Source organism: Mya arenaria, chromosome 12 (assembly GCF_026914265.1).
Source record: "Mya arenaria isolate MELC-2E11 chromosome 12, ASM2691426v1".
Taxonomy (NCBI): domain Eukaryota; kingdom Metazoa; phylum Mollusca; class Bivalvia; order Myida; family Myidae; genus Mya; species Mya arenaria.
In genome coordinates, this window is record NC_069133.1 from 2,455,361 (window position 1) to 2,599,539 (window position 144,179).

General features: G+C 35.9%; 4 protein-coding genes across 5 annotated transcripts; 3 read left to right on the plus strand and 1 right to left on the minus strand.

Annotated features, from left to right (window-relative positions):
• Positions 1–9,130: 9,130 nt before the first annotated feature.
• LOC128212026 (probable myosin light chain kinase DDB_G0275057) lies at positions 9,131–12,516 on the plus strand. Its single transcript, XM_052917243.1, has 2 exons — positions 9,131–9,771; positions 10,235–12,516. Exons 1-2 carry the CDS (start codon positions 9,196–9,198, stop codon positions 10,736–10,738), a joined length of 1,080 nt encoding a protein of 359 aa, XP_052773203.1. The 5' UTR covers positions 9,131–9,195; the 3' UTR covers positions 10,739–12,516.
• Positions 12,517–17,392: 4,876 nt separating this feature from the next.
• Positions 17,393–19,215, plus strand: LOC128211646 (serine/threonine-protein kinase pakC-like). The gene is made up of 3 exons (XM_052916643.1): positions 17,393–17,521; positions 18,185–18,302; positions 18,740–19,215. Exons 1-3 carry the CDS (start codon positions 17,393–17,395, stop codon positions 19,213–19,215), a joined length of 723 nt encoding a protein of 240 aa, XP_052772603.1.
• A 9,390-nt stretch (positions 19,216–28,605) lies between these two features.
• On the minus strand, positions 28,606–76,264 carry LOC128210224 (nucleolar protein 14-like). Of its 2 annotated transcripts, XM_052914432.1 has the most exons (21): positions 76,233–76,264; positions 73,921–74,112; positions 73,006–73,140; positions 72,316–72,460; positions 71,656–71,774; positions 71,074–71,172; positions 69,431–69,517; positions 68,843–68,911; positions 67,253–67,715; positions 66,465–66,641; positions 65,702–65,832; positions 64,921–65,145; positions 63,406–63,570; positions 62,251–62,341; positions 61,664–61,739; positions 60,196–60,276; positions 59,581–59,671; positions 52,401–52,454; positions 34,043–34,164; positions 33,383–33,471; positions 28,606–30,081 (listed from the first exon to the last, which is right to left on the minus strand). In XM_052914432.1, exons 2-21 carry the CDS (start codon positions 74,101–74,103, stop codon positions 29,897–29,899), a joined length of 2,787 nt encoding a protein of 928 aa, XP_052770392.1. In that variant the 5' UTR covers positions 74,104–74,112; positions 76,233–76,264; the 3' UTR covers positions 28,606–29,896. The 2 variants fall into 2 exon arrangements, with proteins under 2 accessions (XP_052770392.1, XP_052770390.1); XM_052914430.1 differs by lacking the exon at positions 52,401–52,454 and having other exon boundaries at positions 59,527–59,671.
• A 2,313-nt stretch (positions 76,265–78,577) lies between these two features.
• Positions 78,578–95,870, plus strand: LOC128211647 (heat shock 70 kDa protein 12A-like). The gene is made up of 10 exons (XM_052916644.1): positions 78,578–78,677; positions 80,789–81,844; positions 82,159–82,364; positions 82,963–83,184; positions 85,027–85,237; positions 85,780–85,902; positions 86,217–86,419; positions 94,168–94,336; positions 94,981–95,109; positions 95,334–95,870. The coding sequence occupies exons 1-10, from the start codon at positions 78,578–78,580 to the stop codon at positions 95,804–95,806; spliced, it is 2,892 nt and encodes a 963-aa protein (XP_052772604.1). The 3' UTR covers positions 95,807–95,870.
• The last annotated feature ends 48,309 nt before the right edge of the window (positions 95,871–144,179 follow it).

Sequence of the window (144,179 nt, forward strand, 5' to 3'; positions counted from 1 at the left end):
TAATTAATATGAATAGGGTGTAGTGTATTTATGGGCATAAAAGAGCAACAAGAACAAGTTTCGTGTATCCACGAGAGTATATTGGACTCTGATTGCTGTACTGGAAGAACAAACGAGAGTTATACATGGGAATGGATTAAAGAAAAAGATAACGATTCGTTGACTTGTATAATACCTTTTATGTATTTAATAATAAATAGCTTCTGATTTATGCTTGTGAACGGCATAAGTTTTCCTAAAACTCATTTATGCGTTCTATCGAATATTATATCGTCGCTGCTTCGCACATGTGTCCATCCACCTATTCGTGTCCGGGTTTCTCCCAGCAACTTCCGACTTGTTTGCAATGAAACTGTATGGGAAGCTCAACCAACAAAAGTTAGTGGTCAAAATGTTCGTGTGTCCAATGAGAAGGCAGTATTTCCCATATTTCCCAATACCTTTGTTTCAGTGAGTCAGCAGTTGTTCATTTAAATCATGCACAGCGATTTATATAATAATGATAGAATGCAGACCACTAGAGGTGTTAAAGGTTGCTTGTATATCCTTATACAAAATAAATGGCTATGCGACAGCTTCGCATCGAATCATTCATTTTTCTAACAACCTTTAACCATTACGAGATGCGTATCCTATCAGCACATTTCGGCTCGGTGATTTTTTACAGAATGATGGCCGTTGATTTCTATATAGTATAATAAAGGAATAGTCCGTCCCACTATTCCGGGCTATTTCTCAGCAACTATCTGCTTGATAAAATGAAACATTATGAGAAACCTTACTGACAAGAGGAATGCCTTTATTATGAGCACGCTCCGGTTGTATGAGGTATGGCCCTAATAATTTCTATATAGTGTGACATTGGTCCATTTGTGACCAGGCTTATTCTCAGGGACTACAGGAACTTTATGTGAGCTTTACTAACAAGAAGTGATGCGCAAATAATCATTTCCTTCCGGTTTGATGATTTGAATTTGATCCCCGATGAGATAGCATAGGGTCGCCGCTTTGTCAGTCCGTCCATCACGACGTCTATTCTTCTTTCTGGCGAAAAACTTAAAACAGCTGAGACAAAGGCAAAGGACACACATTCAGTGCAAAATGACAATAATCATATCTTCAGTCATTGCTGAATTATCTCCCCTTTCACTTTCTCAGTATGCACTAATAATCTTCTTGTCCAGACTGTTGAGTATTGCATGGAGTTATATAAAGCATTACACTAGATAGAAATGAACGAGAGGAAGTGCAGTGCACAATAACATTAATTCAGCCTTCATTGTTTACTAAATTATCTCCCTTTACCTTAGTTTTATGCTTATTTTTTGTCCGTAACATAACTCCAAAAATAGTTGAGATTTTCACCTTTAAATTCATGTACAGCTATGGGGAGTAATGCAGTGTTCACATAATCAGTACTCAATCTTTGGTATTTTTAGAGTTATTGTCCTTTGATAATTTAAATAACAATTATTTGTCCGGATCATAACACCAAAAGTCTTTGAGATAAGCAGTGCTCAGGAACTCTGTCTTTGGGAGTATTACAGGTATTGTCATGTGTTCATTTTATACTTATCTTTTGTCCGGATCTTACACTGCTTTAGTATCAAACTCTTCAAACTTTTTTTGTTCTTATTTCGGCTGGGAATATGGCAGTCTGTGAATACTTCATATCCACTTTGTACTTCCCTTCCATCGACTGTCTTCTTCCGCTTAAAATGAATGATTAGAACCACTTTGTATATGTTAGAGCTCATTTTGGCGATCTACAGAAAATGGAGCGAGCGCAGCATTGATTGTCGGGCAATGGTGAATTATCGCGACTTTGTGAATATGTTATAAATGCAAATAAGATTGATTGATATTTGTACAAAAATGGAAAAGCACCAACACATAATACTTTTCGTTTAAAAACATAATCAAATTGTTGATTTAGAGTATAAGAATTACCTAGGTATGTTTGCATGGTACAGATATTTACTGGGATTACCTCGTTAAGGAAGCTTATTAGTGCTATCAATTGTGATTGGGTTGTTTTTCATTATCTGTATATTTCTGAATTTCTGATTTATGTATATTATGATAAGCTGTATATGCTTTAATCAAAACAAAATTAATGCTATGTTATATTATGTTCAGTTCCTTATTCATAATGATCAATACAAGCACATTTTGGTACTGGATTTGTTTAATTTGTTGTATATTATAAAGAGCATTTTAAAGGAAGAAACGTCATTACATGAGATTTTATCGCAATATTCCATTTATTACATATCTGTCTTTCTGATTATTCCTTTTAATTTTTCGGTTTTAATTGGATTTAATTTTACCGCCATCTGTCAAATGTAAAAATGTGGAATGGATTGCGCGTATGAATGTGTTACGTATTTTTGTGTATTGAAGTCAAGGGAGGCCACTACAGCGAAACAAAGTCAGAAGTTACAGAATTCACTTTATTGAGCAAAATAAGAAGAAAATAGTTCATATATCTTAGCAAATATAACAAATTGCTAATACGAAAACAATTACTATAAAATGTCACAGCATAAAATAACAACAGAAAAAACGGTACTTATTTTACGAGTATATGCTAATCGTCATTTCATGTAGACGTTAAACACGGCCATTTTTAACGAATTGAGTATTCGTGGGATTTTTTGACGATCATATAATGCGAAATTGAGGGAAGTTCATGAGTCAATTGCTATTTCTATCGATGACGCGAATTCGTCTTCTTCTTTGTATTGGCCAGCTGCTCATTTTTATGATAATTCTAATTTATGAACTTCGAAATTGCAAACATCTAGTTGTCTAGATAGTTTGGAAGTGTTCTCTGGTTCGTGCTTATCGTCATGTTTCTTTGGGTGAGTAAAGTTAGATAATTTTATGTCTAATGTATTTTGTATAGAAGTTGACAGGTTTTACCAGTTTTTTTGTCACGCTATTTTTAGCAACGCGAAAGTAGTTCCGAGACTACACAGTGTACTCGCATGATACGGAATCAGAAAACGACAGAATGATGATACGGATTTTTCAATACGGCGTGCTGTATTTTCACTGTTGGATTTGGAAAAGGAAATTGATAGGCATATAATAAACTTCCGGATAAGTAAACCGTCGGTGAGCATACATCGTTCGAATGATAGCTTTTTTGCTAATGACGTCACAATAGTATACATTTGATTAACATACAGTCGAACCCCGTTGGCTCGAACTCCCAGGGACCGGCGAAAATACTTCGAGCGTCGGAAAATTCGAGCCAAGCGGGATTGTTTACCTTCAGTATAAAGGAATCGGTCCTCTAAATCAAGTTCGAGCCAACGAGAATTCGAGCCAAGCGAGTTCGAGCCAACGGGTTTCGACTGTAGTTAGTTGTGCCTGGGAAACTGAAACCTTGGTCTTGTGCAATGGAAATATAAGTTGAGCGGTGTAAATCTCCTAGCTTATATATATGTAACCAGGTCTGACCCCCTGGATAAAGATCATGAAGAGATCAATCATGGGTGCCATATACACATTTACATACGGCCCACATTTGCAAGAGACAAACGTTCTTTTTGGGTTAATACAGCTATTAAACAGTACATACACTGGGTGTATTAGCTCCTCGGAGCTGTCATGGGAGCTGGAAACCGTTTAGCTGGAGCACAATGGTATTAAAGTTGGGTTGGTCAATACGTCTTCGCATCGAACGCTTATACAGATCACTTTTGCTCCTATAATTATTTCATCTGTTATAAAATTGCATTTTAGAATACAACCTACACGTTCAGCCAATGAAATTACAGATAGGCAATCGTTAAGTATTAGGCTTATTTATTAAGAATGGCAACATTCGCGGGTGTTTAAAGGTCCGCCTTCTGTCACTCATCCGAAACACTCTCCCTGTGTCAGGTTTTGCGTTGACAACGTGTCAGCCAATAGGGTTGAATTCTTTATCAGCTGGATGACCTGAAGTAAAATATTTATTATGAAGAAGGGCTCGTTCGTTCACTCTATCTATCTTAATCAGTAAGATTTTGCTTCATGCTATCGGACCATTACTTCCACGACCACCAGTTACAATAATTTATTGTGCTAATCGCGTTAAATAGGCCATTCTTAACGCCAAAATATAAGAAGACTAACACTCGTCAAGTGTGTAAATGCGTATAAAATACAGTACATAGATTTAGCAACAAAGAACCTGGAATGATCATAAAAGTGCACCATGAATGTATAAAAAATAAAAATCGGTCATTTTAGAATTCAGAGAACGAGGATATCAACCGTCGTGTCCAATGGTTCTGTCATAATTCGATTAAATTGTCTGTAACGGTATTATGTTAAGCTTGTCCGCATATGATAAGGCTTCAAGGTTTATTTGAACAGATGCTGTCAAACTCCATTGCTCATTTGTCTAATCTGATTCAAGCACGCACACTAAACAACCTCTGAACAAATGTTCTTTGGCGACGATGGGCTTTGATAGTAATACAGAAATAAAATCAAATAAATTGACAGAAGAGCTTAGATGCACACACAGGTATGTGGTCAATGACTTTATTTTATTACGTGAACATTTCAGTATAAAGTCTATATAGTGAGATAACTGATTTTTCTTCATATGTCGAAATATTCTGCCATCAGCATCACCATTTGCCATCTTCTCTTAACAACAAAATATCCGGACTAAATATAATGGTATTTTATAGCAATGTCACTAAAACACCAACCACCAGAACAATGCTACATATCTATATCCATAAATTACCTCGTCAGTTCGCATATTTCACATGGTAAATTTCTAGTTGCAATATTGGAAATATAACTAACTTTTCTGCAGATTAAAGAAACCACAAGGCATAGATCACACCATTTATGACATCAGCACAACGACTTTGCAAGATTATTGAATTAGAGAAATAGAGATCGTTTTATGTTAAGTGGCCAGGTGATTAATCATTAAGAGTCAAAGGACCACAAAGGATGCCAGTTTAAAAGTTTCTGTGAAAAATTGTTGTTGAAAAATATATGATGGAGTAAATAGGGCCGCAGAACTGACGGGAAAAATCAACATAGTAATTAACTTTCGTTGGTTATCAATACGTAATCAAGTTTTTTGTCAACCGATTGGTAAGATTAACCGGTGTTAATTCTGCAGAAGCATAGGTGGCAGTCAGGGGTGATACGGAGCTCCAAAACTGTTGACCACTTGCCCAATAAACCTAAATGTTTAAGTAATAAAACCGTAAATGGGCATGTTTGTGCATCCAAGCTCTCGAAGGCAAATGTATGCACCGATTGATTTTGTTTTAATTCCTAGAAACAATCAGGCCTCATTGTCACGAAAGTACTTAAGTCAATTTTCAACTCAGTTCACCACATAAAAGCATTGTATGATTCAAAATATTTGTATATATAGATACATAGAATGTGGGGATAAAGACCAGTTGTCAAAAACTTTAAAGACAAAATAGCAAAAATACACTTTTACTTATATGAACTGAACTCAAATGTACTCAATTATCTTTTTGAAACAAACAATATATACGGGCAATAGTAACTTGAAATAAGTAGGAAATATAAAGAAGTTCAAATTTCTTTTACTCATATAAATCAAATAACTTTCACATAAGTATTTCCATATTATTTAAATAATTTACATTTGATTCTCCTGATGTAGTTCGTAATTTAGAATTTTGCTTTCGCTTCTAGGTTCCAAAACCCTGCAATTATAAACAAAAAAAACACCATGAGCAATTATTCATTTATATCTAAGTTTTAATAATTGAGTAGTTATCTTCACTTTGCGAGTATAGATGTATTTATCTTTCGAACTTAAACCACCAGTTCATTAGCTTTGTCCTTCATATTATTCCATTGTTGTGTATATAGAAACATGCATTATTTGACATTTATATTGTACCTTGGTACCAATTAAACCTGCTGTACATATATGTTATGCTCTCCATATATGGAGAAAACAAAAGATCTATCTGTATTAGAATCTTGACTAAAATTGTTTTATTAACACATTTTATGTGAGAATGTGCTTTGAAGAAGAGTAGAAGAGAGAAAAAAACATATGCAATTTTGAATAAGTTTGATGTCAATAACAAGTGGTAAAATGCGTTGTGATTGAGAAAATAATGTATTGGACAATGGGTAAAAAAGACCTTGGATACCTTCGTATTATCTGTATTATAAACAATGGTTCTCACCATTTGACTGATATAACCACCTATGACGTGAAGCACGCCCACGGTCTCTTGCATGAGAATGGCTCTGGGGCTAACTTAATTCGTGATTCAAGCAAATTAATACCTTGTCATGTGCACAAGATGTCTGAAGAGGGAACGGATGGCAGTGGATCCCGGACATTGTTGTGGTTAATTTCCTGTTCTTGAGAACATCGTTTACAAAACTAGGTCAAACCCATAAATTAAGCTCGCATTTATAAGAAAAAGCCGTTGTGAGCATTACACTTCAAGGACGGTAAAATATCAATGTAACCTAATTGGGATAAAAAACAACAAAGCAGCATCAGGAAATTGTTGCACAGTCTTCAAAGGTATTGAAGCAAAAACTACATCTTACATTATACATTTTGCTTTCTAACATTTACATCTTGCTTTCTGACAATTATGTATCGACTTATTACAAGTTATGTTGGTCACCTTCCTTCATGCTATATTCCATATATATTATTTTAAGTTAATACCGGATTGTGATAATTTGCTACAAATCATTAAGAAACTTAATATTCTAATAACCGAAGCGCACATGTAATTATTAAAGCAAGCACTTACATAGTCGAATGTAAAACAGCTCCGTTTTGTATTAAAAACGTTTGTTTGAAACTTCGGAAACTCCCGCCATTATATCGCAGAGCCACATGGTATAATGATATACAACACAAGAATAATGACGTATTGCATCATGCTTGCTAAATTTGGCTATGCAGTATTCGTCTTATTGCTTGCTGACATTTGTCATTCATGTTAAACATTGAACAAATAAGGCCAGGAAAGAAGGTTAATCAGGAAGTAAGCTATAAAGCTAGGTAGAGTAAAACGATAGCTAAAATAGGAATATTTATCACGAGTATATCTGAGATTATTGAATAAATTGGAAATTAACCGCCAAGTAATTCTTAGAACATACGATAGAACACGTTTAAGCGAACGTTGAATGCTACTTTGGCTCAGCCAATATACACGCAAGAAACAATACATGTGCTCCAGGGAGAATGCAAGATGCACTCAGAAAGCAGGATATACGGCAAGATTTAATTTTTTTGCTTCAATACCTACCTTTCCATAACTTATACTGGTATCTGCATATGTCTGCTTTATGTAGCATTTTTTGTTGTTTTTGGTTTATTTGATACTATTTGTAGTAGTTGTTTTAATTTCATTTTTTTATATTAGAGGAACAAGGTCCAGATAGATTCATAAAAAAGGAATGTGTTCATTAAATGCATTATTATCTTTAACTCATTCGACTTTAATGATAAAACCCCCTATGATTTATGTAAAAATAAAAAAAATAACCTTTATAACTATGGTAGTGGATATCAGCCAGTTAAGCCATGCTGCTGTATGACAATTCTCAACTTTGTTTGCAAGTGCATTCGTCCAAATGGTAAGTGCCTCCATGCAAACGCATGTGTTTATGTGTACAACCCTGTAGTTGCATTTAATTTATTGCATAGTGCCTTCGTCTAAATGATAAGTGTCAAATGTCAAGTTTTCACTTTTAATTAACTTCTGTGTTTAAAGAATACACAACTACAACTACTTCAAGATGTCAGGAAGCAAGAAGTAAATGTCAGAGGCAAAATGTACAAGTTTCGTTCTCGGTGATTTAATGCACTACTTCTGGTTGGTGTACATTGGCTGAACGTCTGTTTGCACATTGTCCTACAAACCATCAACACTTCACTCGCCGAGTTGCTACGAGCGGACGGTCCATGCTATGTACCCTGCTCAGTTACCTTCTTCAGCAAGCACTATTGCTTCACCCGTATACACTCATCTTTGATCCTACTCAACACCCCCCACCCACCCCCCACACACACACCTCCAAATATTGCACAAACGGACAAATTAAGCCGGACCTTTTTCAACTTTGTTTGTGAATAGAAATGATTTAAAATGAAAAGTTTATTGTAAATAAACTTCGAAAATGGCAAGAATAATTGAATACCATACGGGTTGAGGGGGTCCCGCCCATGCAAAAATTGATTGAGGGTTTTTTGTTAACAGCCTACATTTTTTACATTTCATTACGGAAAACATAACTAAGCTTCTTTAAAAGGGACTAACTTTTCGATCTAAATTTCAACATAACTTAAGAAGAAATACCGCAAAGTTTTATAATTATTGCGAGGTTTTCGATCATCTGACCTTGTGACATCATTTTGGCACGATCAGGCCCAGAATGCAATCGCATGATAGGAATAGAAACTATTAGTGCGCGTGCACGAAACAATCAACAAAGTTCTAAATAGACCTAACACGAAGGCGTATTATTTTCGAAAAGCTTCACATGAAATACAGAAATTATAAAAAGAAATTATACACGACTCAACAGCAAAGATTTTGAACAAAATTATGATGTAAAGAGAAAATAAATCACCAAAGGCAATCAGCAATTCAAATTATATTCTAAAAATAATTATTAACATCTTCACAAAAAAAACATGTTCGGCTATCCAGTTACGACATCACGCGCAGAACCTAATATTTTGCTGTAATGATTCATGTATATTAGTCGTGTCGACCTCGTGCAGACTTCAGTATAAGGCTATCACTTAAAAACCGTAAGATTTTGAAACTTAATGGGGATGCTACCATAACAAGTAAACACGCATAGTATGTGTAACTTAAAACCTTTGCTTACATCATGTTAACGACCACCGACACCGGACGAAAATTGTGTGAGTCTTTTTTTGAAAACGCTAGTACGTATATCCCTTTCATAGAATTCTATTTTTGGTTCCAATGTAAGTATCTAGCTATTACCCCGCATGAGGGGAATATCAACAAATAAATGACTCACCAATATTTCTGAAAAATACGGAAATAATCTCAAGTATAAAACACACGGAAAATATTATGAGAGAGGATAACTACTGCATGAATTATTTATATTTTTTACGAAAATGTCTGATAAAGAAACAAAAATCGACAAGGAAACCTCTCAATAAACATGTGGATCAGAAGTCAATTAGTGATCGAGATGTTAACTTGCGCAAACAGGCGAACGTGCATACGGACGGCCGGAAAGATTGCCGGACTCCTGAAACGCTTGCCGGCGTCACTGTATGAAAGCAGAGCGACGGCACCGCGTCCGCCGGTCGAGTTGAATGCCCCCGCACAGGTGACAGGGCAGCGAAGTGCATCAACAAAAATAAGCATTGATGTAAATATGACAGACATGCAGGGAGCGCAGATCAAAAGAGAAAGGGATGCGCGAGATGCGGGTCGGTCTATCGCGCGAGATAAAGACAAGGGACTAGAGGACGCGAAGCTCCACGTGCCGCCTTATAATGTTTACAAAGATAATTGGCTAAACCGAAAGCTCAACAGAGTGGGACTTCCGCTGCGTACCGCCCGTTACAATTCCGACATCGGAAGAACCACCGTCGTCATGTATACGGACAGCCCTATCAACCGGAATCTTAACCGCGTCGGGATACCGGGGATAATTTTCCCAGTTACCAACAAGAGCACTGTGACTGTGGCCATACCTATAACGATGGATAAGATATTCAACAGTGATCAGGTTTGTAGTCTTTATTTGTAATTTAAAAAGATACGTAAACGTTTTGCGTCTGTAATGTTCACTAGCGGTTCAAGGGGGGGCATATCAGGCGCCCCTACCCCCCTTAAATCGTCGAAGTTTACTATTTATTTCAATAAACGATAAAAAAAAATGCCCAGAATGCACCATTTCGGACTAGAAATTGCATTGGGGGAAGTACCCCTAACCCCATATGTTAACACTTTCAACAAAATAAATTTCGGTTCTGAGGGAAGGGCGTAAGTCAAAAGACTACGCACCTAAGTTACTCCTTATCATACGTTCAATCCTGGATCAGCCGCTGATGTTTAACACGCTTTTTGATTCCAGTTTTGAAATAGCAGCAATGTGCTTAAATATAAATGAGGAGTGCAGCCAAATACATGTATTAATTTATTCCTTTAATAAGTTAACATTTTTAATTCTTTATTATTTCGTCTTCCAGATGGAGTCATTCAGCAGCAACCGAGATATCCGTCAGCCCATTTGTTGTAAAAAACATCCAAATAATGTCCGGTACAACGGGTTCTGTGACGGGAGCCCAAATATTTGTATAGCCATGGAGTATATGTCGATGACGTATGACGCTTTACATTTAAGGCACGATATTGACTTCACAGAAAGCGAACGTTTGCAAATAATTCGCCAGATGTGTGAAGGTATGAAATATCTGCATTCACGAGATATGCCCCATGCAGACCTGAAATCTGAAAGCGTGCTACTGATTTACATGAAAGGCAAAGAACGCGTGGCTAAACTGTCCGACTTCGGACTATATAACGTTCATATGACGTCATCAGTAGCTGTCGCGAAAATAACTCAAAAGTCTATGATTTCGAGATACTCCGCACCGGGAGTCCTTTGTGGGGAAATCCTGAAGATACCGGATATGATGGAAGCGGATATCTGGTCGCTCGCGCTCCTACTCCATGAGGTGTTTTTCGACTAGGAGCCTTACTTCGACACGTCGTATTAAACCTTGCTTCAAGAAGTTGGGACCAAGGGCGTCACACCCAAGGGGCCTTCTGATGATAACCATACCGTTAGTGTTACGCAGAAAAAGGCACTAAGCTTCAATCCGGCAAAGAGGCCTGACATTATTACCTACATGTGTCTAATATTGAAAGAAATTGACAGCATTTACAAGGACTATGCGTTGGGTATCTGAGAGGCTGCGAAAGTTTACTTGTTTTTTGTTTTTTTGTTTACCAATCATACATTTTCTTGTTTGGTATTCGTCAGCTAGAATTGCTTTGATGTCTTTGGTGAGTTAGCTTAGAGTATTTGAGGCCTAACATTGCCTCGACTATGTTTTAGTTGATTTTATGTGCATTTTATGAATTCATATATATCATGTAATCTCGTGTTTGTCAAAAAGCAGCTAGAAATGAGGTTAATTTCTGAAAAATAGTACCGTTTTTATTTTTTTATATTTTGTTGTCTTTTTCCATGAAGATCTAGGCATTTTGAACAAAAATTTAAACAAATATTTAATAACATTTTACCAATATGTACTGTACATAGAAACAGATAAGGTGCGTATTTGCGTAAATACGCTTTTAAAATGAGAGAAAACGAAATTGCTATAAAAATCGATGAGTAACAAAACGCATTAGAAAAGGCAGAATATGCAAAGAATTAAAAAGGGATGCGTAATGAATTAATTTTAGAATTGGAAACTCAATTCGTCTAATTCGGCGACCTCGAACTTTTAAAACTCAGTTGAAAATAGATAATAGTTTCCGTAATTTGCCGATCATAATCGAAGGCCTCGGGGTTTGAATAAAGACGCTTTCGTTGATTAACGAGTAAATAAGATGTTAGCCGAATGCAGGCGGGAACTCACGTGTTTATGTGCAAGCTTTTCCACGAACATGTCATCTAAAATGTGTTTGTTTTAAAAATCTAGTTTATTTTATAATGTCAACTATACGCTGTACAACAACTTTAAACACTCAGTTTCACTCATTTTTAATAATCAAGTTGTTACCAGTTAGTGTTTCCAAACACCCTAATAAAAGACAATTGACACCACGCCGATAGCGATAATGCTATGCCTCACGTGACCTCTTATTAAGGGCCCTCCGACAAGTACGCAGAATCAGACGATAAAAAATACAAATTTATACTTGACAATCAGATAAAAATGCATAGAACATTGTAAAACATAGCAATAAAAGCAAGTATAACATTTGATAAGTTCATTATTATCAATTATATGCAATGAATGATTCAAGTAGAAATAAAGCATGAACTTTAAAATAATTCATTCCAAATAACATCGGAATTTTGTTACAGTAGAATAACAGTCTGTTTTTTAAAACTCTAATTTAGGGAAACAAAACATGTATTAATTTCCTTTCCGATTGTCAACAAAAAACGACGTTTGTATTGATCCATTGTCAAAACTCAATAGATTTCGCTGTTTTTCTTCCTTTATCCATTAAGAATCACCTGTTTAACACAAGTGTAATGAATTATTATTATTGATTTAACTACCTTAATGTTTCTTTCAATGAATAAATATCCATATTAAATGAAATGCAAAACTGTTTTAACAAGCAACATAGAAGTAAGAAATGACAATAGTCATTATAAATGCACAGATTTTTACTTTTATTTGCGTCATTTACAAAGATGATTTTGTTATATCTATGCGTATACACTTTTTGTTCCCATTAGTTACATATCAGATATTTTATTAAATTTAATAAAAAATGTAACTCAAATCAACAAGTCGTCTTTTTCACTACCATGTCCAAACAAACATAACTACAAATGTATGTGCTTCGGATTTAAAACATTACGCACAAGAAGGAGACAAATTTCAAAATTCAAATTAACCGCACGATATCGTCAATATTATACACTAATACTCATAATAATATTTCTTGTTTTAAGACTGACGGTAAATATACGAATATTATATACGGTTACAATTAGACATTTCGAGGGTTAAAATAGTCTTCTAAAAAGTCCCTGATTATCAAACAAATGCAAATAAAATGCATAATTTGAGCAGCATTACGGGAAAATGACGGTATTTCGGATTTTGTTTACTGTTTTTACTATCTCTCAGTTATGAGAACCATTTGTTTTGTTCAATATATAGTCAACAGCGTTACCATTTGTTTTGTTCAATATATAGTCAACAGCGTTACTACTGTTAATATTGTTTTTTTTTTGTTTATTTGAGTTTATCAAGGTCTGTCCGCGCCCATTGGCTGCATTATTGCTTGACCCCGCCGTGACGCCATCACGACTTAAATTGTGTTTAAAAGCCATAAGTGCGAGAGATAGAAGTGACAGCAATTCGTAGTCAAATCCAGACATTGGAAGACTTGAAGAAACAGAGTGAGATACAAGAGATCCGGGTGCAATACCCTAGCTCTTTGCGAAGAGACCTCTTGGTTCTTTAACGTGCTCGGTGTAAAGCACCGATATACAGGATACAACTTTTCTGGGTTGAACCAGTACTGAGTACACCATTTTTCCAAGCACTACACTTTAAATGCCGAGCGCGCCAGGCAAGGGAGCTACTTGTACCAGCTTTTAACGTCTTTCGGTATGACGCGGCCCGGGATCGAACCCACGACCTCCCGCTCCGTAGGCGGACGCCTTAACCACAAGGCCACTTAGACGGTTACTGTTAATATGTGCAGATTTTCGGAGGTCATGGCGAATAGCAACGGCAACTGATAAGCCCCGCCTTATATGGACACTGATTGGTCAGTCGGGTATCGACCAGCTAGTTTGACTGACAGGTCGCGTCATCTTAATTGTTCACTGTTGTTACTCAATTTAAATCAAAACGATGGGGTAATAAAAACTTGAAATACTCATTTATAATGACTCATTTGACCTACCTGATCAAAACAAAAAACCCAAATGATTTGTGTACAAAACTAGTTTCATCTATCAAGTGTATCATGTACTGTCCCCTTTAAGAGGCGTAACCGTGAATATGGGGTAAACTGCTTTCTATTAAAATATCGTGTGAACTTTTATTGAATGGATTATGCTCGTAGTTTGACGGGTGTCTCCGGATTCTGCTCTTAGTTTTACTGGTGGCTCTGGATTCTGCTCTAAGTTTTACTGGTGTCTCCGGATTCTGCTCTTAGTTTTATGGGTGTCTCTGGATTCTGCTCTTAGTTTTATGGGTGTCTCTGGATTCTGCTCGTTGTTTAACAGGTGTCTCCGGATTCTGCTCTTAGTTTTATGGGTGTCTCTGTATTCTGCTCGTTGTTTAACGGGTGTCTCCGGATTCTGCTCTTAGTTTTATGGGTGTCTCTGGATTCTGCTCGTTGTTTGACGGGTGTCTCTGGATTCTGCTCATTGTTTGACGGGTGTCTCTGGATTCTGCTCGTAGTTTTATGGGTGTCTCTGGATTCTGCTCGTTGTTTGACGGGTGTCTCTGGATTCTGCTCGTTGTTTAACGGGTTTCAACGGATTCTACTCGTAGTTTAAATGGTGTCTCCGGACTCTGCTCGTAGTTAAACGGGTGTCTCCGGATTCTGTCCGTTGTTTTATGGTTATCTCCGGATTCTACTCTTAGTTTTACGGGTGTCTCCGGATTCGGCTTGATGTTTAACGGGTTTCAACGGATTCTGCTCGTAGTTTTACAGGTATCCCCGGATTCTACTTGTTGTTTTACGGGTGTCTCCGGATTCTGCTCGTAGTTTAACGGGTTTCTCCAGATTCTACTCGTAGTTTTACGGTTGGCTCCGGATTCTGCTCGTAGTTAAACGGGTGTCTCCGGATTCTGTCCGTTGTTTTATGGTTATCTCCGGATTCTACTCTTAGTTTTACGGGTGTCTCCGGATTCGGCTTGTTGTTTAACGGGTTTCAACGGATTCTGCTTGTAGTTTTACGGATATCCCCGGATTCTACTTGTTGTTTTACGGGTGTCTCCGGATTCTGCTCGTAGTTTAACGGGTTTCTCCAGATTCTACTCTTAGTTTTATGGGTGTCTCCGGATTCGGCTTGATGTTTAACAGGTTTCAACGGATTCTGCTCGTAGTTTTACAGGTATCCCCGGATTCTACTTGTTGTTTTACGGGTGTCTCGTGATTCTGCTCGTAGTTTAACGGGTTTCTCCAGATTCTACTCGTAGTTTTACGGTTGGCTCCGGATTCTGCTCGTAGTTAAACGGGTGTCTCCGGATTCTGTCCGTTGTTTTATGGTTATCTCCGGATTCTACTCTTAGTTTTACGGGTGTCTCCGGATTCGGCTTGTTGTTTAACGGGTTTCAACGGATTCTGCTTGTAGTTTTACGGATATCCCCGGATTCTACTTGTTGTTTTACGGGTGTCTCCGGATTCTGCTCGTAGTTTAACGGGTTTCTCCAGATTCTACTCGTAGTTTTACGGTTTGCTCCGGATTTTGCTCGTAGTTTACCCAGTTTCAACGGATTCTGCTCGTAGTTTTACACTTATCTCCGGATTCTACTTGTTGTTTTACGGGTGTCTCCGAATTCTGCTTGTAGTTTAAGGGTTTCTCCAGATTCTACTCGTAGTTTTACGGGTGGTCCCGGATTCTGCTCGTAGTTAAACGGGTGTCTCCGGATTCGGCTTGTTGTTTAACGGGTTTCAACGGATTTTGCTCGTAGTTTTACGGGTATCCCCGGATTCTACTTGTTGTTTTACGGGTGTCTCCGGATTCTGCTCGTAGTTTTACGGTTGGCTCCAGTTTCTGCTCGTAGTTTACCCAATTTCAACGGATTCTGCTCGTAGTTTTACACTTATCTCCGGATTCTACTTGTTGTTTTACGCGTGTCACCGAATTCTGCTTGTAGTTTAACGGGTTTCTCCAGATTCTACTCGTAGTTTTATGGATGGTCCCGGATTCTGCTCGTAGTTTAACTGATTTCTTCGGATTTTGCCCGTTGTAAGATGGGTGTCTTTGGAATCTGCTCGTCGTTTCATGGGTGTCTCCGTATATTGCTCGTAGTTTTACGGGCTTCTCCAAATTCTGCTCGTAGTTATATCGGTGGCTCCGGATTTTGCTCGTAGTTAAATGGGTTTGTCCAGATTCTACTCGGTTTTCTACGGGTGGCTCCGGATTCTGCTCGTAGTTTAACCGGTTTCAAAGGATTCTGCTTGTAGATTTACGCTTATCTCCGGATTCTACTTGTTGTTTTACGGGTGTCTCCAAATTCTGCTCGTAGTTTAACGGGTTTCTCCAGATTCTACTCGTAGTTTTATGGATGGCTCCGGATTCTGCTAGTAGTTTAACTGGTTTCTTCGGATTTTGCCCGTTGTTAGATGGGTGTCTTCGGAATCTTCTTGTCGTTTCATGGATGTCTCCGGATTCTGCTCGTATTTTAACGGGCTTCTCCGAATTCTGCTCATAGTTATATGGGTGGCTCCGGAGTTTTACGGGTTTCTCAGGCTTCTGCTCGTAGTTTTATGGGTGGCTCCGAATTACGCTCGTACTTTTACGGATGTCTCCGGATTCTGTTCGTAGTTTCATTGGTGTCTCCGGATTCTGCTCGAGGTTAATGGGTGGCTCCGAAACCTGCCCGTAGTTTTACGGGTGTCTCCGGGCACTTTTAAGCAGCGTAAAGTATTCAACTAAGATAACTCTTTAAACGGGCCCCGATGCCGGGTCCAGGATTTGACATTAGAGTGTGCATACTTCAGGGCGATCAGCGCACTATATGGGCATGCACCCCCTTCCCAAGGAATCCCCCCACCCCCAACAAAAGACTTTACTCAAGGCAAGGAATGTTTGGGTGCCTTTTCGACGAACCTTTTGGCTGATTGTAGTCTAAACTTGTGTATTTTGGTGCAGTTCTTGCATAATTTCTCTGTCGTATTGACATGAAATGCTCCCTTGGACAAAACCTACGAGTGTTAATTTTCCATTGGGGTATTTCTGTCAGAAGCGTTTATAAGGCAATTAGGAAAAATGAATATATTTTTCATTATTGATGAAGATAATATTTTTACTAACACATGATATACATTTCTGCGTTTTATCCTGATTAACGATATTATGTTGCAGTAATTTCGGGAACCCCCCCCCCCCCCCCCCCACACACACACCCCAAAGTAATCTGAGCGTCTATAAAAAAAGCTTATTGTTATACTGTCAGAAGATAGGTAAACTTACCTTCTAAAAACAAATTATGAACCAACAAGTTGTTTACAGTTGAAATCCTGAAATATGAGTGGGATGGATTTCAATTTAATGTATTCAAATATTTAGCACCCCATTTAGATAGCATATCTATGCGTCTAAAGGGAAACAAACCACATAGCTTAACTTGAAAAAAGGTTAGTTTTAATATACACGGAGAATATAAAGAGAGATGGTATGTACTTCATGGACTATTTATAATTCTTACGAAAATGTCTAATAAAGAAAAACATTCTTCAAGGAAACCCTTCAATAAACACGTGGATCAGAAGTCACGTAGTGTTCGAATGTTAACTGCGGCAAACAAGTAACGGGCACACGGACGGTCGGAAAGATGGCCGGACTCCTGAAAACCTTACCGGTAAACGCATGATGTCACTCTATGCAAGCAGATCGAGGAGAATGCCCCCGCACACGTGCACGGCAACGAAGTGGACCTGCTAAAACACGCACCGATATAAATATGATATTCAAGCAGGGAGAGCATATCAAAAGTGAACCGGATGCGCAGGTTGTGGGCCGGTCTATCGCGCGAGATAAAGACAAGGGACAAAAGGACGCACAGCTCCACGTGCCGCCAACGCAGCCTAAGGTATACAAAGACAATTGGCAAGCCAAAAGCTCAACAAAGTTGGAGTGCCGCTGGGATGCGCCTGTTACAATTCCGGGACCGGGAGTTGCACCGTCGTCACGTATGTGGACAGCCCCAACAACCGGAATCTTAACCGCGTCCGGCTACCACGGGGAAGTGTCCCAGTTACTTACAAGAGCACTGAGACTGTGGCCATACCTATAATAATGGATAATACATTCAACAGTGGTCAGGTTAATAGTCTTTATTTGTAATTTGGAAAGATACGTATACGTTTTGCGTCTGTAATGTTCACTAGCGGATTAAGGGGGGCATACCCGGCGCCCCCCCCCCCCCCCTAAATCGTAGAAGTTTACTAAGTTCAATAAACGAGAAAAAAAGTAATAAATAATGCCAAAAATGCACCATTTAGGACTAGAAATTGAACAAAATAAATTTAGGTTCTGAGGGAAGGGCGCAAGTCAAAAGGCTACGCCCCTAAGTTACTCCCCCTCTAACGTCAAATCCTGGATCAGTCCCTGATGTTATACACGCTTTTTGATTCCAGTTTTGAAATAACAGCTGTGTGCTGAAATACAAATGAGGAGTGCAGCCAAATACATGCATTAAATGTATTCCTTTAATAAGTTTACGTTTTTAATTCTTTATTGTTTCGTCTTCCAGAGGGAGTCATTCAGCAGCAACCGAGATATCCGTACGGATCTTCCTGTGATTTCTGGGGATACATTCAAGGTCGCGTTTGAACAGGCTCTGTACAGAATCAACCGGAGGAGCGTGATTGGTTAGCTAGCAAGAAATCATTCGACCAGAACCTTAAAGGATTGGCCCACTTTTCGGGGGCACTTCCATATAAGGAGATAAAATTGCGAAGTCAAATCGTTGAGGGCAACTCTGGTGATGTTTTTTTTTTTTGGAGTATGGATGGACAATGTACTGGCAATAAAAGAACTTCGTGGTGTGAAAATGGACCAAAAACGAGTGAGAGCTTTCAGTGCAGAAATGGAGCTCATTTGTGGTATAGCACACCCAAATATTGTCCGGTACATTGGATTTTGTGACGAGAGCCCGAACATTTCCATAATCATGGAGTATATGTCGATGACGTTGTATGACGCTTTACATTTGAGACACGATATTGACTTCACAGATAACGAACGTTTGCAAATAATTCGTCAGATGTGTGAAGGTATGAAATGTCTGCATTCACAAAATATGCAGACATGACACCTAAACAAGTGTTACTGAATTACCAGAATGGCAAAGATTGCGTGGCAAAACTGTCCGCCTTCGGACTCAGCAAAATTAAAAATAACGTTGATATGACGTCATCAGTGGCTGGCGCGAAAACAAATCAAAAGTCTGCGATTCCGAGATACTCCGCACCGGAAGTCCTTTCTGGGGAAATCCTAAAGATACCGGATATAATGAAAGCGGATATCTGGTCGCTAGCTCTTCTACTCCATGAGGTGATTTTTGAGGAGGAGCCTTACTTCGACATGTCGTACAAAACCTTGCTTAAAGAAGTTGGGACCAAGGGCGTCACACCCAAGGGGCTCTCTGATGTCCATACTGACGATACCGTTAGTGTTGCGCAGAAAAGGGCACTAAGCTTCAATCCGGCAAAGAGACCTGACATAACCTACATATGTCAAATATTGAAAGACATTGATAACATTTATAAGGACTGTGCATAGGGTATCTGAGAGGCTGCCAAAGTTTACTTGTTATTGTTTGTTTGTTTTCTAATCATACATTTTCTGGCTTTGGTATTCGTCAAAAAGAAGCTAGAATTGTTTTCATGTCTTTGATGAGTTCGCTTGGAGTATTTGTGGCAAAATATTGCCTCGACTATGATTTAGTTGATTTTATTTGCATTTTTATGTATTCACATATTTCATGTTATCTCATGTTTGTCGTTGAAGTTCATTTCTGAAAAATAGTATCGTTTTAAAATATGTATTTTATATTTTGTTGTATCGTCCTTTTCATGAAGATCTAGGCATTTCGAAAAAATAATTAAACACATATAACATAACATATTAATTATATGTACATTTATAGATGTCAAATTAGTTTTGTATTTTGTACTCAAAACAGCTGTATTTTTTTCCGAGCAAAATCCATTTCCTCTCGGGCTATGGCAGTGTCCACAAAGAATTTCAGGAACCTAAACTTCGAAATCATATACCTCAAATTCTTAACATACTTTCAAACATAAAGTTATACTTGGGAATGACAGTATAACAATAGTGCAACGCATCAAACTTAGTGCTCTCGTCTGTATTTTTGTTCGGTTGATTTAAGGGCATAACTCAATACTTTTATAGCAAGAGTTATGGGCCCTGTTTCTCTTTTTCACGGTCTGCCGACTAAATTGTTTCGAGGGCAAAAAATAAACACTAAATTTTACCTATATATTTCACTTTCAGAGTATGAGCATGAGTCTTGTTTACGAGTCAGGGGCCATGATTACGAACAGTCTTAAATGTGAGTTCAGACTCAAGTAGAATTGTAGTAGGCTTTGTTCTACATTCGTTTATTACAATTATTAAAACTATCTCAAGAAAATAACACTGTACAGGTTACCCAAGTTTTAGGATTTTTTTTTAAATATGGGTATATTTTTTGGTATATTTGTTCGATAACAGTTTATTTTGTGACAGTGTATAGATATTATATTAAACTGCTCTAACCCAATATGTATTCATTCTCATTCGTCATGATAAATTTGTTGTACGCGTCAGCAAATTAGATTATATTAAGATGTGTAAACATGCTCAACGCCAGATAAACGGGAAAGCAGTGGACCGTTTCAATAAATATCGAAAGGCTTAAAGGTACTCGCTCGTGTTTTTGTAAAATGCACTTTTTAGTATGACGTTATAAAGTGTGGCAAATCGTTATGAGTGTAAACATCTAGGATACCAAAAGCTTGACTCCTACAGCCAATGTTGATATTACACCTACCACACCGACAGTCTGTCAGCGCTTTTAGCGCTTTGATTCAATATATGCTTACGGTAGCTGGGTGAATATTTGATCACGTTCTCCTCCGTGTCCGGGCCATCAAAACATTATTCATTTTATTTGTTTTTGTTTTTTTTCCATATTCAGGTCAACTTACATTCATAAACAAACACTGAGAAATATTCTTTGGGTGTTAACTAAACACCTTCGTGAATTTATCAAAGTATGAAGTGTGTACCTCCCTCCAATTTGCGTAACGGTGCTATGTCCTGAACAGCGATGTAGATCCTACCATTCCTTATGTGACACTTATAACTACCTTAAATTGTAAAGTCAATGTAAAAAACAAACAATGCTTATATTTATTTTGTTATACAACATTGTAGCTCTTTAAATTATCTATAATAAATATTTATATTTATTTTAAAAAGTGTCATTACTTTTATTTGTCAACATCGTTACGGCATCTAGCCGTTGTATCGGTACTCATAAGATCCCGGTGAATTTGAATTTTGCCGCGCAATAAACTTCCTTTTAGTAATTAACTCATCAGAGCCCGGTGAATTTGAATTTTGCCGCGCAATAAACTTCCTTTTAGTAATTAACTCATCAGAGCCCGGTGAATTTGAATTTTGCCGCGCAATAAACTTCCTTTTAGTAATTAACTCATCAGAGCCCGGTGAATTTGAATTTTGCCGCGCAATAAACTTCCTTTTAGTAAGTAAAATATTAAAGTTATCTTTATTATATGTCTACACGGTTCATATGTTTTCAATGTACATTGGTAAGATATTCATATTTTATAATCAAATACATTTAAAGACATGATTATAATTCCATTTCGATTAAGTCATATGATTTCGCGTCAATTACATGCCGTCTCTTCATGGTGCAATGCATCATTGTCGGCACTGTTACGTTCGACACCGTTACGATAATTTTGTAACAGTGTTGCCTGTTTCGTAACGGCGTTGACAATTCAATACTATTACTTCTTAAACCATTTAAATGTGTATGCACACTTTTATTCGAAAGTTCAGTCTGAGTGATACTGTTCCTCTCAATGTGGTTTGTTTTATCTTATTTCAGATATATTCAGCATGAGTCATTCTGGTGACAGCGATACTGAGAGCACTTATGAGACAAACATCCAAAGTTATAAATGCCACATATGTGATCTTAAGCCTAACCTTATCACTCTTATTCACATTCTTCAGCAAATAATAAATGCCGGACCATATCTTTTAACATTACCCAATGGTGAGATGTATGTTCGGTGCAAGTTTCAGGATTGTGAGCGATATTTCCATTTGCTTTGTATCCATCCAACTTTTCCGGACGAGGCTTTAAATGATACACACCTAGCTGACCTACAAGAAAATGGTATCCACTGTCCAAAATGTGAACCTGGAGTGCATTTGAACAAACTTATATGATCAATTTGTTATTTCAACACATACACAAAAAATGGCATTAACAGCGAAAGAACGAATGCGACGGTATAAAAATAAAATCAAACAAGACCAAGAAAGACATGCTGAATACCTACAAAAGGAGAAACTACGATGGAAGAAGAGAAGGGAGGAGAACAAACTGCCGCCATTAAAATGAGACATGAATGAACGAGCCCAAAGAGTAAAACGAAAGCAAAGGAGAAAGGAAATCAAAGAAAGGAGAGAAAACAAACGCCATAGAGACGAACTTATTAGAAATGCGTCAGTGATCATTTCTCCACCTACTAGTCCTACTCATTCAGTAGAAGAAGTGAAAACACACCGGAGGCAAAACGTGGACGAAAGAAAGTTAAACGAGATCGGGCAAACGCTTATAAAAAGATAAAGAAGCTAGAAGAAGAGTTAATGAAGAAAACAAGAGAAGCAGACAAATACCGAAAACGATATGAAAGACTCAATAAGAAGAATGAAAAGATAACTGAGCAAAATAAACAATACAATATTATTGGTATCTTTAAAGAGAGCAAATTACGTGGAAAGCTGAAAAAACAGTTGCTATTGCATTGTGTTGTTGCAGAACAAATTAGAAGGAAGATGAAGAACAAGAAAATACTAAATGCAGAGGAAAAGAGAGTGCTTTCAAGTGTTGTAAGCTAAAAAGTACTAAAAACGTATAACCTCATGGGTACCGCAAATGAACTGTTAGGTATAACACAAAAACGAACACAATATCATAGTATGAAACAAAATGAAAATCGCTTTCGTCGGCGAAAATATAGAAATTCAGTAAGTGATAAAGTAAAAGAAAGGGTTAGAATGTTTCTAGAAGAAGATATTAACAGCAGAATGATTCCAGGAAAGAAGGATACGAAAAAAAAATAAAAAATAAAGAAACAAAAGAGAGTTCTCACAAACAGCATGAAATCGTTGCACAAACAGTTTTTGTCACAAAATGACGAAATGAAAGTCTCTTATGCAATGTTTTGCAAATTGAGCCCGTTTTGGGTTGTCGACCCTACATGTGAAAAACGAGATACATGTACTTGCAAAATACATGCAAATGTTGAGTTTAAATTTTCCCGATTGAAACAGCATGGCGTTTTGAAATGTAAGACTCTAAAAGATGCGTGCAAAGTCTCTGTTGCAGCGAAATGAAAAAGGAATGTATGTACAGGGAATGTTGCCACTGTAAAAATAAAAGGCTAGAAACTAATGAAGATGAAGATAGAAAACAAGTGTGGGTGTATTTTTGGCAGAATCGACACGAACAGAGAATAATTAAAGATAAAACTCAAAATGTTCAAGTTACAGTTAAAGAAAAGGTCCACTGTACCTTATCAGTTCTAGTTGACGAAATGAATGAAGTTCTTAAAAGCAAGTACTGTCGACATGTGTACAATATAACACATCAGCATAAACAGCTTAACAATTTAAAAGACACTTTAACTGACACAGAATGTATTGTTCATATCGACTTTAGCGAAAATTATGCTTGTAAAATGAGTATCGAAGTCCAGGGAATGCATTTTGGGGCTTCGCGTAACCAAGCATCATTACACACAGGTGTACTATATTTGAAGGGTAGACAACCGACATCATTTTGCAGCATTTTCAATAACACCAGACATGATCCAGCCAGTATAGGGGCACATTTACATCCAATATTACAAGAAATAAAAGTTGATTATCCAGATATTGACACAGTTAAATGAGTCCGCTATTGCTGTAAAACTCTTTTATATCACAAGTGATGTGATTACAAAGATTGACGAAGAACTTTCAAACGTTGCAACAATTCCTGTCAAAGGCACAATGCTTATTCATCAGGTCATCTGTAGTAGCAAAAGTGAATGCATATATGTAAGAGACCTTTCATGTTTTTGTAATGCATCGAAATTATGCAAATGTGTGATCTTTAGGAAGGTAGTTTTGGTCAAATCTAATAGCAACGGACAAGGTGTCATTTTAGGATCAGCTATTTCTTCGAATAGCGCTATTGGCGGATCAAGCACATCATGTATTAGGACAGAATCAGCTGATCATACATCAACAAATGACGTATGAGACACTTTGGGGACTTCGGCTGAGTATGAATTCTCTGTCGAGGCTGTTAAAAAATGGGTGGTTGGTGAATATGACGGCTTGCCATACCCGGGGATTGTTCAAAATGTAGACCATGAGTCGGTGGAGGTAAAAGTCATGCATAGCATTGGCAAAAATCGGTATTGTTGGCCTGCAAGGGATGACATATTTAAGTATGACTTTCATGATGTTGTGACAGAGTTTGAAGGAATGGAGAGTGTTACTGGTCGTCACATGCAGCTCCCTTTTAATGTCTGGGACAAGGTTTGCAAGAAATTGGATTTGTAAACGGCAAAGTACAATATTACAAATCTACAAGATATTTAGATTTTATTCAGTAGTTTTATGATGTGTTTGCTTGTTGTTCAAAAGCTTTAAGACATTCTTACAAGTTTTGTTTAAATTTAAATGTTCTAACACAAGTAACATGCGCATAATATATGTACTCTAGAAAACATGTATGTATTGCAATTTTGTAAGCCTTAAACTGTTATAAACATGTAAACAAGTTTTTATTGTTCTGTAGTTTTCGTTTGAGTGTGTGTGTTAATAAAGTTAATAACTATGTTTATTAAAAACAAAGTAAAAAGTGTCACTTTGTTATGCCAAAGATATCCATGTACAATTTTCGCCAAAAAGCTGTTTAAAATATATTGGCGAAGGCATTTGGAGTCGGTCGTGCAAAACTTTACGATGAATACAGGTAGCATTAACGATACAACTATAAGAATGACGACGACCAGGTCTTATCTTGGTAGAAAGGTGATGAAAACACCGTTACGCTCACATCAACACCGTTACATCTCATGTCATTGAATTTATTTATTAACAAAGAGACAAAAACGAAAAAACTTAAGCCTATTGAGTTTCATTGTATGCAAACAAACATTTCTGCAAGTAATAAATTTTCTCATCAGTCATATAAGTTCTCAAGAGAATGTGCAACTGTATTATTTTTTCCGAAAAACAAAAGTTAACACCGTAACGTTAAACTCTTAAAAGATCTCAGCTGCAATTAGTTGTTGTCCTTAAATACTGTCATGATACTTATGATATTTATAGGTTTGTTGAAGAGTAATTTTGATTCATTTGAAAATTATGACTTATTGGAACGTTTTATGTGCTATTGTCTGTATCGGTGTTAATATCTAAAATTTTGGGGGCATCGACAACTGTGTATACCACATGAGTACCTTTCATTCCACGTTGTGCCTAACGAATGAGAATAACCTTATTGTATGTACTTTCAATAATAACTAACAAAATTATAGATTATTTAATGTTTATTTGAGGTGTGTTCCTAAACACGGAAAGGAACATAATCAAATATTCCCCCAGCTATAGCACGGACCTATAAACCATTTATAGTTGGTTTATAGTTCCGTGGCTATAGGAATAAGTCCCTCGCTATGTGATCCTTAATCTTTCATAGCGTGCTGTTTTGGCACCGTTCTTCAATGCGTTTTGTAGTCCGCATCCCATATTAAGAGATGACTACATGTAATAAATGAGTGGAAGATTCGACATAATCAATCACTTGACCGGCAAATGTTACTAATAATGGTACTGTCAAACATTTTGTGGAGAACGACAAGCAACAAGACTGGTGATGACCAGAGGGTGTCACAGCAACGAGTGCAATGTCGCCTGCGAGGGTAGGATTCTCTGCAGCATCTGTACCAACTTTGCGCCATAACCAGGTTTTTTCTAATCGATTAATTAAGCAGGATATTATTTGGACTAAATAATTAAGACCTGATAATACCCCCTTGGCAAACAGATCTACGAATATCTACGTACTATATTGACCTTAAGGGTCATAACAACTGGTTTCCCACCGTATAAAATGTGTTCATTTAACACCGAGTCTGGACGGAGCACTTTTCTACGTTTTAATCTTTTAATTGCAACCCTTATTTCATGCTCTGAAATTTCTTTATTAAATGGAGTATCATCTGATACCGATTCTCGAATGTTTTCATAAATTCTGTCATTTACTTAAAGTTCAAACTTATAGTGCGATTCATTATAGCAAACATCAATTACAGATTGGTATCAAATCCATCCTTTATCGCCTCACCCTCGTAATTTACATCATCAACCTCGAGTTTTTGAACACCGTTAGAGCTTTTAATTTTTAACTTAGTAAGAAATTTTAGGGACTTTCTCAAAGATTTAAGGACTCACTTTACATATTTCATGTTGGCAACTATTTCTTTTTTTCTTTGTGTGTGTGTGTGTGTGTGGGTGTGTGTGTTCTTTCCGAAGGCTACATATTAAATAAGACGTGTGCTACGTTTTGTTTTATAATATGATGAATATGTCTTAATGTGCTACCTTCTTTAAATATTATTTATTATTATTATTATTATTATTATTATTATTATTATTATTATTGTTGTTGTTGTTGCAACTCAGTTATTTTACTCACTTTTCTGAACACACACCAAACAGCATGTCACCAGCTCCTGTCGCATTATCGGTTTTATAAAAAAACAAACATACGTTTCGGAGAGTCTCCGCTGAGTTGCTGGGATTTTGCTCGTTTCAATCTTTAAAAAGAATCGTCGTTTGGGTTGAGCGGACGCCCATTTCTCATCCATTGTAATCGTTTGTGTTTAGAAGTTAAATACAATTGTTTTGTGAATGGTAAATGTAAATATTGAAGTTTTAAGAACTATAAAAAGAACATAAACACAGAAAATGCACCTTTACAACAGAACATTCAAATACAATAGCTGTGGGCGGACTCTTACAAATGATTACAATACATTAATGTATTAATGGCATATACACAAACAATGTTTGTCCATGCCATTTTTTCATTGATTGGTAGGGCCTAAAAAGATAGATTTGGAGTCCGTTATAAAAAAAAGAAAAAATATAAGTGTGTGTTTTGATATGTTGTTTAAAACGTTTAAAGCTTTATACATAAGGTTACTCTTAACACCAATATCCAATGATGACAATGACATTCTTATATAAAGCCTACCTACCCTACCTGTTTTTGAAAAGGATGTAACCCTAATCAAACCATTGTTTTTGCCTAGGGTGAATTTTCTTGTGGACTTACAGTATGTACATGTGCTTTTTGTGAAAAGGAAATACTCGGATAATGTGCTTTAAAGGTATGTAACCATTATACCCTTACAACAAGAGGCCCAAAAGGGCCTATGCTCTACTGGCATGGCTCTTGTGGTCATTTTCAATCCAGAGCATGTACGTTTGAGTTATAGGCAACAAATATATAGTTCACTTTTAGCGTTTGGGTTAGCTGAAAACGCTGCACGTTCAACATCTGAGGACAGGAAGTGTTGTACGCAGATTAGTTGCATGAACTATTTTAATATGTGCCAAGTAAAGGTTATCTGAGGGTAAAAAATATTTGCTTTCAACACTGTACTCATCGTCAAAATTTCATTTCTGTAGCTTTAAAAATAAAAAGTCAAGGAAATCCTTGGACAACATTATTGCTTGTTTGCGAAACTGTTCACATGGTCAAAATTTCATTACTGTAGCTTTAAACATTAATAAGTAAGTCAAAAGGGGTGGGGCCAGCTTTTGCCCAAGGGGCATTATTTCAAATGTTTTCAATTGCATCATATGATGCTCCACAACAAATATCAAAGGTATGAGCCTTGTGGTTTGAAACAAGAAGATTTTGAAAATATTTCTTAAATAAGTCTCTAGGAAAATAGTGACACCCAGGGCAGTGCCAGTTTTGACCCAAGGGGCATAATTTAAAATAGCAAGGATTTGCATAGTGGTTTCAGACAAAAAGGTTTTTAACATTTCCCAATTTAAGGGGGGGGGGGGAGGAGTCCGTCCCTTTAAAAGAAAAGAGTACTCTTCCCTGGGCCTCCGCCAACATCGCCGAGGTCGTTTGCATTTCCGCACTGGTCCCTTGCGGGACAATCTCCGTGGGGGGGGGGGGGCAGTAATGACCCCAGGAGCATAATTTTAACAAACCTTCACAAGCAATTGTGACTTTACATGTAAACTTGGCTAAAAATAGACTTCGCTCATGTAGACTTGGCTAAAAATAGACATGAGCTTAAAATAGCATTTTTTATACTTTCAAGACCCATAATCCAGGCATGCATGGGCAGATCTGGCTGGTTTTGAAAAGGAACCGAGTTCTAATGGATATCTAAATACTGTACAAGTTTCATCGGGAAACAATCAAAACTGAAGACTGTATCATGTTCACAAGCAATTGTTTACAGACAAACTAATTTTTTAATACTTTCAAGGCCCATAATCTAGGCATGCATGGTCGGATCTGGCTGGTTTTCGAAAGGAACCCAGCTATAATGGATATCTAAATGCTGTACAAGTTTCATCGAGATACAATCAAAACTGAAGACTGTATCTGTTCACAACCAATTGTTTACACAATAGCATTTTTTTATACTATCAAGGGCCATAATCTAGGCATGCATGGGCGGATCTGAATCGTGTTCACCAGCAATTGTTTACAGACGCACGAACGCACTGATGCACATACTACGTACACATTACCATCGCATAAGCTCTTCTGGCCTTTGGCCAGTAGAGCTAAAAACAACATACTGTTTAACAGAACTTTTAGTGCTTTATTTGACTTATTACATTTTATAATACAATGTAGACTCTTCTAAAGATCTTAATCAATTATAACAGACAAACATGTATGTTGTACTCGACGAACTCTTAATAAAAAACATATGCATAACAGCAACATCAGAACTAAACAATCCCCATTTCTTCTGTAAACTATGAATACAATTAAAGGGACTCACAGTTTTAAGGACTCTCTCGCAGATTTAGGGACTTACTCAACATTTTTTATGTTGGCAACTATTCTTTCTTCGTTGAAATTCAGTCTTTTTACAACAGCAACTGATAGATGCTCATTAGAACATAATTTTGTAAATCTAAGCCTAAAGTCATTGGATTTTTCGATAGCATTACTATTGTTTAATTGTCAGCTAAATAGAGCGATTTCTGTCACATTTCCAAATTTTCAATAACAATAGAGCTCAAATTTTGACTTTGAGTTTGATGATGTATTAAATTATTATCATTCAAAAAATCCTTTTGTTCATGTTTTAAACAAAATTAATAATTTCAATGTCTGACTCGATGAAACCTGATGACACATTAAAAAAATCAAAAAAAAATCATACAAGTATAATTCCAGATGTAAATGTACATGAACAGAAAATTTTATCAATCATTGCAAATGTATATCATGTAAAATTTCTCAATTACCCAAATGACTTGTAACACAAAAGCTACATTTTCAGCCTAATAAAGTTGAATATTGGCCTTTTAAAAACTACTACCTTTTATTGTTTACAATTGCATTTAAACAATTTAATGGAACTGACATAATAAATTTACCAGTTTATCCTATATTGTAAAATGTTAAAGGCTACGAAGCGCACGCTCCATCATTCTTATTTGTTAAGATCATGCATGTTCAAACTATAACTTATGACTTAGAAACATAATTTCTCAATGTTGACTAAAATAATGTTTAAAAATCATTTACAGTAGTGTCAGCAAGCTGGGACCCAAACTATGATTTCATGTCAAAATGAAGTAATTGTTAATTATAATTCTTAACAGTTAAGGATGATAATTATTCTAGATTGATAGTCAATTTCCATGGCTGGAAAAGTAGGCAATTTTCTAATCTAGATTTCGGGAATCATTAATAATTATTTCAGAAAGCTATTGTTACACTTTATTCATAAATGTCATTTTCAATAATGTGACTGTTGCAGCTTGAACATATAAACCAGGCATTTGTATGAACATGCACTTTGGCAGTTCATGTATCACACTAGTCGCCATGAGGAGTTAACAAATTAAATCCACCCTCCCGTCAAGTCTTGTCATCAGTTTTCTCCTTGATGCCAAGTTTCATTCTCTTATATTCGCCCTCCTGGTGGGCTAGCCCACCCATGATTTCCCGCACCCTACGTTTTCGCGCCTCATCCTTGGACATCTGGTCCCGCAGTTTTTCACGTGCCAGGAAGCGTGTGTCTTTCTTCAGCTCCCTCGCAGCACCTTTGGAAGAAAAATGAACATTTAGGCAAAGGCATTATATTTTGTATGCAAAAACAAAGAAAAAGCAAAACCTATTGATGTACATAATGCACCATATCAATGTACATAATGCACCATGTTAATTCACATAATGCACGATGTCAATGTACATAATGCACCATATCGTTTTACATAATGCACCATGTTAATTCACATAATGCACCATGTCAATGTACATAATGCACCATATCGTTTTACATAATGCACCACGTTAATTCACATAATGCACCATATCAATGTACATAATGCACCATATCGTTTTACATAATGCACCATATCAATGTACATAATGCACCATATCAATGTACATAATGCACCATATCAATGTACATAATGCACCATATTAATGTACATAATGCACCATATTGATGTACATAATGCACCTTATCAATGTACATAATGCACCATATCAATGTACATAATGCACCATATCAATGTACATAATGCGCCATGTTAATTCACATAATGCATCATATCAATGTACATAATGCACCATATTGATGTGCATAATGTGCCATGTTAATTCACATAATGCATCATATCAATGTACATAATGCACCATATTGATGTGCATAATGCACCATGTTAATTCACATAATGCACCATGTCAATGTACATAATGCACCATATCGATGTACATAATGCACCATATTGAATTACATAATGCACCATGTTAATTCACATAATGCACAATATCGATACACCATATTTATGTACATAATGCACCATATCAATGTACATAATGCACCATTTTGATGTACATAATGCACCATCTTCATTCACGTAATGCACCATATTTATGTACATAATGCACCATATTTATGTACATAATGCACCATATTTATGTACATAATGCACCATATTTATGTACGTAATGCACCATATCAATGTACATAATGCACCATTTTGATGTACATAATGCACCATCTTCATTCACGTAATGCACCATATTTATGTACATAACGCACCATATCGATGTACATTATGCACCATGTTAATTCACATAATGCACCATATCGATGCACATAATGCACCATATTTATTCACATAACGCACCATATCGATGTACATTATGCACCATGTTGATTCACATAATGCACCATATCGATGCACATAATGCACCATATTTATGTACATAATGCACCATATCAATGTACATAATGCACCATTTTGATGTACATAATGCACCATCTTCATTCACGTAATGCACCATATTTATGTACATAATGCACCATATCAATGTACATAATGCACCATTTTGATGTACATAATGCACCATCTTCATTCACGTAATGCACCATATCAATGTACATAATGCACCATATTAATGTACATAATGCACCATATTGATGTACATAATGCACCTTATCAATGTACATAATGCACCATATCAATGTACATAATGCACCATATTAATGTACATAATGCGCCATGTTAATTCACATAATGCATCATATCAATGTACATAATGCACCATATTGATGTGCATAATGTGCCATGTTAATTCACATAATGCATCATATCAATGTACATAATGCACCATATTGATGTGCATAATGCACCATGTTAATTCACATAATGCACCATGTCAATGTACATAATGCACCATATCGATGTACATAATGCACCATATTGAATTACATAATGCACCATGTTAATTCACATAATGCACAATATCGATGCACCATATTTATGTACATAATGCACCATATCAATGTACATAATGCACCATTTTGATGTACATAATGCACCATCTTCATTCACGTAATGCACCATATTTATGTACATAATGCACCATATTTATGTACATAATGCACCATATTTATGTACATAATGCACCATATTTATGTACGTAATGCACCATATCAATGTACATAATGCACCATTTTGATGTACATAATGCACCATCTTCATTCACGTAATGCACCATATTTATGTACATAACGCACCATATCGATGTACATTATGCACCATGTTAATTCACATAATGCACCATATCGATGCACATAATGCACCATATTTATTCACATAACGCACCATATCGATGTACATTATGCACCATGCTGATTCACATAATGCACCATATAGATGCACATAATGCACCATATTTATGTACATAATGCACCATATCAATGTACATAATGCACCATTTTGATGTACATAATGCACCATCTTCATTCACGTAATGCACCATATTTATGTACATAACGCACCATATCGATGTACATAATGCACCATTTTGATGTACATAATGCACCATCTTCATTCACGTAATGCACCATATCAATGTACATAATGCACCATATTAATGTACATAATGCACCATATTGATGTACATAATGCACCTTATCAATGTACATAATGCACCATATCAATGTACATAATGCACCATATCAATGTACATAATGCGCCATGTTAATTCACATAATGCATCATATCAATGTACATAATGCACCATATTGATGTGCATAATGTGCCATGTTAATTCACATAATGCATCATATCAATGTACATAATGCACCATATTGATGTGCATAATGCACCATGTTAATTCACATAATGCACCATGTCAATGTACATAATGCACCATATCGATGTACATAATGCACCATATTGAATTACATAATGCACCATGTTAATTCACATAATGCACAATATCGATGCACCATATTTATGTACATAATGCACCATATCAATGTACATAATGCACCATTTTGATGTACATAATGCACCATCTTCATTCACGTAATGCACCATATTTATGTACATAATGCACCATATTTATGTACATAATGCACCATATTTATGTACATAATGCACCATATTTATGTACGTAATGCACCATATCAATGTACATAATCCACCATTTTGATGTACATAATGCACCATCTTCATTCACGTAATGCACCATATTTATGTACATAACGCACCATATCGATGTACATTATGCACCATGTTAATTCACATAATGCACCATATCGATGCACATAATGCACCATATTTATTCACATAACGCACCATATCGATGTACATTATGCACCATGTTGATTCACATAATGCACCATATCGATGCACATAATGCACCATATTTATGTACATAATGCACCATATCAATGTACATAATGCAACATTTTGATGTACATAATGCACCATCTTCATTCACGTAATGCACCATATTTATGTACATAACGCACCATATCGATGTACATTATGCACCATGTTAATTCACATAATGCTTTCTATAAACCATGTTTCACTCTACCTTTCATCTCCTTCTTGTACTTGTGCAGCAGTTTCTGTTTCTCATTGAAGTCCTTTGTACCTCGACGACCTTTCTTCCGCCCATCAAACCTGAAAGATTCGATGATTAAATGTTCAACAAGGCAATTAGAATACCAAGTTTGGTGATAACTGGTTGTATGCCAGCCAAATTTGGAGAGTGGACACTGTTAATACAGTTTTTGCCAAATCAAGGGTCATAACTCTATAGAGTTACTGAGGTCACATGGCTGGTTATCAATCCTCTCAAAGGTATTATGCCCATACACATTTTGACAAAATTTTGTGATGACTGGATAAAGGCTTCTAAAGTTATTGATCGGACAATACAAACATTAGGTAATTTCTATAAATAAAGGGCTATAACTCTCTTGTATGGCTGGTTATCAAACCGGTCCGAGATATTAAGCCCATCAAACATACTGGACTATTATTACATCAATAAGGACAGTACTATTTGTTTAATTATTGGCAATTCAAAGCCATAACTCTTGTTTCTATTACATCTCTGACTAAGTTTAGCAACAATCATGAATACATTTAGCACCTTGCACTCAAAGAAAGGGACAGTGATTTTTTATATAGATAGTTTATATGTTTATTTTATACATGTAGTTAATTGTGTTAAGTGCAAACAGCTTACTTCTCCTCCACCTTAGGTTCAAACATTTTCAGTGGTTTGGGTTTCTTCTTCTGCATGGCAAGGGGTTGTCTGCTCTTGCTAGAATACTCTTCACACTGGGAGACAAGTAACTCTATTCTGGTCTGCAAAGATAGGAAAACACATTGTCAAAACTGGGAAAATATTTTCTTGATCTAACTTCATAACAACACAATTTGTTGTCTTGGGCCAGTGGTCTATATATATATATAACCTATTTAGTTAAAACAAAATTGCACATTAGTCTGATACAGTAAAATAAGCAATTTCTTTTCCTTTTTTCAACAAGAGTGCCAACTATCACAAAATACATCCACCTTAATTTTAGGACACTAAGTTGGTTGATAAGTGATTGTACATTGAGCCAAATTTAGAGAGTGGACACTGTAAATGCAGTTTTTGCCAACTCAAGGGTCACAACTCTAGAGAGATTGAGGCAACATAGCTGGTTATTGAACCTGAACAAATTCTGACCCCATTTTGTGATGAGTGGACAAAGGCTAAATGTCTTTATCAGACGAGAACAATTTCAGGTTATTTATATAACTAAAGGGTGATAACTTTTGAGTGACTAGGGTGATATAGCTGGTTATCGACCTTGTTTGTGATATTATGCCCATACACATCCAAATTTGGTGATGACTGGACAAGGGCTCCTAAAGTTATTGATCGTACAAGAGCAATTGTGAGGTAATTGAAATAAAACCTTTGCAGTTAAGTATACTCATCCAAATTACTTTTCATATAGTGTTGTAATACAAAACATTTCAATAAAATGTGTACAGATGAATTTTATGCCTGCATTAAGAAAGGTTATGAATATAGGAAAAGTAATATGCAAAGCACACTGGAACAAAACGTTCAGTTACCCATCAAAATGGAATAATTGATACTATGGGCAAGACACAAGTCATTTGAAAATACCCTGTAAAACTACAGATCTTCACAATGGATTGATTTGGCATGATATCTTTATAAGTTGTAAGGAATAAATATCATCCCATAGTTTTAATGGTGTATGACAAGGGGGTTAATAGTTGGCATGCATTTTTCTGGTAGACACAGAATGAGCCATTCCATTCATTACATATTGACGCCTGACTTATTTAAGATATGAGATAAGTTCAAAGAATGCCTAAGAATTGAATTTGAATGAGAATAATTGCAAAAGGTGGATATTTTATGCAGGTGTTGCCAAGCAACGGGGGTCAAAGTTTGAAAGCTGTATATATGGATAGTTTTATATGGTATTCTTTCGTGATTTAACTGGTCTGAGTTACTGAAATAATGTCCAGAAATGCCTTCTACGTTAAATTTTCAAGTGACACTGGCTTTGTTAAGCCTTAAAGTTTTAAGTTGTTATCATAGTTTATTGATTATTTCGCATTTCAAATGACCATAAAATCAATTAATCTGACATGACAACAGATTGTAAATTATATGTATTGCTAGATATTCATAATACAAGGTAGGTACATATTGAACTCAAAGAAATGTACACAATGGACATTCAGGTTGAAAGAGAATTTCACCCTCTACAATACATTTCCAATATATGACAACAAAATTTTGTATTGATATAAAGATGAAAATAAATATCTTAAGATCTTTAGCATTGAAGTTAGTGCATCACAAGGAAAAACAAGAGGGCCATGATGGCCCTGTATCGCTCACCTGTAGCTTTGCTAAATAAAGTGAACATTCTGACCTATTATCATAAAGATCCAATGAAAAGTATGGCCCCTAGAGGCCACTCTTTTATTTGTCCCACTGACCTAGTTTTTTACCCCACATGACCCTATCAGTAGGCAATGCTTCAAACCAAATATTTAAGACCTAGTCCTTGTGGCTTCAGACAAGAAAATTTTAAAGTTTTTTCCTATATAAGCCTATGTAAAACTTGTGACACCCAGGGTGAGGCCTCTTTTCACCACAGGTGCACAAATTGAACAATCTTGGTAGCAGGCCACTAGGTTATGCCACATATAAAATGGCAATGTCTTGTTGGTTTAGACAAGAAGTTTTTTGTTCTATATAAGCCTATGCAAAACTTGTGACTCCCCCCAGGATAGGGCCTCTTCTCCCCAGGGGCATAAATTGAACAATCTTGGTAGAGGACCACTTGGTTATGATACATACCAAATATTGAATGCGTAGGCCTTGCATTTTCAGACAAGAAGATTTTTAAACACTTTCCTTATATAAGCCTATATCGAACTTGACCTACATTTTATAGAGATGATCATTCTGACCAAGTTGCATTGAGATTAGGCTAAAATTGTGACCTCTATTGTGTTCACAAGGTTTTTCTACTAATTGACCTAGTGACCTAGTTTTTGACCTGGGTTGACCCAATATGGAACTTGACCTAGCTTATGTTAAGATGATCATTCTGACCAAGTTTCATTAAGATAAGGGTAAAATTGTGACCTCTATTTTGTTCACAAGGTTTTTCTAATAATTGACCTAGTGACCTAGTTATTGACTTTGATGACCCAATATCGAACTTGACCCAGATTTTATAGAGATGATCATTCTGACCAAGTTGCATTAAGATTAGCCTAAAATTGTGACCTCTATTGTGTTCACAAGGTTTTTGTACTAATTGACCTAGTGACCTAGTTATTGACCGCGGATGACCCAATATCGAACTTGACCTAGATTTTATAGAGATGATCATTCTGACCAAGTTGCATTGAGATTAGGCTAAAATTGTGACCTCTATTGTGTTCACAAGGTTTTTGTACTAATTGACCTAGTGACCTAGTTATTGACCGTGAATGACCCAATATCAAACTTGACCTACATTTTACAGCGATGATCATTCTGACCAATTTGCATTGAGATTAGGCTAAAATTGTGACCTCTATTGTGTTCACAAGGTTTTTCTACTAATTGACCTAGTGACCTAGTTATTGACCGCGGATGACCCAATATCGAACTTGACCTAGATTTTATAGAGATGATCATTCTGACCAAGTTGCATTGAGATTAGGCTAAAATTGTGACCTCTAATGTGTTCACAAGGTATTTCTACTAATTGACCTACTGACCTAGTTTTTGACCCCAGATGACCCAATATCGAACTTGACCTAGATTTCATAGAGATGATCAGTCTGACCAAGTTTCATAAAGATTAGGTCAAAATTGTGACCTCTGTTGTGTTCACAAGGTTTTTCTAATAATTGACCTAGTGACCTAGTTATTGACTGCGGATGACCCAATATCGAACTCGATCTAGATTTTATAGAGATGATTATTCTGACCAAGTTGCATTGAGATTAGGCTAAAATTGTGACCTCTATTGTGTTCACAAGGTTTTTGTACTAATTGACCTAGTGACCTAGTTGTTGACCGCGGATGACCCAATATCGAACTTGACCTACATTTTATAGAGATGATCATTCTGACCAAGTTGCATTGAGATTAGGCTAAAATTGTGACCTCTATTGTGTTCACAAGGTCTTTCTACTAATTGACCTAGTGACCTAATTATTGACCGCGGATGACCCAATATCGAACTTGACCTAGATTTTATAGAGATGACCATTCTGACCAAGTTGCATTGAGATTAGGCTAAAATTGTGACCTCTATTGTGTTCACAAGGTTTTTCTACTAATTGACCTAGTGACCTAGTTTTTGACCCCAGATGACCCAATATCGAACTTGACCTACATTTTATAGAGATGATCAGTCTGACCAAGTTTCATAAAGATTAGGTCAAAATTGTGACCTCTATTGTGTTCACAAGCAATTGTGAACGGACGGACGGACGGACGGACGGACGGATGGACGACGGACGAAGAGTGATCACAAAAGCTCACCTTGTCACTACGTGACAGGTGAGCTAAAAATAGTTCTATCACTTTCTTATTTTAAGTTTCCTTGAACTAGGAAGCAATTACTGACACAATTTGGAAGAAGGAAATAACAGCTGCTGACAGCACTATAATTACATATGAATCATTAAACAATGAGATTTAGAGCCACATTTATAGTTGGTCATCTAATGATTACCACATGATGTCAATTAGTCGGAAGAATTTCCCTTTGGGATTGCTCCATTAGTAGAAATAAATGACAACACTGTTTCAAACACTTCCTTAATGTGAAAAAAGGAAATTAAAGCCTTCTTCCAAGAACATTTTCCAGGTAAAATATTTTTTTATTTCCGGACTTCCAAGAAGCTATGTTTAAAAAAATAATAAAATCAAAATCAAAGCTGAACATAATTTCAATGGAAAAGAAGAGCTTTATTATTTGTGTCAGACGCACTTCTATGTGGATTAGGGACTCCTTGTGACCCCATATCAGTAACATTTGAAAGGGTCTTATGTGAATGACAGAATATGTAACGATTACACAATGATGTGTATCAATTGATACCAAAATTACATGGCAGGCATCCAAATTTAACATAATTCCCAATGGCTCAATGTAATGGCAAGGTTATTTTCAAAATAAGAAACCAAAAGAGCAGTTCATATCATTAAAGCTGCACTCTCACAGATCAATTGTTTTGACAACTTTTTTATGTTTTGTCTAGGCATGAGCCATTTGTGTATAAATCTCTGGAAACCAGGGATAATTAGCTAAAGCTAAAAGCGTTACTACCGCTTTAAGAAAATGAAATGAATCAAACAATTGAGATCAGTTCTATTGTACGTTATCTAATACACTGATGCCAAAATTAGCTGATTCTGAGACCAAAAAGAAGAAGTCAAAACTGTCAAATTGTGAGAGTGCAACTTTAGTTTTTCCCACCCAAGGGACAGATAAAATCCATCACTTTGCCAATGCAAGATTTTCTTTGCTCTCACTAAAAAATCAACAAGGAATTTGTTTGCCTTCTAAATCAATAGCTTTACATTCACATAACAAAACTTTATTCATAAATTTAATCAGTTAAGTTCCCTCAATGGCCATCTCATCAATGCACATATTCCATGAACGCTTTTTTCATCAATGATTCTGAGTAGTTATAGTATTGATTTCAAAACTCATTCATGACTTTATTGTTTAGTTTAAAGCTGCACTCTCACAGATATACCGAAAAACCATTTTTATAGCTTTAAAAATAAAAAAAATTGTCTTGGAAAAAGCAATTTACTGTGTAAATATCTGCAAACCAATCATATAAGATTGCTGACAAAAAAACAGAACAAAGATTTTCATATTTCCGTTCGAAAATTAATGTTTTCTGGCTTAAACCGTTACTAACAGTTTAAGAACAAGAGCTGTCACAGAGACAGCACGCTCGACTATTCCGCCGCTTTTCAGTGTAAGGATTGAAAAGTTTTGGCTAAACATGCATGTATCACTGTTAGATTAGATTTCAATGCAATACATGATGTGCGGAGATATTAACATAAATGTGGTAACATGCAAAATTTTAAGCAGAATTTTTAAGTCTAATAATAAAGGGCCATTATTTGCAAAACACAGTTATCTAACTTGATTATTCAATTAGGTTGGGTGGTTAAATACCATTGTATAAAGTCTTAATGCAATACATCAAGTAGTTGCTGAGATATTATCCTATATGTGCTAACATGCAAGACCTTAACCAGAATTTCTAAGTCGCATAATAAAGGGGCAAAAATTATATAATATGAAAGATAGAGTTATCTTACTTGATTACCAGAAGGTTAAATGGTTGGGAGCCTGTGTGTAAAGTTTCAATGCAATACATGATGTATTTGTGAAGCATTGACTTAAAAGTGGTAACATGCAAAACCTTTATCAGAATTTCTATGTTGAATAAAAAAGGGGCCATTATTTGAATTTAATGCAAACTAGAGTTATCTAACTTGGTTATTTAAATAGATTGGATGGTTGAGTACCATTTTATAAAGTCTCAATGCAATTCATCCAGTAGTTGCTGAGATATTAACCTATGTGTGCTTACATGTAAAACCTTAACCAGAATTTCTGAGTCAAATATAAAATTAAATGCAAACTAGATATCTAACTTGGTAAATTAAGTAGGTTGGATGGTTGAGTACCATTGTATCAAGTCTCAATGCAATACCTCAAGCAGTTACTGAGATATTAACCTATGTGTGCTTGCACGCAAAACCTTAACCAGAATTTCTAAGTCAAATAATCAAGGCCTATTATTTGCATTAAATGAAAACTAGAGTTATCTAACTTGGTTAATTAAGTAGGTTGGATAGTTGAGTACCATTGTATCAAGTCTCAATGCAATACCTCAAGTAGTTGCTGAGATATTAACCTATGTGTGCTTGCACGCAAAACCTTAACCAGAATTTCTAAGTCAAATAATAAAGGCCTATTATTGGCATTAAATGCAAAGTAGAGTTATCAAACTTGGTTAATTAAGTAGTTTGGATGGTTGAGTACCATTGTATAAAGTCTCAATGCAATACCTCAAGTAGTTGCTGAGATATTAACCTATGTGTGCTTGCACGCAAAACCTTAACCAAGGGGTGACGCCGACACAGACACCGACGCCGACGCTTGGGTGAGTAGTATAGCTCTCCTTATTCTTCGAATAGTCGAGCTAAAAATGCATAAAACTTAAATATAAAAATATGCGATCTAATTTTTTGTCAGCAGTATTAAATAACTGGGTTCCATGGAATTTCACAAAAATTGGCTTGTTCCAAGACAAAACAAGAGCTGTCACAGTATGTGACGAATGCCCCCGAATGTGACATTGACCTATGAACAAGGTCAGTACATGAAAAGTTGATCTTGCCTTTACGTGTCAAATACATATGGCAAGTTATTTTAAATTGCCTCTGAACATAAAAAATACCACCCATACTTGACAACCTACACTGTTATGTCCTTATATTCAGAATTCCCTTGTGAATAAACACTTAGTGTATCTTTCACCTTAGAGGTAGGGACATGGGTCTTACACACGACACGTCGTCTTGGTATGTGGAAAACATGTAGCAAGTGATTTTAAAATCTGTCCATACAAGAGAAAGTTACAGCCCGGACACGACAACCTATACTCTATGTCCTTATGTGCAGCACTCCATTGTGAATAAACACTAAGTGTGACCTTGACCTTTCAGGCAGGGACACGGGTCTTGCACGCGACACGTCGTCTTGGTATGTGGAACACATTCGGCAAGTTATTTTAAAATCTGTCCATACAAGAGACAGTTACAGCCCGGACACGACAACCTATACTCTATGTCCTTATATGCAGCACTCCATTGTGAATAAACACTTAGTGTGACCTTGACCTTTGAGGTAGGGACACGGGTCTTGCACGCAACACGTCGTCTTGGTATGTGGAACACATGTGGCAAGTTATTTTAAAATCTGTCCATACAAGGGAAAGTTACAGCCCGGACACGACAACCTATACTCTATGTCCTTATATGCAGCACTCCATTGTAAATAAACACAAAGTGTGACCTTGACCTTTGAGGTAGGGACGTGGGTCTTGCACGCAACACGTCGTCTTGGTATGTGGAACACATGTGGCAAGTTATTTTAAAATCTGTCCATACAAGAGAAAGTTACAGCCCGGACACGACAACCTATACTCTATGTCCCTATATGCAGCACTCCATTGTGAATAAACACTAAGTGTGACCTTGACCTTTGAGGTAGGGACGTGGGTCTTGCACGTGACACGTCGTCTTGGTATGTGGAACACATTCGGCAAGTTATTTTAAAATCTGTCCATACAAGGGAAAGTTACTGCCCGGACACGACAACCTATACTCTATGTCCTTATATGCAGCACTCCATTGTGAATAAACACTAAGTGTGACCTTGACCTTTGAGGTAGGGACACGAGTCTTGCACGCGACACGTCGTCTTGGTATGTGGAACACATGTGGCAAGTTATTTGAAAATCTGTCCATACAAGGGAAAGTTACAGAGCCGGACAGACGGACGGACAGACAGACGGATGGTGCGATTTTAATATGCCCACCTTGGGGGCATAAAAATAAAAAAGTTGTAAAAATGTTCAATCTGTGAGAGTGCATATAAACTGCTTTTGCAAGGAATACTTTCAACTTATTTTGTGACACTCACTTAATATTCAATTCAAAAAGGTGTCATATTGCTCATCGAAAAGATGACCCCTAACTGTATGAAATGTTACCTGTATAGACTCTGGGTAGTTGTCTGTGGGCAGACATTTACACATGGAGACCACTGACCCCTAACTGTATGAAATGTTACCTGTATAAACTCTGGGTAGTGTTCTGTGGGCAGACATTTACACATGGAGACCACTGACCCCTAACTGTATGAAATGTTACCTGTATATACTCTGGGTAGTGTTCTGTGGGCAGACATTTACACATGGAGACCACTGATCCCTAACTGTATGAAATGTTACCTGTATAGACTCTGGGTAGTTGTCTGTGGGCATACATTTTCACATGGACACCACTGACCCCTAACTGTATATAATGTTACCTGTATAGACTCTGGGTAGTGTTCTGTGGGCAGACATTTACACATGGAGACCACTGATCCCTAACTGTATGAAATATTACCTGTATAGACTCTGGGTAGTGTTCTGTGGGCAGACATTTACACATGGAGATCACTGACCCCTAACTGTATGAAATGTTACCTGTATATACTCTGGGTAGTGTTCTGTGGACAGACATTTACACATGGAGACCACTGATCCCTAACTATATGAAATGTTACCTGTATAGACTCTGGGTAGTGTTCTGTGGGCAGACATTTACACATGGAGACCACTGACCCCTAACTGTATGAAATGTTACCTGTATAGACTATGGGTAGTGTTCTGTGGGCATACATTTACACATGGAGACCATTGATCCCTAACTGTATGAAATGTTACCTGTATAGACTCTGGGTAGTGTTCTGTGGGCAGACATTTACACATGGACACCACTGACCCCTAATTGTATGAAATGTTACCTGTATAGACTCTGGGTAGTGTTCTGTGGGCAGACATTAACACATGGAGACCACCGATCCCTAACTGTATGAAATGTTACCTGTATAGACTCTGGGTAGTGTTCTGTGGGCAGACATTTACACATGGAGACCACTGATCCCTAACTGTATGAAATGTTACCTGTATAGACTCTGGGTAGTGTTCTGTGGGCATACATTTACATATGGAGACCACTGATCCCTAACTGTATGAAATGTTACCTGTATAGACTCTGGGTAGTGTTCTGTGGGCATACATTTACACATGGAGATCACTGACCCCTAACTGTATGAAATGTTACCTGTATAGACTCTGGGTAGTGTTCTGTGGGCAGACATTTACACATGGAGACCACTGATCCCTAACTGTATGAAATGTTACCTGTATAGACTCTGGGTAGTGTTCTGTGGGCATACATTTACACATGGACACCACTGACCCCTAACTGTATGAAATGTTACCTGTATATACTCTGGGTAGTGTTCTGTGGGCATACATTTACATATGGAGACCACTGATCCCTAACTGTATGAAATGTTACCTGTATAGACTCTGGGTAGTGTTCTGTGGGCATACATTTACACATGGAGACCACTGACCCCTAACTGTATGAAATGGTACCTGTATAGACTCTGGGTAGTGTTCTGTGGGCAGATATTTACACATGGACACCACTGATCCCTAACTGTATGAAATGTTACCTGTATAGACTCTGGGTAGTGTTCTGTGGGCAGACATTTACACATGGACACCACTGATCCCTAACTGTATGAAATGTTACCTGTATATACTCTGGTTAGTGTTCTGTGGGCAGACATTTACACATGGAGATCACTGACACCTAACTGTATGAAATGTTACCTGTATAGACTCTGGGAAGTGTTCTGTGGGCAGACATTTACACATGGACACCACTGACACCTAACTGTATGAAATGTTACCTGTATATACTCTGGGTAGTGTTCTGTGGGCAGACATTTACACATGGAGACCACTGACCCCTAACTGTATGAAATGTTACCTGTATAGACTCTGGGTAGTGTTCTGTGGGCAGACATTTACACATGGACACCACTGACCCCTAACTGTATGAAATGTTACCTGTATAGACTCTGGGTAGTGTTCTGTGGGCATACATTTACACATGGAGATCACTGACCCCTAACTGTATGAAATGTTACCTGTATAGACTCTGGGTAGTTGTCTGTGGGCATACATTTACACATGGAGACCACTGACCCCTAACTGTATGAAATGTTACCTGTATAGACTCTGGGTAGTGTTCTGTGGGCAGACATTTACACATGGAGACCACTGATCCCTAACTGTATGAAATGTTACCTGTATAGACTCTGGGTAGTGTTCTGTGGGCAGACATTTACACATGGAGACCACCGACCCCTAACTGTATGAAATGTTACCTGTATAGACTCTGGGTAGTGTTCTGTGGGCAGACATTTACACATGGACACCACTGATCCCTAACTGTATGAAATGTTACCTGTATATACTCTGGTTAGTGTTCTGTGGGCAGACATTTACACATGGAGATCACTGACACCTAACTGTATGAAATGTTACCTGTATAGACTCTGGGAAGTGTTCTGTGGGCAGACATTTACATATGGAGACCACTGATCCCTAACTGTATGAAATGTTACCTGTATAGACTCTGGGTAGTGTTCTGTGGGCATACATTTACACATGGAGACCACTGACCCCTAACTGTATGAAATGGTACCTGTATAGACTCTGGGTAGTGTTCTGTGGGCAGATATTTACACATGGACACCACTGATCCCTAACTGTATGAAATGTTACCTGTATAGACTCTGGGTAGTGTTCTGTGGGCAGACATTTACACATGGACACCACTGATCCCTAACTGTATGAAATGTTACCTGTATATACTCTGGTTAGTGTTCTGTGGGCAGACATTTACACATGGAGATCACTGACACCTAACTGTATGAAATGTTACCTGTATAGACTCTGGGAAGTGTTCTGTGGGCAGACATTTACACATGGACACCACTGACACCTAACTGTATGAAATGTTACCTGTATATACTCTGGGTAGTGTTCTGTGGGCAGACATTTACACATGGAGACCACTGACCCCTAACTGTATGAAATGTTACCTGTATAGACTCTGGGTAGTGTTCTGTGGGCAGACATTTACACATGGACACCACTGACCCCTAACTGTATGAAATGTTACCTGTATAGACTCTGGGTAGTGTTCTGTGGGCATACATTTACACATGGAGATCACTGACCCCTAACTGTATGAAATGTTACCTGTATAGACTCTGGGTAGTTGTCTGTGGGCATACATTTACACATGGAGACCACTGACCCCTAACTGTATGAAATGTTACCTGTATAGACTCTGGGTAGTGTTCTGTGGGCAGACATTTACACATGGAGACCACTGATCCCTAACTGTATGAAATGTTACCTGTATAGACTCTGGGTAGTGTTCTGTGGGCAGACATTTACACATGGAGACCACCGACCCCTAACTGTATGAAATGTTACCTGTATAGACTCTGGGTAGTGTTCTGTGGGCAGACATTTACACATGGACACCACTGATCCCTAACTGTATGAAATGTTACCTGTATATACTCTGGTTAGTGGTCTGTGGGCAGACATTTACACATGGAGATCACTGACACCTAACTGTATGAAATGTTACCTGTATAGACTCTGGGAAGTGTTCTGTGGGCAGACATTTACACATGGACACCACTGACACCTAACTGTATGAAATGTTACCTGTATATACTCTGGGTAGTGTTCTGTGGGCAGACATTTACACATGGAGACCACTGATCCCTAACTGTATGCAATGTTACCTGTATAGACACTGGGTAGTGTTCTGTGGGCAGACATTTACACATGGAGATCACTGACCCCTAACTGTATGAAATGTTACCTGTATAGACTCTGGGTAGTGTTCTGTAGGCATAAATTTACACATGGAGATCACTGATCCCTAACTGTATGAAATGTTACCTGTATAGACTCTGGGTAGTTGTCTGTGGGCAGACATTTACACATGGAGACCACTGATCCCTAACTGTATGAAATGTTACCTGTATAGACTCTTGGTAGTGTTCTGTGGGCAGACATTTACACATGGAGACCACTGACCCCTAACTGTATGAAATGTTACCTGTATAGACTCTGGGTAGTGTTCTGTGGGCAGACATTTACACATGGACACCACTGACCCCTAACTGTATGAAATGTTACCTGTATAGACTCTGGGTAGTGTTCTGTGGGCAGACATTTACACATGGACACCACTGACCCCTAACTGTATGAAATGTTACCTGTATAGACTCTGGGTAGTGTTCTGTGGGCATACATTCACACATGGAGACCACTGACCCCTAACTGTATGAAATGTTACCTGTATAGACTCTGGGTAGTGTTCTGTGGGCAGACATTAACACATGGAGACCACTGACCCCTAACTGTATGAAATGTTACCTGTATATACTCTGGGTAGTGTTCTGTGGGCAGACATTTACACATGGAGACCACTGACCCCTAACTGTATGAAATGTTACCTGTATAGACTCTGGGTAGTGTTCTGTGGGCATACATTTACACATGGAGATCACTGATCCCTAACTGTATGAAATGTTACCTGTATAGACTCTGGGTAGTGTTCTGTGGGCAGACATTTACACATGGAGACCACTGACCCCTAACTGTATGAAATGTTACCTGTATAGACTCTGGGTAGTGTTCTGTGGGCAGACATCAACACATGGAGATCACTGACCCCTAACTGTATGAAATGTTACCTGTATAGACTCTGGGTAGTGTTCTGTGGGCAGACATTTACACATGGAGACAACTGACCCTAACTGTATGAAATGTTACCTGTATATACTCTGGGTAGTGTTCTGTGGGCAGACATTTACACATGGACACCACTGACCCCTAACTGTATGAAATGTTACCTGTATAGACTCTGGGTAGTGTTCTGTGGGCAGACATTTACACATGGAGATCACTGATCCCTAACTGTATGAAATGTTACCTGTATAGACTCTGGGTAGTGTTCTGTGGGCAGACATTTACACATGGAGACCACTGACCCCTAACTGTATGAAATGTTACCTGTATAGACTCTGGGTAGTGTTCTGTGGGCAGACATCAACACATGGAGATCACTGATCCCTAACTGTATGAAATGTTACCTGTATAGACTCTGGGTAGTTGTCTGTGGGCATACATTTACACATGGAGATCACTGACCCCTAACTGTATGAAATGTTACCTGTATATACTCTGGGTAGTGTTCTGTGGGCAGACATTTACACATGGAGACCACTGACCCCTAACTGTATGAAATGTTACCTGTATAGACTCTGGGTAGTTGTCTGTGGGCAGACATTTACACATGGAGATCACTGATCCCTAACTGTATGAAATGTTACCTGTATAGACTCTGGGTAGTGTTCTGTGGGCATACATTTACACATGGAGACCACTGACCCCTAACTGTATGAAATGTTACCTGTATAGACTCTGGGTAGTGTTCTGTGGGCAGACATCAACACATGGAGATCACTGACCCCTAACTGTATGAAATGTTACCTGTATAGACTCTGGGTAGTGTTCTGTGGGCAGACATTAACACATGGAGACCACTGACCCCTAACTGTATGAAATGTTACCTGTATATACTCTGGGTAGTGTTCTGTGGGCAGACATTTACACATGGAGACCACTGACCCCTAACTGTATGAAATGTTACCTGTATAGACTCTGGGTAGTGTTCTGTGGGCAGACATTTACACATGGAGATCACTGATCCCTAACTGTATGAAATGTTACCTGTATAGACTCTGGGTAGTGTTCTGTGGGCAGACATTTACACATGGAGACCACTGACCCCTAACTGTATGAAATGTTACCTGTATAGACTCTGGGTAGTGTTCTGTGGGCAGACATCAACACATGGAGATCACTGATCCCTAACTGTTTGAAATGTTACCTGTTTAGACTCTGGGTAGTTGTCTGTGGGCATACATTTACACATGGAGATCACTGACCCCTAACTGTATGAAATGTTACCTGTATAGACTCTGGGTAGTGTTCTGTGGGCATTCATTTACACATGGAAATCACTGACCCCTAACTGTATGAAATGTTACCTGTATAGACTCTGGGTAGTTGTCTGTGGGCAGACATTTACACATGGAGATCACTGACCACTAACTGTATAAAATGTTACCTGTATAGACGCTGGGTAGTTGTCTGTGGGCATACATTTACACATGGAGATCACTGACCACTAACTGTATAAAATGTTACCTGTATAGGCTCTGGGTAGTGTTCTGTGGGCATACATTTACACATGGAGACAACTGATCCCTAATTGTATGAAATGTTACCTGTATAGACTCTGGGTAGTGTTCTGTGGGCAGACATTAACACATGGAGACCACTGATCCCTAACTGTATGAAATGTTACCTGTATAGACTCTGGGTAGTGTTCTGTGGGCATACATTTACACATGGAGACCACTGACCCCTAACTGTATGAAATGTTACCTGTTTAGACTCTGGGTAGTGTTCTGTGGGCATACATTTACACATTGAGACCACTGATCCCTAACTGTATGAAATGTTACCTGTATAGACTCTGGGTAGTTGTCTGTGGGCATACATTTACACATGGAGACCACTGACCCCTAATTGTATGAAATGTTACCTGTATAGACTCTGGGTAGTGTTCTGTGGGCAGACATTTACACATGGAGACCACTGATCCCTAACTGTATGAAATGTTACCTGTATAGACTCTGGGTAGTGTTCTGTGGGCAGACATTTACACATGGAGACCACTGACCCCTAACTGTATGAAATGTTACCTGTATAGACTCTGGGTAGTGTTCTGTGGGCAGACATTTACACATGGAGACCACTGATCCCTAACTGTATGAAATGTTATCTGTATAGACACTGGGTAGTGTTCTGTGGGCAGACATTTACACATGGAGACCACTGATCCCTAACTGTATGAAATGTTACCTGTATAGACACTGGGTAGTGTTCTGTGGGCAGACATTTACACATGGAGATCAATGACCCCTAACTGTATGAAATGTTACCGTATATAGAATCTGGGTAGTGTTCTGTGGGCATACATTTACACATGGAGACCACTGACCCCTAACTGTATGAAATCATACCTGTTTAGACTCTGGGCAGTTGTCTGTGGGCAGACATTTACACATGGAGATCACTGACCCCTAACTATATGAAATGTTACCTGTATAGACTCTGGGTAGTGTTCTGTGTGCAGACATTTACACATGGAGACCACTGATCCCTAACTGTATGAAATGTTACCTGTATAGACTCTGGGTAGTGTTCTGTGGGCAGACATTTACACATGGAGACCACTGACCCCTAACTGTATGAAATGTTACCTGTATAGACTCTGGGTAGTGTTCTGTGGGCAGACATTTACACATGGAGACCAATGATCCCTAACTGTATGAAATGTTACCTGTATAGACACTGGGTAGTGTTCTGTGGGCAGACATTTACACATGGAGATCACTGACCCCTAACTGTATGAAATGTTACCTGTATAGACTCTGGGTAGTGTTCTGTGGGCATACATTTACACATGGAGACCACTGATCCCTAACTGTATGAAATGTTACCTGTTTAGACTCTGGGTAGTTGTCAGTGGGCAGACATTTACACATGGAGATCACTGACCCCTAACTGTATGAAATGTTACCTGTATAGACTCTGGGTAGTGTTCTGTGGGCATACATTTACACATGGAGACCACTGACCCCTAACTGTATGAAATGTTACCTGTATAGACTCTGGGTAGTGTTCTGTGGGCATACATTTACACATAGACACCACTGACCCCTAACTGTATGAAATGTTACCTGTATAGACTCTGGGTAGTGTTCTGTGGGCAGACATTTACACATGGAGACCACTGACCCCTAACTGTATGAAATGTTAATTGTATAGACTCTGGGTAGTGTTCTGTGGGCAGACATTAACACATGGAGACCAGTGACCCCTAACTGTATGAAATGTTACCTGTATAGACTCTGGGTAGTGTTCTGTGGGCAGACATTAACACATGGAGACCACTGACCCCTAACTGTATGAAATGTTACCTGTATAGACTCTGGGTAGTGTTCTGTGGGCAGACATTTACACATGGACACCACTGATCCCTAACTGTATGAAATGTTACCTGTATAGACTCTGGGTAGTGTTCTGTGTGCAGATATTTACACATGGATACCACTGATCCCTAACTGTATGAAATGTTACCTGTATAGACTCTGGGTAGTTGTCTGTGGGCAGACATTTACACATGGAGACCACTGACCCCTAACTGTATAACATGTTACCTGTTTAGACTCTGGGTAGTTGTCTGTGGGCAGACATTTACACATGGAGACCACCGACCCCTAACTGTATGAAATGTTACCTGTATAGACTCTGGGTAGTGTTCTGTGGGCAGACATTTACACATGGACACCACTGATCCCTAACTGTATGAAATGTTACCTGTTTAGACTCTGGGTAGTGTTCTGTGGGCATACATTTACACATGGAGACCACTGATCCCTAACTGTATGAAATGTTACCTGTTTAGACTCTGGGTAGTTGTCTGTGGGCAGACATTTACACATGGAGATCACTGACCCCTAACTGTATGAAATGTTACCTGTATAAACTCTGGGTAGTGTTCTGTGGGCAGACATTTACACATGGACACCACTGATCCCTAACTGTATGAAATGTTACCTGTATAGACTCTGGGTAGTGTTCTGTGGGCATACATTTACACATGGAGACCACTGATCCCTAACTTTATGAAATGTTACCTGTATAGACTCTGGGTAGTGTTCTGTGGGCAGACATTTACACATGGAGATCACTGAAAACTAACTGTATGAAATGTTACCTGTATAGACTCTGGGTAGTTGTCTGTGGGCATACATTTACACATGGAGACCACTGATCCCTAACTGTATGAAATGTTACCTGTATAGACTCTGGGTAGTGTTCTGTGGGCAGACATTTACACATGGAGACCACTGATCCCTAATTGTATGAAATGTTACCTGTATAGACTCTGGGTAGTTGTCTGTGGGCAGACATTTACACATTGAGATCACTGACCACTAACTGTATGAAATGTTACCTGTATAGACTCTGGGTAGTTGTCTGTGGGCATACATTTACACATGGACACCACTGACCCCTAACTGTATGAAATGTTACCTGTATAGACTCTGGGTAGTGTTCTGTGGGCAGACATTTACACATGGAGACCACTGACCCCTAACTGTATGAAATGTTACCTGTATAGTCTCTGGGTAGTGTTCTGGGGGCAGACATTTACACATGGAGACCACTGATCCCTAACTGTATGAAATGTTACCTGTATAGACTCTGGGTAGTGTTCTGTGGGCATACATTTACACATGGAGACCACTGACCCCTAACTGTATGAAATGTTACCTGTATAGACTCTGGGTAGTGTTCTGTGGGCATACATTTACACATGGACACCACTGACCCCTAACTGTATGAAATGTTACCTGTATATACTCTGGGTAGTGTTCTGTGGGCAGACATTTACACATGGAGACCACTGACCCCTAACTGTATGAAATGTTACCTGTATAGACTCTGGGTAGTGTTCTGTGGGCAGACATTTACACATGGAGACCACTGATCCCTAACTGTATGAAATGTTACCTGTATAGACTCTGGGTAGTTGTCTGTGGGCAGACATTTACACATGGAGACCACTGATCCCTAACTGTATGAAATGTTACCTGTATAGACTCTGGGTAGTTGTCTGTGGACAGACATTTACACATGGAGACCACTGACCCCTAACTGTATGAAATGTTACCTGTATAGACTCTGGGTAGTGTTCTGTGGGCAGACATTTACACATGGAGACCACTGATCCCTAACTGTATGAAATGTTACCTGTATAGACTCTGGGTAGTGTTCTGTGGGCAGACATTTACACATGGAGACCACTGATCCCTAACTGTATGAAATGTTACCTGTATAGACTCTGGGTAGTGTTCTGTGGGCAGACATTTACACATGGAGACCACCTGATCCCTAACTGTATGAAATGTTACCTGTATAGACTCTGGGTAGTGTTCTGTGGGCAGACATTTACACATGGAGACCACTGACCCCTAACTGTATGAAATGTTACCTGTATAGACTCTGGGTAGTGTTCTGTGGGCAGACATTTACACATGGAGATCACTGACCCCTAACTGTATGAAATGTTACCTGTATAGACTCTGGGTAGTTGTCTGTGGGCAGACATTTACACATGGAGACCACTGACCCCTAACTGTATGAAATGTTACCTGTATAGACTCTGGGTAGTTGTCTGTGGGCAGACATTTACACATGGAGACCACCTGACCCCTAACTGTATGAAATGTTACCTGTATAGACTCTGGGTAGTGTTTTGTGGGCAGACATTTACACATGGACACCACTGATCCCTAACTGTATGAAATGTTACCTGTTATAGACTCTGGGTAGTGTTCTGTGGGCATACATTTACACATGGAGACCACTGATCCCTAACTGTATGAAATGTTACCTGTATAGACTCTGGGTAGTGTTCTGTGGGCAGACATTTACACATGGAGACCACTGACCCCTAACTGTATGAAATGTTACCTGTATTAGACTCTGGGTAGTTGTCTGTGGGCAGACATTTACACATGGAGATCACTGACCCCTAACTGTATGAAATGTTACCTGTATAGACTCTGGGTAGTGTTCTGTGGGCAGACATTTACACATGGAGCACCACTGATCCCTAACTGTATGAAATGTTACCTGTATAGACTCTGGGTAGTGTTCTGTGGGCAGACATTTACACATGGAGACCACTGATCCCTAACTGTATGAAATGTTACCTGTATAGACTCTGGGTAGTGTTCTGTGGGCAGACATTTACACATGGAGATCACTGAAACCTAACTGTATGAAATGTTACCTGTATAGACTCTGGGTAGTTGTCTGTGGGCATACATTTACACATGGAGACCACTGATCCCTAACTGTATGAAATGTTACCTGTATAGACTCTGGGTAGTGTTCTGTGGGCAGACATTTACACATGGAGACCACTTATCCCTAATTGTATGAAATGTTACCTGTATAGACTCTGGGTAGTTGTCTGTGGGCAGACATTTACACATGGAGATCACTGACCACTAACTGTATGAAATGTTACCTGTATAGACTCTGGGTAGTTGTCTGTGGGCATACATTTACACATGGACACCACTGACCCCTAACTGTATGAAATGTTACCTGTATAGACTCTGGGTAGTGTTCTGTGGGCATACATTTACACATGGAGACCACTGACCCCTAACTGTATGAAATGTTACCTGTATAGACTCTGGGTAGTGTTCTGTGGGCAGACATTTACACATGGAGACCACTGATCCCTAACTGTATGAAATGTTACCTGTATAGACTCTGGGTAGTGTTCTGTGGGCATACATTTACACATGGAGACCACTGACCCCTAACTGTATGAAATGTTACCTGTATAGACTCTGGGTAGTGTTCTGTGGGCATACATTTACACATGGACACCACTGACTCCCTAACTGTATGAAATGTTACCTGTATAGACTCTGGGTAGTGTTCTGTGGGCATACATTTACACATGGAGATCACTGACCCCTAACTGTATGAAATGTTACCTGTATAGACTCTGGGTAGTGTTCTGTGGGCATACATTTACACATGGAGACCACTGATCCCTAACTGTATGAAATGTTACCTGTATAGACTCTGGGTAGTGTTCTGTGGGCAGACATTTACACATGGAGACCACTGACCCCTAACTGTATGAAATGTTACCTGTATAGACTCTGGGTAGTTGTCTGTGGGCAGACATTTACACATGGAGATCACTGACCCCTAACTGTATGAAATGTTACCTGTATAGACTCTGGGTAGTGTTCTGTGGGCAGACATTTACACATGGAGACCACTGATCCCTAACTGTATGAAATGTTACCTGTATAGACTCTGGGTAGTGTTCTGTGGGCATACATTTACACATGGAGACCACTGATCCCTAACTGTATGAAATGTTACCTGTATAGACTCTGGGTAGTGTTCTGTGGGCAGACATTTACACATGGAGATCACTGAACCTAACTGTATGAAATGTTACCTGTATAGACTCTGGGTAGTTGTCTGTGGGCATACATTTACACATGGAGACCACTGATCCCTAACTGTATGAAATGTTACCTGTATAGACTCTGGGTAGTGTTCTGTGGGCAGACATTTACACATGGAGACCACTGATCCCTAACTGTATGAAATGTTACCTGTATAGACTCTGGGTAGTGTTCTGTGGGCAGACATTTACACATGGAGACCACTGACCCCTAACTGTATGAAATGTTACCTGTATAGACTCTGGGTAGTGTTCTGTGGGCATACATTTACACATGGAGACCACTGACCCCTAACTGTATGAAATGTTACCTGTATAGACTCTGGGTAGTGTTCTGTGGGCAGACATTTACACATGGAGACCACTGACCCCTAACTGTATGAAATGTTACCTGTATAGACTCTGGGTAGTTGTCTGTGGGCAGACATTTACACATGGAGACCACTGATCCCTAACTGTATGAAATGTTACCTGTATAGACTCTGGGTAGTGTTCTGTGGGCATACATTTACACATGGAGACCACTGACCCCCTAACTGTATGAAATGTTACCTGTATAGACTCTGGGTAGTGTTCTGTGGGCATACATTTACACATGGACACCACTGACCCCTAACTGTATGAAATGTTACCTGTATAGACTCTGGGTAGTGTTCTGTGGGTATACATTTACACATGGAGATCACTGACCCCTAACTGTATGAAATGTTACCTGTATAGACTCTGGGTAGTGTTCTGTGGGCAGACATTTACACATGGAGACCACTGATCCCTAACTGTATGAAATGTTACCTGTATAGACTCTGGGTAGTGTTCTGTGGGCAGACATTTACACATGGAGACCACTGATCCCTAACTGTATGAAATGTTACCTGTATAGACTCTGGGTAGTGTTCTGTGGGTAGACATTTACACATGGAGACCACTGACCCCTAACTGTATGAAATGTTACCTGTATAGACTCTGGGTAGTGTTCTGTGGGCAGACATTTACACATGGAGACCACTGATCCCTAACTGTATGAAATGTTACCTGTATAGACTCTGGGTAGTGTTCTGTGGGCAGACATTTACACATGGAGACCACTGATCCCTAACTGTATGAAATGTTACCTGTATAGACTCTGGGTAGTGTTCTGTGGGCAGACATTTACACATGGAGACCACTGACCCCTAACTGTATGAAATGTTACCTGTATAGACTCTGGGTAGTGTTCTGTGGGCATACATTTACACATGGAGACCACTGATCCCCTAACTGTATGAAATGTTACCTGTATAGACTCTGGGTAGTGTTCTGTGGGCATACATTTACACATGGACACCACTGACCCCTAACTGTATGAAATGTTACCTGTATAGACTCTGGGTAGTGTTCTGTGGGCATACATTTACACATGGAGACCACTGACCCCTAACTGTATGAAATGTTACCTGTATAGACTCTGGGTAGTGTTCTGTGGGCAGACATTTACACATGGAGACCACTGATCCCTAACTGTATGAAATGTTACCTGTATAGACTCTGGGTAGTGTTCTGTGGGCAGACATTTACACATGGAGATCACTGATCCCCTAACTGTATGAAATGTTACCTGTATAGACTCTGGGTAGTGTTCTGTGGGCAGACATTTACACATGGAGACCACTGACCCCTAACTGTATGAAATGTTACCTGTATAGACTCTGGGTAGTGTTCTGTGGGCATACATTTACACATGGAGACCACTGATCCCTAACTGTATGAAATGTTACCTGTATAGACTCTGGGTAGTGTTCTGTGGGCAGACATTTACACATGGAGACCACTGACCCCTAACTGTATGAAATGTTACCTGTATAGACTCTGGGTAGTGTTCTGTGGGCAGACATTTACACATGGAGACCACTGACCCCTAACTGTATGAAATGTTACCTGTATAGACTCTGGGTAGTTGTCTGTGGGCATACATTTACACATGGAGACCACTGACCCCTAACTGTATGAAATGTTACCTGTATAGACTACTGGGTAGTGTTCTGTGGGCAGACATTTACACATGGAGACCACTGACCCCTAACTGTATGAAATGTTACCTGTATAGACACTGGGTAGTGTTCTGTGGGCATACATTTACACATGGAGACCACTGATCCCTAACTGTATGAAATGTTACCTGTATAGACTCTGGGTAGTGTTCTGTGGGTAGACATTTACACATGAAGACCACTGATCCCTAACTGTATGAAATGTTACCTGTATAGACACTGGGTAGTGTTCTGTGGGCATACATTTACACATGGAGACCACTGACCCCTAACTGTATGAAATGTTACCTGTATAGACTCTGGGTAGTGTTCTGTGGGTAGACATTTACACATGGAGACCACTGACCCCTAACTGTATGAAATGTTACCTGTATAGACTCTGGGTAGTGTTCTGTGGGCATACATTTACACATGGAGACCACTGACCCCTAACTGTATGAAATGTTACCTGTATATACTCTGGGTAGTGTTCTGTGGGCATACATTTACACATGGAGACCACTGACCCCTAACTGTATGAAATGTTACCTGTATAGACTCTGGGTAGTGTTCTGTGGGCATACATTTACACATGGAGACCACTGACCCCTAACTGTATGAAATGTTACCTGTATAGACTCTGGGTAGTGTTCTGTGGGTAGACATTTACACATGGAGACCACTGATCCCTAACTGTATGAAATGTTACCTGTATAGACTCTGGGTAATGTTCTGTGGGCATACATTTACACATGGAGACCACTGACCCCTAACTGTATGAAATGTTACCTGTATAGACTCTGGGTAGTGTTCTGTAGGCATACATTTACACATGGAGACCACTGATCCCTAACTGTATGAAATGTTACCTGTATAGACTCTGGGTAGTGTTCTGTGGGCAGACATTTACACATGGATCACTGATCCCTATCTGTATGAAATGTTACCTGTATAGACTCTGGGAAGTGTTCTGTGGGCAGACATTTACACATGGAGACCACTGACCCCTAACTGTATGAAATGTTACCTGTATAGACTCTGGGAAGTGTTCTGTGGGCAGACATTTACACATGGAGACCACTGACCCCTAACTGTATGAAATGTTACCTGTATAGACTCTGGGTAGTGTTCTGTGGGCAGACATTTACACATGGAGATCACTGATCCCTAACTGTATGAAATGTTACCTGTATAGACACTGGGTAGTGTTCTTTGGGTAGACATTTACACATGGAGACCACTGACCCCTAACTGTATGAAATGTTACCTGTATAGACTCTGGGTAGTGTTCTGTGGGCATACATTTACACATGGAAACCACTGATCCCTAACTGTATGAAATGTTACCTGTATAGACTCTGGGTAGTGTTCTGTGGGCATACATTTACACATGGAGACCACTGATCCCTAACTGTATGAAATGTTACCTGTATAGACTCTGGGTAGTGTTCTGTGGGCAGACATTTACACATGGAGACCACTGATCCCTAACTGTATGAAATGTTACCTGTATAGACTCTGGGTAGTGTTCTGTGGGCAGACATTTACACATGGAGATCACTGATCCCTAACTGTATGAAATGTTACCTGTATATACTCTGGGTAGTGTTCTGTGGGCATACATTTACACATGGAGACCACTGATCCCTAACTGTATGAAATGTTACCTGTATAGACACTGGGTAGTGTTCTGTGGGCATACATTTACACATGGAGACCACTGATCCCTAACTGTATGAAATGTTACCTGTATATACTCTGGGTAGTGTTCTGTGGGCATACATTTACACATGGAGATCACTGATCCCTAACTGTATGAAATGTTACCTGTATAGACACTGGGTAGTGTTCTGTGGGTAGACATTTACACATGGAGACCACTGATCCCTAACTGTATGAAATGTTACCTGTATAGACACTGGGTAGTGTTCTGTGGGCATACATTTACACATGGAGACCACTGATCCCTAACTGTATGAAATGTTACCTGTATAGACTCTGGGTAGTGTTCTGTGGGCAGACATTTACACATGGAGACCACTGACCCCTAACTGTATGAAATGTTACCTGTATATACTCTGGGTAGTGTTCTGTGGGCATACATTTACACATGGAGATCACTGATCCCTAACTGTATGAAATGTTACCTGTATAGACACTGGGTAGTGTTCTGTGGGTAGACAATTACACATGGAGACCACTGATCCCTAACTGTATGAAATGTTACCTGTATAGACACTGGGTAGTGTTCTGTGGGCATACATTTACACATGGAGACCACTGACCCCTAACTGTATGAAATGTTACCTGTATATACTCTGGGTAGTGTTCTGTGGGCATACATTTACACATGGAGATCACTGATCCCTAACTGTATGAAATGTTACCTGTATAGACACTGGGTAGTGTTCTGTGGGTAGACATTTACACATGGAGACCACTGATCCCTAACTGTATGAAATGTTACCTGTATAGACTCTGGGTAGTGTTCTGTGGGCAGACATTTACACATGGAGACCACTGACCCCTAACTGTATGAAATGTTACCTGTATATACTCTGGGTAGTGTTCTGTGGGCATACATTTACACATGGAGACCACTGATCCCTAACTGTATGAAATGTTACCTGTATATACTCTGGGTAGTGTTCTGTGGGCATACATTTACACATGGAGACCACTGACCCCTAACTGTATGAAATGTTACCTGTATAGACACTGGGTAGTGTTCTGTGGGTAGACATTTTCACATGGAGACCACTGACCCCTAACTGTATGAAATGTAACCTGTATAGACTCTGGGTAGTGTTCTGTGGGTAGACATTTACACATGAAGACCACTGATCCCTAACTGTATGAAATGTTACCTGTATAGACTCTGGGTAGTGTTCTGTGGGCAGACATTTACACATGGAGACCACTGATCCCTAACTGTATGAAATGTTACCTGTATAGACTCTGGGTAGTGTTCTGTGGGTAGACATTTACACATGGAGACCATTGACCCCTAACTGTATGAAATGTTACCTGTATAGACTCTGGGTAGTGTTCTGTGGGCAGACATTTACACATGGAGACCACTGATCCCTAACTGTATGAAATGTTACCTGTATAGACTCTGGGTAGTGTTCTGTGGGCAGACATTTACACATGGAGACCACTGATCCCTAACTGTATGAAATGTTACCTGTATAGACACTGGGTAGTGTTCTGTGGGCATACATTTACACATGGAGACCACTGATCCCTAACTGTATGAAATGTTACCTGTATAGACTCTGGGTAGTTGTCTGTGGGCATACATTTACACATGGAGATCACTGGCTCGAAAATCTCCCGGAATGTCATCAAATCTTTGTACATCTTGGAAAACTCAAGCAACAGCCCCAATGTTGTGTTAATAGCTGTTAATCTGCAAAAAAATACATATTTTTTCCCCATGTCTTTAAATGTAGATTCGGAAACAAAAAAACCCATATCACATTAAATTAGCAGCCACAGTTTGATCGAAACTGTGTATGGACAGTAGCAGAAAATGGAACACTTTCACTGCCCCCTAGCAATGGCTCTATCAATTTCAAAACGTTCACAAACTAACAAGCTAAACATAATTTTAAAATTGCTTATATAATGTATATACACCCCCTGTTAAAGCTGTAAACCATAGAACTGCAGAGTGAAAACTTGGCTTGTCTGTTATTTTACAGTGGGAGAAATGGCATATTGTAACAATAAAGCTAGAGTTATAGACCTTGCTATACTTGTGCATAATGTCTCTGGCAACATGTGTACCAAGTTTTATTTGAATATTGAACGTTTTATTTAGTTTGACTGGCCAAGGTTGAAGATTTTACACAACAACTTTCAAGGCAATACAATGGCTATGACAATGCCTCGACTTCTTCGAAAAACAGATTAGCTAATAAAGGTACATACTTGAACTGGTCAGTGTTGTACATCTCTATGTCCACTTCTGGGGTCATCATGGTTTGTAGTGACCACTTAATGGTCTCCAGTCTGTAAAGAAACAATTAATGCATTTTGTAAAAACTAAGATTCCCCTTTAATTATGAGGTTCTATTACACACTAATTTTAAAATGTCTCTAGAGCAAAAATCATATAAAATTATTTATTTTTAAAACCTCGTTTGGATAGCAGGGTTCATACAGCCAGACTGTTAAAAAAAAATCAAGGAATTCCAATATATAACATTCAAGAACCCTTATTTGATTTTCAAGGATTATCTTAAATAACAAATATCAACACATATTTTCAAAGACTTTCAATAATAGCAAGCTATGAAAATAATTCATTTTGTGACGTAGACCTGTCAAACATTTAGCAATTCTTTAAGGTTTTTTCTGACTTTACAGGGGATTTCAGGGCAGATTCCCCATTCAACTGATGTCAATGACTTTTATTTAAAGTCTTCACCATTTTTAGGTCAACCAGCCAAGGAACAGCAAGAAACAAAACTTTTGTTGAAAACACAAGACATTCACAACAAAAGTGAAACGAGAAACAAAAACAGACTAAACCGGTCGTCATGTTAATTATACCACTGGAGTCTAAGACCCATACCCATACCGTTAAACGCACGCCAACAGATTGGAAAAGCACAAAATACTAGCAAAGCATCCACTTACATCAAACTTTTTTTGCAAAGATCAACCTTTTGTGTTACAGAAACTTCATTTGGCGCAGAACAAGGAAATTCAAGGAATATATCCAAAATACCGTGCAAGTGCTTCTCAAGCAGTTTTATACGCAAAATGAAAGTTCAAGTACTGGTTGTTTTAAGGATTTTTTGTTGCAAATTTAAGGGCATTTCATCCAGCAGCCTAAAATTCAAGTACTTTTTAAGTCTGTGCAGACTCTGGATAGGGACATGTATAAACTATAAAGGTACTTTGATCATGTCCAAATTAATAGAGGGGTGTTAAACACTTAGGGCATAAACAGATCAACACTAACTAGATCATCAAAGGATGAGTGTGATCTAATATTAAGACTTCATTGTACAATTGTTAACTTGTGCTTAGTAACTCTTGCTGTAATGATGTTGTGTGAGAGATTGGTCTTGTGTTGAGGGATAAACCAGAGTTACAGTACCCAGAAAATCCCTCCTGTAAGATTTAGTGACCACCTATCTCACATATGACCAGGTTGGGAATCAAACCATGGGGAAAACTTGCTAAGAAGAAAATGTCTCGACAAATAAAACATATATGTTGTGATAACTTGGACTCCTAGGAATATCAGTGATCTAGATCACAGGAAAAAATTGCCTTGCCCAACAAAATACCCCACATAAGTTTGCATAGACCACGAAAGCACACTTTTTGTCTTTCAAAAATTGTCAGAATTAATCAATACCAGAATGTTAAAAAAATAAAGTCGTACTTGTCTGTTTTACTGGCGACCTGGAGCAGGTTAATATTTCCACCGACTGGTCTGAAAGGGGGTCTCACGTCAGCCACTGTAAAATAACATTGTGATTCATAAAATAAGTTTTATATAAGTTCTTTTCTAAAATAAAATCCGAGCTAATTCTGGATTGTAAATAGGTCTTACAATTCTTGTGTCTCAGTTAATGCAATCATGCATTTTGGATGCATGATCTTCTTAATTATTTTACATTATTACCGTATGTGAATAACAAAATAAGTGCTGCAGAGCCAAAGCCATTTCGTGTCTGTTATTCTTCCATCTAACAAGGCGTATTACTGAACAATGATTAAAACCAGAATTACTGACCTTCCTTTACATGTGAGTATTGTATCTGTCAACATTTGTAGCAAGTTTCATTTCATATCTTGAACTGTTTTGTGTTATGGCCAAAGTTAAAGGTTTTGGACGACTGTACAACAACATCAGGTTAGGGTTCAATACCCCGGTACATCAACACTGAGGCTATGAAAATAATACCTCTACATTTCTTCTCCAAATTCTTAAGTTGTTAGATCGTAGAATAAGCAATGCAGACTTACACTTGTTGGGTTTTTTATTTGAGGCATAAAACAGCAGTCCATGTAGAAAGTTGACCACTTCCGGGATGTACCGCTTGGACAGGCTCACATACTGAAACAGTAGCATGCTAAATAGGAATATGTTTTGTAAAAACTGAAAGGAAAAGATCTCATTACATGTACCTTGTAGTTTATTTTACACTTATGTACTTAGTAAACATTTGGTCATGCAGAATTGATTCCATATTAAGCTTAAACAGGTGGGTATTTTTTCAACCTTCAGAATGATGATTTTTTTAATAAATTCCAGGTTAAAAAAAGACAACTGAATTTAGTAGATTTTAAAAATAATAATATGAGAATTAAGAATTATATAACGTACTAGGACAGCTTTAATTTCTAGTTGACTAGACCTTTCAATGAATATATTACCTTTATAATGTTTTCTGGTTTTCATTGGTAAAAATTGTTATTATGAGCATAAGTCTGTACATTTGTTTGAACATTAGTTGTAAAGATAAAAAAATGTATTTTTTCTTGTTTTTTTTTCTTCAGGAAAATTTGAAACTAATACAATAAATAAATTGGGCCTTAAATAAAATTTTCAGATTTAATTGTAGCAAATAAACATAAAAGACCAAATGACGTGTATGCATTTATTGGCCACCAAATTGAATGGAATAGACTGAGCTTCTCTGTGATATGTTTGACACTAGATGGGTTACACTTAAGCTTCAATGGGGTTTGATGGACTCTTGAATTTACTGAATTTGTCTGTATATTGCTTGACACCTCATGGACTTTTATGTGAGCCACAATAACAACTTGGACCCCAAGCATACTTTATAATGATTATATGAGCTGGGTATAACCACTTTCAGAAATGTTTGGTACAAATGAGTTGGTTGCAGCCACAATGTGGTTAACATATCATTGATTAGATTGGGTATAGCATCTCTTGGGCATATTTAAATCTTTAGAAGATAGATGTTATTGACAAATATGCATACAAGTTTCTAATGAATACCTTCAATATCTTCCAAGTCATTATCAACATTACAGTTCCCACAATGCAGCATTGCCAATGACACAAAGACCATATGATCTTTGAACATCTCCACTTCTTTTCTTTGGGAAACAAGTTAAAGTTGTGAAGTTCATTATATAAAGATATACCTCGAGACAGAGCGTACACAGCAGCTGTCCAGCAAGGATGTCCCGACCGTGATTGACTGGAGACTGACCAAGGATCTGACACATAAACACCATTGCCGAGGTTGTAACCTCGTGACGGAAATCAGACGTCGGGAACAACTGGGAAACCAGCTTGAACATCATCAGCTGTAACATAAAACACCAGGAATACACATTATTGAGGTATAATGCTCTATTACTAATCTTAGATCATGATTAAAACATTTAAAAAATTAAATCATCTTGAAATCCTAAATCAATTAAGCAGATAAAAACATGCTTTAACTGCATTTTACACAATATTCTGTCTTAGATTAGTCAAACCACACAACAGAAAACAATAAAACTTTCATATCTATCAGCAACTTGAATTCTGTGAATAGGTTGTGTCACCTGCAAGGAGCGCCCATTATGTGTTGAGTAAATGTCGTCATGAGCATGAACTATTAACCCAAAAATTAATAGGGCCATTGACAAATGTGCATACACAGTTTAAACTTTACACCAAGTCATTCAAAATTTATTGATAAAAAATGTTGTATTTTTTCTAATAAAGGTCACCATGACCATGGCCTTTGACCTATTAACCCCAAAATCAATTGGGGGAATCCACTGACCATGACCAACCTGCATATCAAGACATTTAAAAGCTATTGATTATCACTATGTAAAATATCCTGAAATGGTAAGTTCTTAATAAAATATAAGAGTGTTTGTACAAGTATGGAAATAATATATTTGTATTGGAGTTGGAATGTTATTGGTAGAAAGTTTATAATGCATGACAGTCATATCAAACATGCCAAAATACAAAAAAATCTGACCAAAGATTCCAGAGTGTGACCTTGACCTTTAACCTTCCAGTACGGCTCTTGTCCCATCTTTTTATGGTGAACATTTGGGCCAACTTATTTCAAATCTGTAGACACTTGGCACATGCAGCTTGGATAAGCCAATATACACTGAAATCTGACCAATGACTCCCAGATAGTGACGTTAACTTTTGACCCACTTACATCTTGCAGGTGACATGCAGACATTTCATGGTGAACATTTGCATCAACATATTTTAAGATCACCTTATAGATGACCATGACAAGCCAAAATACATTGAATCTTGCACAATATCCCTCAGTGGTCGAAATTATAAGAAGCCCGCAAGCCCTGCACTGGTAATGTGGAAATGTCTTCTGAGTTTGCACAAATTCTGTATTTTATATAGCAGGGCCTGTTAAAAAAGTTGATGCCAAGGAATAGTATGAAAATTCGGGCTTGTTCATCAAAAAGTCCAATTTCGATGACTGATCCCGTAAGAAACCTTAAAAAGTGACCATCAAACATGGGTATTACACGGAACTGTATTCCCAAGGTTAATATATGTGCCAAGTTATTTAAAAACACCTATAGGAAGTAAACAAAACAGGCAGACACATGCACCGACATACATTCAACCGTCATTGTAGAATAAGTGAGCTTGAAAATTTAACAACAACTCACAGTATCCAATCCCGGATAGAGTCCCCTTCCGGCCTTTCTCTGACATATCTGAGCGAACTCCTCCTGCCTGTCTGTCAGGTTATCCCCAAACACATGTGCAGCGTTGCCCGGTGACATCTGGGTGAGCTGATACACGTGCGGGAGAAGACGCTCTGCATACACAAGTTGTGGCGTGTCCTGGATACACAGGTCACAGTAGAGCTGAACCAGCAGGCCTAGCAGCGTCTTGAATGTAAGAATGAAAGTGGTTACACCATTATTTACTCTTGCAACATTTCCAAATTTGCCACAGGCCCCTGAACATACATGAGCTGGGGCATGCCCACAATACACAGGTCACAGTAGAGCTGAACCAACAGGCCTAGCAGGGTCTGGAATGTAAGAATGTGTTGGTTACACCATCATTTACTCGTACAACATTTTCAAATTTGCCGCACCTCCCTGAACATACATGAGCAGGGTCTGGAATGTATTGCTAACAACACCTTAATAAACACATATATTACAAGAATATCCATTACCTTTTGTTTTTGTTTGTTCCTTTCAATGAGGCTGGGATAATGGCATTTACGGTACTGGGTAGTGATGAGGTCCATTTTGGTCAGCTATGCTATCAACATCTTATTAACCTGGTACTAGTACATAACAAGACTTGCTATTACCTGAAGTATCTGTTTATTTCCCTCGGCAAGTCTAGGATGGTGGCATTTCTTGATGAGGTTCATCATGGTAAAAACATCTTATTAAACCAATACTAGTATATAACAAGACTTGCTATTACCTCCAGCTTCTGTTTGTTTCCCTCGGCAAGGCTAGGATGGTGGCATTTCCGTATCCGATCAATCACAGTCAGCTGGTCCTCCATTCCCAGACCCTCCAACAGATCCAGCAGGGAGTCATAACTAGCCGGGGCTGGAATTGAAAATTATTGGGTTCACATAATAATAAGTTCCAGAAGATTCCAAAAAGTTTATACCGTGTGGCAAATATTGTTAAGAGAGATAAATCACTTATTATACAGCTGTACCCTCATTCCTTATATAAATTTGCCCCTCCCATCAAATCTTAGCATAGCATCATAAAAAGCTTCTTGCTCTTTAAAAATGTGAAACATTTTAAATTGAATGTTTTCTTCAAGAAAAGGTAAAGACCTAAGGATAACAACTATCTACCATAATTGGGTTTTATTGAGGATAAGGAATGATAAATGGTGCGATTACAGACATGGAAAGGTAACAACAACAAAAATTTACAACCTGGCCTCAAAATTCTTGAAAAATCTTTGTTTTGGTTTATTTGTTTAATATTTTCCTCTTGAGACTTTCAGGGGGATTAATTTTAAACATTATCATGATAAACTAGATTTCTTTTGTAAAATGAAGTTTAAGCAAGTATTTTGGCTTAATTAAATATGATACTTAAGTCTGCTTCTCTTAAGGTAATTTAAGAATTTGGAGCCTGACTCTATATGTTAGACCCAATGGGTGCATTTTAAACTGGCAACATATTAACATCCTTTAACTTTTCTAATTCAAACCCTATACCATTGAATGTGTAAGGTAATTCCCTCTTTGCCTCCTCAATAATCTTCTCCGTGTTGAATGTTACTCTTTTCTTCCGTTTTTCTGAGTGGCCTCCCTTATTTGTCTCAGCTACATTTTCCTCAGTTGCTTCTTCATCATCTTCGTCTGACATGATGTCATCAAAACTATCGCTCTCTTCTGAAATAAAGCACATATAATTGAGCAAGCAACAAAAAATAAAGTTCTAAAATGAGTAAAAAAACAACAACACAAATGTCAATTAAAAGGGGCTGTGATTACAAACTGTCTCAAGGCTGAGGTCAGACTCAAGTTGCAAAACTGCAATTCTTTATTTCATTGTAACTTTCCTTCTCTTATAAATAAGTTATGATGATGATATTGGCTGAAATTTGTTATGATTTGAAATCGTACAATTATTTACCTTTATTTTTGTAAATGGAATGGAATAATGGTTTCCTTGTTATTTTCTGAATCTGTGTCTAGACCGGAACTTGAAACTATTCATAATCATGGGCCCTACACAACATCAACATCCAAATACAAAAAAATGATATTTTAAGTAATATTTATTCACACTCATTGTTATCTGCTACCATTTATCAATGATAATTGTTCACTTAATTAAAATTATCAGACCACAGAACATGTCTACTAAAGGATTAGGTGGTTTTTTGGTTTCTTCCCAGGAAAGTGGCTTTATCATACCTGTTATTAGCTTATAAATGTCTTAACAGTTGAGCTAAACTTCATAACAAGTACCTAGAATAAACATAAAACTAATGTCTGACCTGATTCACTGTCATCTTCCTCGCTATTATCTTCCTTCTCTTTGTTTGCACTCATCTTACCAGTATTGACTGGTTCTTTTGTGCTTTTTCCCTTTGACTTCTTAGGTGACTTTCCATTGTCATTGTTTTCAATATCTTTTTCAGGAGCAATGTCATCATCATTATCATCCTCTTGAACACCTTTGACATCATCATAATCACTATTTTCAGATTCATCATCAATGTCTCCTCCTTCATCATCATCACTATCGTCTTCTGCATCACTTTCATCTCTTTCCTTGTTTTTAGAACCTTTCACGTTGCCCTCTTCTTGTAACAACAAACCATCTTTATAGCTGACATAATCAAAATCCAACTTGGGTTCCAATGAGAACCCATCGTCCAGATCATCAGCTGACCTGTGAATGGGCTGTGAAGTTGAGCCGTCCTCTGCCTGACCCCGCATTCTACGTCGCCGGTCAGCCTGGAACACAGCATGACAATCAGGTGCATGTACATAGAATAGGTCAATATGGAGAACTGTATTGATCATCTGTAAACAGACCTTGTCGTACTGTAGGCTGTAGCTACATAACAGAGTATTTAGACTTTAATCATTAAAGAATAGAGGTATTGCAAAATCACTACTTGTATGTATACGTGTAGTGTGAGCTACTTCTTGAGTGTTAGGTCATTCAGGTCTGTGTAGTTTGTACAAGTTTTAAGTGTGTAGTCAGTGTCAAGGAAATATTTTAAAATTTGTGATTTACTTTACGCAAGGTGACTGGAAATGACATCTAATCAGATTTTGCAAGAGTCAGTAAGACTTTCTATACACATGGAAAGAGAGATTTCGGAAACTAAATAAACTGATTTTTTAGGGCTACTGCAATTTTTGCAAGTGTTTTAAAAATCTCTATGTCTTTGTCATATGAAAGAAACTGTTCATTCAGGCAAGCAGTTACACTGTACCATTTTGGGCATATGGATATAAGTATAAGAAATAATCATTAATAAACAATGTCCAAAATAATGATTTTTTAAGTGTGTTTTTCTCATCAAACAACCATGCCTTCCATCATGACTACTTTCCACAGCCTTTAATGTGTCTGGTACAAGCAGCAGGATTGTTTAAAAATATTTTTGTTTTTATTTATGTTCGATAAATACACTGTGATAGGATGAAAACTAGTTATAAGATAGTTGCAATATTGTTACATTAATTATGCATGTCCTTTCAATAAAGTACTTTCCTTATCTTTGTGATATCAATATCAGAATTCATAATGCGCAATGCACGGTTTTACATGTAAACTCGTTTAACTTACACAATTTTAGAGCTATCATCATGAAATTTTCAGTAATGATTCCTGAAATATCATTTAATGAAATCACAAAACAACAATTCAAGGAAATCTTTGTCTTACAACCCCTAATTGTGTGACGTGGCTCATAAATTATGCAGTGTACCATACAAACTTGGAAAAACACACACAAAAAAATGTAAATATTCATAAAGGGCTTCAGGATTATAAGTTACACTGGCCACCACATAGAATTGAGTAAGAAGACTGGCACATGGTGACATGACTTTGAACATGAGACAGTTACCTCAAGGTTCTCGAGGCGTTCCTTCTCATCTCGGGCCAACTCCTCCTCTGATTTCAGCCGGTCTGTCGCCTGCAACCAGCAAAAAATAAAATATTTACATGTTGGTAGAAATAACCTTATCAGCCTCTAGTAAGAGTGAATGGTAATAAAGTTAAAATCAATATGGAAACAATGGTTAATTTATAAACCCTTAGTCATCGAAATTAGACTTTTGAATGAACAAGCCTGATTTCTTACAATCAAAGCTATATGAACGGAATTTGAGCAAGCCCGGAAAAGTGTTTTACCAGGGCTTGCAGGCTTGTGCTAATTTCAACCACTGCACACTATGACAACATTCTGATACTGTTTTTGTGAACAATCTTATTGAATGATTAACAACCTTATTATAATAATTTGATTAAATTATTCAACCATAAGTGATATATTACTTATACTTATTTAAGCTCTCAAAAAAATCAAACAATATATAAAGATGAAACAGAATATTTTGTCTCTCTCATTAAGTATTCCCAAAAAAAACCTTAATAACAAGGGAGGTAAACAGAGTTAATTATATTGTGAAAAACTATGACTTAGATGACTTACCTGCCCTTTCATCTCAAACTGCAGTGAGCGTACGGCCATGTCATAGTCGTCTGCCTTGCTGTGCACTTCACGATCTTCTCTTGTAGCCTGCCAAATTAAAAATGATTGATTTAATCATGTTTGAGTTTTAATATAAGTTATTGAGCAAACAACCAAACATTTGCCTATTGTATGCAACTGTCCATTTACAATCCTCATTCCCTTGATAAGGAATGTAATTGACCTAGCAGCTGAAGGGCTAAAACCATTTCAGCGAGGGGTTTGTGGGCCACTTTGTGTCTCCACAGGGGCAAAACTGGCTTTTAGAAGCTCCTTCAAGTGCTCTCCTTACTTCGAATTTGAAGTAAACTGGTGTGCCAACACCCCATCTAACAGCCAGAAGCAACCAGTTCACTTTTTTTATCAGTGAAAATAAGAGTTTTTTTGTTGTTGTTGTTATTTTTTGGGGGGAAGGGTAGGTTGGAGCTATCGGCACAGCAGACAAATTATATCTCTGCTTTATTTACCGTAGGTATCAGAGGTGCAGATAAGCTTGTCCTTTCATTGAGCTATTGGTGATAATGTTACATATTTTGACGCTCTGTGACCCTGTATACTTTTGGTTACATTTCAGATGGTAATGCATCCTGATTATTAATGTGTTAATAATGACTGGAAATACAGTATAGATCAGGGATTGCAGTTTTTATTTTTGCTTATTATTTCAACTGAAAGCAGACTTGAGATTCACTATTGTGCAATTGCTGAAGACCCAAACAACTTGTTTGAAATTATATTTTTAGTATATATTTTACGTATTCTGTCTTGCACACAAAACAATTTTCAATGATAACAAAATATTATGGGGACACCAGGCATTGAAGTCAATGTACAAAGGATACCATAATTTTAGCATCTTAAGCACTATGTCTATGATGTCCATGATGTTACAGCTTATACAATTTCAAGTAATAATACCTGTACATTTATTTTAAAAGCATTCAATACTGTCTTGTTAAATGAATTTTTCAAAGAAGGCGTGGAATAGTTTTGTTAATGCATGTACTTGAACCTTGTCTTTGTAGCAATTAAGTTACTTCCCCATCTTTACCCTGGGCACATGATTAAGAATGATCTCAAGCCGGACTTTAGACTTATGACTCTGGGCACATGATTAAGAATGATCTCAAGCTGGACTTTAGACTTATGACTCTGGGCACATGATTAAGAATGATCTCAAGCCGGACTTTAGACTTATGACTCTGGGCACATGATTAAGAATGATCTCAAGCCGGACTTTAGACTTATGACTCTGGGCACATGATTAAGAATGATCTCAAGCTGGACTTTAGACTTATGACTCTGGGCACATGATAAAGAATGATCTCAAGCCTGACTTTAGACTTACGACTCAAAAATGAATTTAATAATTGTTCAGGTTCTGGAAAGTTCATTAAACAATAAGAAAAAAAATATTGCCTTGGACACAATGAGTTCAGATATTTAACTTTTTCTGTATGACTTTTATCTTCCTTCAGTGGATTCCTAGACATGTAATGACATGGACTCCTAATATTTGTTTGTAGGTAGTCCAGCAGACTTCTGTTCAATAACCGTGATTGTGGTGTCAACTATGGGTGTGAAATTTTACATCCAGCTATTACCTTAAGCCCCTTGTGTAGGAGGTTATGAAGGGATTTCCACTGCTCATCCAACTCCACAGTCATCTGTACGGCCACCTCTTTCTCCTGCTGCTTCTCATACTGAAATATGAACATAAGTTCTTTCTTATGGTCATCCTAGTATCATTTTCTCAAGATAAAATGAAAGAAAATCTGTTATTTGTGTTGTCCTTTTAAATTCTTGCAAAACAGAGGGAGAGGTTATTATGAATACTAGTAATTATAATATATACTTTTTAGGTATTAAGTAAAGAGCAAGTTATTCATAACTTTTTAATCAATGGAGAAATTTACTAATCACATGATAAACCAGGAGAAATAATTAACATGGATTTATTGGTTATCTTGACATGTTTATTGGAGGTATTTCAGAATGTGTCAATGACACAATACATTTTCTACTGACTTAGCCATTTTGGACCGAAATTAAAAAAGGAATTCTTTAGCCATTTTCTGTTACTGAAAATGGTCCAGCAAAGTCATAAATACTCAAACAGGCAAATTTCGGATTTTTGAAGCCCTTGTGGTCATGAACCGATTGAGGCTTCATCATTTAAGGCCAACCTTTTTCTTTTTCGACTGTGAGATCATCTCCTCCATGCGCTCTTTCCAGGATTTCTTCTCATCTTCTGGATCCCTCTTTTTCATGAACCCACCAAAGTGCTGCTCTGCAACCATCTTGGCTGGAAGACACATTGGCATTACAGTAAGTATGTTCTCTTAGTACCTTTCGGAGTAATATAGGAGTAATAACATCAAACCCTGTATCATAGATGATGTCGCCATCATGAACATAATTAATCTTTTTCTATGTATAACTAGTATAACTAATTTTTGATGTGATGTCATAAATGAATGGTGCTGAAAATGTGTGCACTGTTTTGTTATTTATTAAACTTCACTGAGGCTCATTTTTTTTTAATTTAGAAAACTTCAGTAATAATTTCTGTATTGAATGAGCACTCATATCCTCTATTTATGACTGGCATGTATAATATATGATACAGATAACCCAATCATAAAAAACATCATGTTAAATAAAGAGTGCATTTTGGAGATGGGATTGTATTACCTAAGAAAATTCAAAATCCAATAAAACATTTTACCTTTGCTTAATTTATAGTAATATAGAATTTATATAATAACATTTATAATTTATATGGATTTATTTTTTGATTTATTTTCAAATTTTTAAAGAGACCAATTATAAATGCTTCATTTTACCTGCTGCTCGCTTGTCCTCATCATCATCATCCTCAGCGTCACTGACTGAAGGTTCATCAAACTTCTCAATCTCCGCAAGTGACTGGCCAAAATGGGTTAATTCCTCCTCTTCGTTAAGATTGAACTTGCTTTTAGTGGTTGTTCGCTGAAATGTTGAGATCTTCTTAAAATTCTGTACCACCATTTTCCTCTATCAATAAACTTTGAATGCATTGTAGTTTCAAGTGTGACAATCATATGTTTTATTAGCTCTTGCCTAAATACATACACCTTTTTACTTGTCTATCCAGAGTCCTATTATGTGGCCATAAAAAATGACTGAACATTAACACTTGAAGGAAAGTAAATATGTTTGATATATATTTATATGATATAGACTAGAAAAACATATCCCATACACAACTCTTTCCATGTATAAATTTGTTTAAATTGACAAGAATTGTAAAAAATTGATGGAAAAGTTATCCACAGATAATCAAAAAAACCTGATTTTTTATTAACAAGACATAATAATGGATAAAAATATTAAGAAAGTAGCGAATATTTAACATCAAATGGTCGAAACTGGGTACTCTTCATCACAAAATGATACATTTTTTTTTTAAATATCCCCTATTTGAGACTCTTAAAATTTGCACCGCCCCCTAGAACATATATTAAAAGGAAATAAATACAATGACAAATGATTACCGATCTCTCCATGGCGTATCTCTTCATCATCTTGTCTTCTAGCGACAGAGATGCATCATGTTCACCAAATCGTTTGTCCACAAACTTGTTTGACTTGAACTGCTGCTCATGTTCTTTAAGTAGTGTCATTTTACGCTGAAAAAAGAATGTATTTTTTAATGATGGTTAATTTTTGTAACACATCTGTTGAAAAAGACTACATGTTTCATGCCCATGTCCAATGATGGTATATTCTGTGAAAAGTCTTCAGTATTAAACTTTTAGTTGTACTGTTGTACAGCACACTTGTGTTGTTATTCCTCCATTGATTATATCTTTTGTCATCTCACCAACAAGGAAAATTATTACAATCTGGTTGTATTGTCTCCTTAAGGCTCAGTCACATTGGTGCTGTGACAGCTTGTGATTCTCCCAGTTGTGCAACCAGGGCCGTGGCAGAGATTCACAGGACCTTAGAGCTCAGAGCAATCACACTTGACAAGTATAGAAACTGGTAGCATTTTTTTGCATGAATTTGCATGAACAATCGTATAGCAACACAATATGGTTGATCACATCATGAAGCTTTAATTACAGTCAGGTATATGCTTACAAGAAACAGTAGCCAAATTAGCTATTTTTCGACACACTTTTAATGTAGTCACCAGACTAATGAGACCATTCTGCGATCATGTGCGACTCCATGCGACCGATCATCATACAACTAGGCAAACCAACTATTGTAACTTCCTGTGACCACTTCATTCGCAAACCAAGTTGGTTTGCATGCTCAAAAACTCTGACAAGACTGTATATGAGGTTGCATGATTTACTGTGATATTTTTCATTTTCAAGGTTGCATGGACTGGGTTTTGCCATTGTTCTAACTCATGATTTGCAAAATAATACAATTACATAAAGATAGATATTCCATACCTTTTTGTTTGCTCTTGAGCGGGCCACACCTGGCATTCCCATCTCAAACTTTCCTGTTTTCCTCCCGAGAATGTCATGTTTCTGCTTGTTTATCTTCACCTCAAAGGGGTTTAGCTTCTTCACCTCTTGACTGCGCTTTTTACGGACTTGGTCTGCAGATGGCTTACTTTTCTTCTTTGCCATGACTTATCACTTTGAAACATAAACAACCATAAAGAAATGCAAAATAACAGTGTCTAAGGCACTGATTTTGGGCTTTCAATTCGAGCAAAGCAGCTGTAGTGTCTGTTTGGTAAAAGGGATTTTCTTGGTTCAAAACCCACTCGGAACATATGATATCATTATGCAGTGCTCCAGCCAGGATTTGAAAAGGGCAGGGTAGAGTTCTGAAAAGGGCAAGCTACACGAGTCGTGTAGGGGCGATTGGGGGTGGTTGTGGGAGGGGTCCACCCCTGTCACAAGGGTTTTTTTTTTGGGGGGGGGAGGTCTCTTCCTTGAATTTGTTTTGTTTTCATACTCAATTTAAACCATTTTCCATGATTTTCAGACTTGAACAAAATGGTGTTGCTTTTTTTCTCAAATTCTAGAAGGGTGTGTTTTAATATCAAAATTAAAAATTGTCTTTTTGTCTGTGGTAGTATGATTGTACTTGTCTGGCATCTTCTTAAAAGCAATGTCACATATGTATCCTAAAAATTATGTAAAATGAAGAAAAAAACAAACACAGTTAAACATTTGAAGCAATGAAATAAATAGATACACAAAAAAAACAAATATGTAGGGGACGAATCTTAGTTTGGTACAATCGGGATTGGGTACGAATGTTACATTCCGCCTGGCTGTTATTTAATTGTCTTTAGTAAAATAATGTTTAATATGCTGATGTTTTAGAATAAAATGACAATAAAAATCAATGCCCTTGCTTAAAAAAACACTTATACATCATAGAACATTGATAAAATAACTCCGAAAATCGTTCTGACAAAATGGCAGTTTCAGCGAATTTTGACAAGATCATGGACATGATAGGTAAATGTAACATAAAGCATCTACATAGTTTTGTGGGTTACAAAGAAATTTTCACCACGAATATTTTACAAATAAACTTTCAAAACATTTACTGACAAGGTGATGTATTTAATTGTGTATACGCCACCTTTCTTATGTTTTAATACAAATTGGCAGTGACCGTCTGCTTCCAATCAACAATGTTTAATTAAAATAGCGAGAATCTTCTGTACAATACAATTAACAATTATTTTAAAAGATTTTATAGTGCTTGACAACTTTGTTCACCACCCCTTCGAATTTTTTTCGCATTTTACAAACTTTAAAATTGAATGAACGAGTTCAAAATGTATATTCTGATTGGCTGACATTCAATAGCCCCGCCTCCTGCCGATGTTTCCCTATTTGGCTCTTCCTAATTATTGGATTAGAAGATGAATGATTAGGAATACATGTAGGTCGTCTGCTCACTACACAAATAGCTGTCATATTACTTCGACAAGGCACATGGGAAGATGAAAGGGCAGTACAGCATATTTTAAGAAGTCAATGGGGGCATGGTGACACCTAGCGGGAACACTATTATCATAAGTATTACGTAATTTGTCTCAATTATGACAGCGGATTAAGGGCTGCCGATCTTTCATAATGATTTCAATTGTAAAAAGGGCACTAACAGGATAATTGGCGCTAATAGAGCATTCGTGAAAAGGGCAGTACTCAAAAAGGGGGCAGGGCGGTAAGAAAAGGGGCACAGGCTACGCCATTGAAAAACGGGCTAGCTGGAGCACTGATTATGTATACACATTTGTTCCCTTCAAGTGATTTTCTGTGGGTATTTTAAATATATAGTATTTGGTCTGGCTTGGTTTTATTTTTAAATTGAATAGGCTTTGAAAACAAAACCAAGGCAGACAAAATACTACATGATGCAGATCTAAAATACCCAAATTTGTTTACTTTAAACTTTAACTTAAAGCGAACTAATGTGTATACATAAGATATATAATATGCAATCATTAAGTTGACGATATATTTTTTATTATTAAACACATTTCTTGATAATATTTTAACTCAAGAATTAGTTTCCTTGGGCTGATAATAAATTTTGAGATAAAATATCCGAAAAATACGTCCGAATTGGTAAAAACTTAAACGAAACGGCCGTTTAACCATTATTCCTATAAACAATTATTATTATTTACGCTTAATTAAAAGCATACTGATAGTCACATTCAAAAAGAAATATAACCTTTTTAAACACAATTAAGAAAACAATGATATTGGAGCATCCTTTGACTTACATGTGTTTATTTTGGTCTTAGTCTGACAGCCGCTTGATTTATTTAGAGAAGGCTACATACCACCATACAGACGCTTGATACCAAACTTCATACAGCGGTTACTTTACTGTATAGACCACAATAATTGAAAAACAAATGGTAATTATGAACTATATCTGGTTGTTACAGTTGACGAGTTTCACAGAAACATATTTTTTGGCGATTGGATTGAAATGGTGGGGTATATTTTTTGCAGACATCCCTTTTATGGGAGCAATAATTGTAATCTTTAATCACAAAATATGAAATATTTAACATGACTCTTTGTAAGTCCGGGAAATCGAGACATGTCATCGATATTGTCAAAGAAATTTCAAAACTTTATAACCTGCGGTCTGTCCAATCCCGCCTGTCGGCAACCAGCTGTCTTAAGACCCCGATATACCTTCTCCCGCCCCCACCCCTCCCCTGGTAGGACAAACCATAGATAGGTGCACTTAACTCAAATTACTTTTTTTGTTTACAAGGTAGAGGAATATTACTTATGTGATTTTAAAGCCATACGCATGTTTAAGTATGCATAACAAGATACACTTTTAAATATGACATCATATGACAAACTTGAACGGTAGTAGTGGTTTCATCTAACTATCTTTACTTTAATTCATTTGAGTGCCATGCGTATATTAAGTTGTATAGAATAAGTTTTATTTAAATGACATTATAAACCACACACGAACATTAATGGTTTGTTTTAAGATCATACACGGGTACTTTTTCTGTATTTTTTTGTTTACGTTATTACTGTTTTCCTGGTGAATGTGATATGAATAGCGTACATTTATAATATAAATACTGTGTAAGATGGGACGTGTAAAGTAACATTAACAGGGGAGTGTTCAGGATTACGAAGAAAGATGACACCTAAACAAAGAATACGAACAATTCATAGTTGAAGTGAGATCATTAGAGCCGCTGAGGTCTTTCCAAGGGAATAATTTGGTATTCTTGTCTGATATAGTCTTGTCATATATTTTCTCGGATGTTGACGTAAAAAGAAATCTTGAACAATTTTAGAGGGGGTGTGCGCCGGGTTCGTCCCCGGCTAAGGCCGCTACTGGCCAGTTAATGTTACTAAAAGAGTTACCAGAAGTAAACAATACTATATTCGTTTATTTGAATTATAAGGCCTCCATCAACACGTGCATTTATATATAAATTTAAAGTGTAATCCCATTTGTAAAATAATTGCATAAGGGTAGTAATATCCGAGCTCAATACCCCGTACTTATGTTCGTAAGAAAGCGAGTACATACTGTACTATTTTTTTTTATTTACATGTTTGCACAAACTCATGGGAACGATCAGTAAAAGCATTAATTATAATTATATATAGCTTCTTTTTTATAGTATATACATACACGATACTAGTTCAAGTACAGCACACCTTGGTCTAATTGTTAATATACATGAAACCTTTGTTTACCAGAGTGCTGTTCTAGGTTGACGCTGTATGCGGGGTCACGCCCCCCAAGTCGGCGTGGCTGATTGCAGCTAATCGCCGAACCGGCCGTGGATAATTACCAGTAACCCGACACCCTAGATAGCGGAGGCCCGACTCTTCAGAAATGTGTACTTATTTGATATGGTATAAAACACACACAAATAATAGATTCAAGATATTTTTTTACAAAACATTCAGAAGGCTATGGCCCATGTGAACAAACAACTATGCAATATAGTGTTTTCAAGGGATTCGATGCATATTTATTACAAATGATAATAATAATAATAATAATAATAATAATAATAATAATAATGATAATAAAAAAAAATAAAAAAAATAATGATGATGATGATGATGATGATGATGATGATGATGATGACGACGACGACGACGACGACGAAGCGACGACGACGACGACGACGCTGGTGGTGGTGGTGGTGGTGGTTGTGTTGATGATGATGATGATGATGATGATGATGATGATGATGATGATGATGATGATAAAAACAACAACAACAACAACATCATTAATGATGATGATGATGATGATGATGATGATGATGATGATGATGATGATGATGATGATAAAAATAATAATAATAAAGTTTTTTAGCGATTAATTACTAACGAAAAATCATCGTTTTTAAAATTCTGCATATATTTTTCAAGTTTTCTGCACAAACGTGACGCGAATATTGTTTAATGTTAACTTTCTAAATTTGGCGGGCCTCCAGCCCTCCTTAACATCACACTTTTATTCCTAATGTCAAAACAATACACCGCTCGCATTTAACTATCTTATTATAAACAAGACTCTGGTCGCATTTTATCACATATTTGAGGTAAGGATGCCGGAATCATGAATACTAGTGCGGGACAGAGGCAAATTTCTGTGCTGGGACCTATTTATATTCGGAATAAATCAGTGGAAGTTCCAATAAAACGTACATTACCTGAAGGTATATGCATGACGAATGAGCATAGCAAATGACACAGTGTTCTTGACACTTTCTATAACAAACTCATTAATATATATAGTATAGTAAACAAACTTTTCTTTTATAAACTCATTAAAGTGACACTCTTATTCAAAATCGATACATAACAAACATACATTTTGAGTGATAATCCTTTACCTACTTACTAAATAATGCATTTATGGAAAATATTATTTACTGATAACAAGATAGTAACCGTGTACTTAATAGCTGAAACGCAAACATATCAAATGATTGGTGAAACTGTGGTCTACTATAGTCTCATATGGTAAAAATACCGTGTTTTATGCAAATTTATTTCCAATTCAACTCGGTATCCTTTATAAAAAACATTGTTTTCGACATTAATTCATCCTTTTTTGGTTAATTGTGGTATATCTTACGTGGGAATAAGAATGCATCTTTAATATATTTAGTCAAATAACAAATTGCAGTGTGTCAAAGAATGGCACCTAAGCATTAAACGGGGCCGGAAAGCGACAGTAACATGATATGCATTTTTCTCAGTACGCATTAGTACGGCGTCCTTTATTTTTATTGTCGGATAAGGAAAAGGATATTAACAGTGTGTTTTTACCATGCGATAAATTACGTAATATATGCTACGTCGGAAATCAACATTTTGCTTAAAATGAAGACTTAAAACAAAACAAAAACTGTTATTTTACTACACTATTTTAAATGAAACAAAGGGCAGTCTATGCCGCTCTCGCCTTCGTTTTATTGCAGCAGTTTGATAAGGTGATTAGTTTCATCAAACACTTCAACAAACCTGTTTCCAAAATTTTGTTTTGACAGTGCTCTGTCAGACGGCCGTTCTGTAAAAAGGTCTGTCGAAGTGTTTTAAGAAACTAAACTCTCAATCAAACTCTGGTAAAAACCGAAGGCGGGGCTCCGTAAGCGGCGTAGACTGCGCTATGTTTCACGTGGTATTCACACGCTGATGAATAGGCATACAAATCACGCAACACTATGGCTCACCAGATTATAGGTGCTATAGATTAATCATTATCAAACCTTTGATGAATAAGAATGTATGGCTACGTCGTATCGTATCGTACGATGTCTGTTTCGAGCAATACACTTAACAGTATTTCGGAGGTCAACAAGGCACTAACACGTTTTATTTTATGGTTTCCGGTTTAAAGAGAATTATCAGTGAAATAAAATTGATATTTCACTGTTTCAAACATTGATATATTTCACTGTTATGAAATTTAAGCCCGCTCTCGGTTCCAAATTAAAACATCAGCGCGCACAGGACTGGAATACGATTTCAACGACGTCATTTCAGAAATGACGTTACGTGCACATACAAAGCGGTTCGTTTTTCTATAAAAAAGGTGTAATTAAATGACTTTTAATATAGGTATATAATAAAAGGATTTTTATTTATTTGCTTCAGTGTACAAAAGCAATATATTTCACCTCGTAAACATAAAAAGTAAATATTTCACTCGTGGGTAAGCCACACTTGGATATAGAGTTTAGTGCTCACTCGGTGAAATACATTACGATCTTACACTGAAACAAACAATTATCCTCTATCTTTTTAATTTGTGAAGTTGACATATAAACACACTTTTTATCTGACGCCATTTTGGCGCGCGCTCGTTTATAAGAGGGCTTCTTTAACTTAACAGACATTTAAAGTGACACTTTTATTCAAAATCAATACAATCACATGTATACCAAACATAAAATTTGAGTGATACACCCTCAACTTCTTACTAAATTATGCATTTATGGAAAATATTAATTACTAATAACAGTATTATAACTGTGTATTTAATAGCTGAAAACCCAAAAATATTTAATGGTTGGTGAATGCTAAAAGATTTACTGCGATTTACAATTGTCTCATAAGGTAGAATTACCGTGTTTTATGCACATTTCTTTTAAATTAAACTCGGTATCCTTCATAAGAACCACTATTTTCGACATTTGTTCATCCTTTTTGGTACATTAAAACAAATGTGTTTAATGTGTTAAATCTAAATTTGGAGTAATAGTGCATCTTTAAGGTCTTATCGTGTATGTTTGGTTATCGTTAACTACTGTATGCATTTCAGCTGCTGAAGAGGAAAACAAACTGGACGTCACCAAATACAAAATACCAACCCCAAACAAAACCAGGCGGCCCATACGGAATGGAACGGCAAAGACGGACACGTACATTAACACAACGGTTGTCAGTTCGAATGGTAATAGTTGTTCCGAAATTCAACAACGCGGTCAAGAAAAAGAGAACATCATTGGGGATGAGGAAACAAAAGCGGTATGCCAAAATTTGAAAAATGAAGAAAAACAGCCTGCTGATCCAAGAATAAATATTGAACTTGAAACAGATACAGATGCAGAAAATATGCTGCACAGCTTCGACAATATCCTCATTGGCGACAAAGAAATGAAAGATCTGACTTTCAAGATCAGCTCCACAGAAGACAATTATGTTCAAAACATTTACAAGTCAAAGGCATTACTAGCCCAGGGTAAAGCACAGAACACCGGGGAAAATGGACAGAAATCTTGTGAATGTCGACGGCGGGAAAACGTACACAAACATTCAAAACACAAACGCAGCAAATCTCACGACTCATCATTAGTGAGCCCGTTGAACACTCCTGACACGAAACACAGCAGCGAGGGTATGGACTTCTTAACGAGGCACAGGCGGAGACTAGCGAAGCTGAAGAGGAAATTCTTTGAATCTCAGCCAGTGTCTCAACCGTTACCATTACCGGTTGCCATAGATACTTGCAATTCTTTAGAGGATATCGAAAACCTACAGAGTGTTGATCTTGAAGATCTGGAGACGGTCAAAACTGACGACAGCCATTCTATCGAACCAAATAGTGCTTTCTCTCCTCAAAACGGGCCTGACGAAAATACTCAAGAAAATGAAGAACCACCAGAGCGCAAAGAGTTCGAGAGAAACGCCTGTAGAGGTACCGGTAACCAGGAGCGACGTCGCCGCCACTCCACCTATGAGACGTCAGACAGGATGACATTTGAAGAGCTTCGCCACCGCTGGTCCTCCACACCACAGAGTGAACACTTCGTTGTGATTGCTATAGATTTCGGAACAACATACAGTGGATATGCGTATAGTTTTGCGCACGATCCAGGTAATGACATGAGCATGTGAGTGTTCCCAAATTGAATTGCTAACTTACACAGATGGTAAGAAATAGTTTAGATGAATACTTCAATTTCTACTGAACACTATGTAAACTCACTCTACTTGTACACTGCTTCATTTAACGACTTCATGATGTATAAAATGTATCAACATAGGTGACTAGTAGTTTCACGATTACTGTGTTGTTTGTTTAGATAAACATGTAGAGCCATTTGGGTGTAGTTCGTAATTAATGACACAATAAATACACCCCATACAAAACATATCATTCATCGTCCCCCCTATCAATCTCCACCCCAGACACGATCCTGCTGATGCGGCGGCATGAGAGCGGGGAGCCAGGTATTTTCGACCAGAAGATTCCCACCACCATTCTCCTCACGCCGGAAGGTCAATTCCATTCGTTCGGCTTCCAGGCGCGAGATTTCTATAACGACCTTGACCCGAAGGATGCGACTAAGTGGATGTACTTTGATAAGTTCAAGATGATGTTATATAATGATGGGGTAAGTAACTATAATTCATGTCACACACCGATGCTAAACAAGATAACTTTAACTTGGTGTTCGTACATATTTGACGATCGAGGATTTACCCCATTTACTGAAGCTCCATATCATGTAGAGCGGATTTGACGATGCATACAGAAATCTATTTTCGTAGAGAGTATATTGTCGGTCTAAATGATTTGGTTCAGTCTCACATATACATAGATGGGGCGTGTTATTATTTAAAAATGTTTTCAAATCTTACCTCCTTGCTTGGAGTTGACTCAGCCACTTCGCGCAGTGCTGATATAAAACTTCATGTGGCAAAGCATGCTTAGAACAAGTTTGGTCAAATCAGAGTCTATGGCTCGCTCAGATGCTTGATTATTTGGTGCTAGCTAGAGACATCGGGAACCTTCTGTTTCAAAGTGGTCAATTATCTATAGTACTATTTGACATGAAGGCGTGAACTGACTCAAATTAAGGAACAATATATAAACAACACCAAAAGATATTCATTTGCATTTATTTAGAAAATATATGACAGCGTAACGCATATCCCTTCTGCCAGGAACAGGTGATGCATTCAATAACATACAGTTCTGTCCCATTACAGGGTCTGAGGGAAGACTCCGTTTTGAGAACCATTTCCGGAAAAGAAGTCAGCGCCTTAAAGGTATTCTCCTACAGTCTGGCTTACTTTAAGGATCTTGCCACACAGGAAATATGCGACCAATCAACGCTCAGGGTCTCCAATGACGTCATTCGTTGGGTCATAACAGTGCCCGCTATTTGGAAAGCCTCGGCTAAGCAGTTTATGCGTCAAGCGGCTTACGAGGTAAAACATGTTTCAAAACGTACTATTAAGATCGCATACACTATTATTCTGAATTAGCAGTTTGTTATTAATGCGGCATGTAGAACGCAAGTTCCGCTTGTCAATTCTTCCCGTAACTGTCATAATGGTCAATAAGTCATTTACTATCTTTTGTCATCTTCCTAAGGCTAAGTGCAGTATCTCAAGATTATATGATATAAAAGCTTTATATAAATATGATCTTCATTGATGTTATTGAATGGTTAAAAACCACAAAAAACAACAACATTATACATTTCTTTTAATGTGACTTTGAAAAACACTGTTAAGTACTCGATTTAAGTGAAGAAAGATGACTTAAGATGTTTTATGAATACCAGCTTTAGAGGAAATGATTGCGTTTAATGAACTTGTTTGTAACTCTTCCTCTATTATTTTGCAATTTCTTTAAGAGTTTTTCCTCCTTAGCTATATTTTCCCGTTTATCGCAAGAATTAAGTGGTTAACACGAAACAATTCGCGAACGTTAACAGGTAATCTTACGGCAGTTATATGCCACCATACATGGGACATTCTGCTTCTGGTATTTGAAAAATCACATGTATGAACGAATTTGGCAGCTTTAAAAGACACTCGAGAATCCATTATAATGGTTTTAAATGAACATCGCATTAAATCTGCACGCTCACTGATTTACCGTTTTTACAACTTACTATGTCCGGGAATGAGCAAATGTTTGTCCAAATATCTGCAAACCAGTGATAAAAGACTGCTGACAAAAGATAAGATCGCATATATCTGTTTGAAAATGTTTTATGGCTAAAAGCGTTACTAACGGTTTAAAAAAATGCATAAAACATCAATTTTTGAATTTAATATATAAACATCTGCGATCTTAAATGTTTTGTCAGCAGTCTCATATGACTTGTTTGCATGCATTTTCGCATCAATTTTGGTTCGTTCCAAGACAAAAAATAAAATAGTTGTCAAAACGTTCAATCTGTGAGAGTGCAGCTTTAATGTTCTTTCGCAGACATGAACTTTCTGTTTATTTTCCTCTGTTTGCATAACTATATCCGCACAGTCAGTACTGATAGTATTGCCTGAACTATGAATATGTGTGTCCTCTATTGTTGAAATCATATTCATATCAACATTGGTATCGCGAATGCTTTGTTTTTATGCACCTTTCTAGGATTTATCTATGGTCATCGTCATATAACCAGTTGTATTGTACACCCCATTTAGACGAGGTAATTTAAACCACAATAGTTTTAAAAACAAATTTTAATATATTGCATCTTAAAAATATTTATATATTACTATTATTCCGCACTGCATATATGGTGGGGCTAATGAAGAAGGTCTTGGTACATTCTGTCATTGCAAAAATCAAATATACCGCTGCTCTAGCCTCTGTCTTAAGCCGAATTGACGTTTGTCATGAATTGGTGTAAATATATAAGAAATATACAATATATTTAAAGTGCTGAATCTAGACTTATACTGACTTGTGTATGCTATTGTAAATACTAGTTGTATACCATGTATTTGAACTTTGAAGTGTTAGACTTGTATTGACTTTGGTAATCGATTCTTGTTAATATTAGAAATAAAGAAGTGCTGCGCTTACACTTCTTCTGATTTGAACTCGGGAAACCGCTAGTGCTATATACACAGCGTTGTCAAGGAAATCCAACCCATTTTCTCACTATCTGAGACGGAACTTGTCGCCGTCATGATATACGACCACACTGAATTAATGCCCTTCAGAAGCTAAAAGAATTTCCGGGGGTTAATCCTTTTATGTACCGTATTTCTTATATATGGCGTGACATGTAATTTGGTTTGATGTATTGTCAGGCTGGAATCGTGCCGCCAAACGACCCTGAGCGACTCCTGATAGCGCTCGAACCGGAAGCGGCATCAATTTACTGTAGACGCTTGATGTCTTCTGCAAGCGGAAACTCGCCTGCCAAAAATGTATCATCGGATATCTCTCGGGCATCTTCGTTGAGTTTACCAGAGCTAAGATCTACAGAAGTTAGCCTCGTTCCGAATGATCTGGAGAAAGGTCATTATCTTATTTAATTAGTTAATTATCCAAACCTTGCCTTTTACGATTTTACGGTTAATGCAATACATAGGTTTTGATAGGAATTGAATTAAGTCTGTAGTATAATTATCAACGCCCACGAAGTCTGAACTATTCCAATAAATACATATTGCCAGTAAATGAATTAAAATCGTTATCAGAAAAATAATAAATATGCATTTTGTGCATATTTTTGCAATATTCCTGCTGTGATATTTTGAAATAAAGCCTGCAATAAATAACATCGGTATCAGTTTTATATTTTTAATTACGTACTTCAGAGACCAGCACGGCTTTCTGAAATAAAACTGAGCTAGCGGTAATTCAATTTGACATCACATTGGTAATATATTGTCGAATTTATTTCAATGCATTTCATGCAGAACTTTGCGAAGAAGATAATAAACTTTTGCTTACGAAGCAAATACAGAAACAAAATTTACCCCAAGGCAACCAGTGCATAAAATAATAGTTATGATCATATTACACGCAGTCGGCTCTAAGAACTTGTGTTGCTACAGGCACACGTTACATGGTGGTGGATTGCGGAGGCGGCACGGTCGACATCACGGTGCACGAGCTCGTTGCTGGCGGGCGCCTCCGGGAGCTGCAGAGGGCGTCCGGCGGTGCGCACGGCTCCATTGGTAACGGTTATCAGTGAAATAACTAATCATGTTAGATTTTCGGTTTGAACCTTTGTAAAGGTCATGTTTACTGAGAATATATATATATGTTTATGTATATATATATATGGAAACACTGTAAGTTGAAATAATTAAATATTTCCAAGTATGATTTGTGTGTAAGAAAAATAAATTATAAATTCTATAAGGTATATCTATTTAATTCTGATGTCATATCAAGCCTTTCATGCTAGCCAAAATATAAACTGATATTAAAATCAATTGTTACTTGTGAATGTTAACAACACAATACGGTCGCTTTTCAATTCACGTAGGCGTCGATGAGGAGTTTGAGCGGCTGCTGTCCTTCATATTTGGGGCGGAAATTATTCAGCATTTCCGGCGGAAGCGGCCAGCGGGCTGGGTGGACCTAATGGCGACGTTCGAATCTCGGAAGCGCACAGCCAGTCCCTACAGGCAATCGAGTATCACCGTCACCCTCCCCTTCTCCTTCATAGAGTTCTTCAAGAAATGCAGGGTAAAGGGCATATTAATTATTTTGTAAAATGATAATACTTTATATCTACAAGACGTTGGTTTACTTATCTTATCTGTGTTATGCTCATGTGTTTTGTCTCAGGATCATTTCAGTCATGTAAGATAAGTAAGAATAGAACAAATCTCAACTGTTTGGTAAATTGTAATTGTTTTATCCATAAAACATCAATTTTCAAACGTAAATATGAAAACTGCGATCTTCTCTTTTGTAAGCAGTCTTATATCACGCAAAAATTGGCTCATTCCAAGACAAAAAAACAATTGTCAAAACAATCAATCTGTGAGAGTGCAGCTTTAAGATCGCCTGTTTTTTGAAAAAGAAAAGTTTTGGTTTGTCAAAGCGTTTGCGGCATCGGCGTCGCCGTCATTGGAACAATCGTGCAAAAGCTATATTACTGGTCACACCGTAAAACATTAAATATTTTATTTTACATGACTTCGAACTCGTTCATGTTTGCAATGAGTTACTAATATTTTAGCAGGTCCCATATCTCTAACAAAAAGAGTTGTTAAACGGTAATACCCCTTGATTGAGAATAAAATTGACATCCGCTTACTACAATCGGAGCACCGCTGCTGTTTTCCTTCAAAAACAACATTGGATGTATAAGCACTGATTTCTACTGGTCCCCGACCCCCAACATCAGAAAAGGAGAAAAACATCCACACATGTACATAACATTAAGCAATTTTAGAAAGAAAGTAACGTTTGTTTTAAGAAAAATAGATTTGGAGAAAGTACCACTGTGTATTCGATGAAGAGACCAAATCCCGCGGAGTAATAACAATGCGGTTAAAATGCAAACAAAAAACATAGATCAGGTAGACCCAATATGTTCAGCCTGTTTTTGAAATCACAAACCATTCGGCTTTAAAACCAAACCTATAAATATGGAAAGTAGCCAATGGTCTGAGATTGTCGATAATTTTAGAGCTCTTTGAAAACACCCCGGAGTCAAAATCGTGTGTTTGCGAAAAAATACTATGAAGTGGTATTTTTTCACATATTTGCACTCGAAATATCTTTAATCTATCTGTCTTAACACAATTCGGTCATTAAATAATTGAAGCTGGGAGTAGGACCCCAGATTGTAGTTAATAAATGTTATAAAAACACACATTTTAACATTAGATCGTGCAGGAAAAGACTTGAGTCCATAATGACCCACATGGCCTTCCATAGCTTTTACCGAACATTTCAAAATCAACAAATGCTCATATTTAAACGCTGGAAACGGTTTTAAATTTCACACTTCTATTGATGGGAGGAAAAATTGGTAACACAACATATATTTCGGAAGTTTTGGATAACTCCGGGTTGACCCTGAAAGGTTACAGACTACTAAATAAATTTCCGATATATTCCATAGACAATTGACCAATTGCGCACAAAATAACACTGATTTCTAGTGCTTCACGACCCTAACACCATATATAGGGAGAACCTTTCTCACATATACTAAGCATTAAACGATGTTAGAGAAAGATTGCGTTTCTTATTAATGAAAAGGAAAAAATGAAGTTGGTTGAACGTAACCACTGTGTATTTAATAAAGTGACCAAACCCGGAGTACAAACACTATGATGAAAATGTTACCACAAAAGTAGATTACGTATATCCAGCCTGTTTTTGAAAACAAATCAATGAGCTCTAAAACCTTGTAACTTAATATGGAAAGTAGCCAAATGTCTGAGATGGTATAACCATTCATTGCTTAACTGTCATGTGTTAATTTAAGGAATGTTCTTCTTCTTTTGGACATTCTATATGCTTATGCGGAAACCGATTCTCATCTCATCTATTTATGGCAACACACCGGGCCCGCTGACGATGATTGTCCTAAAACAAGGCTGCATCAGCCGGGAAGCCGCATAAAAACCCTATACAAAAGGAACTTTCCTGGAAGTTTCCGGGATGCTTGTCTCCTGGTTCTTGTCTGAGAGATACCTAAAGCGGAATGATTGTTCACACTTTTGATGTGATATAAACGGCATAAGCCGGCACTAAACGTCGTTCATTTCCTTACATGATTGTGCTTGAATGGGTCGTTTCATGGGTAATATTTTCCAAGACTTCCTTTTAAAGCTGCACTCTCACAGATTTACCTTTTTTTTGTCTTGGAAAGAGGATTTTTTTGGTGTAAATATCCGCAAACCAATGATATAAGATACCTGACAAAAGATCAGATCGCAGACTTTGATATTTCCGTTCGAGAATTAATGTTTTAACGGTTTAAGAAAAATGCATTAAACATCAATTGTTGAACTTAAATATAAAAAATTGCGATCTTATTTTTTGTTAGCAGTCTTATATTACTACTTTCCATGGATTTTCGCTAAAATTGGCTCGTTTAAAGACAAAAAATAAAAAAAAGGTGTCAAAACGTTCAATCTTTGATAGTGCAGCTTTAAAACCTGGTCAGAATCTAGCATGCATCTGGGTACATTCACATATTTCTATTGAACGCCTATTGTTTTGTAACATTCATATTCCAATGAACACAACAGTTTCAGAATACATCGCCAGCCGTATTCAATAAGTAGCTGAGATTAAACTTAAATATATTATTAAATTCAAGTGTTTTTATTAGCTTGTATATTTAGCTGGCCAATAGACTGAATTGACTCACTGAAGCAGGTCTAAAGATAAGGATAATATTAATATTGAATACTGGCGCAGCTGATCTTAAAGAAGCGTTAATGATGGAACAAACGACTTTTATTGCGGTAAAATATGTATGTGACGTCGATAAAACAAGTGATGTCATTGACGCTATTCCGCTGTTCAAAAGTTTTTTCAAAGTTGTAGTTAGATCAACCCAGCGAAATGTTGCAAATATTGAGTGGAAATATAAACATTAAACCTTTAAGAACTGCGGTTCATTTGTATATGAAAACATTGGTCAGTGCAAGGAGATTCAGACTTCAACAACCGTACACTATGTACAGAACAGAACACAAGTTTATTTCCACACATAACATCACACATATATACATCAATGAAGTAGACTATGATAGTCCATGATCATTTCCATTATTTAACATTTGCTTGGCGGTGTATATATGTTTTTTTAACTAGTTGAGATATTTTACAGTAACAAAAATAGTAGCAAATGTTAATCAAAAGAAGAATTATTACGAACAAATCCTTATTACAACTATATAACGGCTGGTATTAAAACATATAATAATCATGTATCATGTAAAGTAATGAAATTCTTTCTCTGAGCAAATGCTTTATTCACGAAAATAGAAAGATTCTTTAACAAATCAGTATGATCTGTATTCAGCAAGTCTATGGTTTTAAACATATTTGGATTAATACGATAATATCTAGGAATATATTTAGATCTAATATTTATATACAGGCTGCATTTAACCAAGAAATGAAATTCGTCTTCTAAGACATTACAATGTTGGCAAAGTCTTTGTTCCAAAATTGTATTCCACCTACCAACTTCTATATTTAATCGATGCGACAATAATCTTAATTGGCTTAAAGCAATTCTGAATTTCTGTACATTAACACACTTAAGATAGGGTTTTAATTCAAAATCAGAAATGTTTCTATAAAATAAAGCTCTTGAGGAGTCTGACAATCTGCTGTTTAAATTTTGAACATAAACGTCTCGTACGTCTCTTTGCTTTAAAAATGACACACAATTTGAAATATCACCAACTCCTTGTGCACGCCAAACGTGATGAAACCCCATATTACTCAATATTGTTTAAACATGTACTGCCCAGTTTGTTTTATTTGGAAATTTTACAACATCATTAATCATTACATTATAGATGGTTCTTACATATTTATCATTCGGCATACTGAAAACTTTAAGCCAGTATTTAATAATATTTATAATGCATTGCGACAGTAGATCTAATCTGCCCGTCTCTGCATAAACAAAGTCATTTTGTGTTGTTGTTTTAACCGAAAGTACATATTTTATGAATTGGGTGTGTATCCTTTCAATTGGGAATCGTTTTGAAAATCCCCAAACTTCTGAACCATATTATAGGATAGGTCTAATAAATTTGTCAAAAAAAGTTCCAATTTATGTTCAGGTGTTATATTAGTAAATTTGTTCAAATATTTTCTAAATTTAAAAATTACTTTATGTGCTTGGCCAGATAACGTTTTGGTAGCACGCATAAGTGAACCCTCTGAGCTAAAGACTATACCTAAATATGTAAATTTGTTTACAATCTCCAATGGTAATCCCTGATAGAAAAACTGAAGATTTATAGGTAATCTACCCCCTTTCCTTAAAACCAATATCTTTGTTTTGGTTATATTGATCTTAAGTTTCTTTCCATGTGTTACAATATTCCTCTGATATATTAATATTCGCTTGCAGTTCTGCTGCTGAATTAGCAAAAATTACAATATCGTCTGCATATAAGAGTAAAATAGATAAAGTAATAGTAAAATAGATCGTTAATATACAATGGAAATAATAATGGCAATAGGCATTCGCCTTGACGTACACCTAAATGACTTTCAAACACTGCACTTAACTCGTTTTGGTGTTTAACTCTTGAATACACATGATTATACATAGACTTTATAAATGAAAAGAGATTGCCTCGTAGTCCTAATATATAAAGTTTATACCACATATTGTCTCGTACTATATAATCAAACGCTTTTGTAAAATCAACAAAAACACAAAATAACTGCTTGTTTTCATTAAGAACATGGTTAATTAAATTTTGTAATACAAAAATGTTTTCAACGGTACTCATTTTAGCTCTGAATCCGGCTTGTGCCTCGATATATACATGGTAATATTCAGCCAAAGTTGAAAGCCGACTATTAATAATATTTGTGAATAGTTTTCCCACAATACTTAATAATGTGATTCCTCGAAAACTTTCAACTTCGTTTAAATTTCCACTTTTCCGGAAAATACCCGGTTATTAATAGTGTATAAAATAACCTTAAAAGAAAAGACGATAGTCTATGTTTACCATATATCAAAAATTCATTCAGTATCCGATCTGGACCAGCACTTTTGCCCAAATTCAAATTTGAAATACCTTTAAGAACGTCTTCCTCAGTGAATGGCAAATCTAGTTCAAAAAACATTATCTTTAATTCATTTTGTAAAATAGTCTTATTAAAGTATAATATGTCTTCGTCCGGCTGAAAAACCTACTATTAGGATCATTAATTGCCTGAAAGTAGGCTGTAAACGATTCAAGCGATATATTTTAAGGAGTTCTATGAGTTGTTCCATCTTTTAATAATTTCCAATAATCTTTTGCATTTTTGTTTTTAGCATATATTAATTGATTCGTCCGCTTATTCATATTTAGGTAGTTATAACTTCGAACGTTTCTTTTATAAACATTTCTCGCCCGAATGTATGTACGTATGTATTTCTTTAGACCTTGCGGTCAATGATAACACGTGAAAGTGTAAGGGCTTAATATTTCCAACGAGGTCCTTTGTTTTTGCTGAAGGGACAGCACGCGGAAGAGACAGTGGTGGGATACAAGGAAGTCCGGGTTTCGAAGAGACCCATTGGTTCTTTTACGTGCTGGGTGTAAAGCACCGATTCATGGGATACGATACAACTTTCCTGGGTTAAACCAGTACACCTCTTTTCCAAGCACTACCCTTTTTTAATTAAATGCCGAGCGCCAGGCAAGGGAGCTACTTGTACCAACCTTTAACGTCTTTTGGTATGACGCGGCCAGGGATCGAACACACAACCTATCGATCCGTAGGCGGACGCATTAGCCACTAGGCCACGGAGACCAAATGTTTTCATGCATCAATGAACTGCAATAAATTCAATCTTGACGGCCATAAAACGGCTATGACAGCATTGTTTATTTAAATAATGCGCTCTGATTGGATCAGCGCGACTTCATTTAACAATTGATATCCGACGTTACAATTATAGGTTTTTTCTTTATATAAACGTACTATGTTGTCAATAACCTTTCTTAAACATTTAAAATACTCAAATGCAGACGATTTTACTAATGTTTATTCGTGATGATTAATGATTTGAAATGTAAATATACAGATTGATGCATGCTGTAAGCACACAGAAGGTACGCAAGCTACTTTTTCGAAAATCGCTAGCGCGCTTTATGACATCTGCTCGCGTACCCTTTCGCGTACATACAGCGTGAAAACAAGTTAACATGCAATGCATCCTTGATTCCAGAAAATCTATAAGGCGCACCAGTTGTCTTGATTTTAAAGTGTAAGTCATTTGTAAGTTATATGACAAAAGGACGAATTCTTCGCAAAGGGGACATTACAAATGTTGCATAGTACTTATTCTTTGAATGTTTTGCTTAGTTATCCGCGCCAGCCTGACACAGATTCAGGACGTTCGTGGAATGATATAGTTTGTTGCATTCCATTGCACGTGTATTGGGCGTTCTTTGTGCAATCAAAGACGGTTTGGTTACGGCATGTCTAATGGAGCATTGCTTATTCGATTATAAAATCCTAGTTTATGGTTATATTCATAACGTTTGTTTTGTTCTCTTTATATTGCTAGCTATAAATATCGTTTCATCCAATAACGCGCACATATGTCTCATCCTTGTCAATTGTGGTTTCTCGTTTACCCAAAATAAATTGTATTTCACAAAAGCGTGTCCTGAAAAGCTGTAAATAAACCCATTCGAATGCCAAACAATAAAACCATAGCCATTTACTTAGAAGTGGCGCCGACTGGCCACACAAGCTGCGGTTTTTAATAAATTTCTAGAGAAAAACGAATATCTCCCATTAGTGGGCCGTGATAAAGGTCTCAATTTAGTGCAAAACGCAAGATAAGCAACCCGGCCCCGATATCACGACAATACTTAAGTCAGATCTCAATCTCAATCTCGACTCATTTTACAAGCATAGTAGGTATTGTTCAAAATCTTATGAGGTAAAATTAGTCGAGATTGAGTTTGATATTTGACTCTAGTATTTTCGTGATATTGGGGACTGGTCCCCATTTCTGGAAAATTCTTACTACGTGCAATAAGCTTAAGTATTTTATTTCCTTCAGCTCCATTACTATCAAAGCACTGACAGTGCTGGACTGCTTGGGCGATGATCCCTTTTATTGGATATTCAAAATGTTTCATATGAATGATAGCATGGCACCCACTACCACCATTAAGACAAACATCTTCCAGTGTTTCATATCTTAATGATATTATCAATACAAATTGATTAGTTGTGTTTCATGAAATGGAATAGATTCATACATGTGTGCTTGTCTGTTATTTTAGTAGCCTACCAACTTTAATTTCAAGACAATATGAGCCCAATTAATGTAGTGTAGATCTATAAGAATTGTTTCTTTTCTGAACATAGCTTAAACAAATATAGTATTACAATGTATTTACATATTGGACCAACTATCCATGGAATTGCTGTATCGAAATAAAAATCAAGTTAATTTAAAATGTTCATTACATGTATACATAAAACTTACATACGCAAGGGTATAGAATGTTTCAACTTGCTCAAAAATACATAGCAATACAGAGAAAAATGACACAGCTTACCAAACAGATGGAGAATTAACGCCAATACATTGTTGTAAAATCTGATATATATATCAAAGGGTAATGATAGAAAAGATATACGTTCTTCCAATGTAACACACAGTGCTATATACTGGTAATGTTTCGTCCATTTAGCTGATTTAACTGCTAGAGCATTGCGGAAGGGCGAACATCGCATTAAATAAATACTTACAGGGTGCCTCGGTAGAGACGGCTGTGAGGAAATATGGTGACCCGGAAGTCACGTGGACGTCAAGCGGAATGCTTCGGCTCTCACCGTCGATTATGCGGCGCCTCTTTTTGCCCACAGTAGACCGAATCAAGCAGTCCATCGGCGATGTGCTGAACAATCAAGTCATATCTGGTATTTATGGTTTCGTGTTTTGTTGAAACGATTAGGGTGGTAGATATCAGGGGCGTGTAATGCAATTGACGTTAGAGGGGTGTAACTTAGAGGCACAACCTTTTGGCATTCGCCTCTCCCTCAGAACTGAATTTTAAATAAGTTTAAAATATAGTTGGTAGAGGCTTGTTGGTTGTCCCCCAAGACAATTTGTACAAATTGAAGTCCGAAATGATGCATTTAGAGGCTACTTTATGACTGTTTTTGTCCGATATTGACATAAAAATTAAACTTGTACGATTTAAGGGGGAGGGGGAGGCGACAGGCGAGCCCCACCCCCCTGCATCCGCTAATGGATTTGTCCGACTTCGACCGTACAAGTCCCGACTAGCGCAGTTTTATCATTGTTGATTTCTGTTATAATTATTTTATAATCTGTAGCAATGCTATTGATTATCCAGGAAACGGAGGAAAACAAAACTCAAACAAGATTATTTAATGATTTGTTTTTCTCATAGAATTTGCCCCCGACACACTTTAATAATTTATGATTATTCTTTGCTATATAAAGTTTTGGTTAATCATAGGGCAAGGATAATTATCATTACAGATTACTTACGCTTTGAATATAGGTATGCATAGACAAAATGCATTTCAAATTGCAGGCATCTCATACATGTTTCTCGCGGGTGGGTTTGCGGAGTCTTCCATCATTCAGCACGAGCTCCGAAAGGACTTCGGCGCCATCTTGAAAATTATCATTCCGCGGGAAGTGTCCATGGCCGTGTTGAAAGGTGGGTATTGTCTAAACTAAAGCCTCAGGAATGCGTGCTAGAGAATTTTATGATCCCGATGATGAGCTATTTATTGATGTAATAGTATATACGAATTTTTAATTTTTTGATACATGTTGTTTTTTGTTTATTTTTTGTAATTAGTGCAAACAATTAGTATCGGGATTATCTTCAAAATCGTGCTTAATGACGAAAAATACAACTACTATCTTGTGGATTTTTAGGTGCAGTGTGTTTTGGCATGGATCCGCACGTGATATACTCCCGCTGTTCCGCTATGACGTATGGTGTCGGCGTTCTTCACAGATATGACGTCACCAAGCACCCGGCTGACAAACTTATCACTAAGGATAACATGGACTGGTGCACGGATGTGTTTGACGTGTTTGTGAGAGCGAACCAGTCCGTCGAGCTCGGGGAGAGCATCTCGCGACGCTACACACCGGTTCGCCGGGACCAGATGGCAACGGCAATAAGTATTTACGCTACGGAAAGCGAGGGCGTCATGTTCATCACAGACCCGGGCGTAAGCCTGTGCGGAACGTTATCGTTAACGTTTAGCGAGAACGTTCCGAAGGGTCAACGTCGAGAAATCAGAACGGAAATGATGTTTGGTGACACTGAAATACGCGTAAGAGCGCTGGACGTCGCTGATAACAACACAGTAGAGGCCGGAATCGATTTCATCAACTATTGATATATGACAAAGCAAGATAGCATGCGTAGTCTATTATTACATTACGCACTTTCATTTGAGTCAACCTGCAAACAAATACACAAGTCGTCCATATTAATCAAAATTGCATTATAAAGAATAAAATATGAAGACTATTTCGCCATTTTTGCAGCTACTTGTATAAAGATTTTAGTTATGACGCTTTCATGGAAGATTATAAGTATCTTCCAAAGCCGAGGGTGTTAAATAGGTTCATCCCAACCCGAGCATAGGAAGTTTTGCGGAAACGAGGTTTACCACACCCAGCGCAATGGTTGGGATGTACCTATATGAAACGGGCGACCGTGGTATATGCTTTTTCTCCCACCTCAGTTAAACAAATTACAATAAAAATGTATTTTAATTTATTATTTACACACGGGTTCTTTTGTCCATGCGCAAGATACTGACTTCCAGCATGGTATAACAGTTGGAACTACTTATCTGGGTTTTGAGAAAAGCTTATCTTTATTCAGAGTTAAAATTAAAAAAAAAACCGGATGTAGGGACTACCCATTGGTGACTGTGAAGCGTTTGTACAGTAAATAGTTTTGTTTATGAAAGAACATTTCAAACGAATATGCATCATCCATATTTAAGTCATATCTATAGAAAGGGAAAAGGAGTGTACAAAGATATTTTAGGGGTAGGTCCGTGCCAGGCTACCCCGTGAATTACTTTTACTATCTAGGTCGCCTATGTGTGCATTCTGGGGGTGGTTGTGATTCTTAATTTTACCATATCAAAACAGATACAATTTGTGTTTTTCTTCATCTTATAAGGGTTTTGGTTTCAATTTACAACGATACAAAGGTACTCGTAAGTGAGAAGACGTTATTTATGATCCAGCTACCGACCATTTCCATAATAACAAGCAATTGGATTGGGTAATTGAAGGATACTTGTTTGTTTCAATGTAAGATTGTAATATATCAGCGGATGAGCACCGAAGTTAAGGCTTACGAATATTTTTCTTTAGTTTTTCTTGCAATTTTCTGAAAAAAGAGAGGAATAAGCGTTGATTCGTTCGCTTTTATTTTAGTTATTTTTTAATACATGGAGTTTCTTTCGATATTTAAAGCAACTAACATCAACTTTTGGAAGTCTATAAATAAAGCAAATATGCTGTCAATATGATTCAACATTTTAAATCTTAATTAAAATGATTAATAGTTATCAAATAAGAAAGATATTTAATTGTATCAAACATCAATTTAAAATAAATAACTATGATAACAAAACCTTGTATTTACCCAAAGCGTAATTTAAACTTAAGCTGACCACGACCTTTACGTTTGACCCGCTAAGCTCAATATTAATAGAGATTTTTCTGCTGGTCATGATCAACCTGTCTATCAAGTTTTAGGTCCAAGTGTTTTTCAGTTATTAACCGGAAACAGATTTTCAGCTTAAGGTCACCGCAACCTTGACCTTAAACACAATGACCTTAACATTAATATAGTTCATCTGCTGATCATTGCAAACCTGCCTACCAAGTAAAAGGCCTCTGTGCTTAAGCGTTCTTCAGTTATTGACCGGAAACGGATTTTAAGCTTAATGTCTTCCCGACCTTGACCTTTGACCCACTGACTTCAAAATCAAAAGGTTCATCTGCCCGTCATGACAAACCTACCAGGTTTGAGGTCCCTGTGCCTAAGCGTTCTTCGAATATTTAGCGGAAACCGTTGGGGCGTACGGACGGAAGGACATACAGACGGGCGGAAGACCGGTCAGATAACTGTCTGCCTCCCTTTTGGGAGGTTAGGCTAAACAGTTCGGAGGAAAGAATGTTAACAAAATAGGAGCAGCAAGCACACACCTGCATACACGCAATAAACTTGTGGCCTGAAACACTGAAAAACATGATTTCCCTTTCGAAACAACCTCGGATGTTTATGTACACTTTACAATGTCAGAATTTTTTCTATTACATACTTTCGCCAAAACACGTGTAAAAATTACATGCAATAAACCTTCTGATAGTAAATTACAGCCAAGTTAAATTTGAATAAATGTTAGATTTCTCGGAAAACGTTCAATCTAATAACGAAAGTGGAATTCGGGAAATATTTCAATTTATGATGTGCTATAAGATTCATCATCAATTCTAGATGATTTAAATTTATGCTCTGTTTGATCGTGTTCATTTTGATAAATTTGAAATACAATTTGCTGGTGTAATATCTTTATCTAAATGTATTGTCTTCAATTTGTTTTCGTCGTGTTTTTGTGTATAATGCATTGTTATTAATGCGTTTTAACACCACATAGCCTTGAAGGCTTATACAATAATGAACATTCATGAAATCGTACGAGCCCTGAATATGGAAAAAAATGCGCTAAATTAAATGAACGGCTTCTACTGTTACCAAATAAACTTAGCAAACCGTGCTCGTAAATAAGTTAAACGAATCATAGCGGCAAATTTCTTCACACCAAAGACTCAGTCCATGCATAGTGCCTCAACAGGCTGTTTCGAACAGTCAGATTTGAATCTTCAAAAAGATTCGTTTGACATCGTGTCGTTCTCGCAAACGTTATAGAAGACTGCAATCGAATTATCCGGTTGAAGTGAAACTAGTACAAACTGTTCATTTACGGACACAGTGCGGGGAAATACACTGCCTCTTCTGTAAATATATCCATGTGATCAGTAAAGGAAAATGCTGACAGATGCAGACAGTTTATCTCCGATGTTTAAAGTCGATTGTCAGGTTATATATTACGTCTCGGTCCATATACGCCTTCGGGGGATGATTGGCCGCTCCTTATAATGCCATATTACCCTCAGTGGTGTGAAATATTTCTTATATATCTAAATTGCATTTGGTGGTTTTCGACGGAGCAAAAGCATTGATCATTCAACGTTTTTAAACATAGAAATGCTAAGCTCATTTGTAACCAGGAGTTTGTGTGAAGGCAGCACTCGATCTATGTTGTTCGCATACGTCTAGATCCGAATATAAGAATCTTCCATAGCCGAGAGTGTTAGATAGGTTCATTCCGACCCGAGTGTAGGTTTTTTTTGCGGAAACGAGGTTTACCGAGTTTTCGCAAAACACCCTGCGCGAGGGTCGGAATGAACATATCTTACACGAGCGGCTATGGTAGATGCCTTTTCTCCCACCTCGGTTAAACAAAATTAAGTAAAAATGTATTTTTTTGCTGGAACTCTTTTGTGCTTAGTGAAAATAATTGCGTATGGCTATGCGATAATTCGTGGTTGTCTTGGATAAGCGTTTTACGGTGACATTTGAAGTGCGAAATAATTAATTAGTGTTCTAAATATTGCCACAAGAGGTTTCCATGATGCTACAGACGACAGTCTTCAACAAGGGAGGTAATTACAATGTGGTGACCATTAAAAAGGAGTTCCAAACGGGCATTTTATCTTCGCCCGTGAGAATTTCTAGCATAGTTAAATTACGATTTGATTCCCCGCTTAAAGATGCACCCTTACTCCCAAATTAGAGTTACCGCAAGAAATGCAAATGTTTTAATTTACCGAAAAAGATTAATAAATATTGAAAACAATGGTTCTTATGAAGAATACTGCGTTTAATTTGTAAAATAGTTGCAGAAAAATCTTTTAGCACTCACCAATCATTTAGTATTTGTTCGTTTTCCGCTATTAAATACACGCTATTAAGACATTAAACTATGTTGTTATCAGTAATTAATATTTTCAATGAATGCATTATGTAGTAAGTAGCTAAAGGTTATCACTCACAATATATATGATTGTTATACATTTGTATGTATTGATTTTAAATACGAGGGTTCCCTTTTAAAGTGTATACGATGTGATGCAACAGGGGTACAAGACAAAACATTTTGCTATTAACTAACGTGAGCGACTATTGGCTTTAACTGAACTCCAGGCAGATAAAAACGTCGAACTATTGGCCTTTATATGGTATGCAGAACAAAATTGAATACATTTAATGAGCAAACAGGGAGTATCTTTTATTATATAAGAATACAGCTTTTATCACAATGAGCATTTTATCAGTTAAAAGCTTTTAGAAAACCTATTATATTAAGCAAGAAACAAAACGGTCAAAGCTTCTTTGATACACACGCATGTATTTGAACAGATTTGAAAGTTATCATTTAAAAAAACGTTGTCTTATCTAATTAAATGATGAGTTAAAATAACTGTTAAATGAAATTTAAATGATATTTATCTCAAAGTTTTCAAAAGCTTAACTACTTATCAAACTTTCACCATTTATTCATCAAGTTAATAACATTGACGTAATAATCGTTGACAAAAATAAACATAATCCTGTTAAATCAGCCCAATGGACTCATACCCTTATGTATGCATGTACCTGGAATAAATCTTAATACGGTTCGAGTTACATTTTTGTGATTGTTGTACTTTTCTTCAATGTAGGGTAAATAACCTTTTTGTAGAATGTGCAAAACGATACAAAACATTATTAAATACAGAATTGTATCTACATCTGATAATTCCATTAAAATATAAGATTCCTTTCGCTAAGTTTCGCTGTTAAAACCGAAAAACTAAACATGAAACTTTGTAGATATATAAATACTCCACAAGATGAGAGACTTTGTATATTGTTGTCTGGATCATCAATTGACAGTAACTGTTATTGATTGTGAATATCATGCATTCTTTCAATATCCTTAATTTGATATTAGTCGTAGAAAATATCTTTAGAAATGGTATTTATCTGTAAGATAATAATTGACAAGATTTCTGCTCTTAAATGTCTAATGAAAATGATTATACAATATTAAAGTTAATAATCTATGTATACCATCTGTTAAACATGAACAATTTGTAACTCGTATGTTGCAATAACAATAAGTATGTTTTCCTTCAATGTTGTGTATTTTTGGTCGGTGATAATAAATTGAATTGAAATAAATTGGATTGAATTGATCATGTACTTAAATGTACGTCCCGGTCGCCTATTTATGACTGTAGATTTAGGTTAACGTTTGGCCTTCTTAATTCAACCTACATTTTTTTTACTCAACAGTAGCCATTCTAAACACGTAGTGCACCGTTAAAAATATGGTTTGGTATAATAATTTAATAAATGCAAATACATGCAAAATAGCATGTACTCAAAAAACTGAATATGCTATCGATAATAAAGTAGGGATTGCATATAATTATGCCAGAAAATTGATTTGATGATATTTTTCGTTTCTATCTTGGCAAAAGTATGGTCGGTGGAACGTTGGAACATTGAAAACAAACAAGCAGTGGTCTAAAAAAATAAAAATCAAACACATTTGTATTGGTTAAAAATGCACTGAAGTATACAAGTGTCGAGAGATAAATGAGTTTTTAAAAAATCAACACTATTATGTGATATATCATCCAAGCAATTTCATGATTAGAATAAGTTTGTGATTAGCATTTATTTTAAAAAAAATGATATACAATAATCTTTTACGACGCCGAGAATATTTCATCACGGTGATTCTAACTGATTCATCTCATTCTTTGTATCATAATGTGTACTCAGACACTTTTCCAGCATTTTTCAATTAACGTTTATGATAAAAAACATACCTAGGTTAAGACATTAAATTGGATTTTTGTTGATTTTATCATCATCTCTCGTACGCCACAAAAATGTCACAATGTTTTCCAAATTAATTATCCAATATTCTCATTGCTGTTAACAATGATAGGTTTACGATGAATATTGTGCATACTTGTACAGGTGAGCCATAAATGATACAGTCTGACCGAAGATCTTCGCAGGCTCCTTTTACTTACTAGTGGTTCCGCTTAAAATGCAATAAACCCCAGGATTATATGTTTTTCTGTTTCTTATTTCATGTATCGGTATTCTATTTATTCAAGTGTACTCATTAGTTCTGCATTTCTACACTTCACTTCGCAAATAAGCACTGCAGGAAACTTTCTTATTGTAACGAAATTAATCTAGTACACAACCAAAGAACCAAGGTATGGGGTACGTGGTTCCGTCCACTGGTGCCATTGTTAGCCCTGTCATATTTTACAGTATGACCTAATGGTTCGTGAGCATATAATAAATTAAACAATAGCCTTAAACCTGACCAAAAGCCTGTATTTTGCAATAACAATAAGTATGTTTTCCTTCAATGTTGTGTATTTTTGGTCGGTGATAAAAATTGAATTGAAATAAATTGGATTGAATTGATCAAGTACTTAAATGTACGTCCCGGTCGCCTATTTATGACTGTAGATTTAGGTTAACGTTTGGCCTTCTTAATTCAACCTACAATATTTTTACTCAACAGTAGCCATTCTAAACACTTAGTGCACCGTTAAAAATATGGTTTGGTATAATAATTTAATAAATGCAAATACATGCAAAATAGCATGTACTCAAAAAACTGAATATGCTATCGATAATAAAGTAGGGATTGCATATAATTATGCCAGAAAATTGATTTGATGATATTTTTCGTTTCTATCTTGGCAAAGTATGGTCGGTGGAACGTTGGAACATTGAAAACAAACATGCAGTGGTCTAAAAAAATAAAAATAAAACACATTTGTATTGGTTAAAAATGCACTGAAGTATACAAGTGTCGAGAGATAAATGAGTTTTTAAAAAAATCAACACTATTATGTGATATATCATCCAAGCAATTTCATGATTAGAATAAGTTTGTGATTAGCATTTATTTTAAAAAAATGATATACAATAATCTTTTACGACGCCGAGAATATTTCATCACGGTGATTCTAACTGATTCATCTCATTCTTTGTATCATAATGTGTACTCAGACACTTTTCCAGCATTTTTCAATTAACGTTTATGATAAAAAACATACCTAGGTTAAGACATTAAATTGGATTTTTGTTGATTTTATCATCATCTCTCGTACGCCACAAAAATGTCACAATGTTTTCCAAATTAATTATCCAATATTCTCATTGCTGTTAACAATGATAGGTTTACGGTGAATATTGTGCATACTTGTACAGGTGAGCCATAAATGATACAGTCTGACCGAAGATCTTCGCAGGCTCCTTTTACTTACTAGTGGTTCCGCTTAAAATGCAATAAACCCCAGGATTATATGTTTTTCTGTTTCTTATTTCATGTATCGGTATTCTATTTATTCAAGTGTACTCATTAGTTCTGCATTCCTACACTTCACTTCGCAAATAAGCACTGCAGGAAACTTTCTTATTGTAACGAAATTAATCTAGTACACAACCAATGAACCAAGGTATGGGGTACGTGGTTCCGTCCACTGGTGCCATTGTTAGCCCTGTCATATTTTACAGTATGACCTAATGGTTCGTGAGCATATAATAAATTAAACAATAGCCTTAAACCTGACCAAAAGCCTGTATTCAGTAGAAAACCAGTCAAGCTTTTGCTAGGAGTTGTTAACGATATTGCACTTCAAAGAACACTGGCAATCAATGTGTTGGTAGCTTCCAATGTAGCTCCTTATGATTATTAGGATCTGTATGAAAATATTATTCAAAATAGGTTAAGTCCGTTACAAAAAGTCGATAGCATAGGCTTGCATTTATATACTGTTGACTTTTTACATTAAATATCGAGGGAATTGTGGTAAACAATATATTAAGCCACCAGCCCATTCGACGGATTAGTCTGTTTTATTTCAAAACAAAGCTATGTATGTTTTTGTACTAAACTACCTTATACAGGCTCATTCATACATTGTAGATTCGTACTCTGACATTTGCAAGGTCTAGACCAACATCATTACTATAGTTACATACATAGTTAATATAGTTACATACATAGTTAATATAGTTACATAGTTACCATAGTTACATCAATACATAATCAAGGGAAATGTCAATCACAAGGCATATTAAAGATTTGTGATATTGTATATGAACAAATCATCCACCTCCTTTACAAATGTCAACATGTTCCTGCATCGGTTTGTCAGATTCGTGACAGGTGTTGCGCACTAGAACAAACATGATACAGAGGGAGATGTCGGTCAAACAGTCGTACACTGAATCAGTTCAATCAAAGAAGGGTCGACTTTTGACATGAGCAATATAGATGTGTTTTTTTTCAACAAATCATTATATTGTTTGTATATTATTAAAGTTCATTCTATCATATGTGACTACAAAGATAATTTAGAAAAAATGCCGTTAGATATGTAGTTATATATATTAATTGGACAATGTAGTTGCTGAACTACTTATGTAAACCAACAATATTAGCGATAACCATGTTTAGTGTTTGCCCTACATTTTCAGCTAAGCAGGGACGCTAGATTTTCTTTTTTTTGTTTTTCGTGTTTCCTATCTCTGAAGAATAGCTAAAGACGACTTTTCATGATAAAGTAAATTGCTATACCTGCGCATGCGCATATAGTCAAACATCCTGTTTGCATATTCAAAGGCGCACTTATAATGTCAAGACTGATTTAAATGTCGTCACAATATCTTGCGGGATCATGTAGTGCCTGACAGGTGTTTTGACTGGCGCACAACATAATCATACAATTGATGTCATTTGGAAGGGACTAACTTTTGATCAGAGCTCAATTTATACGTACACTTATTTGTAGCTAATTTTAATTTCATTTTATGATTTATTTTAAATTTACCAAAAGAAAAAAGAAAGCGTAAAGTTATTTCTTTTTTATGTGATCATTAAAAAAAAGCTATATATGTAATATTTCTAGGTGGATATTTAACGATGTTCCGCAAGGATAAATAAATTTCGAAAACTACCCATTAACACAAGTTCAGTCAACTGATTTTAGTATCACAGCTGATTGATTGCGTGTGACATATCTAAGGAATATGATACGATTTATCGGATTTATTTGTCAGATATTGGAACAAACTCCTATATTTCTTCACTATGATTGTGGTATTTAATTTTATATCAGACAAAAAGCACTCACTAATATTAAACATGCAATAACTTTGATGGAGTCAATTAACTTCTCATGATTTTGATGGACTCCTCTTATCTCCATGATATATTGCTGTGAGCGTATATAAGTCTGACACATTGCCCCTTTATGAGATGAATAAGCAATATACAAGTCATAACCCATGTATTTATGACATCGATACGATTGGCAAACAGTACATATTTCACAGATTGCAAACGACTTATTGCATAGACACCATTACTTACTCTAGATATTTTGAGAAATTGGCAAATCTGAAATCGATATTATACAAGTACATAGACACGCACACGTTTCAAATGTACACATTACCATCATGTGATGAACCGATTCCTATTCTTTTCGATGTAGACCGAGAAAACCGGGACCTTGAAATGATGAGTGATAGTACAAGCCTACGATGTTTTAGAAATTTACTGTATTTAGGTAATCATTGTTTCGTACGGATGTAGCTATACTACAATATGTATCTTAAAACACGACAAGAAATTGAAAACCCCTGTTTAACACCTTAATTGTACGTAAAACCAGATTTTTTTCTTATTGGCGCATTATTTAAGCAACTGGAAAATGAGCCTTCTTTGCTTTATTACCAGGAAACTTCTCTGGTGTATGATTGAAGCCTGAAATAATGTAAAGATTCCAAAGGAGCAAGAGTATTGCTCCTGGAAAGTAGCTTTGTCTCCATCCATTTGCCCCGCTCTGCTGTCTCATCTGCAAACATCAAACATTTCCATTGGATTAGGTTACAATGTACTTGCATGAGTTATTGTAGATAGCAACAGTGAATAATACACATTACATGTACAAATTTTGAAGTTAAACAACAAACACGACGACACTTCTTCTATACATATATATGGTATTTATTAAAATTATTGATAAATTTGAAAACAAGTGCTAACCCTATGCCATGTATCTTTTCAAGATAGTGTCTACAAATTTATTTTGCAGCAAGTTTAGATATAAACTATTTAACCATTAGACAAAGATGCACACGGTTTAGTGTGAGGTAAAGTATACGCTATGAAGCCGACATACACGATCAACATCTCATATTGCTCAAGAACATAAACATCGCAGTTTATTTTAAATTTCTACATAGTTCAATGCAACGCAAACAAAGAGATTGTAAAACAAATATTATCGATGGGACTGCTACATATAAGCAACTGCGGCATCTCCTGTAAACAAATATGTTCCAGACACGTGCAGACAGAATTCGAAGCCTTATGATAGTCATGACAATCATGGCGGAATAAATACATCCTGGCATGTGATTAATGCCGCCTTAAAAGTATTTTGTAATTATTGTTCCAATTACCTTTTCTGCCCTTTTCCTGTTGTCATCGTTGACAAATGGGCTAGGCGGACGGTGTATCATATTTTGTATGTTCGTGAAACGGTTTGATGCCACAACTTTTCCTACTCTACATCCAATAATGTATCATTCTACAGAAGTCAATGGGGTTCAGAGTGTTTTCCTTCCTTTTATGAAAACAACAACGGTTTTTTAAGATGAATATCCATTGCAAGCGAAGGACCAGATGGAAGCTTAATAATGATAATTTGAAACCTCCTTCGTGGATGTGCTGTAACTTTTCATGCATGGTTTGTTTTATTCAAATAACATACCGCATGTGTTTTGTTCAAAAACTTAATGTGTTAGGTGAATTGGATGCCAAAGTATCACTAAGAAGTTCATCAGTATTGGAGGTAACATGTGTTAACATAGCGTATATGGTTGTGTTCGGATTATTTATTTGTAGTGAAAGGGAGACCTTGGAGAAAAATTGGCACATATGTTCGGCACATAATGGCGGTATGCCGTGTCAAGACAAAAGGTCTCTATATCTGGATGTTATGCGTATAAGTCCAAGGCCCTTATATGTTAGTTCATCGCTCCTCAACACTTTAAATCGGTTATCACTGGCTCCTACACATGTGATTATTGTGTAGATCTGATTTCCTTTAATATCATATTCCACTGATCTGTCCGTAGCTAGTAGGTTATACAATAGTTACAAGTGTTATTAGTTACACTGTTAGTAACTGGGGGGGGGGGGGGGGGGTATGTGATATACACCCCCAGTGGTTTTATACCATGTGAGAAAAAAGCTCGAGCGTGGTATGAAACCACTGGGGGTGTATATCACATACCCCCCAGCTACTAACACTGTAACGAATATATCTCACCGAGTACTTTTAATAATAGGATTATATTAAGAAATATAGGATCTGACACGAGTTGTCATTTAATACATAATGTATTTGTTATGAAAATATTCAGTGACGCTTAAATAATACTCAAAATTATATTTTAAGGAATACAATAAGTTTATGCAATCAAGTTTATTTGGAACAAATACAATAACATTGTAAATATAGTAATACAATTGGTTTACAGCATATATATTTTCTCAGTAAGGTTACATTAAATTATAACTGTACAAAAAAGATGTATCACAGTCAATAAATGTAATAATAAGAAAAACAACAACATTTTAACAATGAACTGTTAACACTTAATTTTTAACAATTTCTTGAAGGTAACTCCTCAGTACATGTGCAGTTGCATCGAAGCGTCTCTTCTGAATTTAGTTTTAACCTTTTTTCGACAGATTCGTCACTTGTTGTGCCTGTAAACCGTTTTTTAGTCGCCATTTTGTAACCAATAACTCATGCAAACAGTCGGTTACACTCAACGGATTGATTTATAAAAAAGGAAAACAATGCGATTTGGCTTAATAATAAAATAAAGTTTACATTTTGGAAAGAAAAACTAATCTCCAACGTAGATGCCCCGACCAACCTTAAGTAAAATTACACAAGATTAGCTTTTTCATCACAACACATGCAATATATGCATATTTATTGGTATACAGGGTTCATATTTCTTTTTATTTGCATAAAAATAGAAAGCATACCGCTATCGTTCTTTAATTTGATCGTAAGCCTATACTTTTTGAATGGTAAAGAACACATACATGAGTATAATGGAAGAAAGGGAGGATGATTTCAACTACACTTACAATAGATCGGTAAGCAGGGGACAGCAGCAAACTTTTCTCTGTGGCTAAGAATGCAGTCACCAGTTATGTTCTGTTTATTTTGGGTTAAAATATTATCTTGTGGTTTCATTGTTTATCAGTTTATTTAGATTGATATGCAGTCACCAGTTATGTTCTGTTTATTGTGGGTTAAAATATTATCTTGTGGTTTTATTGTTTATCAGCTTATTTAGATTGATATTTAATAAATTTTCAATTAATAAAAAGTGCTTCAAAGTCTTTACTTTATGTAATGAAACAGATGATGGTTTACCTTTTGCCTTCTTACAAGGGAAATAACACGGAATACATTGTACTAAACACTGTTGGTCGGTGCGCGGTACATTTGTGGTCGAATAATGTATGTGAAAACTTTCAAAAATACATTATTACGTCATGTAATGAAACTCTTAAATATTGGCTTGTCGATTTAAAAGCAAAATCATTTCTCAGATCGAAAAAGAACCAGGCTTATTGTTGCTGTCGGCCATAAATCAATTGTCTGTTATTGCTTTTTTAATATATTCCAGCTGAGCCCAACATATGATTTGAATGGAACAAAACATGGCATCTCATAATTCGTTATCGTATTTTTTCTACAAGTTTTATTTCCAATGGTTCATTACAGTTTAAACAGTTTATTTAGTCAGAGGTTGTTTATCTATTAATGGTTCCACATCGTTGCCTAAAAGTACTTGTTCCGAAAAGACCAAATCGGGTAGGTTGTGTGTTATTGTTATTCATTTTTTCGTTGGGAAATTATAATGATCAATGGTGATGTCTGCTGGCCCTATACTGGCCATATATATTTATATAATACTGATATGTTTTGAAAACGAAGCGTTTGCTGAAGAAAAATGTGCTTGCTAATTGGCCCAACATATATAACGCATTATAATTAAATTGTAAATTTTAAGTGACTTACGGAAATGTCCAACTTTTAAAATTTCAAATAATACAAGCTATGTTAAACATTTACTTTGGTTAAACATTTTATGATTCTAACTATAAACACTTCCAATGATATCACAAACTTAAAGGACAATACAAGTTTGATTGTGGGATGAATACCTTATTGTGCTATGTACTGTATCCGTACTGCAATGGGAAGTGCGAGGACGACAACGGTCCGGTTTAACACCTCACCCAAGAAAACTCCTCTGTCGTTTTTTTTTCTGTTTTACTCTAAGCGATTGTGCAATTAAACAGTATGACAGTAGACTTTTAACAGCTGTTATTGCGAGTCAATTCAACACGTTTATTTTCTCAAATTCATTTAAAAAATGAACACATTGAAGTTTATGATAAGTACAGTGCAGTATTTGGCTCAAAAATGATTTAAAATGTTGAAATAGTATTATCATTTAAAACACATAAGTTATAGCATGTATAAAAAGTTGTATTAGAGTTCTTAAACAGTGTTATACCATAGTTAGGGTTAAAACAGATATATTTCAATTCAATTGCAATTGGATAGTCATTGGATAATTTTGTGCAAAACATCAACTAAAGGATATGCCTTATTATAATTTAATGCAATTACTTACGATTGTATATTTATGAATCTTAGCTAGTACAATATACATCATGTATATTGAATAATTAAAGGACCCTAAACGTGCCTATATAAGGAGCTTGTTAATTGTCAATTAACACTGACAAAATGCTATTAAACTGTCCTCATCGTAGCTGAATTTTCTAGTATGACATTAGTAGTAGCAATTTTTATTGTCTGTCTAGTCATTTTCTTATAGAAATATAAAGTGTATTAGTTATGTATTTCTACTACACAATGGCAATTGTACTTTTTACATTTTATAGACAACGAGAACGACTCATGAAGATGGGAAATGCTACAACATATGACACTTTTATTACAATATGCTTTTATTTCTTTGATAATGCTACGACATAAAATTTCCTATTCAGACAGATTTTTAAATCTATACATCTATATTTCATTATCAAACTACAATGTCAAACAATGTAATTTAAGTACGCCTAAACCTCGATTATCTGAGGCCAAACGTAGTCAAATGTTCTAATTGTAACACTTGACCTCAATCCCAGGGCTGCAGGAACAATCTCCCTCTAACAGCTTAAAAAAAAACACTTCCAAAAGGGACGTCAAGCTTGGCCTCAGCGTGTGAGTGCTTTACACTAGCGCACTTTAAGGATAAAGATAGCTTTAACCATAATAACATCTTATATGTGCGCTATCTGTGTACTGTGACCAGACTAATACCCTCAATGTGTTGGACGCCCATCTTAAGTCTGATAGCGTCGAAAAATAAGGCTAACAGTACTTGAAAATGTAATATTTGTTAACATGAGATATGTAATTCACGGTATAATATTATCTTGATCTATTGGGCATCGCTATTTGTCCAAATAAATGATTGTTCAAACAATGAGCTTCCTTTTGAAATATGTTTTTATATATAATGTCGCATTGTAGTTACTTGACATAGCACCACATCGGTGCTCAAAAAGTACACGTTTTTGGCATCATAGTTATTTGCGGTCAGCTAGACCTGCTTACTATGCATTATTCTTCTACCCGCGCCAAAGGTATATCGTAAACTGCATATGGCATGCGTTTAACAGCAAAGTATGAATATGAATATTGCATTAAAAGTGTTTGTGTATTTACAAGACGATAGTAATTTAATCAGCTGAGATTTGGACAATTTGAAAGTCCGAATCGCATTCTCTCGAAAACAAATGTTATTTGTTATATGTTTAAATTGCTTTATATGCATAAGATAATCATGCAAGTTCCTTTCTAACTGAACACCTTCCATGATTCGTTTCTCTGATCCCTTCCTTACAGTTTGCGTTAACACTGAAATATTTTGCAAGCATATCATCTAAAAAACAAGAGGTGTTGCCATATTTGGAAAGATAAAAATATTTTTAATAGCCAGTGTGTTAGGACTTTGGTTCAGTACGTATTACTGAGTAATATAATAAATATCCATTTTTCTAGAAAGTCGTATGTAAGCGCATGCGTTTACAACACCCAGTCATTCCTACGCAAAGACACCATGTGTCCGGCTTGTATGCTATATTTAAGGGCCTTTTATAGTGCAGAAGGTGGTGGGGAGGCCAACAATAAAAACTATCAAAGTTTATGTTTTATTTAGTTTTGAGAAACAATCTTGTTAATAAGTAAAACATACATCACTTGCAAAAGGTTTTCATGAAAAAAAAATGAGTTGACCAATGTTACGAAAGAAAGTTGCATTATATTTTATATAAAACTCCTTGGCATCTTTGCGGAAAGTCAGTCGACAATATAATTATGTGTTTGTGTCAAAATGCCTCAGACTACCCCAATTTACAACGTTTTTAAACAAGAATGATTTTTAATATAAAAGCGAAAGAAGGTTGATTAAATTAATTTCCTGGTTACAGATAAATCCATACTTTGTTTTTAAAAAAGAACTCAAATCAGCACAAAGCCAAAATACATTGTTGACATCGTTTTGATAATTTTTACCTCAAAAAAGATTAATTTGTATATAAAACCTATGCACAAAATGCTCATGGTTTGATTTAACACCAGGTTAAATCTTCTTTCGAAATGTTTGCTCAACTCCTTATTAATATTTATACAAAAAGCTACAGAAACATGCTCAGTAGCAATCAGTTTAAACATAAGCCCGGTTTAGTGGCAATGGGCAAACGCCAAAGACATAGAACACAAAATCACAAACAAGAAACATAGAACAGCACAAAACTCTACAAACAGCACAGTGCATAAATACTATATATATATATATATATATATATATATATATATATATATATACATTGGTATGTTTATCAATAATTGTTAGGTACCGCCTTAGAACGGTCAGTAAAATGTAAATTTACTGGGGGTTTAAACCAGTTTATGTGCACAAACCTCATTCTTATCCCACGAATCCTTATTAAAGATAAAACGCAAAAGGTAAATCTTTTCAAAGTATGCATTAACTTGAGGAAACTTATCAATAAAACAAATAATAATAAACGAAAAGGTAAACCACAAGTACTTCTATGATTAGAGATCCCAACTCTATCTGCAGACGGAGGGAAACATTTCAGAGCACCTAATGCAAATACCTTTCAAAGATGCGATGCAGTCATTGTTAGAAACTAAAAATATCACACACAGTCTGCCTTATAAAATAAAAGGTTTAAAACTGTGTGATCATAGAGTTTCAAAATAAAAAGCATCATTGTACTAAAACTGGGAACAAATAAAGAAAAACATTATTAAAAATAAAAGCGACTAGTATATGCTATTCTCTCCTTCCAAATGATTAGAAAACGTAAAATATTTGAAGAAAAAGAGGTCACAGCCATAACACTCAGAGTCACCCAACACGTGTTCGCAAAAAAGTTTTAAAGATAGCATGAATTAGCAAATATTTCATAAAAATCAAAGCACTTAAAGTTTAGTTATGAAAGGATGCTATATTCAACCCACTATTTTGTTTCAGGTATTCATTTTCAAAAACAAGAAGGCAAGTGCTCTTCAAAATATTGCCTTTATATCCACGGTTTAAATAAAATCCAACTAAACACGTTACAACGGATGTATGTTTTATGCTTGTTAAGTATTTTACCTCAAAACTAAATAAAACATTTGTATTTTTATTTTTTGATTGCTTCACACCAACTTTTGAATGGTGGAAGGCCCTTAAATACAATGTATCGCATGCTTTAATTTAATCGGAATATTACAAACAAAACAAAATATGAGGACCATTCAAATATAGAGAGTTTTTCTATAATCAATTTCGATATGTCATGAAAACCGATATGTCTCAAAAAATGTTTTCTTATTGACTCACCGTTGTGCTGCATCGTAATCAAGGGGGTCCAGGGTTAATTTAAGTTCAACCAATAAGTTTCCATTATTAACATAAATTAAGACACATTGATATTTAGAAAATAACTACAAGTGCACACATTTTTGCAATATATTATATACAAAACACAGCTCCTTACGCAGCATCTTTTAATTGGAATATAATGAGGGAATTTCAAAGTGCGCTTTGAAGTTGGCACAATATTCAAAAAAGTGTATGTTGACACGTTTCAGGAGGATGGTAGGATATAAACAACAAATTAACATAGGATCAATGTCGTTTGCAGACATTCTCTCTATAAGTGTTTTCTTACGGAAAGCGAATAATTGGTTTAAGTCCATCAGTAGCGCATTGCCCCGCTGCTGACGTCATTTTACCTGTGACTTCCAGTAATATTTATATATCATAATTTTCATGGACAAAGTAGTATAAGTTTGATTGTGATTTGTATAATAATTGTCATTTTTAAGTTCACTTTATTACAAACTGCTGCTATACTATTTATATTCCATTTGTATCAGCAGTCTGTAACCTTGATATTATTTGTTTTTGCTATTCATATACCAATCATTACACTGAAAAAAATATGTACTTGGAGCTGAACGAAGAAACCAATGATAATATCATATGCCCGCGACATAAATTTTACCTTCGGATTTGTTTTTCTAATCCATCTTCATTGCATTTAATTATTATTATTATTTGTTTGTTTGCATTTACCGTGCATCGATCAAGTACATTTTAAGTATTTTTACTATGCATATTTCACATGTATGTGTAATTGTCATCTTTTATGTTTCTAAACCATACTTAAAATACAACCTACATTTTCAGCTGATACAATTGCAGAAAGGCAATCATTAAGTAAGGGGCTAAATCATTAAGAATTTTAACTTTCGAGGGTGTTTAAAGGTCTGCATATTGCCACTAATCCGATACACAATGCCTGCGTCATGGTTTGCGTTGATAATGTGTCAGTCAATGAGGTAGTGTTTTAAGACAGTTAGGTGACCTGAAATAATGTTTTAATGTTTTAATGATAAAGAAAGACCTGGTTCGCTTCGCTAACTCCGCCCATTTTATATCATTAAGATGTTACTTCATGTCATCGAACTATTACATAAGTTGTGTATTTTTTTAGTCGTGGGCAAGTTATTACCCAATTTTAACTGGCATTAATATTTCTATACATCTTAAATGTTCATGTAAAAATATTTGTTTTACCGTCATTTATTGAAACAAATTGTCAATTTTCAAATCAACTACTGGCTGTGTTACTTTGATACATATTCTTTCACCTCAAATGAACTCGTTTGCGTGAGAATATGGGAGCATCATAAATAAGTAAACAGAATTTCATTTTTATATGAACGTTGCTCATGCCAAGGTATTTTCAAGCAAACGATAAATTTAATGTTCTGGAATGCAATACATACATACATATAACATAAAAGCAGTTATCCTAACCATGGAATCTGTCTTTCGCTACATTTGTATTTAATATGGAATGCAGGAATTTTTTGTAACCGCATTTTGATAAATTCGAAAACAACATTTCCTGTAATTAATCTCTAGTTTGATTACAGTTAATTATGGTCGTAAATATATCTCACAAAGCAGGAACAGGACACGGACAATTGAGTTATGGCATCATTTCTGATGATACGAGAGCATTCCCTCATTACGTGTGGTCCTAAAGAGACAAAACAGATACGTGCTTGCACTTTTACTTGTTTTACGATAATTTACAGTGATTTTCTTAGTTCTACCACAGAGTCAAATGTTCCGACAATATCCTTTTCCTTTTGCCTTTTCTCATCATTGGAAAAAATAAGGGATAAGCAGCCCGAAAAAAGTATTAGAGATGTGCCCAACATTCCAATCTTATTTGTAATCTTCTTAAATGTTGGTTTAAATTTTCATGGGTAAAATGTCCAAAATACTTTTATATTGTATAATACCTGACCCAACTATCTCGAAACTTCATTAGTCAGTTATAACAGGATCAAGCTCAGCACCATAGCTTTGATTGGATAAAAATTATGAAATATATTATTTTTGAGATTTGCGGCTTTTGAAGAAAATAATATTTAAAATGAATAAAATAAACTACTTTTTTATACAATCATTACTAAGTAAATAATTTTGCTAATTGAAATAAGATATTTAAGTGAGTAATGGTCAAGAATTGTTATGGAATTGGGGCCTGATTTATTTTACTCAACAGTATCCATACTAAACTTTGTTAGCATGGATTCGTAAAATATTGTATTTTTTTGAAAATAATAACAAAAATGAAAATTGGTGTGGTATTATTATCAAAAAATGTAGAATAACCGAAATGCTAAACAATATTATAACCACACTTGCACAAATGCAGGAAAAGTGAATTTTCTGCTGTTTTTTTTTACAAAAGTAGAGGCGGCAAATCGGCGAGGCAAAAAAGGTCTAAGAGATTCATTACAATGACCACTTATATTGACCTGACTTCTGCAGAATAAATATCTGTAACTTTATACTTAGTCTAGAACAGTGCAAGAATATCAAATTCTATAGGTTTTAAGTTCGAAACACTTTGTTATTCTTGAAATTTTCTTATACTTGACGTTCTAGTACCAGTCATTTAACGTTCTTGCACTAATCGGGGAAAAATCAAATTGTTGATTAACTTTTCTAACGCCTCTTACTTTGGAAGCTAGACCAAATAATAACCGATTTGAAAACAAATGAGTCAAAACAGACGTATATTATACTGTGTGGCTACAATGAAATTTAAGTGGAACCATTTGTTAAATGCAATAAAGCTTTTGTGGCCTGATGTAAAAGTGTGATATTAATGGTTCACATGTACAAGTCTGCATCTTTGATTAAAATACAGTCAAACCTAAGTAATTAATACAATTGTCATGCTTATATATTAGTATGCTTTTATATAATTGTTTAATATAGACTACTTCTAGAAACATAAGTGAGTTATTTTTCGTTCAGCAGTTAAGAAACAAAGTTTAAAACTTTTTTCAGGATGTTGAGGTTTTAAATTGTTAAAATCAAGGAATTATTTCAACAGAAACAATCAATCCATTTCAAAGTTGCATAGTAAATGTGAGCGTTATGTTTTTCAATACAACTATGGAATTCACAAGAAAACATTATCAGACAAAAGCAGCAACAACTTGGACAAATACACTTGTTCGTACAACATATCTGGGTAAAATTGACACTACGATTTACCATTACCATTTCTACAGACATTTAATCATCATAAAAAACCTAACCATTCTCATGACAATCGGCAAGTTACACTTCATTTTAAAGTTTCTTGCTTGGCACTCAAGAATCATGCGTCTTACTTTCTTAAAAACACATGTATTATGTTGTGCATGTTGAAACGATATTTCATATATGAACATACAACAAACTATTTCACTTTTACCAATTGGAAATTTGTGGATAAAAATTAACATAAATAGTTATATAATAATGGTAATTATACGCTGATTATTTAAATAAATAGACAAAGTTCAATTCGTAGAAACTAGTTATTAATATATACTTATTTTGAAAAATGAAGTTTTAATTATTTTTTAATAACAACGAACGTACAAATCCTTATTACATCTACAAATTTCGTTAATCGTTTATATTAAAAATCAAAATGTGGGCAAAACGAGATTTTAAATTATTCCCTATCCTTTTGGATTCTTCACTTGTTGTGTTAAATTATCTTAAGAATTTTTTTTTAAGAAGGAGAATATCGTGCAAACCCAATGACTTCTGTAAAATGACACTTAATTGATGAACGTTCAGAAAGTAAGTTGAATCAGCACTTGCAACGACTGTATACAATTATTAAATACATTTTTACACAGTTCGCCTAATCGCATATGTCTATACTGACAACATGTGTGAGGACAGGGGAACAATTATTACTATGTACTGTAAAGGCGGCATCAATCACATGCCAGGATGTATTTATCCTTCACTGATAGGCATGACCATCATCTTGTTTCGATTTCTGTCTGCAAGTGTTTGGTTCATATTTGTTCAGGAGATGCCGCACTTTCCCCGATATTTGGCAGTCCCATAGCGGTATATTTTTTCACAGTAGCATTTTACTATATAGAAATTCTGAACAACTGTTTATGTCTGTGTGCAAAAACAGACACCCTTCGACAGACGATAAACGAAACCAATACCTGGCCCCAATATCACAAAAATACTCAAGTCAAATCTCAATCTCAGTCCCAACTCATTTTACAACATAAAAGTATAGTATGATTTAAAAACTGAATGACCATAATTAAAAACATATTTTCTAATAGAATAGTTTGATAAAAACGTTTTGTCAGTATTTATATAGTATATAATTTTATACTCAAAGTGATATCTCTGTACAATGATAAACGGGCTTGTAAGAAGATCGGCACATCTAAAAAAAGACAAATTAAACATGCAATTAGTTGCGGAAGTATTATTAATGCATTTCGTATAAGACCTTTCATTAAGCAGGTACTAAACAGTGACAATTTATTCTGATGTTTTTGTTCAAATATGAGACCATTTCTACATTAATTGGCAATATGTGTGTATATAACCTGGTAAAAGTGACACTTTTATTTCTGACATAAAATCTTAATTTCAATCACGACGTATCGAAACGGAAATGCCAAAGAAAGATCTTATTTTAATGCGTAAAAATACATTTAAGGCAAACGCGACTGATGACTACAATCTTGGGAGAAACTGATAAAACCCAAAGCGAACTAAGCGATGGTGTAATATTTATCCAAAAGCATTCAAAAATAGTTTAAAATTGAATAAATTTAAATAAGTTTAATGTTTTAATTTACAAACATTATGTTTGTAATCACATTTGCCTTTAATGGCCGTTCAGATGTTAGTTTGTAACAGCCATAATACACTGGAAGTTGCAAGGGTGAAGAACTGTAGCCAATATGCCATCGTTAAACCTTTTCAATGCTTGCTCAATGTCTAACAGACATTTATGTAATGACATTGGGCCAATTGTTCAGAATTTTGTTATGGTAAATAAATTTGTTAAAGTTATCGTTGGTAACTTTCAAATCGTTTCTGCCCTGAACGTTTAATGGATACATTTCTGATCAGCTGTATTTCTAACAAGACTTCAAACAGCCCATTTAACAGTAATTATTTATCTCAAAAATGTGAGCGCATCATCAAATATTCTATGTTTAAAAGTTACCAACGATGTCGAGACTTTGTATATACTTTGCCATATCAGGCATATGTTAGATGCATATAATGTAACACTTCAGTTAACGCCTATCACGTATATCAAATCTTTAAAATTTAATTAGGTTGACATGTTTTTAGAAAATCAACACTTTGTTTCATCTATCATCCAAACAGTTGCATGGTTAGAATAAGTTTGTCCTAAGCATTTATTATAAAAATTGATAAACAATGACCTTTTTAAAGCCGGGATGGTGATTGTTATGGATTTATCTTATTCCTAGACTTACATTGTGAACTCAGACACCTTTCAGCATTTTCATATTAATTTTAATGATGGAAAGCATAAACATTAAGACATTAAATGGGATTTTGGTTGATTTTATGATCATCTCTCGTACGCCACAAAAATGTCGAAATGTTTTCTAAATTAATTATCCAATATTCTTATTACTGTTAATAACAATAGCTTTCAGGTGTATGCAGTGCATTCTTGTACAGGTGAGTCATTAATGATACACTTCGACCGCATATCCTCGCTGACTCCTTTGTTCTAAATAAAATGCAATAAAGCCCCAGGTTTATATGTGTTTCTGTTTCTTATTTTATTTATCGGTATTCGAGTTTTTCAAGTGTACTCTTTCTTTCTTCCACGTCTATTCCCAAACAATGAGCTATGTAGGAAACGTATTGGCCAAATCTAGATATGTGTTTGTACTATGTTACCTCAAACAGTTTCATATTTATCCCGTAAGCTAGCACTTATTTACATTCTGACCATTGCAAGGTCTAGACCATCATCACAACTGAAGTTATTTCAGTATCTAATCAAGAGTAAGGGATTGCGCTATTGAAAAAAAATGTTACAGAGAGAGACGTCGGTCAAACTATAGTAAACTCGATGAACTTTTGAAAGGGAAAGGGAGGGCTTTTAATATGAGGAATATCGATGTTGACTCAACAAAACCTTATGTTGTATGCATATTATAATAATTCAATCTATCACATGTGACATCAATGATAAGTTACAAACAAGGTAATAAATTACAAATTTTATATATAATTTAGACAAGGTAATTTACGGGATAACTTATGTAAACAAGGAACACCTTTTGTTAAATGAATTGCATTGATTATGGCTTATAGCACCAAGTAATTGATAGTAAAATGAGAACAACAGGGACAAGCCTAGTTGCAAACAATATTAGCGATAACCCTGTTTAGTGACGAAAGGTTCAAAACATAGCAGACCTTAAGCTAGAAAGTTCAAATTTGGCGATCTAAAGAAAATGGAGTGGGCGTATCTCGGCCGCAAGCATTGGAATTGTCAGCGAAACAGGAAGTTTACAAGGTTTTAGAATTATATATAAGTACTCAATCCATTTATTGTGAATGATGATGCCAACAGTGACCTAAAGTTAATGTCGGTGTGGCCTCATGCAGTCATCATTGTCGCTGCTGATAGTGTTATTTTTTTGAATTTGAAGGGTATAGTGAACTTGGGATAAAATCCATTTTACCACTCGCTGTTTATCTACACTACGCTCGGCCATGGTGCAATGGAAATCTTTACTATACATAATGGGAGATTAATGAATTCGCGAATTCCAGATTATAGTATTTCTGATTTAGACATTTACACATCTAAAGTAACACATTTACCTATACATATTGTTATCAATTATTTCGTTATTTACGTGATTATCAGACCAATATTTATGCAAAAAGCTACGGAAACAAGCTCAGTAGCAAAACGTTTAAACATAAACCCGGTTTAATGGCACTGGTTTAAATGCCAGTGACATATAACATACAATCACAAACAAATTTAAGTGCATTTTGAACTATATTCAGCAACGATTATCATATCTAGAAAACTACACATTAACACCAAATAATTTAACTAATTTCAGTATCACAATTGATTCACTGCGTGTGACATATCTAAGGAATGTGATACAATTTATCGGATTTATTTGTCAGATTTTGGAACCAATTGCTATATTTATTCACCATGCTTTTGCTCGTATTGTTACTTTTATTTCAGACAAATAACACTCTCCGATATTAAACATGCAATAACTATGATGGAGTAAATTAACTTCTCATGTTTTTGAGGGACTCCTCTTATCTCCATGATATATTGGTGTGACATTGTCCCTTTGTGAGATGAATAAGCAATATACAAGTCATAACCCATGTATTCATGACAGCGATAGGGTAGGAAAACAATAGCACTCGCGGCCTAATTGTCATATTCACATTTAACAGATTGCAAACTACTCCATGAAGCCTATAATGCATTGACAATATTCCTTACCATGCTTAGAATGTGCAAATCTGACACTTCAATGCCCTTAAAAAGAAGAAATCGATAACACACAAGTTCAAACACATGCACACATTACACATGTACACATAGTCGTCCGTGTGACAAAACCGATGCATAATGTTTCAATGTAGACAAACAAAACCGGGACCTTAAAATGACGAGTGATAGTCCGAGCCTACTATGTTTTAGTCGTCAATGCCTTGACATTGACTGTAAATACGTAAACATTGTATTGTACTAATGCATCTTTCCATAATGTTTGGCTTTAAACACGGCCAGAAATTGAAACAAAACTCTTTTACACCTAAACTTTTCGTTGATCGGATAGTTTTTATTGATAAGATATTTTCTTTCTTATATGCGCAGTATTTGAGCAATTTGAAAAGGAGCTTTTTTGCTTTTAACCGGGAAACGTCTCTGACATAAATGGGTGATTGAAATCGAAAAGAATGTAAAAAACGAAATGCTAGAAAATTGCTCCAAATTTTATCTCATACGGTCTGTTCCACTCTGCTGTCTTACCGGCAACAATCAAAGCTTAGGTGCAATGTACCTGCAAGAGAGCGAACATGCGTGTATAATATATCATATACAAGTAAATCAACACAAATCAACCTTCTGATAAAATATATGGTATTTATATAACAAATACATATATTTGAAAACAAAGGGTGTCATGCGTATAACTTGACATCTATTTTGCAACAAATTTATATATAAACTTTTTGCCATACGCTGTACAGATCAGTGTGTGAGCAATATATCGGTTTCGTACATCGCCTGTGGGAGATATACGAAATACTAAATACACGCTCAACATCTCATTTTGCACTAAAATATCAACATAGCAATTTAAAATTAAATTTGTATATTGTTTAATGCAAATCTGACAAACAATGATTTAGACACATACTGCCACATATCGGGTAAAGCTACTGCGGCATCTCCTGTTAACAAATATGTTCCAGACAGAAATCGAAGCTAGATGATAATAATAGCAATCAAGCGGAATAAACACATCCTGGCATGTGATTGATGCCGCCTTAAAAGTATTTTGTAATTATTGTTCCAATTACATTCCCTGCCATTGTTCATGTTGTCATCGTTGACATATTGGGCAAGGCGGTCTGTGTAAAGTATGATTTGTATGAAGTCGTGAAACGGTTTGGTGTTACAACGAATTCTTGTTCTACGTCTGAATGTTTTATCAATCAAGTGTCATCTTACAGAAACGTTGGGTTTCCAAATCCTTTATCAAACAAGGGTCATTCAACAGAAGTCATTGGGATTTTGAATGTTTGATGAATTCAATGTCATTTTACAAAAGTCATTTGATTAATAAAGAGTCATTCTACAGAAGTCATTGGGTTTTGGGGTGTTTCATTAACCTAGAGTCACTCCTCAGAAGTCATTTGATTTCAGAAAGTTTCATTTGTCTAGTGTCATTCTTCAGAAGTCATTATTTCCGAATGCTTTATCAATAAAGTTCACCATTACAAGCTATAAGCAAAAACATGTTTTATAGGGGTAATTTGTCTCCTCGTAGTTGCAGTAACGATAATGCCCTAGTATTGAAACAATAAAATAAAACGTAGGGTACAAAGCATGCGTTGTTCTTAAGATAGTACGTTAAATTTGTAAAGCAAGAAAAAACTTAATTCAAGATGTATTTTTTTCAATATGATATTTAAATGTCTATAAATTAAATAAAATGTCAAATGCACAGTGAAATTGTACGAAAATATGGTTTAATCATCCTTTTTTCTATGGCTATTGACATGTTATGCACCGTATGTGAATTTCAAAATTAAATGTTAAACGCTCACATTTCCAAAATAGTCAATAGGAGGAAAGCTTTCTTGGCAAAAATTGCTTGTAATTGTTAACACCGAGGTAAACGTTTTTTTTTTGCTGATGTGTCATTTTATTGTACTAACAGATTATCCTAATGCAATTGTAATGTCATATATGATAATCACTTTTGGTAGTTTATACAATAGGTACAAGCATATGAATGCATACTAGTTAGTTATAAATTTGTTAATGAATACAAGTTGAAACAAAACTAGCTTTGAATTGTTATTAATGCATGCTTGTACCGTAGATCAATTATCAACACCCTCTCTTCAGAGCACAATAGATTTATTACAGTTACCAAATGGCTCCACTTAAAAAGCACTAAAGCCACAGTGTTTTTAGGCTCGCTCCACATATGTTTCTGTTTTAGTCTCGCATATTCGCAACGGTATTTTAGCGAGCCTAGCTTATTTGTGTGCATGTTAACGAATGTGTAGGCAGAACTTTATTAAATACAGTATGTAGTTTATTGTTAATAAAAGTATATCGAAAAAACGCACTCCACCATTGACATTAGGTATATTTCCATGTTCATTCGAATATCGTCATGTCACAATGGTCTTAACTCTGGTATTACAAGCGTTTCAGAGTTAATGGCTATCATGATTTAAAGCAATGGTAATTGTGTCGGCCAAAATTGTGCAACAATTTTTCTGTTTAATTTCTGTCATTGTTGTTGTTGTTGTCGTTGTTGTTGAAGTTAAATGCCTACCGAGACTCACCCTTAATATCATTCGTTTCGTTCGAAGATAAGTATGCGAAAAGTATGAGCTCAATATCAATCGATAACGACATATTCTTTCCTTACTAGACATGCACAAATGGGTTATACGGAGATAATCTTTAAGGGAGCCGCATAAGTCTGAATAGGAGTAGCCACCATTGCATTGAGACGGTTTTTATATGCTTTATCGTGTTGAACTCATTTGATTTTAATGATGAAAATAAAATGCATATTATTTAGGTACACATAAAAAATGTCAATATTTTGACACTATTTTAATTTCTGAATTTGTGACCACGTAGCTATATATTACAAAAAATAGCTATAAAGGCTTATAGTTGTATCTATGCCTAAATCGTATGCTTTTATTGATTTTACAATTAAAGTCAACTAAGTAAATGATGAAAATTCATTAAAATTTAAAGAAAAATTTGGGATCAACCTATATTGTGCGCCTTTGAAAGGCCCTCATATGCCTGAATAGCAGGATTCGCCAATGCCTTTAAAGGCCCGCATGAGTCCGAATAGGAGTAGCCGCAAATGCATTTAAGGGCCTGCATGAGTCCGAATAGGAGTAGCCGCAAATGCCTTTAAGGGTCCGCATGAGTCCGGATAGGAGTAGCCGCAAATGCCTTTAAGGGTCCGCATGAGTCCGAATAGGAGTAGCCGCAAATGCATTTAAGGGTCCGCATGAGTCTAAATAGGAGTAGCCGCAAATGCCTTTAAGGGTCCGCATGAGTCCGAATAGGAGTAGCCGCAAATGCATTTAAGGGTCCGCATGAGTCTAAATAGGAGTAGCCGCAAATGCCTTTAAGGGTCCGCATGAGTCCGAATAGGAGTAGCCGCAAATGCCTTTAAGGGTCCGCATGAGTCCGAATAGGAGTAGCCGCAAATGCATTTTAGTGTCCGCATGAGTCTAAATAGGAGCAGCCGCAAATGCATTTAAGGGTCCGCATGAGTCCGAATAGGAGTAGCCGCAAATGCCTTTAAGGGTCCGCATGAGTCCGAATAGGAGTAGCCGCAAATGCATTTAAGGGTCCGCATGAGTTCGAATAGGAGTAGCCGCAAATGCCTTTAAGGGTCCGCATAAGTCCGAATAGGAGTAGCTGTAAATGCATTTAAGGTTCCGCATGAGTCCGAATAGGAGTAGCCGCAAATGCCTTTAAGGGTCCGCATGAGTCCGAATAGGAGTAGCCGCAAATGCATTTAAGGGTCCGCATGAGTCCGAATAGGAGTAGCCGCAAATGCATTTAAGGGTCCGCATAAGTCCGAATAGGAGTAGCCGCAAATGCATTTAAGGGCCCGTATGAGTCCGAATAGGAGTAGCCGCAAATGCATTTAAGGGCCCGTATGAGTCCGAATACGAGTAGCCGCAAATGCATTTAAGGGCCCGTATGGGTCTGAATAGGAGTAGTCGCCAATGCCTTTAAGGCCCGTATGGGTCTGAATAGGAGTAGTCGCCAATGCCTTTAAGAGAGTGAAACTAATTGAAATAATGTTTTCCATGAATAAACGATTTTTAATTTTTTAGTTTATATGCATCATTAAGACAAATCAATATTTTACAACGTATTAAGGCTGGTGGTGTTTTTTGTTTTAAAAAACTAAAGTAAATGTTTTTGAAAAGAAATTCTCAGCAGACGCTATTGAAATAATATTTGTTCGACCTTAACATATACTATAGGGTATCTGGAGTAAGCGCAAACGCAAAACGCAAAGTTTTTATATTTTAGTATCAGACGACAATGGCGAGGTTCGCAAAAAAAACGAAGGTTCTAAATCCATATATAAAGAGTTGTGTTCGGAATTATAAAATGAGTATAGTGTAAATGAAAAAAACAAACGGTCGTTTATCTTCCAGACTTCTTTGTAAAACATTTCATTTCTCAACAACTATCCATAGAAAATAAAACTCCCAATTAAAAAACTATCAAATAGATAAATGATCCTCGTTTAATTTCCATTAAGGTTCTATTTCAGTGCAAATTAGCTGAGCAATACTCAGAAAGCAATTTCACACATTGAAAACAAATGGGCAATTTGGTTATGAAACAACATGGTTCATCAAACTCATCTGTTGCAATCATCTGTTGCATCTGTTTTCCAATCATTTATCATAGTTTCTTATTACATCTGGGACATGTTTTGAAAGGAAATACACATTTGCTTAAGAAATGCCAATATCATAGTTGCGTGTTTTAAATGTAGTTAAGCCAAATCGTAAAAAAACCCAGAAGATTGGACAAGCATAAAACCGTGCACATGCGTTTTAATTTTTTAAAAATCTATTCTAACCTTATTTTCAGCACTCATTTTGTATTATACCAATTCGAAAAAAAATGAAACAAAAATACATAGTAGTAGTAGTAGTAGTAGTAGTAGTAGTAGTAGTAGTAGTAGTAGTAGTAGTAGTAGTAGTAGTAGTAGTAGTAGTAGTAGTAGTAGTAGTAGTAGTAGTAGTAGTAGTAGTAGTAGTAGTTTGGTTGGATGAAGACAACTGCCGGACCGGAGTTGCCTTTCCCACGAGTTTCCCAGGCCAAGACTCGGGACGAGTCCTCTGAAAGTAAAGTAAAGGTCCGCTGTAGGCGGATGTGCATTCATAGTATAACATTCCGTTATAGACGGAAGTACTTTCATAGTACGTTGTTGTACTTATTTGGTAATATGCAAATTAGCAAAGCCCGGGATCCGTGTGGAATGAGAATTACTGTTTATAAAGACCAATAAAAAGACCCCTTCAGGGTCGAGCATGCCTTTCCCTGAAGGGATCTGTAGGCCTTGTTGAGCTCGCACGATACACTTGTTTTATTTTAGTAATATTAAGCAGTGATTAAAACATAGATGTACCAGCTAAACAATTACAGTTTTGATTTGCTAACGGAATAAACTGGAGCTACCAGTGGTGTGATAACAACCCCGGACACCGCCTTGACATGGGGTATATTAAGGCAAATATTGCAATAAAAATCACAAAAGATTTATATTTATTTCAAGGAAAGTTACTCATGTATTTAACAATCAAAGGCTTATATATCACAATGTAATATAGTTAAAGCGTAATAATGATGCTAAAGAGGTGGCCAAGGTCAATGGAAATATGTCAGGCATATCTGCCTAACATGGTGTCTATGTAAAATAGGTATCGGAGGTTAATGTAAAATAAGTATCACAGTTATACCTAAATATGTTCGCTCAAAAACTCAATAAAGCTTAATGAGTAGTAATGATATTCAAGGGTGCATAATTCTAAAACGATTTGGCCGATTAAATATATAACGAAAGGAAACGCCAGGCACTATTACTCATCATGGTTGAGAAAAGGAAGTACCAGAGTGATAGGTGACTGTGGGAACAGTTTCCTCCACAATATTCAATATGGCAAATGTGTAAAATTAATTTTCAACGGCATTTAATTCTTTGACTAGATTCAATGGGTCACATATGTGCCATGCTATATTACTCATCATGGTGGTGATGTGTACTAAGTATTAAAGTGATATCTCTGAACTGTAGGGGTAGCTTGCTTCACAAACTCCACTTTTAACCACGATCTAAAAGAAACAGCTATTGGCCATTATTTATCGCTCACCACAATACTATTTCCGTCATTTTGGCTCAAGTGGCATATTTAGTATAGCTTTGACATTTTGCCTGTTAGCAATACAGGAATTTTTTATTAGCTAGACAAACGAAATAACATTTCGCGTTATTTAAGTTTGCCTAGCTTAGTCATAAAATTTGCAAAACTTGAAGACTAAAGCAGAAACATACAATAATTCTGAGCTTTATTGCTTTTTCAGTTGAACCGCTATTTAAATTAAAGGAAGTCTGTGGTCGAAGTGTGTAATTAATTGTTCACGTATATAACTATGCACCAGTTGTATTTAAGAGTGTGTGGAATAATGACAACATTTTATAATTAACGACCCGTGTATTGTATTGGCAGGATACGTGAATCAATTGAATACGTCGATGTTTACTTCGCTTACTTATTTCATGCATGTTTGTGCATTTGTCAAATCAAACGTGAAAATTATGAACACCGATCGTCATTGGCCCACACAAAAACGCAAACACCAAAACAAAAATGTTATATCCTTAACTACTGACACTAGTTTAACAAGTAAGCCTTAATGGGAAAAAAACTGACTAAGTTTTCTCGATAAAAACCGTTTTGAGTGCTTAAAATTAATGAAAATTCTCGATTGTCATTGGCCCACACCAACATTATACCCTTCCCCCAAGAATAAGAAATTAAAAAGGAAAAATCAAGCTATTGAGGTATTACCTTGCCTACAACCTATAGAGGATACATGTTCGTTATAGTGCAAATTCATATTTCAACTGTCTAATATTTCACTGATATACCTTTGTTAACCACCGTAAAAAATATAATACAAAAATATGTCCGTTACAATTGTAATTACTCAAACTTGGCACAAAGAAAGGGAATTATTTAACAAAGTAAAAGTTGGAGTTTCGACGGATTCAATTGTTTTCTTTTAAACTGTTGACGTTTCGTATGGGATTGATCAATACAAAATATTGATACTTGAAACTTAATAAAACCCGTCGTACAAGGTTGGGGTTTCATCACATGCTCCATAGCATTTTATTGGTGTCCCAGTGCTTAGAAGAACGTTCGCAAGCATCAAACATTGTGAGTTGTTTATTTTGTGAAAAGTCCAATGAGCTAATCCTGATATTACATTAAAATTACCAAAAAATACATCGCCTATTTTTAAAGGATTTATGTATAAGCAATGACTTTCTACATAGGAATACGCCCAGTCCATGAGGTAGAGGATTTCATCTAGCCTTGGACAAAAAGTTCCCATACCAAATGACAAAAATCTGGCTTACACACTGTGGTCATTTTGCTTTTCGGTAGCGATACGAATCGAAATTAACTCTTACAGTTTGACTATTACACAAAATGCAAAACAAACTGTTTCAAATGTAAATTGGCTGTATATGTAATTACACTGCACTCAGGCGTTAGATTTGCCCATTATGGTTCTTTCGCTAACACAAATGTGAGAAATATTATTTATGTTGTAGCAATTCCCATTTTCTGTATGGAATCACAGTGTCGATGGTAACCTCTAAAGCGTGTCTGCCACATGAGGCCGCCGATAGAATTGCATTCCAACCGTGTCTCGAAATTGCAAACATTTTTAATGGTTATTTCTCAAAATAAGGGACAACATGTTTGACTAACGTTAGTTAAGGGCACTATATAATGGAGATCATTAATTCAATTACCAATTTTATATGTTACATGAAAGCGATATTGCCTTTTGTTCCGAAAAAATGATTAGTAACACAATCATTATGAAAACATACAGGATTTTTTTTCAGATTTTTATAAACTTTAGATTGAATTGTTCATGAATTGTTTCAACTTCATTGCTAGATATTTACCCATGTCCATACTGGAATTAATTGGAGTTGTATGCACTACCACCCTTTTTTGAAGAAGCGGGGGATATTACTTTTTCATGTCGGTCCATTGGTACAAACCTTATTCCATTGATAACTGGGCCTTAGTTTCTTAAACTTGGTAGAGAAGTTAGGCATGACCAGCAGAAGACCCTTTTAGTTTTGAGGTCAGTAGGTCATAGTTTACGGTCGTAGTAACCTTGAACAGGAAGAGATTGTCCTGTTGATAAAGTATGTTTGGGCATACAGTCTTCAAACATCGCAAAAAGGATTGTCATGTCAAGCAGATTTCCGTATTGATTTTGAGGTCAGTTATTTAAAGATCACGGTTTCTGTGACCTTGTACACAAACACCTTGTCCGAATGATACCTTAACTATGATTCGACCAAATATTCTCAAAAGATATAGGAAAGTTGGTCATAACCAGTATAATGATTTTGAGTTCAGTAGTTCAAAGGTCAAGGTCAGAGTGACAACATAAAAAAGATTGTCCATTAAATAAAACAGTAAATTTGGGCATACAATCTTAATACTCAGTGGGGAGACCGACCATGCCCAGAATCTGAAACTACTGATTTTGAGGCCAGAAGGTCAAATATCACGGTCGAGGTTATCTTGAACACTTAACATTGTCCGATTGATAACTGAATTAGTTTTTGCCAAAGGTGTTCAAACTTGATAGGGAAATTGGCCTTGGCCAGTCGACATCACTTATTTAGTTTGAGGTTAGTAGATATAAGGTCACCTTCCCGACGACCTTGTACACAAAAAACGTCTTTTCGATTGATAACTAGAGTATGATTAAACAAACGGTCTTCAATCTTCGTATGAATGGTGGCCATGGAAAGCAGATGATCCTTCTTTATTTTGGTGTTAGTAGCTATAAGGTCACGTTTACGGTGACTTCGAAAACAAAAAGCTGTGTTTACCGTTTGTTCGGTTAGGTAGAAAATGAGTGTGCCAATGATCATTTAACTTTGTAGTATGGTTTTGCATGACCAGCAGTTGACCTAATGGTCGCGGTGAGCTTAAATACAAAGATATTGTCCTATTTATATAAAGATAACGCTTGACCGTACGGTCCGTAAACTTATTATCTAGCTTGGTTACCACATCAATTGACCTTTAAGAAACTATCAGTATATATTCATTAGTTGCATTACCCATATTCTTAACTTTAAACTACCCATTTTAATAATTCAGTGCTGTCAAGAGGACGCATACATTTTCCTAAAACTACAACTCATCAAACTTCTATATCAATTTTTAGAACTTGGCAATAGCGAAACCTACTATCGCAAACTTTTAGGGATTCTGGTCATAATCTTAAATTGCCCAACAAACACTTAATATTAATTGGCTACTATTGCAAAAGGGTTTCGGAAAGACTAATGGCTATAATTGTTAGCCTAGTTCCGCATACAAATACGAAATAAGACAGTTTTATGTTTAACCCTTGTCTTTATATGGAGTATTTGAGCTTTGATCAGAATGTTTATCAATGCCTTATCAATGCCTTACATGACTGGTATATTTGATTGTTGCTATCTTAAGGGCAAGACCCCAATTTCTAAAAATAATTAAGATATTACTCAATTACAATCTCAACAAATTCTACCACTTTGCAGCTTGGCATGGTTCAACAGTTATTATGATCTACCCTGTCAGAATTATAGTCTCTTTAAGAATATATTTATACAGAGTATTGGTAAAAAGGTGGAAGTAAATGTTGTGGGTTGGAAATGTACTGGTGTAATTACTTAAACAGAATTAATTTATGCAACTGTTTTTGCATTTTTTATGACCTTATAAGTAATATCAAGTTTAGTAGAATATTTTGAAATAAAGAAGTACACAATGAAATAAAATAATCAGAATGTGTTTTCTTTCTATTAACAGTACTTATGTAAACAAGCTCATTAGCAAAACGTTTAAACATTAACCCGGTTTAATGGCACTGGGTAAACGCCAAAGACATAGAACACAAAAACAAAAACATCACACACAAGAAACATGCGAACAGCATTTAACATGGAAGATGAAAGCTATGCTCATAAGTATACAAATGTTTATCCGATACTGTTATGAAACTACCTAATTGTATTAAAATTAATAAATTTATATTACCTATTTTAGGCTGGCAATAATCGGTTACAGTTTGGGCCCACTAAAATGTTATGTTAATTCGGTCTTTCAAATCTGTAAACCTGTAATAAGAATTGTAAAATAATGCATGTTGCGCCTACAGCCTTTTAATGCTTTGTTATAAAACGCGATCAAGTGCCTTCCATACATTAGCACGTTTGGTATCACAATGTTAGATGGCAGGAAAACAAGATAGCATGTTGGACTCCTATATTCATCTCCTTGAATGATATCGAAGAACGGATACATTGACATGTGCAATGACAGCCCGAGCAGAATCTGTAAAATAGGAAACCGATTTCCTTAAAGTAATCATATGGAAACATGACCATGACAATCTCATTAAAATCATATCGTGACGTTCACTTAATTTCATTACGTCATGTCACATAGCGTAACGTCGTAAAGCGTGTATTGGTGATCTAATTTTAATGAGATTTTGAATATTGAAACAAAGCTTCCTTGTATAAACAGATGTTAAACGTGCATCCTCAATAACAGTCGCAGTGTATTAGAATTTAAAAGATTTAGAAAATAAGAAAACATTGCATGTATTGAACATGTTCTCTCTCTGTTGCAACATTTCGTAACACAAACAACAAGTGTCTATACAAAACTAGGTCATTTGGAAAAGCGCCACACTTGTGTCACAATCTCTCCAACCAAGACCATGAGAGGAGAAAGTGTAAACAGAATTGATTGTCACAAAATATAGTAATGAAGCTCACAGTTCCATGATAACTTATATATCATTAAGCATATAATTGAATTATTAGAAGAAAATTAAATATTAATTGTAAAACGTACACAATTGTATATTTGAGAAACTAAGGACATAATAATACACAGAGAGCCCACGGGTCCAAATACAGTTGATATAGCCCACAGCTCCAACCATGGAAGCTCAAAGATCTACAATTGAAGTTTTCATCTTTTTCTGATTTTGCTGCAATTTACTATTTGAATTAAGATATTTAAGAAAGATTAGTTAAACGATTAAATGACACCAGCCTTTGGTTGACTGAGTTTCTATCTGGGCACGGATTCAATATTTGTAGGAAGCAATCACACACATAGGAAACTAATGGGCATTTTTGTTATGAATTAAGCATAGTTTATTTAACTACGCATCCAATCAACATAATTATTCGTCTACTGAAATACATTAGGGAAATGTCTTTGTGAAAATAATCCGCCTCTTAATGTATCCGGCCCAGGAAATGCACTCATAAAATAATCGGTTAATTCAATTCGGAAATAATGACAAAAACACTTTCACTCAATTAAATTCCTAGTCTTTACCATTCCTTCTTCAATTATCTTTTCATCATTGAAATTTGGATAGGATGAAAAACGTCAATGTGTTTTGGGATCTCGCAACTGGAAATATGAGAGCGTTTTTTTATTACATTGGAATTCAGATATTGAAGCGAAAATGTGGAATAGAATAATGTCAAAATTATAAAAATATATGAACGTATTCGTGTTTGACTTAGAAGCTGGCATGCATTAGAATGAACTATGTTTCACAATAGCTTCCTGATGGATAATGCATTTGAGAAAGTTAAGAATTTGTGTTTGAAATTGAGATGATATGTGTACGCATCATCGAAAATAATAAAATCACACCTAAATGTGGCATCTGCCAATTTAGAGCTTTTTGTGGACAGAAATGTGCGAAGATTTTGCTTTGATGTAGCAGTTTCTCTTTACATGCTTCCTTAAAGTCTTTCGTAATCTAAAAAATATGAAAATAGCTGGCGGTTATGTTTTTCCAGCTGTTTTAAGCTTATAACATGTTCACATAGGTGGTATTTAATATTAACCTTAAGTCAATCGTATGGTCATGCATCATTGATTTCATTTAGTGTATAGGTCCGTTATTTCGATCAATTAAGCCGATTAGCTACATCGTTCTTAGATCCTATTAAGACCAATATTGGATACAAGACCAGCACAACTAGTTAAGAATGGAACTAAGTTGGACTAACTTTGACTCACAACAGTATGCCATAAGAGATGAAGAGTTGCCCCGTCAGATAATATGAGAAATTAATTGAAAAATATATGAAATAAAACATTCAAATTAATTAAGCTAATTTTATTTTAAAGTGTTTTGTTGCATGCTTTTGGGTTATTATTAGACCGTCGCTAAGTTTGCCTAAGATTGTTTCGATTTCTCGCAAGAAAGCACTCATCAGTCGTTTTGCCTAAAAGGACATTTATATGCATTAAAATAAAATTTGTCTTTGGCATTTCCATTTAAATATGTCTTGATTGGAATTAAGATTTTATGTCAGAAATAAAAGTGCCAGTTTTATCATGTTAAGAACCCACATATCTCCAATAAATGTAGAAATGCTCTCATATTTGAACAACAAAAATAAGAATAAATTTGTCAGTGTTCAGTATCTTCCTGACAAGAGGTCTCAAATGAAACGAATAAATATTACTTCTAGAACTAACTGCATATTTATATATATTTTAATATGTTTCTAGGTGTTGTGATTTATTTTCAAGCGCGTGCATCACTCTACAGAAGTTGAAGGACACGCCAGGGAGTTTATACATTAACACAAATAAACCCCATTATTTATACACGACCATGCTTAAAGTCACCAAACCCTGTTTACAGGTAAACAGCCATGCTAAATCACCAAACCCTGTTTATTGGTACACAACCATGCAAAGGGTCACAGAACCCTGTTTATAGGTATATAATTATGGTTAGAGTCACCAAGCACAAACGATATGTACACAACCATGTAAGGGTCACCAAATTATGTTTATATATACACAACCATGCTTAGAGTCACCAAAACCCTATAGGTACATAACTATGCTTCGGTAAAAAAAACGATTTACAGGTAAACTGCCATGCTTAAAGTCAACAAATCCTGTTTATATGTGCACAGCAATGCTAGTCTATAAAAACCTGCTAATGAGTACATTTCCAGACTCTGTTTTAACCATGTTAAGAATCAACAGCTTCAACTTCAGCTTCAAAATTTATTGACAAATCGGGGTATAATAATACTTTGGCTATTAAACATATTTAACATTGTACAGACTACCGAATCATAGTTTTTTTTAACACAATTATATATATAGTTATAATGAGTACATGTTTTTAAAAAAAACAACAACACATGGATAGATATTGAGCAAAAGTTAAGAAGCAGGTATATTTTCGAGTGGTTCTTGTCTTAATCATAGCATGATGATTATATTTAGAAACATTTTTATTGTTTTTTTCACACGATATTTACTTACGATAAAGTGGGCAGCATCAAATAAAATGTTATTCTGATTCGACTACTCTCAAATTGCAACATTTATAAAGACTAGCATTTCTATCAATATATAGATATCTGCTCGTTTTAATTTCCAAAGAGTGAAACGTAATTTCGACATTTCTTGTCTAAAAAAAATCATTATTTATAACATCAAGATATTTTTCAAATTTAAGCTCACTTCTATATAGTCTATAAAAATCTTATTTTGATTGGCTAGCTACAGTAGTGTTCCACTCCTGGTTATACTGGTTATACAATCTTTGTTTAAACAGAGGTACGTAATTAACATCATTATTGAAAGTATCACTGACATTGTTTAACAATGTTTTCAAAGCAAAATCCCACGTATTATTTCTATTTAAGTGCATTTGTAACTTTTCTGAATAAAACATATATACAGTATTGTCAGTACTTTTCATTTTGCACTAGAAGTCTGAGGTTTGACACCCACCAGGTGTTTGCAAAATTTAAGGTGTAATCTATCAACTTCTATATAATTATAAATGCCCCATATTTCACAGCCGTACATCAGAAAGAATCACCAACCCTTGTTAATAGATACACAGCCATGCTTAGAGTCGCAAAACCCCTAAATTTAGTTACACAACCATGCCTAGAGGCTCTAAATCGTCAACTCTAAATGTATGTTACTTCAATTAAGAATAATTATAACTTAACCAAAAAATGTTCATGCGTCGAATTATACACGATATTCTATGCCAAATTTAAATTGCAACGAATTCAGACATAAATGTTTTGACTACTGACACCACAATCATTATACACAGCGATTTATAACCAAGAAATTGGTCCCTTACATCGTCTGTGAAAAGGTATCTGTTACTGCACACGAGCACAAACAGTTTTTCAGATCTTCTACAGTGTTCAATACAACTCTGAAAAAATGTATACCGTAATTGAACTGCCAAACATCAGGTAAACTCAGGCATCTCAAATATGAACCAAACACTTGCTGACAGAAATCGAAACAAGATGATGGTCATGCCAATCAGGTAAGGATACATACACCCTGACATGTGATTGATGCCGCCTTTACAGTATATAATAATTATTGTCACCTGCCCTAGTTCATGTTGTCAACATTGACGCTTGGGATTAGTCGGACTGTGTAAATGAGGATTTATACAGTCATAAAATGGTCTGAATCATTTCACATTCTGTTCATCAATCAAGTGTCATTCAACAGAAGTCATTGGGTTTTCACGATGTTACTTCTTTAAATATTCAAATATATATATATGTTTCAGATAATTCACCATTTCAAGCTTTAAGCCAGCAACCCAAAAGGATTTGGAACAATATGATAATTCGTTTTTCGGACATTTTAGTTGTGTGTTTTAAATACTATTAATACACTAGCATGAAGAAATTTGTAGTTGTTTTTAGGATTTGTAATTTCGTTGAAATACAATTCTTTTTAGAACTAATTTACATTTTTGTTTTCAAATATGTATAACTACACAAATGGTACTTTTTCTTGATATCAGTGTTTATTCACCATTATTTCATTACTATTAATATTCATTTGAATGCACAATTTTTGAATTGGTAAATTTGAAAAAGTATGTTATATATTCAGGTATGAAATATCGGTCCAACAGACATATCACATATAACTTGTGTTTTCGGAAGTGGTTCTTGAGTGTTCTACCATTTTTCAAGCAAGAAGCCTTAAAATGAAGTGCTTTTATAATAATGAAATATTTATAAAATGGTACATTGTGTCAATTTTACACAACTATGTTTTACAAATCTAAACTTCAAGTCTTCTTTTGTCTTGTAATGTTTCCCTGTCAATTCCATAATAATATTTCAAAAACATATCGCTCGAATTTTCAAAGCAAATGAATACCTCAACATCCTGAATGAAGTATTAAACTTTATTTCACATCTCATGAGCGAAAACAAACCTCCTCATGTTTCTACAAGTAGTGTATAATATACAATACTATAAAAAAACACATACACATTTATCAGCCATACAATTGCATTCATTTCTAAAGTTCGACTGTACTTTGAACAAAAATGCAAACTTGTACAAGGGAACAATTAAAAACACACTTTCACATCAGGGCGAAAAACATAATTGCATTTACAATTAGTCAGTTTGATATGTTTCTGCTTTTGACTCATATTTTCACAACGGTTGTTTCGTTTGTTTAGCTTCTAAAGCAAGAGACTAAAGAGCGGATAGTTAATAGTTCGAATTTGTTTCCTGAGTAGTAAACCAGCTATTTTGCGTTAAATGACTGCCTATGTAGGACCACACAGACTGTACACACGTGAGGGAATGCTTTCATACCTTCTGAAATGATATAATGATTAAATTGCCCGTGTCCTGTTTTACGAGATATATTGTACGGCTAAAATAAACTGTTATCATTCTACAGATAGAATATTTTGAATGCATGAAATGTTATATTCGAATTTATCAAAATGCGGTTTCAATAGTTCCTGCATTCCAGATTATATTAAAGACTTTATTTCAAGAATTATTTCATGGTTAGGATAATTGGTTTTTATTATCCATATGTATGTACGGCATTCCAAAACATTAAAATTATCGTTTGCTTGAAATTAACTTGGCATGAGCAGCGTTCATATAAAAATGAAATTATACTTATTAATTTATGGTCCTCCCATCTTCTCAAGCATAGGAGTTCATTTTGACGTAAAAATAATATGTATCAAAGTAAAACAGCATATGGTTGAATTGATATTGACATTTATTCAATAAATGATGGTAAAACAAATATTTTTTACATGAAAATTTCAGATATATATAAATATAAATTTGAGTTAAAGTTGGGTAATAACATAATGTCCACGACAAAGAAAATACACGACTTATGTAATAGTTAGATGACATGAAGTAATATCTAATGATACAGAATGGGCGGAGTGTGCTAAACGAACCAGGCCTTTCTTAATCATTAAAACTGTTATTTCAGGTCATCAAACTGTCTTGAAATACTACCCCATTGGCTAACACATTATCAACGCAACCTCTGACGCAGGGATTGTGTATCGGATGAGTGGCAGTAGGCGGAGCTTTAAACATCCGCGAAAGTTGAAATTCTTAATGATTACGCCCAGTACTTAATGATATCCTTTCTGCAATTGAATTAGCTGTACATGTAGGTTGTATTTTAAGTATGGTTAAGAAACATAAAAGATGATAACCGCACATATATGTAATATACGCAAGATAAAAATACTGAAAATGTATTTGATCAATGTACGGTTAATGTAAAAAAAAAAATTAAACTATGAAATAACAAAACTGATAAAAAGTAAACATTGTATTGTATGCTATGTTATCATCCTTCGTTTATACGTTCATCTCGAAGTAGATAATTTAATCAATTTAATGAATTGTATTTTAATTGTTAAAACAAATATCAAGGTTACAAACAACTGATTCAAATGGAATATAAATAGTATAGCAGCAGTATGTAATTAAATGACAATGCAAATGGTTGAATTATTAAACAACGCACAATTAAACATTTACTATTTTGTCCTTGAAAACGATGATATATATATAAGTATTACTGAAATCACTGCAGCGACGCAGTTTACTACTGATGGGCTTAAACCAACTGTTTGCGTTCCGTTAATAAATCCTTCTGGAGATACTGTCTGGAAACGACATCGATCCTATGTTTATTTGTTGTCTACATCCTTTTCTACCATCCTCCTGATACGTGTCAACATACACAGATTTGATAACTGTGCCATTTTTTGTTCCAACTTCGAAGAAAGCTTGGAAATTTCCTCATTATATTCGAATTAAAAGATGCTGAGTTAGGATCTGTGTTCTGTATATAATCTATTGCAAAAATGTATGCACTAATAGTTCTTTTCTTAATGTCAATGTGTCTTAATTTATGATAATATGGTGTACTGTAATGTAGATACATTTTCTTAAAACGGTCAAAGCCCATTATTTTGTAAAACGTGGCAAAAGGAGACTCATTGGTTGAACTTAAATTAACACAGGACCCTGCTGAATATTACAATGCAGCACAGCGATTAGTCGATCAGAAAACGTGGTTAAATATGTCTTAAAATAGTACCATCAAGTATGAAAAGTAACATTTTCTTATGAATAGGGCAGGGGTTCTACACTTTTGGGAAAATATTGACGTTCCTTTTCTGTAGCAAGCAGGCAGATAACAATGAATACATAATAACACACATGTCACGCCTACAGAACTAATTCGTTATTCAAAGCTGCCTTTCCTATTGACGCAAAGATGACAGGAAAAAAATGCAGAGAAGTACTTCGACCAATAACACAGTATACAATGGACATCAATCATATACCAAGATATAATTTTCCGACTTGATATCTATAACGATTTTCTGATTCCATTCGATACATATTGGTTTTTATGATATATCGAAATGGATTACAGAAAGCCTCTTTATTGTTACTAAATAATGTTCATATTTTGGTGTGTTTGAAATATTTCGTTTTAATTAATGTATGTTATGGATTGTTTTGAAGCGCCTTCCACAATGCAAAAGTTGTTGAGAAATCAATTAATTATTTACTATTCAGTTTGAGGTTAAATATTTGACAAGCATAAAACAAACACCCGTTGAAACATGAGTTATTTAATATAGAGCTGAGCCAATTTTACCATAAAAATAGTTTACTTATGTTAAATAAAAATCATTTGCATTGTTTCGGAAAGTTCTTTTTACACTTAAGAATATACTATGGGTCCACAATCATAATGAATAAATATAGGTTCTATAAGTTTTAATATCTGAAAAATAAATCGGATAATTTGTATCACATTCCTTGCTAGGCTATTTCTCTTATTTCATTTCTCTTGTATGTGTTTGTAATCAGGTTCATATTTCTTTTGTTTGCATGTAAAGAAAAGGCATACCGTTATCGTATATACATTTGATCGTACACCTATATTTTACTTTTTGAATGGTACAGAACACATTTATGAGCATAGTTTCACCAAGGGAGGATCTTACATTAGATCGGTACACAGGGGACAGCAGCAAACTTTTATCAGTTGTTCAAAATGCAGTTGCCTGTTCTGCTCTGTTTATTGTGGGTACAATGTTATTGTGGTTTTATTGTTTACGAGCTTATTTAGATTTATATTTTATTACTTTGTAATCTCGAAATTTAAACCTTTCGATGTGTCAGTTAATTGAATTTGAAATGTCATTTTTAAATTGAACTGTGCTTCAAAGTTACACTGGTTTTACTTCCAGTAATGGATCAGATTATTGTTTACGTTTTGCCTACAAACAACGGAAGTAACACGGAATAAAATGAATAAAAAAACTGTTCATCGGTGTCCGCTCTTTTTGTGATCGAATACGTTTTGTGACCGGGAAACGTCTCTGGCATAAATGGGTGAGTGAAATCAGAAAGAATATAAAGATTAAAGAAAATTGCTCCCGACTTTCATCCCATACGGTTTGTTCGCCTCTGCTGTCTTACCTGCAACAGATACAATGTACCTGCAAGAGAGCCGATTTGCGTGTATAATATATCATATACAGTTACATCTATTTTGCAACAAATTTATTTATAAACTATTTGACATAGCGGTACAGATCAGTGTGTGAGCAATATATCGGTTTCGTACATCGCCTGTGAGAGATGTACGAACTACTAAATACACGCTCAACATCTCATGTTGCACTAAAATATAAACATCGCAGTTAATTTTACATTTGCTACTGCGGCGTCTCCTGTAAACAAATATGTTTCAGACAGAAATCGAAGGTAGATGATAATCATGACAATGAAGCGGAATAAACACATTCTGGCATGTGATTGATGCCGCCTTAAAAGTGTTTTGTATTTATTGTTCCAATTACATTCCCTGCCATTGTTCATGTTGTCATCGTTGACATATTGGGTTAGGCGGTCTGTGTAAAATATGATTTGTATGAAGTCGTGAAACGGTTTGGTGTTACAACGAATTCTTGTTCTAGGTCTGAATGTTTTATCAATCAAGTGTCATCTTGCAGAATCATTAGCTTCCCAAGTTCATGAGCAAACAAGGGTCATTCTACAGAAGTCATTGGGATTCTGAATGTTTGATGAATTAATGTCATTTTACAGAAGTCATTTTTTTAATGTTTTTCAATATAGTGCCATTCTACAGAACCATTTTGTTTCTGGATGTTTCTTTAATCTATAAACATTATACAGATATAATGTGCTTTTTTGATGTTTCATTAATCTAGAGTCATTTCTACAGAAGTCATTTGGTTTTTGGATGTTTCATTAATCTAGAGTCATTCTACAGAAGTCATTGGGTTTCTGGATGTTTCATTAATCTAGAGGTATTATACAGAAGTCATTTGGTTTTTGAATGTTTCATTTATATACAGTCATTGTACAGAAGTCATTTGGTTTCTGAATGTTTCATTTATATACAGTCATTGTACAGAAGTTATTTGGTTTCTGGATGTTCCATTAATCTAGAGTCATTGTACAAACGTCATATGTTTTTTTTCATTCTACAGAAGTTATTGGTTTTTGAATGTTTCATTAATCTACAGTCATTCTACAGAAGTAATAGGTTTTTGTATGTTTCATTAATATACAGTCATTCTACAAAAGTCATTGGTTTTTGAATGTTTCATTATTCTACTGTCATTCTACAGAAGTAATTGGTTTTTGGATGTTTCATTCATATACTGTCATTCTACAGAAGTCATTGGTTTTTGGATCTTTAATTAATCTAGAATCATTCTACAGAAGTCATTTGGTTTTTGGATGTTTCATTCATCTACAGCCATTCTACAGAAGTCATTGGGTTTCTGGATGTTTCATTAATCTAGAGTTATTTTACAGAAGTCATTTGGTTTTTGGATGTTTCATTCATCTACAGCCATTCTACAGAAGTCATTGGGTTTCTGGATGTTTCATTAATCTAGAGTTATTTTACAGAAATCATTTGGTTTTTGGATGTTTCATTTATCTAGAGTAGTTTTACAGGAGTCATTTGGTTTTTTGGATGTTTCATTAATATACAGTCATTCTACAGAAGTTATTGGTTTTTTGATGTTTCATTAATTTGCAGTCATTCTACAAAAGTCATTGGTTTTTTAAAGTTTCATTAATATACTGTCATTCTACAGAAATCATTGGTTTTTAGATCTTTGATTAATCTAGAATCATTCTACAGAAGTCATTTGGTTTTTGGATGTTTTACTAATCTACAATCATTTTATAGAAGTCATTGGTTTTTGGATGTTTCATTAATATACAGTCATTCTACAGAAGTCATTTGGTTTTTGAATGTTTCATTAATCTAGAGTCATTTCTGCAGAAGTCATTTGGTTTCTGGATGTTTCATTTATCTAGAGTCATTCTACAGAAGTCATTGGGTTTCTGATGATTTCATGAATCTAGAGTCATTCTACAGGAGTCATTTGGTTTTTGGATGTTTTATTCATCTACAGTCATTCTACAGAAGTCATTGGGTTTTTGGATGTTTCATTAATCTAGAGTCATTTCACAGGAGTCATTTGGTTTTTGGATGTTTCATTAATATACAGTCATTCTACAGACGTTATTGGTTTTTTGATGTTTCATTAATATACAGTCATTCTACAGTAGTCATTGGTTTTTGAATGTTTCATTAATCTACTGTCATTTTACAGAAGTCATTTGGTTTTTGGATGTTTCATTAATCTAGTGTCAGTTCACAGGAGTCATTTGGTTTTTGGATGTTTCATTAATATACAGTCATTCTACAGACGTTATTGGTTTTTTGATGTTTCATTAATATACAATCATTCTTCAGAAGTCATTGGTTTTTGAATGTTTCATTAATCTACTGTCATTTTACAGAAATCATTTGGTTCTTGGATGTTTTATTTATATACAGTCATTCTACAAAAGTCATTGGTTTTTGGATCTTTGATTTATCTAGAATCATTCTAAAGACATCGTTTGGTTTCTGGTTGTTTCATTAATCTAGAGTTATTGTACAAACGTCATTTTGTTTTTGGAAGTTTTACTAATTATCTACAGTCATTCTACAGAAGTCATTTGGTTTTTGGATGTTTCATTAATCTAGAGTCATTTCTACAGAAGTCATTCGGTATCTGGATGTTTCATTAATCTATTGTCATTCTACAGAAGACATTGGGTTTCTGATGGTTTCATGAACTTAGAATCATTCTACAGGAGTCATTTGGTTTTTGGATGTTTCATTTATCTAGAGTCTTTTTACAGGAGTCATTTGGTTTTTGGATGTTTCATTTATATACAGTCATTCTACAGAAGTAATTGGTTTTTGGATGTTTCATTTATATACAGTCATTCTACAGAAGTTATTGGTTTTTGGATGTTTCATTAATATACAGTCATTCTACAGAAGTAATCGGTTTTTGGATGTTTCATTTATATACAGTCATTCTACAAAACACATTGGTTTTTTAATGTTTGATTAATCTACTGTCATTCTACAGAAGTCATTGGTTTTTTGATCTTTGATTAATCTAGAATCATTCTACAGAAGTCATTTGGTTTTTGGATGTTTTACTAATCTACAATCATTCTACAGAAATCATTGGTTTTTGGATGTTTCATTAATATACAGTCATTCTACAAAAGTCATTTGGTTTTTGAATGTTTCATAACCGATTGGTCATAACCTAAACAAAACAGCACGGTTGTGATATATTATTCAATACAATATTATTTCATTGATTCTTGCACTAAACACAATACTATTTCCGTCATTATGGCTCAAGTGACATATAAAGTATAGCTTTGACATTTTGTCTGTTAGCATTACATGAATATTTAATAAGCTAGACGAACAAAAATAGCATTAAGCATAATTTAAGTTTGTCTAGCTTAGTCATTATATTTGCAAAATTTAAAGATGCACTCTCACAGATTGAACGTTTTGACAACATTTTTATGTTTTGTCTTGGAACGGGCCAATTTTTGCGAAAATCCATGTAAACCAGTAATATAAGACGGCTGACAAAAAATAGATCGCAGATTTATTCATTTAAGTTCAATTTTTAGTGTTTTATGCATTTTTCTTAAACCGTTAGTAACGGTTTAAACCATAAAACAATAACAGAAATATGCAAGTCTGCGATCTGATCTTTTGTCAGCATTCTTTAATCATTGGTTTGCAGATATTTACCCAAAAATTTGCTCTTTTGAGACAAAAAATAAAAAAAAGTTGTAAATATGGTTTATCTGTGAGAGTGCAGCTTTAAAGATTAAAACAGAAACAAACAATAAATCTAAGGTTTATTGCTTTTTCAGTGGAACCACTATTTAAATTAAAGGATGTCTGTGGTCGAAGTGTGTTAATAATTGTTCACCTGTATAACTGTGAACTAGCTGTATTTAAGAGTGTGTGGAATAATCGAAACTTTTTCTAATTAATCTCTAATCGATCTGTGTTTTGTATTGGCAGGATGTTATATAATTTGAATCTATTGAGTACGTCTATGTAAATGTAAGCTAACTTATTTCATGTGTGTTGGTGCAATTGTCAGATCAACGTAAAAATTATGAACATCGATTGTTTTTGGTTTACACAAAAATGTAAAAACCAAGTATGTTATATCCTTTACTACTGACATTAGTTTAACAAGTAAGCCTTAATGGAAAAATATACTGACTGAACGTTACTCTATAAAAACAGTTTTGGGTGCATTCGTCAGAACCGATCTATATAAAATTAATGGGAATTCTTGATTGTCATTAGCCCATACAAATATACAAACACCAAAATTATACCCCTCGTGAATAAGAAAAGGTAAAAAAGTATAATCATGCCATTGAGGTATTACCTTGCCTACAACATATAGAGGATACGTGTTCGTTTTAATGCGAAATCAAATTTACACAGTCTGATATTTCACTGATATATCGTTGTAAACCACCGTACAAAAATACACAAATATGTACTGGTACAATAAACACAAAACTTGGCACCAAGGAAGGACTATTTAACTAAGTAAAATGTTGGAGTTTCGACGGATTTAATTGTCTCCTTTAAAACTGTTGACGTTTCGTATGGGATTGATCAACACCAAAGATTTATACTTGAAACTTGATAAAACCAGCCGTACGTGGTTGTGGTTTCATCGCATGCTCCATAGCATTTTGTTGGCGTCCTAGTGCTTAGAAGAACGTTCGCAAACATTGGGCAATGTGAGTAGTTCTTAGTGAAAAATTCTAACGATCTAATACTGATATTACATTAAAATTACAAAAAAATACATCACCTATTTCGCGCGCATTTTTAAAGGATTTCTGTTTAAGCAATGACTTTCTACCTAGGAATATGCCCAGTCCATGAGGTAGAGGATTTCGTCTAGCCTTGGACAAATGGTTCCTATACCAAATGACAAAAATCTGGCTTACACACTGTGACCATTTTGCTTCTTGGTAGCAATATGAATCGAAATTAATTCTTGTCTACAGTTGGACTCTTACACAAAATGCAAAACAATCTGTTTCAAATG

Coding starts and splice junctions, on each gene's coding strand:
- LOC128212026 (XM_052917243.1), top strand. CDS start 9,196: ATGTGGATCAGAAGTCAATTAGTGATCGAGATGTTAACTTGCGCAAAC. Junction 9,772..10,234: donor AGATATTCAACAGTGATCAG/GTTTGTAGTCTT, acceptor TTCGTCTTCCAG/ATGGAGTCATTCAGCAGCAA.
- LOC128211646 (XM_052916643.1), top strand. CDS start 17,393: ATGATATTCAAGCAGGGAGAGCATATCAAAAGTGAACCGGATGCGCAG. Junction 17,522..18,184: donor TGCCGCCAACGCAGCCTAAG/GTATACAAAGAC, acceptor TTCGTCTTCCAG/AGGGAGTCATTCAGCAGCAA. Junction 18,303..18,739: donor CAACCGGAGGAGCGTGATTG/GTTAGCTAGCAA, acceptor CAAAATATGCAG/ACATGACACCTAAACAAGTG.
- LOC128210224 (XM_052914432.1), bottom strand. CDS start 74,103: ATGGCAAAGAAGAAAAGTAAGCCATCTGCAGACCAAGTCCGTAAAAAG. Junction 61,740..62,250: donor AAATAAAAAACCCAACAAGT/GTAAGTCTGCAT, acceptor GTTATTTTACAG/TGGCTGACGTGAGACCCCCT. Junction 52,455..59,580: donor TCCGGGAGATTTTCGAGCCA/GTGATCTCCATG, acceptor GTTAGGGGTCAG/GTGGTCTCCATGTGTAAATG.
- LOC128211647 (XM_052916644.1), top strand. CDS start 78,578: ATGAATACTAGTGCGGGACAGAGGCAAATTTCTGTGCTGGGACCTATT. Junction 81,845..82,158: donor TAGTTTTGCGCACGATCCAG/GTAATGACATGA, acceptor TCTCCACCCCAG/ACACGATCCTGCTGATGCGG. Junction 85,903..86,216: donor CGGTGCGCACGGCTCCATTG/GTAACGGTTATC, acceptor CAATTCACGTAG/GCGTCGATGAGGAGTTTGAG.